The following is a 144179-nucleotide window of genomic DNA, read 5'->3' on the forward strand; positions in this document are numbered from 1 at the left end:
CAAGGTACTTTGGTCGACCGAAAGATTTCCTGATTTCGCCAATCGTCTAAGACAGTATTCAAAGTAAAATTACGTTAATTCAATTAACTGGGAACAAATGCAAACAGAAGGGAATATACCTCAAATACTGGTTTTCTAACCCGTTTCCCCCTAATAAGGTTCAAGGAACAAATGTAAAGAAAATTTTTAATTAGACTTATGGTTCTTGTGACTTAAATCATAACCCTTGGCTGGTTTTAAAGGAAACCCCAAGATTTCTGATTTGTCAGAAAAATAACTTCTCTCGTGAATCTTGAGGAAAACATAATCTTAAAATAATCTTTTATTCAGAGCATCGCACAAATTGGCATCCTCGACTTTGCTTTCTTCCCATAAAATTTTAAATAAAAGTTTTGATTATAAAATAAAATTCTACTGCATTATACCTCCTTAGAAATGTTTTTGTGGTTGCACTTTCTTTAATTTCATTTTTAATACACTGATATAGGAAAAAAAAAAAAAAAAAAAAAAAAAACGCCTCGCATCAAGAAATTGGAGTTTAGGATTTTTTGAAAATTCTAAAGCACAACGTAAAGTTCCTTCATTTCGTAATTTTTTAAGGTAAGGAGGGATAAATGTGGTCCTTTTTTATGACTTTAAGTTAAATACAATAATAAACACAAAAAGATTTTGAGCATGATATTCATTGTATTGTGAATTCATATTAGTTATGTAACAAATGAATATCGTCGGCAACGCGCTCTACAGACGATATAGAGAAAATACTCAGTTCAACGCACGCAAGTTGCAGAAGTGAGATGTGATTGTTTGAACTCAAGCTCTAAACTTCAAAACTATTTTAATGTAATTCTGTTTTTACAGTTTTTTCGTTTTTATGTATGTTGTTCTTAGCTGTTAATAAAACGTCATTTAAAATTAACTCCTAGAATGCTAATTAATTGATTTTTAATTTTTTAAAGCATTAATACAAAACAAAATTGGCGCCCAACTCGCGGCAGCAGTATAGAGTTGCAGATTGCGTTGAATTTATTTTTGTTTCAGGATACTTCATATAGATGTTATGATAGCCATTTTGTTGTCTTATATGAAAGGAATGGATTTTCTTATCCCAGAGATGCACTGATAACATCTACCCCGATGTGTATAATTAAGATAAGTAATCTTGACTTAAAATTATTGAATAATATTTGATTAAGACATATTATTATTATTTTATAAGACATATTATTATATATTATTATTAATATTTGATTATTTGGTGCTACTTTGGTAGACGGTTGCACGGATGTTTGGCGATTTACTTTGGCGCAATTGTTGGCGCGGTATTTACAATCGTCAGCCATCTTGAAAAACGCTGTTTTTAAGTATTTTGCGCATAGTAAAGTATTCGAAACTTTAAAAAAATAAATATTGTTAAAAATAATAGATTAGATTTTTGTTGAAAACGTCGTTTTTTAAGTTGGCAGGCAAGTGTAAATAAATACATTTACTATGAGTACAAAATACTAAAATAATATTAAATTATTACTTTCATATAGTAAAGAAGTAGAATATACACACCACTATAAAACGTTGCGCCAACTTTTAATTGGATTAAAATATTACTTAAATTGAATATCGAATTAAAAACACCATAACAACGTTTAAAAGAATTAAAATATTACTTAAATTCAGATACTTTTATAGTATACTTTAAAATACGTTTTATAGGATATAATTAAACTTAAAACATATGTGACATATGAAACATATGAATTATCTCAGCAATTTTTGAAAATAGTGTATTAATTTTTTAACAAAAATATTTAAGTATACAATTATAAAGTAAAAGAAAAATATGTACTTACATTTTTTTGAGTCATTTAATCTGTCGTTTATTGATAAGTACCACAAAAAAATCGGAATCATAATTTAGAAATCAAGGAAAAAATTTGGAAAATGTAATATCAAGGGCAGTGTAGCGTAGCGGTATCTTAAATTTAAATTAATAAACATAAGAATACATCTTTGCCAGTGGACTGTAGTACAACTTTTATTTTAGCCGTTTCAACTTTAGAATACAACACAGCAAAAAGAAAAGCGAGAGTAACAATTAGCGTTTTCAAGAATGCAAAAACAAAATGTGAGCTGCGCATACGATCTGCGCATTGCGAAATAATATCTCACAGACTACAGGCAGACGACTCTGGTGGCTGAAACATTCCGCCCGGCGTTGAAACATCGTTTCAAATCTAAATAGCTTTTAAAAAATGAAATTAACATAACAATATTAAATTATGCAAAAATGTGTCATTAAAATATTCACAAGAAAACATAATATGAAATTATGAAATGATACAAATTGTTCTCAAAACAGATGCAGAGAAGCCTTGATACAATTCTGGAACTTAATAATATTTAAAGCAAAGTACAAAGTTATAATGCTTTAGGGAAAAAAAAACTTAATCACTGATAGGCAAAACACTAAGTTTGTGAATTGGCCTTTTGAAAACTCCATTAGCAGTTTTGAGCTTCACGATACGCACAATATTATCTGATCTAGGAAAAGGTTCCAGCACTCTTCCTAATTTTCCATCGTAGCGGGGGTAAATTGTCTTCCTTTATGGTAACTAAATCATTAATCTTTAAACTAGGTTGCACTTTAAACCACTTGGAACGTCGTTGCAAATTAGAAATGTATTCATTGGACCATCTTTTCCAAAAGCTTTGAAAGATTTTCTCAACAATCTTCCAACGTTGCAATATAGGAATTTTTAGATTGTGTGAACTTTCTTCAGGTAAGGCAGTTAGCGGGGTACCAATTAAGAAATGGCCTAGCGTAAGTGCAGAAACTTCTGATGGATCTTAAGACATTGGACACAAAAGTCGCGAATTTAAACAAGCTTCAGTTTGAGCTAGCAATGTCGTAAATTCTTCTTGTGTTAGAGGTTGTTCACGTATGGTTCGCTTAAGATATAACTTTGTAGATTTGACTGCAGCTTTCTATAATCCTTCAAAATGTGGAGCTGCGGGAGGATTAAATATCCACTTAATAGTCTCAGTAGAGAAATATTTATTAACCAATTCATTTTCCTTCAAAGAATTTATTACTCTTTTCAATTCCTTATCTGCAGCAATAAAATTTGTGCCACAATCCCTATGCACTTCTATTGGTTTTCCTCTTCGAGATACAAAGCGCTTCAAATCGGCAATAAATGATTGTGATGTTAGATTACCTAATAATTCGATATGTATAGCTCTTGTAGTATAACACACGAATACACAAATGTAGCATTTCATTGGTTTTACTCCTCGACCTTGTCTGGGCTTCAATTGGAATGGCCCGGCGTAATCAATTCTAACCTTGGAGAAAACCTTTGATGGAACGACTCTAGACGATGGTAAGTCAGACATTGTCTGGGTAGATGTTTTAACTCGTACACGATGACATTTCACACATTTGAAAATCTGTTGTCTTATAACTGGCCTAGCGTGGATTGTCCAATATTCTCTTCTAATCACTGACAACAATAGCAGGGGCCCAGCATGAAGATGGGATTCATGAAAATGATTCACTATAATCTGGGTTATGTGATGTTTCTTGGGTAACAAAATAGGATATTTTCTGTCCTGCGCGATGTTGGCTTGTCTTAATCTTCCTCCGACGCGTATAAGTCCATTCTTATCGATAAAGGGATCTTACTATTTGAGTTTAACGGTTGGTTCTTCTTCAGAAGATTATATTAATTAAAAACTTATCCCTTTGAACTACTCTAACGATTGCATTTCTAGCGTATTTCAATTCATCAGTTTTAAGGTACTTAATCCTTGTTGCGGTAGATTTAGCTGAATTATTCGCAAATCGAAAACACCATGCGATGATTCTTTTAAGTTTAAAAAATGATGAAACTTCGTTAAGGACTGGGATTTGCGAAGCGACTGTTCCAATTGAACAAGAAATAATTTTCCGTTGTTCTTTTAAAGACTCTTCTGAAAATGGAAAGTTGATAGAGAACGGAATATTATTTGAATTAAGCCACTGAGGACCTGTCCACCGCAAGTCATGAGTAGAAAGTTCTGAAGGCAAAAGACCTCTCGATGCGCAATCAGCTGGATTCTCCTTCCCTTTCATGTGATTCCAATGCGATGATGGTAAGACTGATTGAATTTCTGAAATGCGGTCGGCTACGAAGGCTTGCGTGTGGGTTGTGATTGTATCCATGACAAAGCTGTCATTGAATCATTCCATGCTTAAATATTGTCAACATGAATTTGTAATGAATTCTGCACAGCTTGAACCAAATGCACTAATAGAACGGTAGAGCAGAGTTCTAAACGAGGAATAGAGATTACTTTCAGGGGAGCTAAATGAGTTTTTGATGTTAGTAGCTGAACCAAAACTGAAGAATTATTTGAAGACTTTAAACAAATCACTGCGGTGTAAGCTTTCTCTGATGCGTCACAGAAACAATGAAGTTCTACATTTGTAGCTTTGGGCAATAATACTCTCCTAGGAATACGAGTGCATTCAAGATTTGCGATATCTTCACAATAGGTTTTCCATCTTTGATTGATTTCATCTGGCAAGGGATCATCCCACGAAATTCGTAATTTCCGTATATCTTGAAGTAAGATTTTTGCTGAAATTATGAAAGGTGCTAAACAACCGAGTGGAGCAAAGATTTTCGAAATAGAAGACAAAATCATTCTTTTAGTAGCATGCTCTCTGTTCTCAAGATTTTCAAAGTGACAAGTAAACTCGTCTTACCACTACAAAACCAATAATGTTATTGATTTAGTATCAACTAATGTACATGAAGAATTAGCGTTCTAGGCTAATTCTTCATGTACAGTTTTTAATGCAGTAAATGCAGTTTTTAAAACCGAGCGATCATTTGTACACCATTTATGCAATTGAAAGCCATGTTTTTGTAAAAGTTCACTCAGTTGTGAAATTAACACTACTGCGTACTCTACCCTCTCTTGCTATGGTTGTGGCAAAGTTGGATTTACTAAATAAAAATGCCCAGATTGTCAGCACTCCACGAATTCAGCCTTAGGTCGCTGATGGCAGCCAAACAACGAAAGATGTTTACACAACTTGCGTGAAACTTGGCCCTGAAGGACGGACCTTCCCTTTGACACTTATACCTCTGCCTAATGCTACAGGTAATCGAACACTGCTTGGGGAAAGCTTCCTAAAAGAAGCTGGAGTAGTTCTAAATATTCGTGAGCAAAAGTGGTTTTTTGGTGATATTCCAAAACAATACTTTCCATTTGCTGAAAGAGTTCAAGTCGAATCCTGTGACATGTTAAAAATCTGTGCCTACTATGTTCAGACGAAGGTGAAAATCTAACTGAAGAGCATCGAAAACGATTGAGTGCCTTATTGGAAAAATACGAAACTACGTTCTCCCCGGGGGGGGGGGAGAGAACCAACTCCTTACATCGCGCACCAGATTGATACAGGTGACTCACCTTCAATGGCTACAACCCCTTACAGACTGTCTCCAGCAAGAAAGGATATTTTAAAGAAAGAAATTGATGCACTTCTTGCATCAGGCGTAATCGAAGAGTGCAACTCACCATATGCAGCACCCGTTGTTTTAGTTCCCAAGCCGAACGGTGACTTTCGATTACGTATTAACTACGGGAAACTGAATTCTGTGACTATGTCTGACCCATACCCACTGCCTCGTATGGATGAACATCTTCATACTGCAAAAAAAACAGATACATGTCTACCATAGACATAAAATCAGGGTATTACCAAGTTAAGATGTACCCTCCGGATAAAGACAAAACTGCCTTTACGTCAGTTTGGAGTCTATAGATTCACAAGGAAGCCTTTTCGATTGAAGACGGCATCAGGCACTTTCCAAAGTTTAATGGATGATTTCCAGGAATGAGTTAAAGGTCAGCATATTTACTTATCGCAATGGTATTATTGTGATGTCAGCTACTTTTCAAACGCATCTCGAAGACTTGCGTTTAGTGTTTGATCGACTCTTAAAATTCAAGCTTCATACCAATCGAAGCAAATGTCATTTTGCTTGTTCTAAAGTGAAATATCTCTGACATTATATCGCAAGTTCTGCAACTGAAGTAGACCTTGCAAAGTAAAAGTCATTTAACAAATTCCTTCACCAAAGAATGTGAAGGAAATACAAGGTATTCCTCAGCCTTGCAGCTTGTACCGACACTATGTTCCCAATTTTGCAGAGATCTCAAGACCTTTGAGTAATCTCACGAAGAAGCACTCCACTTGGAAATGGAGACCAATAGAGAAGATTTCTAAAAACGCTACGAAAAGAACCAACAAGGCTACATCCTTTGAGTACTCACCGAGACGTCTTCGCATCCAGGGGGGGCATGTAACAAATGAATATTGTCGGCGACGCGCTCTACCGACGATATAGAGAAAATACTCAGTTCAACGCACGCGAGCTGCAGAAGTGCGATGTGATTCTTTGAACTCACGCTCTGAACTTCAAAATTATTTTAATTTAATTCCATTTTTAGAGTTTTATCGTTTTCCTGTATGTTGTTAGGTGTTAATAAAAGTCATTTAAAATCGTCATCTACGTTCTCTCCGGGGAGAGAACCAGCTCTTTACATCGAGTACCGAATTGATACAGGTGACTCACCTCCAATGGCTACAACCCCTTACAGAATATCTCCAGCAAGAAAGGAGATTTTGAAGAGAGAAATCGATGCACTTCTTACATCAGGCATAATCGAAGAGTGCAATTCACCATATGCAGCACCTGCTGTTTTAGATCCCAAGCCGAACGGTGATTTTCGTTTACGTATTAACTACCGGAAACTGAATTCTGTGACTAAGTCTGATCCATACCCACTGCCTTGTATGGATGAACTTCTTCATACTGCAAAATAAACCAGATACATGTCTACCATAGATTTAAAATCAGGGTATCACCAAGTTAAGATGCACCCTCCGGACAAAGACAAAAATGCCTTTGTATGTCAGTTTGGAGTCTATAGATTCACAAGGATGGCTTTTAGATTGGAGACGGCACCAGCCACTTTCCAAAGATTAATGGATGTTTTCCGGAATAGGTTAAAGGTGCTCTTAGTGAGATTATGAGACTTTTACTGAAGAAGTGAAATGTGATTGTTTGATTTCACGCTCTGAACTTTAAAAACTATTAAATGTAATTCTCTTTTCAGTTTGATCGTTTTCTGTATGTTGTTATTAGGTATTAATAAAACGTCATATAAAATTATCTCCTAATTAAATTATTAATTGAACCTTTTAAGAAGTAATACAGTTACATATTAATTTAGTTTAAATATTACGCTGAATAACAATCAAAAACAAAGTCCAGCATTAAGAATCAGAGTAAATTTAAAAAAAAAAATTTGTTCTGCTGGTTTCGATAGTTTTTGAACTACCGTATTCAGCTGCTAAATGAAAAATCATTTGCGCCCTCGGCGTCCAGTAGCGTCCGAGCGGTAAAGTCGCTGAACACTGGTAGTTCGGTCCGAGGTGAGAATCCCGCGAACGGGCTGCCGGCATGGGTGTTTTCGTGGTTTTCGCCATGTGTAACGTGTATACGAGTTAGTTTCCCTTAGAAAGTCCTCCACGAAGGCATCCCTCCTCTTAGGCAGATAGCTCTAGTGCGCTTTGCCATAATTAAATAAACTAAAACCAAACCATTCCATTACAATGACCGGTACAAAAGCCCTGTACTGATAGTAGTAAACTAAATAAATTTTTCCTATAGAGGGGCGATTAATTTTTGCTCAATCATTATAGCGTCCTTTTCTTATGTGACACGAAAGTTCGTCATAACGATCATCAGTTGCAAAAGAAAACTATTACAATATATTATATCGCTTGTTAATTATCATATGAGATAAGATTTTATTACGAGTAAAGAATTATGTTTGGCTTTAAGCAAAGTACTTCAGCCTTATTTATTAAAATTCCATCAAAAAGAACAACTATGGAAATTAATGTGCATCATAAAAATAAAATATAGTCAGTTCTGACATCTTGGAGGGGGACCATAAATTAGAAATTGTGAAAGGAAGAAATAGGAATTTATACAGAATGCACAAGAGAAAGTGGTTCTACTTTTTATTTTAATTAATTAGTTAATTTATTTATTTTTCACTGTTATTATTCAGAACTACTTCCATGAGAACTATTTAAATAAATTAATTATTCGACCAAATTTTGAAAGCAAGAATGGATATGTATTAAACAATATTTAGGGGCAATAGTTTACGCTTAGTTACTCCTTTTCGTGCTTACCAAAATATTTGATATGCGGCAAGAATACAGACCCATTTCTTGGAACCCTCTCCTTGATTGGAAGAACTAATGAATTACAGAAGTTCTTGACTCCGTCCATTAGCCCTTTTCACACACTTGCTCCGAGTTATCTAGAGTTTCTCTATCGTAAAAATCTTGACAGGCAGTTTGCGGCCAATGCAGAATATCACTAATGACTCTCATCACTAACGATCTGAGGGCGCCTGCTCCTCAGAAAATGAAAACAAAATATTACTCTCTTTTTTTTTCCTTCTTCGCATTTGCTTTCTGTTGACATTTTGATTTGCTAAACTGTTGCTTCGTTTTTTCACAGTTCCAAGGGTATCTGTTTCATATGTATTCAGTTTTTAGAATAAAAATTCAAGCCAGTATGTATTTTCTATATAAATTCAAAATTCAAATATGTGAATCTAACTTTTTAGGATGCTTAAGACGTTCCTAAGGCCTTCTGGCCCTTATTTGACAACATACATTGCATACTTCTAGTAACGCCACTACCTACGACCTAATTATATATCATTAAGGAGTATAGCTTTTATCGTTTCAATACATAATCTAGATTTCTCTTTTGACTGCTCGTCATCTGTATATTATCTACTACAGCGGAAAATAGTCTTTTAACTGGTAACATGTTGAAATACAAAGAAATAAATTATAGAATATTACAATAGTCCTGAAAATCTAGACGTCTTTATGACATTTAAAGAAATTTTCTATCCGATGCAGACATGTTATCTCTATTTCAGCATCCGGTCGCCTTTATAAATACAAATTTTATGAGAGTTCACTTATTGAGTGTATCAGTTTCTTTTGTTTCAGTGGGCATTTTGAATTTTCCAATCAGGCTGCCCTATGTTTCTTTTCATTAAAAAGATCTTTTGTAGAATTGTTTGAAGGAACTTCTCGGTGTTTTTTAAAATATGTTTCCATTTATTAATAAATCTAAGTTGCTTTTACCGATATTCTCATCTATCTCAAAATCCTCGTGAATTTCTTCTGAATCTGCCAGCATTTTTAGTTACTTTTTTGTCATTATGGCAATAACAAACATTTCTCTTTTTCCAGATTTTAAGTTTATTACAAGATTTACAATTAATAAAACATATATTTGAAGTGCACATAAATGATCTCTTGCAAATAGGGTTGCCATCCGTTCAGCTTTTGCTGGCTATGTCTTGATTTTTATCATTTTTTTACTATGTCCAGAAGGCGTTAATTTTTTTAATCTTCCGATATTTCCGATTTTTTATATGTATTGATGTATTGTGTTTTTAAAAAATCGCTGAAAGCTACAGAGTTTTAAAATATTGTCAAGTATATAAAACCTTATGACATCAAGTATATAAAATGTCACCAATGTATAATACTTACGTCATTAAGTATATAAAAGCTTATGACACATCATTCACTAGTCCGATATACATCTCGTTACACTGACGTGCACGTCATACTCTTCGTAGAATGGTGTTTGGATGGCAGAGTGCCTAGGCCTGTGGTTGCCTTACCCCTTTTTGAACATGTTAAAAGTTCCTCATTTACGTATACAAAAAATAACTTGAATATCATATAAATGTCTTCAAAAAGATGACTACTAAAATGCAGCTGACGTATGAAAAGTCTTTTGAAGATTAAACAGAATCAGTGGAAAAACTGCTAATGCTGAAAGCTGTCTTACTGATGATAAGACGTACACAAGGAAGTATGAACCAAAATGGTGTGTCAGTAAATAAAAGAAGATGCAAAAACAGCCAAGATGAAGAATACAAGATAGAAGCTACGTTTATAATATAACAAAAATCTCAAAAACAAATAACAGCTTATTTAAAGATATCAACAAAAATTCAGAATACAATAAATAGTTTATCTAGCTCAGTAGTCTGCAATTCTGGAAGTCGACAATATTGTGCAGGGAAGTTAAGATAAACATTTTAACTTATAGAATCTATGTATCTCTCCTTGTCTACAAAAACTAATCTAGATCCTATTAATGAATCTGTCGACTTCTGGCACAGGCATGCAAATAATACCAGCAGAGAAGAAGGGTGAAAATAACGATGCAATAACCATCTTCATAATATCTTATTCTTTACAGACGCGAGTTATGGAACATTCTAACAATGAATTCCTGTGGTTGCTGCTATTGCAGTCATATTGCTGTATTGCATTATCAGTTTGAGAATTACAGAGGTAGGGCTATCTTCAAGGAAAGCAGTAAACAAAACTTTTGTAGAAAAAGAAAAAAAAATATTGTAGAAAAGTTAAGAATCTGAGTTTTTAACACTGAACTCTCCGAAAAACAGCTGAAAGAATAATTTATGTTTTGAAATTAAAATAATAGTTGAAAAACTACTGAAAAATATTTTTGCAATGAAAATGTAATGCCTTTTTCTGAAAATGCTTCTGAAATTAAAATGTTTTCACTTTTTCTGAAAATGTTTCCATAATTTTCGTTTGCATTAAGAACCGTTTTATTTCGTTTGCATAAGAAGTTTGCATTAATTACCGGAAAATATGGATGCACCCCTTTATAAATTTGCGTGTTTCCAATGGTTTATCCTTCAAATTATCAAAGACATCAAGTTTGTTGTATTATCAAATTCGAAAAGTTACCCTTGGTTCGACAGCTTGATATCGGTGGTTATTGATATTCATCTTGATTTGGTATTGATGAAATTTGGAAACTACGTGTCCTTTTATACTTTAATCAAAGACAAGGCATCAATAACATACATTGCATTAATACAGCTACAACTGTTACATAACATAAAAACACAGAATATTTTCTTTCGGCGCAATAGTACCCTCTTACGATGGAAACTTGTAACTTGATGAAAGAGTTATTCCCTTAATTAAGACACAATAACACGCCGAATAAATACTAATGCAGAAGTCAAACAACAAAAATCAGCGTTATATTTACAAAATTTTCACAGGACTAGTTTCGATGGTTTTAATGGTTTAGATGGTGGTTCAGTAAAACCATCGAAACTAGTCCTGTGAAAATTTTGTAAATATAACGCTGATTTTTGTTGTTTGACTTCTGCATTAGTTATTCCCTTGTTTGGAATATTTTCAAATCAAGGATTTGACCACAGATTAATGATAATATTGTTACGAAATCAAATAAATTTTAATCAAAATTTTTTAAAATTTTTTATTTTTATTGGTTCCTAGTTAGTATTCAATTCAAGAAATTTAGCTTGATATCTGCCAATGAGAGTTAAAGATATAAGATAAATTTTGCGTTGTATTTTACAATCATTACTAATAAAATTTTTTATGGAGTTACTTTTAGTAATAAATATTTCTTGGAGAAGTCTTTTTTTGTGTAATTTATACTTGCGTATAAAATAATAAAATAATATTTTCAAAATCATGATGTTTCCATGTCTTTGAATTCTTTTTTACCTTTAAGAAAAGGTCATCAGTTAAAATTATATTCATCTATTCATAAGTTCAGATAAAAAGAATTACTTCCGACACACTCTATAGCTTCCTGACTTTGTATTTAATTAGTTTTGTTTCTTGAAGTGACACTTTGCATGCCTTATAGATATAACAAGTTCCGCATTTCTTCACTGTTTATCTTTTTGAAAAACACAGTTAATTATGAAACGATTAAAATAAAAATGTCAAGAATTTCAGTGTCAAAATTACCTGTTATTGCATTGGAGAAGTTTTTTTTTCTAATACTTTACTCTTTGCATAGGATATTACTTATTTAAATGATCTAAATAGCGTATATGGTTTTTGGTTGATGTATCTGATTGTGGCAAAGCGCCTGAGGACTATACAGCTGAAGGAAAGAATACCTTCGTGGAGGATTTTTAACGGAAACAAGCTCGTATAGGCGTTACAAATTGGGATAGCCACAGAAGCGCCCATGCAACCAGCCCGTTCGCCAGGATTCGAACTATCAATGTTCAGCAATTTTAACGCTCGGCCGCTGGTGGGCAGTAGTCCCTAAGAAATATTTCATTTAGTTTAAAGGTTAGAGAAGAATCACCGATGGCCAACCTGGATAACACAATGAATATTGGACATATCTTGTTAGATGTATTCCAAAATGTTAAGGCGTATGAAAACCTTTGGAAGTTTCTTTTTCCATTGAAATCAATCGCATTACATTAAACCTTCCCATTACTATGTACATAGTGTCATGCTAAAATTAGAGTGACCATAACGACTCAATCCATACAAACTAAACTATACTCATGTCCAAATTTACCTTTACTTACCCAAAAAGGATAATCCATGCTATATCCAATCGATGTAATCTATGTTTTGCGGGGAATGTGCGAAAGACAAGCCTAATTAGCATTATCCAATTAAAAATGGTTAAATGATTCCTGATATGCAAAGAAAGCGTTACATCATCTGACAGTGAATCAAACGCTTTGCGCAAAGTGGATATCTGAGTAAATTTCTGCAATATAATGTTTGGTTTTTAATATTTAAGGACTCAAAACAGTTTGTTAAGATTCCAAAGTATCATTTAGAAGAATGTGTAAAGAGGCGAATCATTGGCTGTTTAGAAGCAGAGTACACAATCATGAAAGGTGAAAATATGTGTGAATATTTCAAGACAGACAGTCTCTAAGCTACGGAGAGAATTTTAGAACTCTAGAACTCTTATACAAAGATCTGGACAAGGTGGTAAACGAATAATGACAATTGTTTCTCAAGTCGACCTCTGGCAATAACTGCCCGTCGCAACAGAAAGTCATCTTGGCAGTTCAGAACTTGCAGCCCTCGAAGGAACTGCTGTGGCAAATTGTAAACAGACGGCTTAATGAAAAAACGTCTTTGTGGTAAAAAGCCAAGGGTATGTGTTTAATTGTTTTCACAAACTATTTAATATTCATCTAGCGCATGGAGTAGATATATATGCCCAGACAATGATACTCAATAACCAACATCTTTCAGAAAATGCAATCTGCGCATATATACGGACTATTCCAAACTATAATAAAACGGTTTACAACATGGAAAGAGCTCTTAGGTTCTGAGAATACGGTATTTCAAGCTAAAATGGCAGCAATCACGCAGGCCATAGCAGCAACGGAACAATTTTATGGACACAAGTTCCGCATTTTCATAGATCACCTGTCTGCTATTTGTACAATGCGTAATTTCTTCCATCCTGCTCCTCTTGTAGCTGACATTTAGGGGGTGCTTAGAGAGAGTAAGAGTCGAAGAACTATTGATAAATATTGGGTAAGGGCTCATGTTGGATGGCAGGAGAATGAAGAAGCTGATGACCTCGCAAAGAGGCAGCAAGAAATATCAGCGCTCAGCCTGTGCCCATTCTGAGATCTCATCCAAAGAGAGAGATCTGGGAGAAGGCATTGAAACAATGGCAAGAGGAATGGAATACAGCTTCCCAAGGTAGAAAGAGTAGAGGCAGAAAAGTAAGAGTTACCAGTCCGTCTCCAACTGGTCAATAGGTAACCCCTTTAACTGTTATCCATCTTTAGCATCTAACGGCTGCTGTGAGCATCCACATTGAACCTTCGGCCAAGTGCTTTGGTGCAATATTACTTGCATTGCTTACAGTTTTACTTGGTACGTTGATCAAGTTAATTCGTCCTTACTTAGAACAGCCCATATCAAATTTTCTCTGATAGACTTATCTCTTGGCACCCTTCCTAGTAAGATTTATAACGGGCCACGGCCCCTTCCCAGACAATTTCGGTAAAAGGATATTTGTCTCATCTGATCTCTGTGTGTGTGGCGAGGCTGGTACTCCAAACTATTATGTTACACCGACATGCCCACTCACAGAGGGGTGACACATGCGGCTACTGGTTAATCATACACCATCCATGAGCTTTCAATAAGCAGTCTGCTCTGATCAGAAAACCAAAGCTCATAATGGAAAAATCAGAAGCATTGGGGCAGAACATTTAGCATGCCATCTAGTGCCCTACACTACTAACTGTCGTGCTCCTGCGTGTCTCTTTGTATCCTTCTAGTGTTCATGTGCTGGATGCTCCGTTTAGTGTGTGTATAATGAAACCCTGTACACGAAAACTCTGAAGTAACTAACGTATCTCGAAGAATTATGTATGTAAAATGAATCAGGGTAATTTATATATATATATATATATATATATATATATATTATGCAGAATTGTGTAATTCAGATTAAAATCAGTATCCAGTGCTCGATCATTAGGTAAAATATTAGAGTGAAATGTTTATGTAAGTATTAGTGTAAAGCAGACGTTGTTGTAAAAGTATATCTCAGTGTCTACACCTATGCGCACATAAAATGCACCAGGGTCATTCCTGTATATGTATGTATGTAAGATAAAAATATATAAATTAAATTATAATTTAAATTAACGGGAAACCCTTAATTTTCCCTCTCTATTCTAAAAATCGTAATAACTTCTCGAGATTGTGTCATTTCTAGATTAATCTATGCCATAAGGCATGCGTAATGCTGATGATGTAGCTTTTTCAAAACTTTAACCTTAGGAAACTGAAACTTTTCTAAGCTAAACCAAAACCTTTCTCTTAATAGACTGCCATATTGGATAAATGCGCAGTTACTTGCAGCTTTGTTGTGGTTGTAAGATATGTTTTTTTAATAATTAGTTCGCATCCAGCAATAGAGATTATGTTCAGTTCGGCTTGGTCTGTCTACAAGTCTCTCCTTCGAGTGTCATCTTTCTACACAGTAGAGCCCCTCCAAGTTATAGCGCTGAGAACGATCATGAATTCCTTGCAACGTTTTCCAAGTTATCTTATTACATACTATACATATTATATACATATGCATCAGCGTAGAATTTGTATGCGTCTTTTGACGCTTCTTCGTGAAGGAAATTTATCACTCAATCATTGTTTTGAGAGCAGATCTAATTAAATCCCTACTTCATGATGATTACCATAAAATTCAGATTACATTTAATCGCGTTTAGTGGCGACATTCGGTGCGCATTTTTAGCAGTAGGCACAGCTAAGGAAGATAGGAAATTTTTATTGTGGATAAACGAGGACTTTAAATAAAATTTAAAGTTATTGTGGATAAACGAGGAAAAGCTCAATCTCGATGACAGTAATCACAACATTCAAGTTCACCAACATTGTGGAACCCCTTTCGGGGTCAAGTGCTCCCCTCATTTTTTAATAGCTACTATAAGATTACATTAAAAAAAAAAGACATCAAGAAGCCTACGATGAAGCTTGAAGCATATTAAAAGAACTTTACATAGACAACTTAATATTTAATTTCTGGGATAGTTGACGTAGCAAAGATCATAAATTTAAATAAATACATGATTTTCATTCTTAGCAAGGACAACATAAATTTACGTAAATGGGTTTCAAACTCTTCTAAGCTGAATGAATTACGGAAACTTAACAAAGTTGACTGTCGTGAGACATCTGAAAACTTCATGATCCGTTAAAAGTTTTAGGTCTTATCTGGAACGATGTCAATGACAACATAAAAATACATGTATCTCAATTTGAGAAGTGAAATCTTAAAATAACTAAACGCATCCATTTTTAGCGAACGGCGGACGAGATTAAATAAGTTGGAAGAAAATTTAGTTCTTAAAGCCGTAGAAAAAAAAAAAAAAAGAAAAAAAAAAAAAAAAAAAAAAACCTGTTTTCGAAACTTGGTATTAAACGGGAATTGATTCCAGGTAGACCCTTTTTTATTTTACCAGTTTTGAATAAAATTGAATTTTTCAATAGAAATTTTATTATTTGTTGATTATTATAACTGTTTATAATTTAATGATATAATGAAATATATCTGTTGGGTGGCAGAAACCTGTAACTGCGTCTGCCAGGTAACAGAAAACCTGTTAGTTAGAATATGTATTTGCTAGGCGGCGGAAGAAATGCAAATTTTGATGCAGAGTAGAAGAAATTGGAGAAATCTATATTAGCAATTCAACACGTAATCACACTAACCCATCATTTAATTTTTTTTTTTTTTTTTTGGTTCAGTTTTAGAGTAAACTCAGTGCAACTTGTTTAAATAACAATGTATAATTTTAGAGCAAAATATTGAAGCATATTCAGCTGTGCACACGCCAATATAAAAATGGCGTTTCGTACAAGTATATCCTCAGAGTCTAAGCCCAAGTGCACATAAAATGAACCAGAGCAATGTTTGTATATATATGTGCATCAATGTAAAATTTATGTGCATCTCAAGATAAAATCAGCTTAAAATGTTTAAATATCGATGTGATATATCGTTGTAAATGTTAATGTATACACAACGGTGTACGCATCAATGTAAAACAGATTTTTACATATACGTATATCCTCAGCGTCTAACCCTATATGCACCTGCGTGTACATAAAATGCACCAGAGAAATATATAATTAAATACAACCACCAGTATACAATTTTTATATTTCAGTGTAAAATCAATATAAAACATTTACATATCATTATTAAAATCTGTGTAATACGATGACTTATACAACAACAGTGTAAAATAGATATTTCGTATTAGTGTACTCTCAGTGTCCAAACCTATATGTACATAACAGGCGAGAAGGCAGTTTATGTTTATATATGAGCATCAGTGAAGAACTTGTGTATCTCAGAGTAAAATGTTTAAAGATAAATGTAAAAATATCAATGTAAAATGCTCAAACATGAGTTTACAATATCAGCGTCACAGCATCTTGTCTTTGGTATAAAACTATTATCTTTGGTATAAAACATGGCCCTTGTATGGCCATGTACAGTCAGAAGCTCCCATTAAACTTCGGATTCCGCGCCATTGGGAGTCCACACAGCGTGAGCCTTATAGCTGTGGGTTCCTGACAACAACACCCTAATATTCCTGGTATCCGGACTTTCTCTCTCTCCTGTCACCTTTCTTCTCCACAAAGGAGGGATCGTTTTAATTTCTATAAAGAACATCAGAACTGAAGTGAACATTACTGATGTTTCACTGATGAGTCGAGATTCTAAATGTATCCATCTGTTCACATCTGCATATACGCTTCTTGTGTGTAGATACGTGCCTTTAAATTAAATAGAATTTTAAAGTTAGTTAAAAAAATGTTGCTTAGTTAGAAGTTGAAATATTTTAAGTTTTCTGTTTCAATAAATAGGAATTCTAACTAACACGCGTCGATTAACTAATTCTCATAGTTCGTACAATAGTTAACATTAACTCATTAAAGCTAATCTTCATTTATGGGGAATGAATAAAAATTTTCAATCATTCGTTACTTCAGATTGGCCCCAAAATCTACTCTGTTTAAGCGTTTTATATTCTAGCAAACTTCTTATAAATGTATTTTGCAAAGGAAAAACGTTTTCATAAAAGGCAGCCTCGTATATACAAGATTAGCATAGTAGTGTTCTACAAGAAAAATGATTAAGTGTTATAAATTTAATTAAGGAAAACCTAATTAAAAATATTTTTATAAATGAAAAATGTAAGCAATAAGTGGCATAATTCCTCAGTATGTATTTTGAATGCCATGCTGCGAGAATAATATGGGCATTACTTTCAAATGTGCTATTAAAGGGTTAAAAAACGCAATTCTTACAAATTGTGTAAGAAGATTATGGTATCTCATTGCCTCCCTGATCTGTACAGTGGTTAGTGACGCCGACTGCATTATCGATGGATCGAGGCTTGAATTCAGAAGGCATGGATGTTTGTAATTACATAGTGTTAATGTGGTATCGGGAAGCTCAAAATACTGGAGAGCCTAAAGTATTTTCGAATGGTTTGGTGGTTACCAGAGAGGTGGAAGACCCTCTGATTCATCTTATAAAAGTACTCTCCATAAGATATGGCGCGGAGCTGCTCAATTAGTGTAGCGTAAATATACTTTTGCAACCTATGGTGGAATTCTGATGCTCCGATCACTTATATCTGTATTATGTAGAGTTATTAGATGTTTTTCGCAGCAGAAGAGAAGAAAAATGAGCAATGTCCTCACCGGGACTCGAACCCTAGACCTCTCGAATATGTGTTGAGTGCTTCCAATTACACCCTTAAGGCATGTGGAAAGGAGATGAAAATACCTTATAACCTGATTTCTCACTCTTACATCATTGCAGAACTAATACATTTTAAGATTTGCTAGATAGCATGATAAATTTTATGAAACAGGAATTAACATTTGTACTTGTTGCTTATTGCACAGAAAAAAATAATCTAGACATCCCCTTAAAATAGTTATCGAAATCCAAAGTGCTCTAGGATTTGGATAGATTATGCAACGCAGTTAGACGGGTTTTTTTAGCCCAAAGGTGTTAGCCCAGGAGGACTATTAATTTCGTTTTGCGTTGAACACTTTAAAAGTCGGTTCACTTTTCAAACTGTTGCCACCAAATATTACAGCCAAAGAAATTAAATAATGAAGAATCAGCGTAAATGTATGTATGTTTCTCGCATTGTGATAAAGCGACGGTATCTAGAGCCATCAAAGTTTGAACAACGTACGTTTCCATCCGAATATATGCATCTGGAAGCCCAAATTTGGAATCTGGAATTTGTTTTTAGCCCAAAGGGCATTAGCCCAGAAGGGCTATTAATTTCGTTTTGGCATTTTGCGTCGATTCACTTTTTGCGTTGATTCACTTATCAAACTGTTGCTACCAAATATTACAGCTCTGCATTATATTTAGAGAAATTAAATAATGAAGAATCTGCACAAATGTATGCAAGTTTCTCGTATTGTGATAAAACAACGGTACCTAGAGCCATCAAATTTTGAATAATGTACGTCTCCACCCGAATATGGGCATTTGGAAGCCCTAATTTGGAATTTGGAATTTGTTTTTTATTATCTATTTCATATTTTCTCAGACATTAAAGAATTTTTGATTAACAAACTCAACGATTTCAAAGCGACGAATGGCAACGAAAAAACTCCAGCGCGCGAGACTGTATATCAGAAATTCTAAAGATATGCTCATTATAAAATTATTTTGCGATATTGCTGTTGAGTTGAATTTTATGGTTTAAGGAAGAACATATTTAATAAATAAAGGTAACACACAAAACGTTAAAAAAACGCCTCTTTGGGGCGTAATGTAAAATCTGAAAGCTTTCAGATTTTTTTTTTTAAGATGTGAAAATGTATTAATGACACGCACAACAAATTTCAACGAATCACTTTATTTCATTCAATGTCCACAAAATAAAATATATACATTTTGAGTGCAGGGATCACCGCAAACGATATTTATTATGTAATTTTAAAAGTGAGCATTGAATTAGGCATATGACGACACACAAAAAAAATATTTTTCCAGTTTATTGCACCATATCCAATATTTTATGGAAATTAAGCTATGAAGCATTTATACAAATTTAAAATTTTGGCAAACAGGAAGCGATGAAATTCTTAGGAGCAGTAGTCTACGAAGCAGAAGTAGCAAAACTGAAAGAAAAAAGGAATTCCAATTATTACAGAGTTCTCTAAATAATTTATTAATTATTTGCAATTATAATACGAATTAAGAAGAATGCATACAAATAACTGATGTAGAATTTTCACAAAAGGTTCTAAATAATCAGTTATTAAATACCCAGTGAATTTCATTAAAACAGTAAAATACAAAAATAGCGATTTGTTCAAAGCATGAAGAGGTTTCAATTAGCTGATATTTCTGCAGAATATTAAATAAGAATTCCGCAAGAGAAAGACTTCAAATCAGCTGAGTTTAATGCTTAATTGGTTTCGTTCATTTAATTATGGCAAAACACTCGAGGGTTATCTGCCTAAAGGAAAGGATGCCTTCATGGAGGACTTTCTAAAGTTTAATGCATGAAAATTATCTTTCATTTTATATTATTTTATCATGAGTCTAAAAGCTCACGTGTCTTAAAAATTAGCAAAAATGATAGTTCAATAAAATTTCTATTTTTATTTTGAGTTTAAAGACTTTTTTCAAAGTATCATCTTATTTAAATTGAATAAAGATATTTTTCCACATTTAAATACAATGCATGTCAAAATTTTAAACATAAATGGAATTTTATAATAAAAATGAAAAATTTATAATACTATAAATTTAATATATTGTCTTAAAATATTGAAAGAAAAAATTGCTGTTTTCCACTAGAGTTTTAGAAGAACACATTGCAAAAGTTTAGCAATATATCTGTTCCTCTTGATAAATTTCTGAGATATGCAGACTCTTAGGACATCAGAGACTAAGTTTGTAGAGATTACTTAAGATATTCAGAGCCGAAGGGGGAAAACTTCACTTGCCATGAAAATGATACACAACCTGGACGAAACCTGGACCTCTCAAATACGCGCCGAGTGTGCTACCGCTACACTACGAAGGCATGCTGGAAGGAAAGAGAAATTCCTTATAAGGTTCGTAATGGAAAAAACACTTAATATTTTGCTGTCTTTATAACGCAACTGTCTCATTTTTTCCATGAGATATGATTAGTAATTCCGATTAAAGAAAGTAAAAGAATTTTCATTCCAATCAGAGAGGGGGGGAACCTGTCTTGAGAGCCCATCACATGTCACAAAGACATACAAATGGTATCGCGCTTATATCGTTTGTTTTTTAAAGTAATTTCGTATGATGTTGAACTATGAAAAAGTAGAATGCAGGCAGTCTTGATAGTCCTGTATATTACCAATAGAAAACAATATCGAACTTCATAATTCGAAGACGAGAGAGTGATTTTGTCATAATCTGCTGGTCTGGTAATTTGCCACGACTGAATTAGACATAGTTTTAAACAGTGATCACCTCAAACATCAGAACATCAGAACATTAAATTCTTAGTTTGAAAGTCAATTTATTACCATCCGATGAATTTTTAAGGAACCAGAGTAATAACGTCATTGAAATTTGGACATATGGATAAACACGTCAACAATTAAAAAAAAAACATGTATAAGTCTTAAAATATCAATGTGTTGCGTTGGATACTATGTAAAAAGAAATAACACTATAATAGAAAATTAATGCCTTAATAATAATATATTTCTCACTCAGAATTGTTCAGAATCTTTCAGAGTATTATGGCGTATAGAATACTTGCTAACAAGAGTCAGTATTTCAGTACTCATTAATTGAATATAGAATGGTATAGAAGAAACTTGATCAGAAATCCAGCCATTTCAAAAGTTGGTATCATCATCGAAATTTTTATTTTATTCAAAATAATAAATTTGTCTAAAATTTAGAGAAACAGGACTTTATTTTTTATTTTAAAATTTTTCATCCCGTTCTATTGTTACACAACACAGAACTTTAATTTTTATCTCACGTGAATGTGAATAATAAAAAGAGATGTGAAACTTCTTTCATCGTTTTTCGATTATGATGTAATTTATTTTTTTTCTTTAAACATTTTTGATGTAGTGTCTACCACATAGAACAAGTTTCTTCGTTTCCTTAAAATGTTCACGTTACTGTAAAATTAGTTTATGCTGTTAACAGAAATTTAACTAATTTTCATTTGAGATATATGGCAAATTATATCCGATCAATAGCAATCAGAAAATGAGACTGATGAGCAAGATAAATGGAATGAATTAGCGTAATAAATAACTCGTTTTTGATTTATTTGATTAACTTTCTCTAGAATTCATACACTGCTTTATATAATTACAAATCAAGTAAAATAATTGTTGATAAACAATGATGCTGTTTAAAACCTTCTATATAGTTTTTTAGGAGTTAGTTGAAAGGTCATTAAAAATCACCCACTAATAGCGTTTTGATTTCTAGAAAAAGAAAATGATCTTACAAAGGTGTGTCAGGTATAGCAGGGTATGAAAGGATACAAATACGCTTGTCAGCTTCAAAATTTATGCCTATCTTGTAATGACACACGTTATCGTGATCAACATTCTTTAAGAACAGACTATCGAGATGATTACCGTTGAAGAACCAGCCACACTGTTCTCGGTAGTCTGCCTTCACATGATTTATTCTCTGACATAGATGTTTTGGGAAAACCCAAGTAAAATTAATATTAATACACTTGCGGCATGAATATATTAAGCACAATTCATTTCCTGACACAGCTCTGAATTTGTTTCTGATTTTAAATTATGAATGTTCCTGGTTTTTAAAATTTTTTGCCAATTCTTATTCGTCTTTTTAATGTTTTGATTCAGTGTCATGCAAGGGATACCCATAGTTTAATAACTTTAACAGTTTTATTTAGGGAATTTAGTTTTTTTTTATAATGATGGTAACTAAGCCATATAAAAAGATTAGTTAACAAAACTCTTCCTTTCGCATTTTAAAATGATTAAACAAAGGTATGACCTTGACAGCAAATGTTAATGAAGAATGTTTTCATATTGAGCTTTTAATTTAGAGTCAAAAGAACCTCTTTCATCTCAAATAATAAGTCTCGTTTTCAAATTTCTTCATTGTATAAATTTGAAATAATTAAAAATTGTAATAACATTTTAGGTTACTTTCTCTATCTAATATAATTAGTCTCTAGACTAATTATATTGGACCATCTGTTAAATTATTAGACTAATTATCTGGATTAATATTAATACACTGGCGGCCTGATAAATTTTATTGCCTGATAAAATATGATTAAAAAAACCATCACGCAAAGCTGCAGAAAGAACACCTCCACCATAAGCCAATTCCCCATCCGCACAGTAGAAAATTTACCATATTATGAAATCTGTTCCAGTCCGGTTTTTGTCCTCTTTGCCCTTTTCGGCGATTATTTCTTAGAATTTATTTCTTGCCTGGGCTATCAGGGTCTTCCCAGTGAGAAGTATCTTTATTATCACCATCTGCTAACTTTCCCAAACAACCTTCAGGATTGCCTACTTTGAATCCGCAACTGTAGTAACTTCTTTTCTTTCCAGGAGAATCCTCTTTAATCCAAACTTCTTTGTCCTTGGCTTTTTTAGCCTGGTCTTCATAAACACACCCCAAACCAGGTAAGTGCATCGTGCATGAACGTTTGCTGCGAGGAAGAATCGTGATTGGTAAAAACAAAACAAAAAAAAATCAATTAAACATTCTTAACAGTTGCTGGGCGACTATTAAATATTGAGCGAGTCACAATCCGGTCACTAGAACTAATAAATGATGGTTCAGGTAATTAATCGGAATTCCTAATTTTAAATTCTATCGAAAATAGAATTTCTTTACTATAGGAATATTTAAGAAACAAGTGCAAAAAAAATATTATACTACTAAATCTGAGAGATATATCTTCATTTACTTTTCGATGATTACTTTCATATACTCGCCCATAAATAAAGATCTGTTCTGCATTTTATATTAATGATGTAAATAGTTCTCGAGATTGAAAAATCAAGCATCGAAGTGGTAATTTCACTTTCTCAATATCGTCAGTAAACTAAAACTTAATTTCTTACTTGCTTAAGATATTGCAAAGCTTATTAAATGTTATTGTGTAACTTCTCTTTTTTGAAAAAAAAAATTGCATAAATTTTCTGAATTTTGATTATTAACTTGGAGACCCTTGAATTTAGATTGCTCAAAATTTACTCACAGCAGTACTAATTTATGTTTGGGATTTGGAAAATTATTCGTATGTTGGAGCAATTATGCTTAACTGAACCGTGTTATAATGCAATAATGTGCGATTTCTTATCAAAAACATTACCAAAAACAAATATCATTTGCGCCCGTTTCACAGTTTGAATAATCAGTAATAAATAATGAATTCCTCCCCCCCCCAATGGCAGGCACTTAGCCGACTTAGGCCTTGGTCATTATTAAGGCCGGAAATGGTGGCCACTTTACGCTGTAAGTACCTAATAAGCAGGCCATCGTTACCTTTTATGAAGGGACGGACAATTACAGCCATGTCTTCTCCAGGATTGGAAACCGGGTCCTTCGGTATCGCAGTAGACTTCCCTAACCACTAAACTGTCACATCTGACAAACATGAATGACGAAATAAATCCTTTAATTTTTCATTCTGTGAAATGTAAAAATTCTATGTTAATTATGTAACCCAAAACTGAAACTTTAAGTACTTTACTCAATGACGTAATGACCAAAATGTATTATAATACAGATTCGTCGTAAATTAGTGATACAGCTTTTGTTGCATAAGATTTAAATATATTTAATCTTATGCTCTTAATGCATAATTGCTTTACGCATAACTAGCATTACTTGTGAAGGACCGGCCAATCACAATGAAGTATGTGAAACATTTTCCGTCAGAAAAAAATTGCCCTCATAGTCCACCAGGTTAGGCTTATATAAGTTTATCGTTCTTATGAAGACACAAAAGCTGTGATCTTTTAGCTCTGTCCTTATTTTAATTCATAAAATATTAGAATAGGAAATATTTTGCCACAGTAACAGAGCGTTCGTTTGGTTCAAATGTTCTTTGAAAATAAGCAAATGGAGCTTTACATAACTATCATGAGTTAAAACGAAATCACACTTCTTTTATTGAGAGTTTCTTTGACTTCAATCCCGGAAGCTTTTGTTAAAATGAGCACTGCTGATGGCGACTTGAACTTGTGCTAGCAACAATTCTCATACGTAACTGGCCATAATGCAAATACAGTCTTCTGCGCGTTGCATCTAAGGTTAATGCGTAACAATATCTTAGAAACGTCATACGAAAAGGAAAAGGATAACTTATATTTATCTTTCTAATACTACTTGGATAATAATATATATTTGTAACTATTACGTTTTCGGCTTCTTGAAATTTACCATATATTTTGACAAAGCTGTAAGACTGTCAACTGTTAAATATTTTTAAAGTCATGCATGGAATACATTGAAGACAAGACAAGACAAAACAGGAAGCTTACCACAAACTAAAACAAAAAGAAACAATATACAGTTGATTGGTTAACGGAGATCTGTGCTCTTCAGAACCTATTGGCGTTTGCGATTGGCTGTGAACGATTTCAGGGACCTCAGGAATGTTCGCATATCTGCTCCAGATCCCTCACGGGCCCTTTCGAAAGATCTCTTGCGTTTTCCTGGACTTTTATCTTGACTCCAGATAATTTCGTCATTTATGTTCTTATGAATGTCTTTGTAGTTGCAATTGTCGGTCATACCAGCGTCGTATACACAAGTTCTTTTTCTGGAACGATGAACAGGACAATAACAAACAAACACTGGACAACATAAAATTTGACAGTCTTTTAATAGTGGTATCACGTTTTAGAAAATTTAATCCTGTGGAGCGAGTATAATAAATAAACGCATGTCTTGTTTTAGGCATTGAAGAAAGACAACTGAATTATGAGTTATTTATAATTGACTAATGACTACTAAGCATATTTAGAAATCACAGCTTAGCGTTTGAAATGTGAAACATTTCTCTGATCGTAAATATTATGAACCAACATAGAAGAAATAAGTAAAATGGGAAAGACATCCTTTCTTATTTAAAGTTATATGTCTGACATGCTTCTGGCATTATATCATTTGTTACTTTGAAATGTCAGATGTTTGAAACATTTTTGAAGATTTAATCCTATTTATTAACTTTCATGTTAAAACTGAGAATCCATTATGAACCATATTTGAACATTTAACATTTTAAAGCATTCCAGGGATAATTTAAAAAAAACAAACTCTTTATCAAATATCACATGCTGCTTTATATATCTATGTTGCTTTATATATTAGTAGTTATTAGCAGTTTTACATATTAATGCTTTTATTTTGTTTTATATACTAGTAGATAAATGTAGCATCTATCTACATTTATAGCTTATAAATTGTGTTATCTGGTAATGATTTCCTGCTTATGCAAAAAATCCGAACAAAATTTTTGTGTTATCTAATTTTAAGATTTTCGAAAAAAAATTACGCTTTTAAAAATCTACTCTACTAAATTAGATATTTTTGTTTATTTAGGTTCAATTAGTAAATTTCTTTTATATCATATCGTTGAACATATGGAATGTACATAAGAAACGACATTAATTTTAAACAAAAATTATAAATATTATTTCATTATAATATACTTTATTGTTTGAAGTTATACTGATAAAGTATTTAAAAATAGTGGTATGAATTCTCTCTAAAATGCTTAAAATTACACACAAATACTGACCGCAAACACAAAACACATTAATGAGATGAAACAGACTGACGGAAACTTTCACTAAATGTAACAAAAAATAATAAATAACGAACAATTAAACAGCATATAGAGTAATTCATTCTAAATACATTAATTTGATTCTACTTAAAAATCTTATACCAACATTTTCTTGTAAAGAAAAGCAAAGAAATATATTTTTTGAATATGTAAGTTATTAAATTAAATTAAAAGCATAAAAATTAAATCAGTTATTCAATAACGACTAGAAAAAGCACATCAAATAAAACAAAATGAACAATTTGCAAAATTACACAGAGCCAATGAAGAAAATGATTATGAATACACACTGTTGTCATATATTACAACCTACTATTAAGAGACTAGATAAAATAGAACTTAAGATATAAATTAAGAAAAATGACATCAAAGACGAGTAAAAAAAAACCTTTCGCATAAACGTTTCAAGTGACGAATGAAAAAAATCTGATGTGTACCCCGCATGACTTCCTTGTACGGAATATTAAATTATACGCATTTTTTCTTGCATTTCATTTAAATTTAATGGAAATGAATTAAATCAACTTCGTCCATAGCGCATAAACCACAAAAGAATAAATGCTCTCTTTAAAATTCACATATTTGTTTACCATAGCGACACTCCGGCGCTAGGTTCACTTAACAGCGTTATATTTCGTTCATATTGTAACTCAGAATGCTCAAAATTTATGTCATTTGAAGAATTATCTAATCGTTGCCACATGTCCTATTCAAATACTATAATAAATCTAAAACGATGTATAAAAAAATTAAGCAAACGAAACAAAAAAGAAACAGATTTTCACAGACGATTGAGTATTTTTCATTCATTTAATTCAGCTCTCACTTCGCGACAAGGCAAAAATACATAAAAACTCAAAATATCTGCATTAAAAATTACGAAGTAAATCTTAAACACTTATTTCCTCAAAAAAAATAAATAAATAAATAAATAAATAAATAAATAAAAATAAATAAAAAATACAGAAAGGATTAAGAATGATTTAATGCGCAATAATAAATGAAGGCATTATCGTTATTGTTGCGAAGCTATATTTCTCTAGATTGGCAACAAATCCTGTATTCTGCTGTTTCAAATGTAAAAAAGCAATGGCCGCTATCAAAAAATTATTAGGCTTAGCGGCACTTAAACCACATTAAAATTGTTGATAATTTTAAAAATATTGCATACAGATTTACTAAAGGCATAAAAACCTTAACCGGAAGATAAGAACAACATAATTCAATCATTTTTAAAGCAAAAAAATGTCCAATTTACAAACATATAAGAGTGAAGAAACTGAGATCACTGAGCCGGGTAACAGAGTGGATATATATATATATATATATATATATATATACGTTTGGTACGGCCCATTGCAATCAAAATACGAGGTGTACATCTACATGTTATAGCAGTCCTATATACAAAATTTCAACGTTCTGAAGTTACTCGTTTTTGAGTTATGCGAGATACGTAAGTATATACGTACGTACGTACCTACGTTCCTACAGACGCCACGAAAAATTCTCTTCAGAATTCATTTTAAACCAAGTTTATAATTTTTTTGGAGGAAAAGAGTCTTATTCTGTCCTTACGTACAGATGTCATGCAAAAACATCGTTAAATTGCGTTAAATTACATTCGATAGCGGTCAAAATGGATATTTTCGTTGAAATATGCTGCCTGAAACATTTCGCGATTACAATACTTCCTTTTAACTTCGTACAAGGAAGTAAAAAGGGGTTTATATGTGTAAAACGTTTTACTAGTTATTCAATGTAGCATCAAAATGCATTTAGATGAATTGTTACTGATCTGATTTTTGATTTCACAATCAGTACAATGACAGAAAACCGGCTATTCTAATCTATTTTGATCATTTATAAGCAGAAAGATGCACATTTTATGTAACTTTGGACATTTTAATTAACCATTTATATACGTTTTATATGTTTTTAAATAGCTCTATTCTTGCGTTTCGAAACAAACTCATTCAGCTTGCATTTCTATTACGGGGATCTTTCATGAGACAGAAGTGAAATTCACAAGAGGCCTCCGTGCTTTCTCGACGTCTAGTGGAGATATACTTTCATAGTGGCACTTGAAATTGCAGACTGTTAAGGAAGTAGCCAATCGTCATGAAATGTGTATTAGATAGCACATAAAAATGATTAATAATTCAGTGTTTATCGTATCAATGGTTACAGATGGGCCATATTTTAAAGCGAACTTCTGTGAAAAAATGGAAGCCATCGAGATAACCCAAAACTTCTCTCCATCGACTATGCAGATGTACTTATACATAAAAAACACGAAGTACAAACTTTCCTTAGTTTAAAGCTCATATATTCATGTATTTGTATTCAGCAGGTAAGATGAAACGACAGATATTTTAAGATAGAAACAGCAGCTGCAAAGCCATTAGAACAGGTTCTGATGAAATTTATCATAAACGGTGTTGAGCTCGTCTTAAAAAAATGGCAGCAACGTTGGGTCAAAGTACGCCATTTTAAAAGGTATTATATTGAGCGTGATGACAGTGTCAATACACCAAATTAAATGCGTAACACTTTCTGCCGCTCATAATAGTCTTTGATGAATCGCGCTATAATATTATGTTCATTTTTCTTTGTATATAATTAAATTACTGATTCTTTAAGAAAAAAAGAGATGATTAGTGAATATTTTTATTTATTTTACAAATTCTAAATATTAGCGTTTAAGCCGTTAGTTCACGGGCTCTCCAGTACTTTTAAACTATGTCCTCATATCGAAAAAGCACAATGCAGTTATTCAAATGTTGAAAAATCATAGGCTGATTGGAATCACCTAAAACACAGTTTGGGGAATCCACCATTCCAATTCTATAAAGGTGGTCTTGCAAACAGCCATATCCAGTCAGACGTCTAAAAGAGCTACCGCTTTCTTTCTTGGAAAATTGGGAATGAAATTTGTGTTTTTCTCCAGAATCCCCCCATCTCTTATCCATAGCACACTGAAGCATATGTCCTACTTAAAAATTCTCTAAAGAGTCAGGTTAACAAACAATTTAGTCGTATGAGAAGAAAGCGGTCGATTAATGCGCTGCATTATCAAAGTTCTTTTCTTAGACTATGTATTAGATTTTTCATTGCCCATAATTCCAAAGTGGGCTGGAATCCATTGGAAAGAAATTCCGTGTGGCATTGCATTAAGCAAAGCCCTATAGTCTAAAACTCTTTGGAAACTATTTTGATTATTCAGAAAAGCTTAAAGCGCACTTTTCGAATTTGTCACTATGACTGCCTTTACAAAATAGTGGTTAGAATCGACAGTTATTGAACGGCTACAACAATGGCTTCGATTTTCCCATCAAAGGAGTTGTAAGCTGGCTCATTGGTAAGTAGAAACTAAAAAGCTCGTTATGGATATATACTCCAGCTCCGCGTGCTCTCTCTAACATAGCACAGTCAGTGTAGACACTGAGTAATGAATATAGGAATTGTAAGAAGCATATTCATGTAGAGATAAGAAATACTTTAAGAAATGTGTTAATCATTTCCAAAATTCAAAAGCAAGGAAGAAAGTGCGGATGATAAAAGCTCCACTTTAAAAGAACTTATTACAGTTACATAAGGTAAAAAGGATTTATCATTTAATTTAACATAGATTTATCATTTTGTTTAAATTAAATCCAAAGCTTTATTTAATGCAACAAAGCACGCAGTCGTTGTATGATCTCTGTGGTGCTAGATATCTCCCCCAAAATTAATCTCTTGTTAATTAACCCCATACCCTCGTCTCCGCACTTAGCAAAAAGGAGTTGTACATTTTATATAGCGAACAATTTAAGACTAAAAAGGCATGCCTGTGTTCTCAGTTCATGAATCTTGTTTAATTATCCTGTTGAATGGCTGGACATTCAGTAAATAAGTTATCTTTGCATTGTCGTTAAAAGACAAATATAATATATCTACTGACAAAATTATACTCAAAGAACAACGACATGAAATTGTGTTCGATCGATAACTCAATAGCGAAATGTTGCTGCAGAAAAGAATCCTTTGATGATAGGAAAGGATTAAGGCTCTAAAATTGGTTCGAAGGATCGAAAATCCCTTTCCTTATAACAAGGTTCGTTTATTTTTGGAGTCAAAAGATGATATCAGTTTTGTGATCTTAAGATGAACCACAATACAGTTACAGACTGGAAGAGTTACAGACTACAAACAGCTGAAATTAGGCTAGCAAAATAAGTTTTCAGAAGAGGGTGCCGAAACTCTGCGGCCGGAATGCAGCCGTTTGAATGATATTCTCATATGCAAAACTTTAAGGAAAGCTCATGCAAAATTAAAGACGTATTCTTGTTACTTAATGGTCACCACCTCCGTCTGATAAATCTGAAGGTCTAGGTTAAATCGTCGATGACAGAAGAATGAATAATCTTCTATTTTAAACTTGTGGCTCTGCAGAGACGCCGCAAATTCAAAATGGTAAAAGGTAATTTGCCTACCATGTTTGCTCAGATTTATTACAAAGGAGGACTGGGCGGGCGCATAACATACGTTTTAGTTCTAATTTTCACCGATTGCATTGTACTGTTAATATCGTGAAAATGGACAAATCTATATTATTAAAATAAGATGTGCAATTGAGAATGCTACAGTCAGTATTAATAAGTGTAACTAATGTTGATAACTGTAACTGTGTTCATAATTGAATGCTACAATATTAGTATGTATGCTCGCAAATGTAAATGATTAACAGCCTAAGTGTAGTAATTTTTTACATTCTGTCATTATAGTCTGATACTAGAAGGGCATTTGTCAGTGAAAATTTGAAGAAAAATTAAATTGTTATTGGAGGGAGGGGGACTCTGTGTGAAACTTTACTTCAGTTTACCAGTTTGTTCATTCTTACTGATTTTTGAAAAATATGGAAATAAACGCCACCCTGTAAATTAATATCCATACATTCTTTAAGCATTCAGAATACAATTCTTTCTCTTAATTTTTCCCACATTTCTAGATAACATATTTTTATCAGCGGGTTTTCAAACTATATCAAATTTAAAACTAACTGGCTATCACATTTACTAAAAATCCACGTTTAAGTAACTCCAAGTAGTTCAAATCTGCGTGTTTAAGTGTTATCTGTAAATTAATAAAAAAGTAATCAAAATGACGATTATCGATTTCTGTATTTTGAAATTAACTTTTTCATAGTAATAACATAAAAGTATATTGAAAATTACTTGACGATGTTCGTGGATTTGAAAACTACAAGAATACAGTAACTGTTTTGCCACAGAAATCTTTATAAAGGACACAACATCCCTATACCTTTATAAAAGACACATTAAACTCCGCAGTATTAAAATTGAACGGTCTACGCACTCTTCAGAAAATTTAAATTAGTTGTTGGAATAATTAAGATAACTGAAATTGGTTTAAAATGTTACCATTTAAATAGCATTTACCCTTCAGATAGTGCCTTATGATAAAGAGGATAATTGCGCTCTCAGAGGAGATATAATTGACGCAATTAACGTGGATCTGACAAGCGTGATAGAGATAGTCATTTTAGATATTCATTTCAGATGCTAAGAGAATTCTGTACAACCATCTAAAGCGGAAATGCTTTCAGAATGATTTCTGGAGTTAAATGTCGGAATATATCAGTCTGGAGACATAATATTTCTAATGGATTAGCATATGAAATATATCATTGATTTAGTTTGCATAAGTTATGGGTATTTGATAATTGCTTAATACATAAATTCCTTTTCTGGAACATGAAGCTTCTTTTCAGCAGAAGTCAGCATAGTATTTGTAGAATACAAGGATCCGAATGTCTGTCTTCCTCAGGTAAGTATTTATGATTATGTTGGGTTAAAGGATTATGTTTAACATAGCCAGTCATAGGCCATAAATTAATTTTCAATACAGGCTTAAGCTGATCTGACTAACATCAATCAACAGCAAGCATATGAATTTGACGATGACGCGTTTACTGATGAAGAAAACCATTCTAGAGACGAAACACAGGAGGTTCGCGTTGCTGCAGCACTGAAATGCAAATTATAGTACTTGGAATCCTTAACCATACAGTTATCCAAAAGATTAGTTGCTTAATGAAAAGCATAAGAAGAAATCAAAGAAAAAGAATATTAAAACTACTTTAGGTTCTCTTTTACGAAAAAAAAGTTTGAATTTTAATTGTACAAAAAATTACAATTTATCTGTGACTCATTTTACTTCCTTTTAATTTAATTAAAGGAAATATAAAAAAGAAATTAAAAGAAGTATAAAAATTTAAAAAGAAATGATAAAAAACAGTTTGATAAATTACATTATTTTATTAGCGTATGCGATCAACACTTTCATTTGGCGCAGCATTCCTCAAGGTTTTATTAAGTATGTTAAGCGTAGTGTGTTGATTCCTTCGGCTGATGCACATTAATTCATATGCCAGATTACTGCACACGAATTCATTTGTGTGCTTATTTTTTAATTTTAAATCTATACCAAGATGGGATTTATTCTTGCGAAACTGCTGATATTCCTAATATTCCTAATATTGCATTTAAAGATAAATGAATACATCTGAATTTAAGGGCATTCAGAAGTATATGTATACATAAAATTAACAAATATTAAAGCAAATTTAGATTTCGTATTCAAATCAACATAATAGAAATAAAGAATAATAAAAATTAAATTCAAATAAAAATAAAAGAAGTGATTTTACGTTACCCAGTACATCTTCTTCAGAAAACTGATATCTCGAGAAAGGCAAAAGAAAATCAGTCTCTTTCAGAGCTAACAAATGCACAACCAGTATTCTAACAACAAACATTAACACAAGAAATGCAATAATCTCAATTGAGTTTTTCTAAACAATTGGGGTAGAACTAGGAAAACACAGACTGCCACCTAGTATTCAAGGCTCATGCCAACGACTGCCATGCTAAATTTCATGGGCTTGTTTTTTATGAGGTCAGACCAAGGAGGTTATAATAGATGGAGTAAGCATGATGTCACAAAAATAAAGCCAAGAAAATGTCAACGTGGTGATGTCACGACTTATCATGGCCGCCATACAGCTTACGGATAAAACTTCGAAAGAAATAATCCTAAATAAAATTACACTGATATTAAGAGTAAATATCAACATCTGCATGCTCAGAAATGCGTCTTTAGGCATAATTTGCATAAAATACCATTAAAACTTCCACTGGTCTTCCAAGTTTTACCATGTATACTTAGTCTTTTAGTTACCATTTATACGTTTTCATATACCTACATTCTTTTAAATCTGAAAAAGTTATTTGCAATCCTTGCGATTTTTCTATGTACTAAGTAGAAAAGCAATTATGCTAAGTATTAAAACTAGAACGGGAGATTTATAAGCTCCCAATGATGCATTGCTAACGTATAGATAACACTATCTAGAATTTATACGAAACCAATCGGAAGTTCTTCTAAAATACTAAAGCGGCCATTAGAAGTCGTGACGTCATACCGTGACGTATCATGGCTTCTTTTCCATTGCACGAGACATACGAGGAAGGCTTATACCATTTAGTCTAACCTCCTTGAGTCAGACAAGTGAAATTAGATACAAAAAGCATATTATGATAAAAGGAGTAACAGTATTTAAAACGGAACGATAATAACAAATAAAATTAAAATAGTGGGTGACTGAGAGAAAATTAAGGAAATTAAAATAATTACAAAGAGTAACTGAGAGAAGTTTAAAATCAGGAAACTAAATAATTTAAATAACAATCAGGGAATATAATCACACTTTTTTCGGTTACTGTGGCAATTTAATTAATTTATTAATTTATTTAATTATTAAGAAAATAAATTTTCTCTCAACCACTACATCACACACTCATTATTTTTAAAATTTTATTTGTTACTAGCCGTTTCCGCGGCCAGCCGTCTAAAACAGTTACTATAAAAAAGAAAAACAGATATAATTTTAATGAGTTCCAGTTAGATTAATTTCAGGGGTTCTAATAATTAATAATAATGAAGAAATGCCTTTGTTGTTTTAAATCACTTAGTTTACTTAATAGCAAACAGGTTAAATTTGAAAGGAAATTATATATTTTTACGCTTTGCCGAAGGCAAGATACCGGCGCGGGAAGATAGCAATAAATTTCAGCCATTGGCAACACTTTTGCTTTAAATCACCAAGTACGAGTAATCACCAATCCTCGTATATTGATTATATTCGAAAGACAAATATACTGCGTTTTAGCGAGTGGTAACACACTTCTTTTACATTGCTGAGTTTTCTGATTGAATATGAAACATAAGTATCTTAAACTTTGCTGAGTAGCAACACGATTTTTTTTTTAAATTACGGATTATTTTTAATGAAAAGTTCTTTAAATTCGTACAGAGTATGAAATAATAAATATCAAATTTGAAAATCAGAATTCGAGCTTCGAGGTGCATATGTTGGAGTGGAGAGTATGTTCAATATTTGATGACCCTAGGTGACCGCGTTTTTCTAAATACGATTTCATTATTTAATAATAGATATTCTTCCGGCTTAAGTAATGCAACTTCTTTTATCGCAATATTAAATATTTCAATTACGACTATCACATCCTTCTAACTGATTTCATTTGAATAATAACATCATTGTTATTATTCAAATTTAAGAAGCTTTTAAGGTAAATTTATTATTATATTTTAATAGTTAAGATTAAAACTTATGTTATTTTTTCGGCCTTCTGGGTTTGGGTCAACTGATAAGCAATGTTTTTGAGGTTTTTCTGTGTTTGCTATTAGAATACTGATTGTGTATTTGTTGGCACAAAAACAAGCTAATTTTCCTTCGCATTTTTCGAGATACTGTCCTCCTGAAAAAGATGCTCCCAGATGAAGAGATGTAGAAACAATTCGCTTTTAATTTTATTTTGTATAGTTTTTATAGAAGCTTATTTCTAGTTAAAAAATTTAAATGCCGAATTGAGTATGATATCAAAATTTTCTTTAATATTACATATATATAGTATTAGTAGTTATTACTCAGAGGCATCCCATCTATATATATATATATATATATATATATATATATATATAAGCTTTAATATCATATATAATATACATATAATTACACGTACCCACACACACACACACTCATTCATATATATAAGCAAATGCTGGGTAATTTCAAACCTCAAATTAAGATAATAAATTCGCTTTGTATGGTACTAAATTTATTAAGTAATCAAGAGAAAATAATTAAATTAAAATTAGGTCATGAAAGGGAGTAACTTTCTTACAGGAAATAATCAATCGAATTTGTTTTAATTTTGATTTCAATATATCCTGTTAGAAAGTTGCCTCCAGAGAGAGATTCGTTTTATATCTTCTTTATATGTATGCTTTTTGAACTTAAAAATACTTATGTACATTTGTACTTTTATGCAAGTGAATATGCTATAATTTGAATTACCAATTTTGATGCAAAATTGGAATGTGAGGCAACACATTTAAAGTAAACACTTGCATAAAAGTATAACATATAAATTAAAATCTACTTATTTGATAAAAACATTTAAAATGCATACAGCAACCAAATAAAAATATTAGTTTAAATAGAACTGGTATTGGTTAACCAAAATACGTACTGCAGCCTGTTCAACTGATCGTCTATGTCTTCAACCAACTGTTTCATAAATTCCAAGCTCTTTCTTCTCGCTACGAGTTCTTTAACATTTCTACAAGAAAGAAAATGTTAATTATAAACCCAACAAATTCAGTCTTAAAAATCAATGAATGAATCAACGATTCGTGACGTAAATTAACAGCTTTTTGAATGGCAATTTACTAAACAAGTTACTTCATTTGTTTGAAGAATAATAACTTCCTTAAATTCGAGATTAAAAAGAAGTCACGCTCTCTGTAAATAAACATTAAAGACTTAGAAGAGGAAATTTAAAATTCTAAATGACGTGAGACAGGTTTTTATTTATTATCGGAATTTTGATAAGATTTTATGCTGCGTTCTTAGATTCCACTTTTAGATTCTATATACGGGAAACATTACCGTTGTCTTTACATTTTTTTATTATCAGTAGATTTAGTTTAAAAAATCATTGTTATCTTTGATGCATTTCTTAATACCATAGCACAATCTAACAGAAACTATAAACTTAATAATATCCTATAACTAGTTAAAATTTTCTCGATTCATTACCAGAATAAAATGCGAGTACTACTAGATTTCTCTTTACGTAAATGGAGTGTTAAAGCTTAGATCTGAGCGGTCGAAAAGATGTACATTTTTTTAAAATCAAATTTTTACTTTTGCGTTCGTTTCTACGTATTTAAGCCTCTAGAAAAGGAGTTCTTTTTTAATCATACATGCATATATTTAATAAATAATTATGTTTCATGTCAGGAATCAAGGTTAAATTCAAAAAATATGTTCAAATATAATTAATTATTTCATTTGTTCTTAATAAAAGCTGAAGTTCATTTAACGTTTCCTTGTTCTCAAAAAGTAGAAAAATTTCATTACAGTCTTTCTAATCTAAATTAATTTAACTAGAGTTTCCTAATCTGCATATTAATGACTTAATGACTGAAGAAAAGTTATGTTTCTGAGATAATTATAATTTAATATTAAATGAATAAAATTTTAAAGAAGACAGTAATGCAGAAATAGTAACAAAGGTTTCTTAGAAGTATTCTTTTTGAACCAAAAGTCATTTTAAAAATGAGAAATTATTTTTGCATTGTAATATTAACCGTAGCTAAAATTTCCAAAATTTGGAATAGCATATAATTTAATTATTTTTCAAAAGCTAAAATAATAAAAAAATAATTACTTTAGATTTTCTTTCATGAAAATTATTTAACACTTAAAATACAAATCATTAATGCAATTAGCGGCATCCTTTTTGTAATGAACTAACAAAAATTGCTAGATGTAATATTTATATCTAAATCGAATTTAAAGGAAAAGATTCCATGCCTAAGAAGAGAATATTTATTTACGGGTTAGAAATATCTCTTCTTTTAGTCCAAGTATTGTTTGCTGCTAATGAACATAATTATCAGCTAGATACGCCAAAATTTAATGTGTATTAAATTATATCAATTAAATATATTATTTAAAACGAAACAGAGTTTTAAATTTTAAATAAACGGGTTATGTGCCTTGTAACAAAATGTATTGATTAATACAACTAAAATTTGAAGGTTAAATTAAAATTGCATATCACATTAAATTACTGAGTTTTGAAAAACGACTATTTCCAAGGCTGCATGGAAGATAAAGTTGCTATGTCTCCTATAGCATCAACATCTTTTCTGCCCCATCCAGTGCATAAATAGTTAAAACAGCTGCATGGTTTGAGTTTGATCCGGTGACTGCTTGCTTGGTTTTCGTAGTTTTCCTCATGCGTAACTTGAAATACGAGCAAGTTTTCCTCAGGGAGTCCTCCGGAGGCAACCATCTTCTTAGGCAGATGAAGACCCTGTGCCTTTGCCATATTCAAATAACCTAGCCTAAATACATTTTCCAGGTTGCGTGAAAAATAAACAGTATTGTAGTGTAGCGATTAAAAAACTTTTTAAAGATTTTCCTAATGATATTTTTGGTGTCCAAAAGAAAAGACTTTTAGTAATACATACAAATTACTTAGAAGTTTAAACATTGATATAAAATAAAACAAACAACGAATTTTTTTTAGAATTAAAAACGCAGTATTACAAAACGCTACATAAGGTCTTTAAATAAAAAAAGAGTTTTTTTTTGTTTTGTTTTTCCAAAGAAATTCTTTTCAAAGTTTATTTAATGAAAAAGCACATCTATATCAGAAATACATTCTAATCAATTGCTGTAATTAACTTTCCCACATTAATATAAATTAAGCCACTTGAAACGATATTCCGCCCTGATCGGCATTGTGGTTAGTGCTCTTGGTTGCTGTATCGTGTGCTCAATCCGAATATCAAAGAAGGCACGGATGTTGGTAAGCGTATAGTGTCTGTGCAGCATAATGACTAAAAGCCTTCTCGTATAGATTGGTAATCGGGTGACAATCCGTTCCCCGGGTATTCTTCATCAAAACTGGGACTTGCAAAAATATACTGTCACTTATATGGCGGTGAAGGCGCATTCCAACAACAGACGCATTCTTCCGATTCTTGCCATGATCAATTTCGTGTCTGATTAGGTCGATAAGTGAGACAATTGATAACGACAACAGAATATGTTTATAATTCCAATTCTTTTTAACGACAATTATATAAAAAATTATGACGGAAAGAAGTAACTTACGATAGTACAATTTCACTAACAAAGCATTTGAACGGTAGTAAGGGAAACCTTCATGGATGGTTAGAATGGGAAGCCTTCAATGGAGGGTTTTCGAAGGGAAGCTATCTCATAAACTTAACTCCCAATTATCCTTTTGCAGATTATGCCTTTATCATCGCTTTTTCTAGTAAATATATTCAAATAATGCTTTAAACTATCCTGAGAACATTGTTAGAAGGAGAACGAATCCTAAATTTTCTCGAATCCGAATCTCAAAAAGTTTGCGAGTCTCTTGAATTACTCAAGGTATTCCTTGAATATTTTATGGTGGAAGTAAATCAAACGATCATTCAAAATGTTATTTAATTTATATACTTACTCTTCAAGGCCATAATCTTGTGCTCGGGCAACCATGGCTAGCAGAAGTATTCCAAAAAGCGTCAAGCATGTGTAGTACTGCAAGGCTGCCATGGCAGTATCTGAAAGGTTTGACATAACTTGTCTTTAAATTTAAATTTTTCAAAATACAACTTTATATAAAATTATGAATGGGTGATACTATATTAAAAAGACTACTAGCCATAAAAAGTTTAAGCAGTTAAATTTTCTTTTAGCTTTAAATTTTAATATATTTTCTCATTCACAGATGTCAGTCCAAAAGGCTGCCCTAGACCAGCACTTACATAAAAGCACACATCACGACATATATGCATGCAAATCACTTATACTTGTCACTGGTAATGAACGAAAGGAGCTCTTTTCGCTGAACTTGAAGAATGCATATGATCTCATCATACATTTAAAACAAATGCCAAGCAAATTTATCAAATTGTTTTCTACTTACCGAACTGTAAATTTTTCTGTTTATCAAACTGTTGCCTATATGAGTAAGACATTTATCAAATTGTTACCTATTTGAGTAAAATACTTATCAAACTAAATTTTTCTGCTCACCAAACTGTTTCCTATTCGAGTAAGACACTTATCGAATTGTTTTCTATTTATCCAAATCGTAAAATTTCCTACTTATCATATTGTTACTCATTTGAATAAAACACTTACTAAATTGTTTTTAGATCAAATTGTTCTATTTACCAAAATGCAAAATTTTCTGCTTATCAAATTATTACCTATTTTAGTAAGATAAGCAGAATATTTCCATTAACTTTCTGAAAAGATGTACAGACAGAGTAGAATGTTTCAGAAACATTTCGAAAATTGCATCAATTGATTTCGTACTTAAAAATATTTTAAATAGTTGATGACGTCAATAAAGAACTCATATATTGCGTTTAGTTTATCGGCAAGTCTCTCAGCAATTTTAATGCAATAGAAATTTTTTAGAAAATTCATATTTATTTTGATACTTTACAGAATATCGGAATTTTAAGCTTTTAATAAGAATATAAATTCTGATTCAGTCATTTTAACATAATGTTCATGGAAATGAAAAAATGCTGAGAAAGGACCATTGGAACTGGAATTTTCCGTTCAAAAGGAGAATCTGCTATCATATTTATAAAGGTCTTGAGTCAGCAAATCAATACACTAAGGTCCGCGATATTTTATTTCGTACGCTTGCGCAGAACGGTTGTTTTATCAACGAAAAGAGACTACATTTTCGTATGAAATATTTCAAGCGGTTAAGAAATATTGCAATAATTAAGCTGTATAAATGTATAAAAAGGAATTCGAATAAATTAAAAATATAGAACATGCGAAGCAAACGTGAAACAAATATTTTTAATACAAAATAATTACATTTTATTGGATTATTTAAATTATGTCAAAGTACGCGAGGGCTACTTACCTGAAGGAAGGGATACTTTCGTAGAGATCGTTTTAAGGAAAACTAGCTTTTTTTTCACATTAAACGTGAGGAAAGTCACTAAAACTCCCATTCACCCAACTCTTGTTTGCCTTGAATTGAACCTGAGCGAAACTACCAACGTTCAGCAGTATTACCGCTTGGCAGCTGGTGGTCTCTTTACAAACGCGAGTACAAATATTTTTTTAGTAACGTTTTAAACACTTAGCCAGTATTATCTCTGTGTCTACTAAGATGTTTTGAAAAGTTGTCAATGGCTTTCATTCTCTTAAAACAAGTTTAGTATGGTGAATTTTCTGAAACCAATATCTTCCTTTTTTGATCATTATAAATTATGCAAGTTTCAATGTAGGAAAAACAACTTTTAATATTTTATTGAATATGTTATGAAAACGATTCTTCTATCTCTCTTTCTACACTTTCTAAAAGGAGGGATTAAAGGGAGCTACATGATTTTTCAACCACTTTTTACTTCCTTTTACGAAGTAAAAGAAGTGTTGAAAACGCGAATCATTTCGGGTATCATATTTCAAATAAAATATCCATTTTGATCGCACCTGAATCCGTTTGCGAGATGTTTATGCATGACATCTGTATGTAGGGAGAGAATAAAGGATATCCTAAAACTCATTGTAAAATGGATTCAGAAGATACCATTTTGTGATGTTTCTCATATGATGTATATGTGATGTTATATGTGATGTACTCATATATGTATCTCGCATAACTCAAAAAGAATAGCCGCAGAGCGTTGAAAGTTTGTACATGGGACTGCTACAATATGTAGTTGTGCACTTCCCTTTTAATTGCAATAGGTCGCCCCAAAAACATACATATACATATACATACTCACTGTTACGCGGTTCCGTGAGCTCAGCTTTCTATTCTTATATGTTGGTAAATTGTGCTTTAATTGCTTTAAAAATGATTGAATTATGCTGTTCTTATGTTTCGGCTAAGGTTTTTATGCCTTTAGTTATTATGTATTTTTTGCTTTGCCTCGAAGTGAGAATTGAATTAATTGAATGAGAATGAATGAATGAATGAATAACTAATGAATGAGAGAAAGAATAACTAACGAAATTCGACGAAATAAGTTTAAATTAAATGCAGCAGAAAAAAATGTATATAATTTAATAGGTCGTACAAGGAAGTCATGTGGTGTTCACAGCAGATTTTTTAATATATCGTGTTACGAATCTATGTATCCAAACACTCTGTCTAGAAATCGAGCGACAGGACACCACTACTTCTCTGCTTGATACAGAGAGTAGAATATTAAAAAAAAACCGTTGGAAGTATTATTCTTTTTAACAATTAACATAAGAAATTTTATTGCATTAACATTTTATTATACGGAATAGAAAAGTTATGTAGGGCTTATAACCAATACTTTTTTAAAGTTTTTATATAAGTATCATCACCTACACTTTCTTCTGGAGTTCTTTGTTTCTTCTACCGACTGGCAGAGTTCTTCGCACAGTTCAGTAAAATTACATACTGTGATTGTAATACAAATACAAATTGATTTCTTTAATCATCTTGGGCTACTTTTTAAAATAATGCTCCCTGTAGCTGAATTTGCTAAAAACCACACAGCTCCAATATTAATACAAGAGATTTTAAACAAACAAGATTATTAAGACACAATAACACTCCGAACAAGTACTAATTCAGAAGTCAAATAACAAAAATCAGCGTTATAGTTTCAAATTTGAGCTTTTGCAGCTGACGATGGTGGTTCGGTAAAACCATCGAAACTAGTCCTGTGAAAATTTGAAACTATAACACTGATTTTTGTTGTTTGACTTCTGAATTAGTAAACAAGATTATGTTTAAAAAAAGGGGGTGGAAGTTGAGTCTGCTTCGTCTTAGTTCAGTTTTATACTGGGAAATTAGTTTAATTTTTACGCTCTTACATATTTTGTTAAGTACAATATTTTAGTTAAAATAATTCCTGATCATATAAATTTCCTCCATCAAGAAACTCTTTTCGCAAACCTTACAATAAATTGTCATTTTTCTTCGCACGTGCTTTTGTAGTGTTAGTGGTTGGTACGTCAAGCTTGCAGTTAGGAGATTCGTGTCTCGAATTTATGCGACAGCGCTGTTAATTTTTCAAGTTTGTTATTCCTAAAATTCTAAGAATCTTTATGTGATTTATAGAAGTTTTCCTAATTTTAAATTGAATAACATATTATTAAAATTTATTCCTTTCCATTTGAGTAAATTGTTCGGTATTTATGCGTAAAAATGAAGGATATTTCGATTTTACTATCTCCTTCATATGTATCTAAAAGTAAGTTCAAAAGCTGTTAGTTTAATATCAAAGCAAATATAGTAATTTTTGGTCTTATGAATGACTGAAATTACTCGCGATTAAAATTGCTAACCATGATAGCTGTATGCAACAAATGTTAGATTGTATTGCATTCTGGGATATGCAAATGCACTCCAAATCCATTGTGTACCCCAAACCACGTGTAAACGTAACAATGTCTTCCTCCCATTATAGTGTATATGTGTAATATATATGATTCTGTTATTTGTTTTTCTTCCTGGTGTAGCAATTTTAACGGTCATCAGCGCAAGTTTTATTTTGCATTAAGAGGCAATATTTATGAAGTAAGGTTCTCAGCTGGCGGTTATTAATGAGTAGCCGCGTTGCGAGGATTTTCGAGATTTATAAGAAAATCTCAAGTACCCATTTTCAAGAATTTATTTATTTGTTTATTTGTTTATTTATTTATTTTATTCCCAATTCTCGAGAAAAATGATAGAAAACTCAAGAGTAAAAGAAAAGAAAACTCTGCTTATGTTGACAAATTATTGTATTCCCGAATCTCTGGCTGTTGCTTTGGCCACCAAATCTCTGCGAGTGAGTTATTGCCCCCTTACACAGGAACGATTCGATTGTTTAAAACCAAATATTAGAGAAATATTGATGATCTACTATTTAGAAATAAATAGTAAATTATCCTACTATGCTCAATACTCTTGATATTATGACTTTTGACAGAATTCATTGAATAAAGTAACAACAAACATCATCCGTAATTGTCTCGAAAAAAGGCAGGAGTTTGTGACAAACTGCAGTCTGATCCATTGTATCTGTGAAGTAAATACCGTTATGGGATACAATAAAACTTCACAAATCTTTCCATTTTAAAATTATTTATTTATCTATATTGCTATGTTCTCTTTATAGTAACACTACAGAGTAGTAGTGTTACTATAAAGAGTTACAGTCTCGAAGGAAAAACATTTATGCTAAAAAAATGAAGCTCATATTTTTTCCTATTCATATACATCAAAAATAAAGTGGTGTAATTTTTTTATGTACACGATGTAAGGCATTTGTAAGAGAGTAAGAGGGAAATTCTTACTTCCCTATCTTAGAAGAAATATATTATGTATGGCTATGGAATTTGGACGTTCTGTATATACATTAGTATCAACAGCTGAAACAAAACGAGAAAACCTTAATATTCGGAGATATTCGTGCAATGACAAACACAGCAATTAAATTTGCCAAACGCTCTGATTTCGTACTGCAAAAATATTTAGTGAAAGTCGTCAACAGCTTGAAATCATTAGTTTTCAATTTAGTCAAAACACTGAATTAAAATTATTTGAAAGCGGCCCTTTGTTTTTTGTTTTCATTTTCCATGGTTTTCCTCCTGTCCTTTTTTTTAACTTAACGCTTTGTTTAAGTAAGCATTCAACTGTTTTAAGAATTCGAAGATTCTCGAGAATTTCCGGAGGGAAATCTCAGATCTCAAGAAATAAAGTGAGTGTCATGTCTGAAACTCTCATACCTCAGGGAAGTAAAATGGTTGTGAAAACAAAGTCATTACTTTAAGCACAGAAATTTAAAAAGTTGAGGTCCTTTGACTCTTTCATAAATAAGATTAGAAAGTGTTAGATTACTCTTTAACACCTAGACAGATGTTAAGGGGTAATATAGGACTTCCTGGATCCTTGGGAGTTTCTTGGCATTCAAACAATACTTTAATGACGTAACAGTGACGTGCATGTTCGAAACGAAAACAAATGACGTAACTTAAGCGCTCGTCTATTTCCTCCCCTAACACGTTCTTGGGGTTTCCCTCGTCACAAATAACCCCCAAGTATCAAGATAAATCCCCCTTAACTTCCGAAGTAAACTTTTTTTCTGCTCTATTGTTTCTTTTTTAAGGGTTTCATCTAGTCAATGTATTTGGGAAAGTTTCTTTGTTTATCGGTGCAACTGTCCTCGCATTAGGAAGGAAAGGGGCAAGTACGCTAGAGACTTCCCGATATCAGCTGGGAAATTCAAAGCTTTGACGCTATTTACGTCATTGGGAATAACAGAAGGTTTAAGTATACTGTAGTAGTATTCGAGAGGGAATTTGGTGATTTCCTACGACTTTTCTCCTTCAGATTATATTTAAAAAAATGAACTTTTCAAAGAGTGTCGACGACTACACTGCAAAGGCAAATTCTACCAATCAGCAAAAATAACATTTTTTATGCATAATTATAAATTTGGAGAAATTTGTTTTGCAAATTATAGGGCCAAAAGGACACAGCAAAAACTGTACAAAATAAATTATTTAGGATTAAAACTTTCGGTTTAACCTCTTATTGATTGCTTCTCTCAAGCTGGGTTGAAATGTCGGTCTTTATTTCCCATATCACTAAAACTGCCATGTTGAAGTACCGAAAACGTTTCACACTGTGAAACGTTATCCGTATTGCAAAATGGAATGCATGACCCTTTTCTGATGTAATTTAACTTTCGATCCGATTTGTTCTGATTCATGATGTTTCGACGACTACATCTTCGATTAATATTAATGCAGACGATCCATTTTTCATCACCAGTGATAATTAGTTTAAAAAAATGTAGACTGCATTACGTTTGAAATACGGATTGAAAATATTGGTTCGTTGTGTTAGGTGAATTTCTTTCAGTTCATGAAAAACCCAGATATCGAGCATCTTAACTAGTCCAAGACATGTTACATGATTTTCAGTTGTTCTCTTGATACACTTAACCTTGTTTTGCAGTTCCTCGTGCAGGTTACAGGACAATTCGATTCAATTAAGTCTTTAATTTTGTCATCATCAACTTCAGAAGGTCAGCCAGAACTTTGATCATCTTCAAGTGAAAAATCTCTAGAACGGAATTTTTAACCCAGTTATGACACACAGGCTTTGTGAACTTTTCAAAGTGAAACCAATCAACTCTATAAAATTCGCATATCTCTTTGTGAGCTTCGAACGCTTTCTTGCCTTTATGAATATAAAAAAGTAAAATATGTCAACAGTATTTATTTTTTGCACCCAACGTTAAAACTGACAGTAAACTAACAATTGAAAACAAAAATACACGAAATTTGTTTTTATAAGAAGCTAAAAGTATCGAATACCAAATCTGAAAAGGAAAAGTAACAAAACGAACATAACGCTATCTATTTTCGCAAACCGAAGTTACTTTCTTGCTAATCCAATAGAACTTCAAAGAGCATCGAAGATGATATAATCTTCAAGTATTTTCTAACGGCCCGATTAATCGAGATCGACTGTCGAGGCACTTCCCATCATTAAGGTGGAGTGCGAACACAACAGTCTGAGGCATTTCCTGTAGCTTGAGAATGTATAAAGAGTTACAGAGTGAACTTCATAGTTAGTTGCAATGGCCCCAAACTTTCCTGAAGATGCGTGAGAAGGGAGCATTAAAGTGTTTAAAATAATATATTTCGATTATACTGTTGTTGTCACTTCGCTTGAACGGCTTATGATATTTACAGCAACTTAAGTTTTCTCTCTGCCGCAAACTGCAGCTAAAGGAAGCCATGGATATTGAATCAGCAGATACAGAGGTATGGCTGAAGTGCGGTTTCGGTTCGTTGTTCAAAAGTATTCACCGCTTTAACATATACTTGTTCTGTGTATGTTTGTGAAATATATTTTCTTATTAGGTAAACCATTTCTTAAAAAACGCACTAAATTAATGTTTATCGAAAGTTCAATAAATGAGTGCACATCGTTTCTACATTTATTCGACGTCGCTGTTATTACATCGGAGATGAATCATAATTTAAGAAGCAATTGAAAGGAAAAGGATATTGAAATTTCGTGAATTATGTCAAAAATATGGGGACATTTCGTAGGTGTACACTGATAAATTTGAACATTGCATGCTTTGCATTTTCTCCAAATCATTTAATTTTCTGTATATTTTTTAACTGAAAACTCTTACGGAAATCACATAAGCTAATTAAATCTTCAGTGCTTTAAATAATAAAAGGTTATTATGTTAACTTTTCCTTTTAATAAAGTAAGTAAAATTATCCGTTTTCTAAGACGTAGATAAAACAACTTGAAATGAAATGTCTGTCTCTATTTCCCTTTCAGCTCTTCTATAAAGTCACACGAAGGCAAAAAATGACATTCAGAGAGAAAGTAATCTCTTATATGCTATTATGTAATCTCTTATATGCTATTATGTAATCTCGTATACGCTATTATGTATATAATAAAGAGAAATGAAGAATATGAAGCTACGCTTCTAAACATTCTGCATGAGAAGTATCTTCCAGCTGATAAAGTGTATGTTTGAGAAAAGCTAAAAATACGGCAATCATGACTGCTGGTGTTGTTCACAAGTTTAACGAGGACACAGATAGAATTCGCAGACACTTCCATTTTGCTGTAACAAGATCGTAAATCCAGCCTATTGTCACAGAGATGAGGAGAACGAAGTCGTAAAGACTGTAGCTTATGAATCAAAATATATTGGAAATGTAGTAATTTGATCCAAACACGCCGACGGCATCTGATACAATAGCTTTGAATTATTAAGGGCTTCATCCTATATTTGTTTTAATTTTTCATTTAAGTCTTGTAATGTCTTGATTATTTAATTTTCATCCATTTCGCTTAAAATGTATTCTGAAGACGTCCATTCTGAAATTTTTTTGACATTTTCTATCATACATGTGATTTATTCAAAAATCGAAATATTTAGAAGATATTCCTGAACTATTTGCTCTTTTGTACGAAAAAATTAAAAGACGTTAGCTTTTACTCTGTATAAGGGGCGAAAGCGTGAAATATACATAGTTTGTCCTCAATTCTGTTCTTTGCAGTTGAATAGGTTAACTTCATAAGCGTTTCGGGGTTTTCCTCGTATGTAATATAAATGTCAGTAAGAGCCACGTTTCTTTTTAAAGCCTTTCACAAAGGCATATTGTTCAATAAATCATTTCCTTTCTGCGCAAATACGCTAAGGAAGCTTAGTCAGAATCAAATGATCCAATCTAATCATCCCTTGCACATCAATTTCATCACGATTATGACTATTCTCTTCTTTAATCAATGCTAATTTGATAAAGTTTATGTGAAGTAAACTAAATAAAAAAAACTAAAACTGAGAAAACTCACCAGTTATACCCAAGAGATTTAAATATGAAGAACATTATTTTTTCGAAAATGAAGCATTTTTAATTTAGACATTTTCCTTCTGATTATTATATCAACTGGCCAATTAAAAACTCCGATACGGTAAGTAGATCTGCACCCACAGATGACGGTTGCATCACAAACATTCATATTTTGTTAGGGAGTCAAACCTGAATTTGTCTGTTTAATGAAACACGGTTAAAGAAACATAACCAAGCGTGAAGATTATAAAAGACGGCATAAAAATGATAAATATTTTCAAGCAAGACTGAGGTTTGAAGTAATTTTTGGATCAATGAGAGCATCCTTCTTCATTTTCGTTTAATGATAGCCAAGTCAATGCAATACAACTCTGAAATTTCATATTAAAAGCTCCTTATCTTACGTCAGATGGATAGAAATTAATAAAGCTTTCTTCCTGTTACATTATGTATATCTCGATTAGTCAATCAATTTTCCTTCTGCTAAAACACTCCTAAAACATATCAGCCAGTGAAGAGTTCTTTATGCTTTCAGAATTCAAATGCTTTGTTAATTTTAAATACAGTGCTCTCCTATTCCTACTCCTACTACATATATAGTTCCTTCAAAAAATCGAAAAGTTAATGTTTTGACAATTCGAAATTTTGTTATGAGAGTGACACTGGCTTTGAGAATTTGCCTTGTAAATATACACAGTGTACTCAGCTATCAATGACACCAACGGGACCAACGTCCTTTTCACAGTAGTGTATGCAAAATAATACAATTTTTTAATAACGAATCCATTAATGGTAAGGAACGTTCTTAATGGGGCACTATTGCCATGAAAATTAAAATGAACATTCTCTAGTCAAGTGCGAATTATTAGGGAGCTTGAAACGTTCTGTTGTTGCAAAAAATTTCACGGACAAAGAAATAAACCCAACTTTCCCACCAATGCCTGACTGTTGAATCCCGATAGTAGTTCATTTCAGATTACATTTTAAGAGACGGGCTCTAATAGTATGAGGAATTAATACTCTCCTTACAGGAAATGTGAATACGAGCTAATTTTCTTCAGATAGTCCCTCCCACAAAAGAAATAACTCCTAAATGAGATAAACCTCGAGTATTTTGTCATAATCATTAAGCCAAATATCTATTGATGCCATCTGCATTTTTAAAAGGTTATATAAATATTTTAAAATTCTGCTGGCACTCCATTTGTATTATAACCGTCGTCCTTTGCGTATGAATCATTAGTATATTTCGTTATTTACGCATGAATATTTTATATGTTAATAAAATAATATATTACGCATTAATGACCTACAAGAGTCGGGCAATGAAACTGATACACCTGTACCCAAAAGCCATGATTTAGTAGCTGATACTGCACATAGAGGTCTCTTGTAAGTGTCCGTAACATGTTATGTTCATATATTAAAAGTATTCTGACCATTGGTTTTGCTAAACAGAGTCTATTCGACTTCATAATGGTGGTGAAGAAAAATATTTACCAATATCATCACTAACGTATACCATACACAGGTTCATTGATGTTGAGAGGTTAGTTGTTCAGGATGTGGAAGATGTTAAAGCTCATTTTCAAATCTTTTTATTCTCAATTTGCCAGCGTGAACAGGTTTATTACCATTATGGTATATGGAACATCATTCGGAACGCAAAATTTGAACGTTTACATGGATTTAATGCATCAATAGTCTTTGAAAATGACAAGACCATCGAAAACAATCAGAGTTCCCAGAAACTGTCACAATACTGCAGTCTAAACTACCAGTCCATCATTATTTCTTCCTCTCCGCATGACATAACTTGGGACATGTGTCACAGAAGGAGCTTCAGAAGGCAAGCTCATCCAGAAGTGGAAGAGATGGTAAATGTGGAGTCGCTGCTATATTCAGCTCTTGATTACTGCCCACAATCTATGTTGCTGACACTTCTCAGATGGCCATACTTATAACATGGCTGCGGGGCTAGACAGTATTTTTTAGAAATTTATATCTTTAGGAGAATGTAAATTTCTGTCAAAATCTGAATAGTCATTGGGTGATGTTTCTTGTTAACTTGCTATTCTTCGTAACAGACAACTTCCTCTTACCTCGGCAATTACTCCGATTGGATGAAGCTCTGCGCCTTTTCTAGATACACATAAAAATCAAGTATTCTCTGGATCAAAAAGACCTACGGACTTAGCATCAGATCACTAAGTAAACGAAACAACAGTTTCTCTTCTTTCGAACTTCATTGTATTCCCCATTTATGTTTCATAATTCTGATTACCTGAAATCAGTATATTAATATCACTAAAAATTATGCTTCTCACTCTTCTGCTGTTGGTTAAATTGAAAATCTCACAGGGTTTGCGATCAGAAATGCATATGCCGACCAGAAATTTGAAATATTACATTCGCTGAGTGTTTCATTTTCGTTTCTTAATCCCTGTACATAAAACATAATGCTGAAACAGGTGCTTTAAGTAAATATTGTACGTATTATTCATAAATAAAGCATTACTGAGATTTTATTTTATTACTTATAACTGATGATGAATTCCATTGATTTAATTATTTACATCAGGATCAGAAATCAGAACGGAAAATTATGCATAATATGCGTAATAAAGAAGTTCCTATGTTCCTTGTAAAGCACTTACTATCTGCTTATTTAAGTTACATAAGGTCAAGTATTTGCTTGAAAGACAAGACATGCTGTTTAAAGCTGTTAAAGGATAAACAAAATATTTATTATTATCCTGTTTGACAACATAATCCGGTAATAAAACGGAATAAATTCATCATAATCTCGCGTTATTTTCAAAATAATGTTTGAAACATCTGAAGAAAATTGAGTGGGGGTACGTCAGCGGATAATCGATTGAGGTAATAAATCTTGTACTTCTGCGTTAATTTCTCTGAAATTTCATGACTAAAAGAAATGTTTCTCGGTAAAACTTTTCTTCACCTCCTCCTCCGCGTCTGATAATAAGGCTGCATTAAAATTATGTTAGATTAGGTGGTTTTGTCACTTCTTTTCTGAAACATTTTCTGTGCGACGGTGGTTAAATCTAACCATGCGAAGTACTTTAACTGCGATTACATTTGTCTTATGCAGTAAAAAATAACTTATAAAGCAATATAAATGATGCTTAAATCATTCAAAAATCCAAAACTTGTCAAGGCTATTAGAACTAAAATTAATAAATTTAAATAGAATGTAGGTTTGATTAACCAAGAATTGGTTTAGATCATCGATTTTCATACTAAAAGAACTTCCACTTCATGCAAACGAACATTACATTACGTATTTTAAGTACTAAATAAAAATTTTAAACATAACTATGTAAACTTTATTTCCACATTTTGAAGTTGAGCTTGATCGTAGAGTATTTGGTTTCCTATCTCTAACATTTTATTAGGAAGATGTTAGCTTGTTAGGAGGAAGGAAAATCTACTTGTAAACTCTCTGAACCTAGAAAGAAACTTATCAGCTACTCTGGAGATAATATGGCACTGTATCATCAGTCTCCATCTCTATAATTCTATATTTGTTATAATTATTTCGTGTTGCATTTGTTAGTTAAATATGTTATAATAATGTATGTCATAAATGTCTTCCTTTACATTCCAAATTTGAAGCAGATTTCATAATATTGTTACATTCAAAGCTTTATATTTAGGCAACTCTCATGCCCTGTGAAATGAGGGGAATTTAGAATACAAATCTTATTACAGAATCACTTACCACTATCCCGCCGTCCAAAGGGACAGCGGTTCGCAACCCTGACTGCGCCGAAGGGCTCAAATTTGAATCTCAGAGAATGCATAAATGTTTGTAAATTTATAGTTCCTTTACGACATGGAGACTCTTTAAATATGTGACTAGCCGAAAGTCCTCTCGTGCGGTTGTATGGTAGAGGGAAAGGAGTGGAAGACTTCCGAATTCTTCTTCCTTTGCGCTCTGTCTGAAAACTCCGGCAGAATTGAACAGAAGATATGCTGTCACCTGTATGGTGCTCAAGGCTCAAGTCAAACGACAGGCGCAAAAATTGCACTCTTTGCCATGATAATATATTCGTGGCTTTGTTCTGAATATTTCCAATAAATGAGATGAAATAACAGCAAGAATAGTTCTCTCCAGATTATTATCAAGAAAGTTCTTCTAGATTCCATTTCTTGCTTTTATTTCTATTGAAGATGCAAAAGAAAATATCTTCTCTATGACAATACTAACAGAGGTCATTAGGTAAAGGAGCTGAGGTTAATAGTTGAGATTATTAGGTAATTAAAGGAGGCTGATGACTAAAAAAATATATATCATCAGGCTCGCATTGATTATGAATCATATACAAACTAAATTCGAAACTAACAGTCGATTTTCAAAACTTTGACTCAGGATTCCGTATGAAAAATTAATAATAATGCATAAGATGAAATTTTTTCAGTGTAAATCCCTCATTGTGTGACGAATCTCTGTCCCATATATGAAGTTGTTAATATATAAGTGTAAAAATCCTTCTGAAAACGTTTTGATATTTTACTTTTTTATTAATGAGCAGAATGTTAGGAGAGGAGTGTGGATGATGATAATCGTACACAATTATACGTCTTTATTTCCTTTTAATGGTTTACATAGACTTCTCTGTGGTAATTTCTTTGGTATTTTGGTCCAGTTATATATAATATTTCAAGGATTTTATTTTAATATTTTTATTCGCAGTGGATAAGGAAACTTTAGTGATATTATTATCTCTCTCTTGAATTTATATAGTAATCATTGCTAACAGTTCTTATATAACTGTAGTAAACATTAGTAAATTTGTAACATAGCTAGTCTTCTGAAACATATATCAAAAGCAAAATACTGTTCTGTGCTGAAATCATGGAAATTCAGATGCGTTTTAAATCATGGTTATTTCAACTGCTACCTGAATGTACTAACCATTTACACCACAAAATCACGTACAGAGGCAAGGATCAAAATTCCTTATCCTGACCCTATATATAAGGCAAGAAAGTCACGAGTTACAGTCGATCAAATCCAGGTAATGACAAGTTAACATCCGCCACTTTTTTTAGTTCGAGAGAGAGCATAAGGTAAAATCTAGCTGTCAAATCTGCACTTGCTTAACATATCTTGCAGCTATCAATTTAGATCTTCGCAATTAACCAAGAATCTACATCAAATTCAATAAATAACACAAATAGAAATTATAATTTAGATAGGTTTCTACCTTCAATTTTATAAGACTCAAAGTAACAACCAATAACCAGTGTTACTGCAGAATGTCAACAACTCAAGTATCTAAACCTATACAGTACATAATCTAGAATTTGCTTCCTAGCTATTTTGTAGAAAAATAGATTCTAACTCTCTAATTTTTAATATGAATAAAATTATTCATCAATATACAGGTCGGTAGAGTGGGCGGCTGATTAACATAAAAATAAATTTTACAGTGTTGTACGAAGTACTTAAACATACAAGAGATCGTTGAGATGATCTCAGCCTTTCTTGAAAACTAAATTGTGTATAAGCCTCTATCTGAAAGTTTCTTCTATTTAAAATATAATTTTAAAATGCTCCAGAAAGCATTTCTAATTTCCTTTAAGATTCCATCAGGATTTGTAGACATCTGAAGACTCAACCGCGTAAATGTCTAAAGAATCTCTTTGATAAAGTCAGCGGAGCCAATTTTTACGTATTCTTCGCGCACTGCAGTACCAAAATATTACAGTACTTCCCTTGAGAAAGAAACAACAAAATAACTCAGAGTGCTATTCATACCCAACATAGAAATAGAAGTTTTGTGAAATTACGATAAGCATTCCTATTTGTATAGCAAACACTTCCAATTCACTTATCAATGGCGCAAAGACTGTTTAGAATCACAATCAGACTTCTTTGCATGTTCAAATTGTTCCTGCAGTTTAGCTTTCAATCTAAATATTTAAACTTACAGCGAGAATGATTATAAAAATAAGAACAAATTTATACTACTACTACTATTCCTTGAAGCTTTTGCCAAATCTGAAGCAACTTCAAACTTTTTTTGGAAAAATATTTGGAATATTAGAGTTTAGGGCATATTTTCTCAGAAAAGATTGAATAAAGTCAAGTTTACATTTTACTGTTCAACACAGAAGATAAAGTAGTACAAAAGACTAGGCAAAAACATATTTTTACTTGAGAACAATACATACATAAAATATTGTATGTAAAATTGTGAGCTCCTTATAGCATGCATAGTGATGTAAAAATCAAGAATATATAATAGTGTGTAAGAAATTAATGACGTGTTATTGAATATATGCATCAAGAATGTCCATGAATAAATTATGTGCATAAATCGGCGCGTTTGCCGACAAGTCGATCATTCTATCTACGCGAATAGAGCTGTCCTCTAACATTCAAGATATCCACAGTCATTATACACACACACAGACGCATATATATATATATATATATGTGTATATAACTAAAAAAATAAGCTGATAAAGAACTTACTATTGTCTTTCCTAGACGTGTTCCTCAAAATGGCTGAATTTACATAACAGTAATGCAAGTGCAAGGGCAGATTGGCAAGTTTATGATTGGAACTCGGCTCGGCAGAGTTGCCTTATCCAGAATCATTAAACAATCGTTGAATAAGGATGCGGACACAAGTACATGGTGTAAGGCAAACAAGAGGGTTCTTCCAGAGTGGTGTATTTTGGCGGGCCTTTGGCTAGATAATCTTGCAGAAGTGCTTAACATAAGTATGGCAGATTGTCGGTTAAGGTTGTTGAAAGACAAAATGGCATCATATCGAACAAGGTAAGAGTTTTGATTAAAACTAATTCTGGCAGAAAAAAGCAGAAAAAAAAAGAAAAAGATAGTAAAAAAAATTAACTACTTCACGTAATCGAGCTGTTACGCCTTTTAAAAGAAATTGCCCCTTTCTTAGTAAAAAGGAAAGCTGTTAGATAAGTTTTTTCTAAACTAAAAACTGAGAATGCATGTACATATTTTACATGAGAATAAATTAAGAGATATAAATTAACTACATGTGAGCATTAAATTATCTGTAATAGCCATCCTACGCCGTATGCCTCTCGGTTGAAAGTAAAATAATCATATCACTATAAACTAATAATTTAAAAATTGTCGTTAATGCCTGCTTTTCTAACTTGTTGGCAAATTTTAAATTTGGGAATTCTGTTTTCTAACAACAGATTAATTAATAGTCTTACTCTTTCTTGAAATAAATTAACATCATTGCAAAAATGATCCTTATAAGTTGAGTGTGAATAGTATTAAGTATTGCTTTTTTTTTTTTTTTTTTTTTTTTTTTGAGATGCTGGAATGCCAATTAATGAGTTTGATGGTTCCTGAAATTAAATTTTCTCCTTTTATCATAGGATTTTAGTTTTTTGTAGTCTAGTATTTGTAAATGTAAGTAATTTATATCATCTTGTTGCAAGGTGGATAGATATTAACTGCTTCGATTTTCTCAAAATTATTATTTACTAAGATGTCATCTACATATCTGTAAATATTTGAAAAATAGATGCATTGGTTATTATTAAGCTATTTTGGAACTGAAATTCTTCAGTAAAGTCACATAGTGCCAAAGATAAATTAGATAAATAGTATCATTAAATTTGATGTAATTTTGAAACAACACGTTTTTAAAGTAAATGGACAAATTTTCTTGTGACACTAGCATAAGAATCTCTAGAAAAAGAGACGGTAGTGTTAAGAGACAATAAAAGATTTCGTGTAATGGTAATGCAGTATACAGATTTTTGAAATCGTAGCAATTAATATTTTTAATTTCAAGATCTTTTATGGTTGTCAAAATCGGTACGTGGTTATTGATAATCTAGTTATAATAGTGTTCGATTATCAGAATTCTAGGTATGATATTGAAAATTCGGAGAAGCTTTTTAGCAAAATTGTAGACTATTTCTTTCATGTGGTTCCTAGTACCACTGGCGATAAATCTGAATGTTAATGGGGTCTTGTGAAATTAGTTAGCGCATAAAGGATAGAAAAGCTGTTGCTGTTTTAGGTAAAACAAAGGGAAAAAAAACCAAGCCATCGGAAATGAACTACTATTGAAATCCAGAGAAATATTGTTAGAAATGTTGTTGTTCGGGATCTATTATTTGTTCCTTTTTCTCAGTGGCAGGCACAGATTAGAAAGTTAATTTTAAATTATTTCGTTTTCTCCGAATGTGGATGATCAGTCGTATTATTTTGTAAACTAATTTAACCTCTCTGTCGACAAACCTTTCTCGTTAAAACGAAACTAACAGAACATTGCTTGTCGCCTAATTTAATGCTTCACTCAGAAGTCCATTTAGACAATTATGTTTGTAAGGGAATTAGTTGGTTGGCCACCAGCGTCACACACAAAGATACTTCTTAGGCTGATATCCTAACCCTAAGCGTTCTTCAGTTACCTTTATGAGATATACCTCTTATACTAGTTATATCTGCATACTTTATATATTAGCAATGCGGAGTAAAATGAATCGCGATGAGAAAATTTAAAATGATAGGGAAATATTTTCTTCGAGTACATATAGGAATTTAATTTACATGCTTATTAAAATTACATCTAGGAGAAATTTGTATCAGTGAATTAATAAAAATATATAATTATATAGAGAAATCAAATTGTGTTATCAAAAGTTTTAATAAGTTGGCAGTGTCTTTACTGTCTTTAAACATTACATAACGAAATTTATTTTCAAATAAGTTAGTGAAATGATTGAAATTGAAGCAATCGGTTTAAAATTACCGCGGTTACGACTTACCTACTAGGATTATTTTTTATCCTTAAAGGAGTCTAAAGAGAAAAAAATGGTAAATTTCGACAAATTACCAAATCAAATTAAGGACTTCTGAAATCGAATTCTGCTTGAAGGCATTTTATGTTGAATGAAATATGCAGTGATTTAGCTACACATATAAATACCCGAGGAGAGGTATTATGTTCTCATATCATTATTTTGAAAATAAATTTTCTCAATCATACTTCAAAAGGCACAGAAAGTGATTTCAGGGAATTGGACATAATTAAAGGAACGAAAGTAATATAACTAACTTCTCCATTCTATGTGGCAGTATAATTTAATTGGATCAACTTACTCTATAATTTGATAGCTATTTTCTTTTTATTTATTTTTCCTGATACACTGCAAAATATTTTCCAAAATATAAATTTTTATAACTTATATTTCATTATTAATTACCGTTTTGTAAACTTATGTTTAAGTAGGTTCGAAAGTTTGTTAATAATGAAAAAAATATGACTTTTCTATAAGATAATTAGTTTTCGATCTAAAGTTTTGTAATGATGTTGCAAATTTGCTTTTCTTTCCGGTTAGAAATATATGAAGGGTTTCGTAAACTAAAATTATGTAGGAAATATTTAAATCTTAATAAAGAAAACATAGATTTACGGCAATAATTCTTTAGAAAAAATTAAAGTTTTTATCATTGTAATTTACACAATATTTGAAGGGAAAATAATATGATGTTTCCTGCACTGAAAACACAAAATGTTATTGAAATACGGTTCTGTTTATATTAATCACCTTTTCATAAACTCTGCTGAAAGTAGTTTAATTATCTAAATCTTCACGACTAGTTTTCATGTACATCGGTGTTCAAAATAAGAGAATTTTCCCATTTGGTGGATTACCCCCAGAATTGAAGGATATAATAGCAGTGAAATTTGGCATGAACATAAGTTGATAAATACGAAAGATATTCCATACACCAGTCATGGTACACATTCAAAATTGCGTTCATCCCAAGATGATTTAAAATAGAAGTTGCACTTGCCCCTCCCCTAAAAAGACTAATAGAGGTTACGGTCCCTTCTAACAGTCATACAGTTCTCACAACATGATTTCACATTGGAATTGAAGCAGTTTATAAATCCTTTTCTCAGCACTGCTTTCAGATCCTGAAGGAAATTTGGAGAAGGCCAGTTACAGTTGTTCTCCAAAATAGGCTGATATAATACAAAAAAACTACGCTATGTCCGTGCTTTATTTCGTTAAAAGCTGTCTACCAGTTCTAGTGTATTCGACCAAATGTGAAATTTCTCTTAATTTAAACAGCAGTGTGTTTTTAATCTGGCCTCAAATATTAATAGATAAGTTGTTAAGATCAATAGAATAAAGTAGTGTAGAGTCTTTGATATGTTTCGGAATCATATGCTGTAGACCCTAGCTGAAAAGACCAAGTAGCGAATTCTCGCTACTTGGTCTTTTATAAAATGTACCATCACAGTAAAATAATCTTGGCTACATGACTAGCTCCATCGTTATCTAAAACGCTAACTAGGCAGCACACAGCAAAGCCGAACCCAGAATATCAATATAATCAATCTAACGATAGTGGTAAGCACAGAACTCTTCCCTTTCAAAGTTACTTCAAACAATAAATTTCGGAACTAATTCTCCTACTACAACTCTTAAAAACCACAGGTTAAATACTGATTCCGAACTCACTTAGATTTACACACTAAGTCATTAAAATTTACAATTTGGCAGGAAACCGAAATCAGACGGGAAAGAAAAGTTCATTAAATTAAAAATAATTGGTTAGAATAAAATAAGGTTTTTAAAGTATGATAGTTCAAAAAATAAATGAAAGATATTTTTGTAAGAAATGGAGAAACTAAACTAAGGGCTCTGTTAAAGTCAATAAAAGTAACTTAAAGCTTTCGCAGAATATCATAAGAACAATGCTAGGAATAAGACTTAATTCAATAATATTTTCAAGTAGGACAATAATATAGGAGCAAGGTACATTTAAAATCATAAACTATTGTTCTAAAACTCTCTTTCAGAATAAACATAATCACTATTTTATTCCACCAACAAATAACTCAAAATGAAAAAAGGTAGCAATAGAAAACATCATCAAAATATATTTGAATGTTGCAAATTCTACAAATCTATTTTTTTTTTCAATCCCGCTTTCCAAACTGCTATTCCCCCTTTATTTCTGCATACAATCAGCTAAAAAAATTTGAGTGATATTTCAAAATACATCTTTGAATAAAATGTGACATCAAATTATTGAATTGTGATTTTTCCAAATCGATTTTCTGCGTCATAACACTGAAAACAATTGGCCGCGTTGTTATTTCTCTCAAGGCAGCTTAAGAGGTAACACAGAATTTTAATATTCTTTTTCACGGTGATGTTTAAGCCTTAAAGAATTTTATCAAGTTAAGCCGAGTTACAAAAGAAAGAAATATAAAAAAAAAGGGAAGAGTAATTGATTCTTACTTTCTAAACAAGTGAAAAGGAATTACCAAGTTCTGAACGTACTACTATACTTCAGAATTGCTAATATCAAGAAACAGAAAAATAATGATGTAAATAAAACATCAATGAAAAGAACGAATTAATACAAAAAATATTATACCGCATGCTTCTTTATAAAAGCAGGATAAAAGATGATATGTTGTTGCATCATGGAGATAAACGAAATACCTTTAGTATAATCATTTTTTTATATACATGTGGTTAAGTGTATCACTTAAATTCATAAAGAAAAAGCTTTTTTAATAAAAATTAATGTCCTTTCCGATTTATTATTTTGCCTATATTTGGAAATTTATTAATGTGATTAATTTAAACTTCTAATACTTAATTTATTCACTTATTGCGCGTACTTTTATGAATTTTTTTAAACCACTCATTAATTTTTCTTCTGTTACGAAATTTTCAGCTTGATTTCTTTCTGATAATAAAAGGGATTCTGTATAATAACGCAAGCACTTCAAATTACCTCCACGGAAAAAAATAGAAAAGAAGGTGGTTCATGAAGCAAACAATAGCTAAAAAAGCCATGTTTCTGAAAAATTTGCTTCTTATAATAATAAAATTTCATATCTTATAAAAGTCTGAGCGGGATCTCTAGAAGAGTTGTACAGAGTTGCGAAATAAGGGGATGCTCGAAAGACTTTCAATTTTTAACGCGAGATGAATAGATGAGTAGATAGTTTATTACGGATAAACAAGCATGTGCAGTGTTGCTTCGGGTGAGATGTTTTTACAAGAGATTTAACAATGTTATACCTACCAGAGAAGTTCATGCAGAATTTAGGAAAAAATGGATAATGTCTTCGACGGCACAGAACAGCCTTTCCAAAAGATGTACCACAAAATGTTTTCAAATAATTAAAATTTTAAAGTTAGAAATATCATAGCTGATTTTATATCTGAATCACAAGATAATATTTAGATAAATTTGCTTTATTTTTACATTCATTAATCTAAACTACTTTTATAACTCAGAATCAGTAAGTTACTTTGTGTGCTGCGGATGTTTCAGCATACCTTCGCATTATCCACTTTCGATCAATCCGGGTTCATTATAGTCGTGTTTGAACATTTCAAAACGAAATAAGTATTAATTGAGTAAAATAAAAATATAATGTTGTATCATAAATTATAATACGACGTTTAGCTTAAGAGAGCTTCTCCTGACGCATGCGTCGTTCGCGTTTATCCGCGCGGTGATGAATGATGACGTACTGTTTATTACGCATATATGTATATGTATATCATTCTTACTTCTTCGCCCTTTTTCTCTGCTGTATGCAACTGTGTTTAAGTTAATCTCTGTCATTAAAAATGTTCATTGATATTGCAATCTATTTAGGCTCATTTATTTCTTCAATGCTTATGGACCCAGGAACGTTTCATCTGTGCTTAATTAGCAAAATACTTATTTTAAAATGAACATTTTGAAGTTTTCGAGCATTGAACTCTTAAGCCTAATTCAGTGCAAGAACTGTTACGTCTAATCAACGGTAAGAACTGATCAACGTTCAGTTAAGCCTATTTTTATAGCGCTCAATCTTGTTTTTTTTGGCTGTGAGAGACTGTATTACATTATGTCGCATTTGACTACTATAAAAGAGCTCGGAAAAGATAATTTTGACAGTTGGAAATTACAAATAGAAGCAGTATTGATTAAAAACGACCATTGGGATTATGTAACCGGTAAAGCGCTAAAACCTGCTGAAGGAACCGAAGACGAAAAGAAATGGCTCCAAGCTGATCAAAAAGCTCGCGCAGATATAATTCTTGCTATTAATCCTAGTGAACTGTGTCATATAAAGCATTGTGTGACATCAAATGCTGTGTGGAATAAACTCAACTGTCGAAACTGTCGAACAACTAATCGAAAGGACCTGCGAAGAAGGCTACATTATTAAAACAGCTTTTATTTAGAAAAATGGCGGAAAGCGAAACGATGTCTGAACATTTGAATAATTTCTTCGAAATAGTTGATAAGCTTAAACAAATGGAAATTGACATAGCTGATGATTTATTATCAATTCTTCTGCTCTACAGTATTCCAGAAAATTTTGAAAATTTTAGATGCGCCATCGAATCAAGAGATCAGTTACCTAGTCCGGAATCTTTGAAAATCAAAATGTTAGAAGAATGGGAAGCAAGAAAAGGGAAAACGTCTCAAGATTCACAGAATGCATACTATACTGATTATAAAAGAAGAAATCAAGAACAGAAGAAAAATGAAAAATGGAAGGTAAATTCAAACAAAAATTTTCCAGCTGAAAGAAATTTTCGAAACTTGAAGTGTAATTACTGTTCGAAAATTGGGCACAAGACATCTGAATGCAGAAAGGAAATAGCTGATAGAAAATATGCGCAATCAAATAAGGGAAATCAAGGTTCTATGATGGCTTCTAATTATGAAGAGCAGATTAGTTTAGCTGTAAACAATGCTTATCAGAAGACCTCCTCTTGGTGCTTAGATAGTGGCTGTACATCTCACATGTGCAATGACAGAAGGTTATTTTCAGAATTTCACCCTCGAACGAATTCAACCATAAAGTTAGCAGTTGACAAAACAGCAAAAATTACAGGAATTGGAACTGTCCTTATAACAGTACCTAACGGAAATAAGACAATTAAACTTACGCTCAAAAATGTGTTATGTGTTCCGGAATTAAAATGTAATTTGCTGTCAACATCTAAAGCTACTGCAAATAATCGTTCAGTGATTTTTACGGAACGACACGTTAGAATAATAGAACCAAATGGATCTATACTAGTGCAGGCTATTCGTCATGGTGATCTTTATTATATATATTCAAGCACTGAAACAGCTGCAATAGCACAGGTAAGTGATTTTGTAAAGTGGCATCTTAAATTAGGTCATTTAAATGAGTCTGATTTGAAAAGACTTAAGTCTGATAACATGGTTAGAAATTTAAATTTTAATAACACTGAATCTCTAAAAGACTGCAAAGTCTGTATCAGAGGTAAACAAACTGTGCAACCTTTTCAAAAAGAATCAAAATTTCAAAGTAATGAATTACTGAACTTGATTCACTCAGATTTGTGTGGACCTATGAAAGTCCCATCCCATGCTGGTTCGCGTTATTTTGTTACTTTCATAGACGACAAATCGCGTTATGTCGAAGTCAGTTTTCTTAAAACTAAAGATGAAGTGAAAAAGGCATTCATTAAATACAAAGCTGCGGTCGAAAATCGTCTAGGAAGGAAAATAAAAATCCTTCGGACTGATAACGGTCTCGAATATCGCGGAGAAGAATTTAATAAATATATTCAAGAATGCGGGATTAAACGAGAATTCTCTGCACCAATGACTCCTCAACAGAATTCGAGAGCTGAACGCATGAACCGCACTTTAACTGAAATGGCCAGATGTTTGTTACTACAAAGTAATCTTCCTCAATCCTTTTGGGCTGTAGCCTTGAACTGTGCTGTTTATATTCGTAATCGTTGCCCAAATCGAAGCCTGGGAGTAAACAAAACACCTTATGAGTTATTTTTTGGCATCAAGCCAACTGTATCTCACTTCAAAGTATTCGGACAGAAATGTTTTGTACTTAATAAAAGGTCTAAAGGAAAATTCGATCCTCGATCAGAAGAACATATATTTGTAGGATACTCAAATGAATCGAAAGCATACAGGCTGTGGAATAAAAATTCCAGAAAAATTGTTATAAGCCGAGATGTTAGATTCATTGATGAATTTGAAAACTGTACTAATTATGATAAAGATTTAGAAGTTTTATTTCTCGAAAATATTCCTGATAAAAAGAAGGAAGAACCTCTGAATGTAAATCAAATATCGGCTGATGAAATAACAGAAGACCCCTCAAACATGGCAGAAGCATCTGCTGAATCATCTGATAATGAAGATTCTGATTCCGAAGCACTACCTGAAATGCAGATTAAAAGGGGGCCAGGTCGTCCAAAGAAAGTCAAGACTGGGAAGCCAGGAAGACCACAAAAGGGGTACCACAATATAAACATAGAAAAGGAAGAAGCACAAATTGCTGAAGAAGATACAAATCCGACATTAGAAGAAGTATTAAATGGAAGTTATGCTGAAGAATGGCATAAGGCTATGCAAAGTGAGTATGAAGCACTTGTTAAAAATGGTGCATGGAAATTGGTAAAGCGACCACAGAACAAAAAGGTAATAGGATGTCGCTGGGTTCTTAGAACGAAATATAATGCAGATGGAACAGTTCGAAAGAGAAAAGCTCGATTGGTTGCTAGAGGATTTTCACAGGAACCTGGAATTGATTTTAATGAAACCTTTGCTCCAGTAGCCAGAGCAAGTTCTATAAGAACTGTGATTGCAAACAGTGCTGAACAAGATCTTATGTTATATCAACTAGATTTTGTTATGGCTTATGTTAACGGTGATTTAAAAGAAGAAATTTTCATGGAACAAGCTAAAGGTTTTGAAGACCAAAATAATCCTGATTATGTTTATGCTTTGCAAAAGTCTCTTTATGGTTTGAAACAAAGTGGAAGACAGTGGTATGAAAAATTAGACAAAAAACTCAAAAACTTTGGATTACAACCATTACGATCAGATAAGTGTGTATACAGGATGAAAACATCTCAAGGTGAGTTAGTTCTAATTTTATATGTGGATGACTTAATAATAGCAACAAATAGCTGTGATTTATGTGCTGAACTTAAAGGTTATCTTTCTAAAGAATTTCATGTTAAAGATTTAGGCAAACTTCATTATTGTCTTGGAATAGAATTTAATCAAGATGTAAATAATAATTCTATTAGTTTATCTCAGCAGAAATATGTTGATAATATTCTTCGAAGGTTTAATATGCAAGATTCAAAACCAGTAGCAACTCCTTTAGATCCTAGTGTAAAATTAAGTAAAGAAATGTGTCCTTCTGAAACTGAAAAGGAAGAAATGAACAATGCACCTTATTGCCGTCTAATTGGTTCGCTTATGTATCTTTCTGTGTTTACTAGGCCGGATATTACATATGCCGTCAGTCACCTGAGCCAATTTAATAACAATCCTGGAAAATTACACTGGTTGGCTGCAAAGCGCGTTCTTCGATACTTAAAAGGAACTAAAAATTATTGTTTAAAATTTCGAAAGACTGGAAAAGCACTTATTGGATATACCGATGCCGACTGGGCGTCTGATGTTAATACTAGAAAATCGTATACAGGTTACCTATTCAAGCTAGCTGGAAATCCGATAACATGGGAATCACGAAAGCAACAGACTGTCGCATTATCAAGTACTGAGGCAGAGTACATCAGTCTTTCAGAAAGTGCCAAAGAAGCAGTTTATTTACGTCGTTTTCTTAAAGAAATAAATTTTACTGCTAATCATCCAATCACTATATATTGTGATAATCAAGGTGCACAAAAGCTTATGAAAAATGCTGTTTATCACTCACGCACTAAACACAGATATTAGACATCATTTCATTCGTGAAATTTATGAAAGAAATGAAATAGACGTTAAATATGTGCCAACAGAGAAAATGCCTGCTGATGTACTGACAAAAACATTGACTGCTTCGAAACATTCTAAGTGCTGTAAATTAATTGGAATAACTATAAATGATTAATGTTTATTTTTTTTCAGCCGCCAAACGTCGAAAGGGGGATTGTTGTATCATAAATTATAATACGACGTTTAGCTTACGAGAGCTTCTCCTGACGCATGCGCCGTTCGCGTTTATCCGCGCGGTGATGAATGATGACGTAACTGTTTATTACGTATGTATGTATATGTATACCCTTCTTATTTTTTCGCCCTTTTTCTCTGCTGTATGCAACTGTGTTTAAGTTAATCTCTGTCATTAAAAATGTTCATTGATAATCTGTCATTAAAAATGTTCATTGATATTGCAATCTATTTAGGCTCATTTATTTCTTCATATAAAAATTCTAAAACATTAGTATATAAAATAATTTTCAACACATAAATTATTTTTCGTTTTTCCTTTTATTCAGTCCAGTCTCTTTTTGGACAACTTATTTGGTTTTGGGAACATTTGAGGCAACGCCTTAACAGCTGTTAAGTTTTATATTTAAAAAAAAGAATAAAAAACTCCTGTTGTTAATCCATTAAAAAAGGTGGATGTTTTTGTATAAACTGCACCTTGTACATTTAGAAGACTCTGCTATACCGTACAGAATAAAAAAAGAAAGACGGTTGTTTCGCTAATATATTTATGTGAGAAATTCGAGAGAAACCGCTTGCTCATCAGAAGATCTCAGGTTCACATCACGGGTTAGCCAAGTGTTTACGGATTTCTTTAAGAAAACTGGTCTCTGTGTATATTAACTGGAACAGAGCATGAATATATTTATATAATCAGTTATTTAAATAGAAGCAAAGGGAAGATGTTGCCATATTTAGCAGTCTTATTCACTTGCATAATTAAGAGCAAACTGGATTCAGATATTAAAAGTTCAATTTACAGCTCATTTCAATTCTAATTTATGATTCAAGGTATTGTAAGTTTAACGGTTGTTTGCTTGAAATTAATTCTTGCATAACTTTATAAGTTTAATCATAAGATAATTATATCAAATGTTTTGTCTTAGACTCTCTATCAGGTTCCCATCTCTGAGTTAATAAAATGCAAAACATTTTTACTATTTCTCGACAGACCCTTAGAAATTTCTAGCCGAGCCTTAATTATCTGTGAAGAGTGGGCTCTCCGACTGTTGCCAAAATATTTATTTAGGAATTTGATTGTAATATGATAGGCAGAATTATTGCACTATGTAAATTTATTGCATATACTGTTTAGTATAACAGGCCAATTATGTAAGTTTGTGATATGGCAAATTCTTTAGGCAATGAAAATCTCCTGGATCAAATTGCAATTCGAAAATTAACTATTATGTATTCAAGAGTTTAATATTATTAGTACTTGAACAATTGTCCAAAGTTAGAGTCATTAATTTCCTTAAAGAAATGCATGGATTAAAAACTATTTTACTATATGAGATGAACCAGTTTACCACCACACTTTCATGTTATGAAACACTTAATGGTGTGCAGACGACCGAATTCTTAAACTTGCTTTTACCAAATAAGCAAATTTGTGTTTCCTGAAAAGTAGGTTAATATTTGCCTAAAATCGAATGCTAAAATAACTCCTCTTTCTGATTTAATAAAAACAGTTTGGCACTTTCTAAGTTTGTGTATTTCTAAACTCGAATGTATGAATTATAATTGTTTTTAAAACTTTTTAAATTTTAAATATATATATGATTTTATTATATTTTCTCAACACTAATACTGATCATTTTCGAAAGCTGGACTATTCCTTCTGTCACATTTACCTTTTGATTCTTTTTCTATTAGTGCTACAGTGAAGAAATATATCCGTACAGATATTTAAACCAAATGCAAATTTTATGAAGTTAAAAAGAACAAGATACAAGTTGAGTATTAATTCTTTTACTTGTTATGCATTTTCAACACTCATCAAAAGTATTTTGGAGAAATTATTGTTATGACTTTTTACCGCCATATAAGATAATAATATAATATAAATTTCTAACTGTAAGTTTTAGAACTTAACAATAATGCCTGCTTTCGGAAAAATAAAACAGAGCATAGAAATCCACTACTGATCATTTCCTTTTGTTATCAGTAGATATTTAAATGCAAAATGCTAATGCTTATGACTAGGGTAGTAATTTTATCGAGTTGAAAATTTCGATGATTAGGTTCAAAAATTTTAAATATTTTCTAAAATTTTACAAGCATCGAATAAATTTATAAATTCTGGGCTTTTCTTGTTACTTTTTATAATTGTAAGAATGCAATTGTCTTCAAATAACTATTATGTTATTTTCCGTTACAGTTTCCTCAAAATTACATTGCAAAATAATTCCATCCCAAAATCTAAACTAGAGCTTTGAATTACCGCGAGTTTTGTTGGATTCTGAAATACGAGAAAATCATTTTCCTAATATTATAGTTGCTCTCTTTTGCCTATAAATACCGAGCGTCAGATTGAATGTCTCCTTTTTCAGAAAGGTGATACTTATTGAAGAAATCTTGTAGAGATAAATAACAGACGAATATTAGCATATTCCCGTGATATTTATGCATTAAACAAAAATGTCCTTTCCTGTAATTATGAGAATTAATTCAATATAGAAGCAGATATTTGAAAGAGGCTTGAAATGTAGTTTTGGGAAAGGTTAGTCATAAGTGGGGAATATAGCATATAAAAAAACGCTGTCCAATTAATGGTAGCTAAAATAATGGTACTAAATATATTTAATGAATTTGTTTCGTTTATGATTATTGATTTCATTCAAAAATGTATAATATAATGTATATTTAATTAGATGCAACTTATTTCTGTTACTATTGCTCTTCTCGTGCGACAAAGCCCTAAAAATGTTTGCGTAATCCTTTACTGCGAAATTGTCAGTATAAACCAGAGACCGTGAAAATGGGGCGAAATTTTTACTTTTTGTTCTGCGCTGAGTAAGAGGATTTTTCCTCCTCCCACGAAAAAATATTATCCAGTTTCGCGCTGATTTCTAAAGAGCCATCATTTTTTTTTCATATTAAAGAATAATTAATGTATGGACGATTAATTTTTCATGGCTAATTACCAATTAGTATAAAACTGCGCGCATAAATCAACTGCGAGCAATAGTAAAGGAAAGCGTTGTTACCCATAATGAAATGTATTTGCCGTTACACCAGATGCCTTTTTAAGTATGGATGAATCAAAATCTAAGCCCAAATGTGCTTAGCTTTTTTTGTGCATTTAATATTATAAAATATCAGAATAAAAAATTTAAAAAAAAATTTGTTCTAGGTTTCGAAGAAGCGTTAAAGGTAAAGAATAAAATGAGCCTAATTGATAGTGTGTATATTAGGCCCCAGCAGCTAAATAGAAACAACTATGAGTTGACATCCAAATCTTTAACAGCTCCATGAATTTAAGAAGCCATTGACTCATGACATTAAAATTCATCTACAGCAGTGGTTCTTAGCCTACAAATCAACGGAAGAATCAAAAATTGAAAAATTTAGGAAAATTAAAGCACGTGCATGTACAGCACGATTATACATGTGATTTAATTTTTATATATAAATATATATTTTGAAAAACTAAATCAAAAATTTACGTTCAGTACATATTCAAAGTAGTGTAAGGAAAAAAAAATAATAATAATAATAAAGGCGAATAAAGATTGATGATTGATCCAGTTACTGCAAAAATTTGAAACTTAGCGGATTTTAAATTTATAAGAATTAGGACCAGATGCCCTTTTCGTTCCATCCTGCATGGGTTGGACTATTGAAGACATTAATTGTTTTGTACTTTATTCAAGTTTTAAAATTTAGTAATTAGCGTCATTATTAGTTCAGAAGCAGGTTGATATCATTACTTCTATGGATACACCAATCTCTAAAGACCATGTGCAGAAAGATGTAAATTCTTTATTTTTATTTGTTGCACTACCTTGATTATTTTCATATTTTGTGCACTACTTTACTTTGCATTCATGCACTTAATTTAGAAGTGAAACATCAAAAATCAGCGTTATATTTTCAAATTTTCACAGTTATTTAGTCGGATGACATACTTACATCGATGGTCTCACTAAACTACGTCTATCCACTACGTAGACGATACTTTTACCCTGTTTGAAGGTAATAAAGATGATTTAAATAAAGTTCTTTCAACAATGAATTTCATTGATCCTGCTATTCAATTCACTTTTAAACTTGAGACTTGCAATTCTCTTCCGTTTCTCGACATTCTGGTCACACGTAACTCATCCAACTTCAGTACTACGGTTTACCGTAAACCTTTATCGGTTTGCCTTCCACCACACTTCAAACCATATCATCCGACTAAACAACTGTGAAAATTTTAAAATATAAACGCTGATTTTTGTTGTTTGATTTCTAAATTAATCTTTGTTCGGAGTGTTATTGTATCTTAATTATTCATGCACTTGTTAAATTACAGTACTGGATACAGTTTTTGAATGGTTTATTATATTTGCAAAATAATTTATTGCTAGTTTTTGCCAATTACCTTACTCCAGGTTGGATACGTATTAGGTTTATACATTTGACTTAATTTTTCAATACTGCAACCAGTTACTGCAGCTAACAACGCATAATTGGATATTAGTTTAGAATTTGTTCTTTTGCTTTGTATTAATTATATATATATATATATAATGAAACACAAATCTTTCAATAAAAAACACAAATCTTGAAATTTATCTTAGTATGTAATAAAATTGTACATAATTTGAGTTTTGCTATATTTAATAAATATTTACTAGAATATATATATTTTTTTCCAGAATAACATAAAAAATTTCCAGACTAAACATAAAAAATGAGAATGCAAAGGTTAGGCCGTTGATTAAATATGTTGTAAAAATTCGATGAACATTTTCAATTACAAAATGAAACATTAATCTTAAAAATAAATTAAGAAGATTTAGAAGTAGCGAGCAGACAAAGAAAAAAAATGCTATATACCAACTTTCGAACCTTTTCGAACTTCAAATTTGACATAAAATAGCAGATTGCTTTCGGCAGCAATTTAACCTTTATTACTTTCTTAACAAGATCTTTATTTACTTAAGAAATATTTAGAAAATAACACAAGTAGTTTCTTATTAAGAAATTCAATTAGAAAAAGATCAAATAAGCTTGCATTCTAATACTTGAAAATATTAGCTTTAATTCTTAACCGAATTACACTACTATGGAAAATTATTTCCTAACATGACGAAATTTAGACGAATGCTCTCAACGAAATTCTTATCTGCGAAATGATCTTAAGGCTCTAAACTTGCCACCAAAACAGAAAGCATTGTTCTCTAGATACATCCCATGTCTCTGAAATTCGGGATGCGCAAACATCCTCACATCGTTTGCTGAAGGATTATAACACCTCTGAGGATCTGCGCTTTCCGGATCTAATCAACTGCGGATCAAAATTCTTAATTGACTTCGAATATTTCCACTTAAGACTGAGAAATTTTCCAGCTTAGGTAGTTTATGAGCACACAATGATAACTGAATGAAGTACCTTGGTACCGTAACACACTTTGGTAAGTGTGGATTCCCATTTCAAAGTAGTCTAATTTCTAGTACAAAACAAATTAACTTTATAACTTTTAAATTTAAATTCCTTGAATATTTTTAAATTCTTTGGTGGAGGAATAATTTAAATTTGATGTTAAGACTTCGTGTAAACTCTGTTCTCTTTCAGGAAAGTAGTCATTCGGTTGGGAAATAATTAAGCCTCTTTGTGCAAGACAGTAATGAACTACTTCTCAGCGACTGAAAGACAAAAGCTAATTAATTTATTATAATTCGGAATAATAATGACTGGAATAGGCCTAATAATTAAAACTATTATGCGTCTTCTATATATCCACTATACTTAAAATTGAAAATTTTTATTCTTATCTCCTCCTTTTTAGTTACAGAATCTATCTTCATGAGCTACTCCTTTACCCCAAGAAACAGAACTAGGCAAACTGCAAGATAGTTTTCAGTAACCGTAAATTTCTTTCTACTGCACAATATTGTTTCTTGTTCACAAAGAATACATTAAAATACTATTAATAATAAGTGTAATTAGTATCCCACGTTCTCTTCCCCAAAAAAGAATATTGTTGAAGGATCCTTCAAAAATTGAAGAAAGGTGTATTAAAAAATCTGATGTGTGCAGCACATGATTTCCTTGTACGGAATATTAAATTATACCCATTTTTTCTTGCATTTCATTTAAACTTATTGGATTGAGTAAAATCTACTTCGTCGATAGCGCATAAACCACAATAGAATAAATGCACTCTTTAAAATTCACTGTATTTGTTTATCATTGTAACACTCTGGCGCTAGGTTCACTTAACAGCGTTATATTTCGTTCACATTATAACTCAGAATGCATAAATTCTATATCACTTAAAAAATTATCTAATCGTTGCCACATGTTCTATTCAAATACTATAATAAAGCTAGAATGCTGTATAAAAGAAATTAAGCAAACGAAAAGGACCTTTCGTTTGCTTTGTTTTCTTTCATTTTTACTTCCTTGTACGAAGTAAAAAGGAAGTATTGTAATCGCGAAAAGTTTCAAGCAGCATACTTCAATGAAAATATCCATTTTGACTGCTATCGAATGCAATTTAACGATGTTTTTCCGTGACATCTGTACGTAAGGACAGAATAAAAGACTTTTTTTCCTCCAAAAAAATTATAAAACTGCTTTAAAATGAATTCTGAAGAGAATTTTTCGTGGTGTCTGTACGTACGTATGTAATCGCCCGCACCAAAAGTATATAAATATATGTATATATATATCCACTCTATGACTCGGCAGAGAGATCTCAGTTTCTTTCTTCATATATGTTTGTAAATTGTGCTTTTTTTTTTTTTTTTTGGCTTTAAAAAATGATTGAATTATGTTGTTCTAATCCTCCGGTTAAGGTTTTTATGCCTTTAGTAAATCTGTATGCAGTGTTTCTAGAATTATCAACAATTTAAAAGTTGTTTAAGTCCGGTTAAGCCTAATTATTTTAGTCATGACGGCCGTATTTTTTTTTACATTAAGATTCGCAACAACAACGATAAGGCCTTCTTTTGTTATTGCGAATTAAATCATGCTTAATCCATTCTGGAATTTATTCGAGGAAATAAGTGTTTAAGATTTACTTCGTAATTTTTAATATATTCTGAGTATTCTTTTTAATATATTTTAATTTTAATATATTTTTAGTTTTCATGTATTTTTGCCTTGTTGAGAAGTGAGAACTGAATTAATTGAATGAGAAATACTGAATCGTCTGTGTAAAACTTTTTGTTTTGTTTTGTTTACTTAATTTCTTTTATACATTGTTTTAGATTTATTATAGTAATTGCATAGAACATGTGACAACGATTAGATTATTCTTTAAATGATATAAATTTTGAACATTCTGAGTTACAATATGAACGAAATATAACGCTGTTAAGTGAACCTAGCGCCGGAGTGTCGCTATGGTAAACAAATATAGTGAATTTTAAAGAGTGCATTTATTCTTTTGTGGTTTATGCATTATCGACGAAGTAGATTTAATTCAATTTCAATAAGTTTAAATGAAATGCAAGAAAAAAGGCTTATAATTCAACATTCCGTACAAGGAAGTTATGTGGAGTACTCATCAGATTTTTTTGTTTAATAATGATAGCAAAATACATGAAAATTATTTATCTAATTGGGAAAAGTTAATCTGGAGGGCTTTGAAAGAGAATTACTTTATTTTGTAAGGGAAAACTACAACATAACCCAATCCGGTAGCCTTCTCGTCAGAGTAGTCTCTCCAGTTGAATTATCAGTGTTTTGCCTGTATCCACTAGTCTACTGCTGCAGAGCAACCTAGTTAATAAGACTACTTGAAACTGGTGGTTTAGTTTTTATTAACTAAATTTCTGGCTGCCAGAGCCTTTCGTGATTTTCTTAACGTGCAGTGGAAATGGCTGATTGGTGAAACTTACTGGCACAAAATTTAAAAGGTCGTACTGCGGCAGACGAATGGTAAAATACGCAGTGGGAATATAAGCAGTTAGTTCTCGAGTACTTTGCCTTAATCAATAACGAATCTGGAATTTTGAAACCGAAAGACAAGTTTTATATTTCAGGATTTATTTAATAAAATTTAACAACTTTTCATTAAGCATGAAATGCACAACAAAGCAAACGAAGAAAATGATTTTGTTATTTTTTTTACTGTAACTTGAACTATTAAAGATAAAAATTAAACACATAATTTATATATTTATTTTATTTAATGACTAATGCCACGGAAGAAAATATATTGAAGAGTGTAAAGTAAAAATTCAGCCTGTATCTAGCATTAATCTAAAACAAAATTTTATTTTTTCAAAGACATATATTTATAACGTTTTAAAACTCGTATTAATTTACCTTTCAGTCGTGTGTTATTACATAATATGTGCACAAATTTAATTTTGCACTCAAATTTGACATAAAATTTAATCAAGTCCTGTACTCACTTTTAAAGGAACATGAAGTGAAAAATCTCGTTGTGCATTTACACGTTGAAGTAAACTATTAGGAAAATAGCTGCTGCTTAAAACTCTGCCGCTAAATGAAATAAAGCTAGCAAATGAAATAAAAATTAATCAAATTTTCGTTTCAGAGCAGAAGAACAAGAAAGTCAAAATATTTTCGCCTTTCCTGCATAATCGCGAGTGACTGCCATGAGTCTGAGGAAAATAGTCCTTTAAATGTGTTATTATCCTTAATGTGTTATTCATTTAAATGTGTTATTCTTTAATTATAACTCAAAGCGTGCCTAAATTATTCATATCGACACAATTAGTTAAAAATTTAATTAAAATCTTTCGAACTCCTTGCTTTATTCTGAAATATAAGAAAAAATATGCTGATACCTAGCATATTTAAAGTTAATTGAATTCAGCAATTTTCCTTTGATGCTACTAAATTGTGCTTAAACGGGTTTAAAACTCAAAACATGTCACATAAATTATGAAATTTAAATATATCAAAAAGTTATGAACTTAAAATATGTCATAAGAGATACATCTGATAGCCAAGTCAATTCAGAAATTTTACTTTTAGATTTAAATATGTGATATTCAGTGATAGAAAGTGCTGTAATGAAAAATATAAATATTTAAACTTCATTACGTCGTTTTGAAACGTTTAGGCTTCATAAGTATCATAATTGTCGACGCCAAAAGAGAATATGCATGTTCCTTTCATAATGTTAGCAAAACTTCTGTTCATCAGTATAGTTTTTGTTAAATATCACATATTTTTGAAACGGTGAACTCAAAATAGAGTTATCTGAGTTATGCTCAGTTCAGTAATCTTTTTTTTCAATATAATATAAATTCCTTTGGACCAGAAAAAAAATATTTCTGATATTAAAATTCTTTTAAAGCTTTTATACTCATCCGAAGTCATTCACAAAAGGAGTTGATTTATGTCTTGAACAGATCCTTTGAATTGTGTCGTATGAACTGTATTGGGCTTCTACGTCTCAACTATGCTTTCATATATTTGCAATGAAAAGCAATTTGTTTTCAATGTACGATCATTATTTAATATTCTTTCCAAACTCTCGATTCTGAGTTTATGTTGATCATACAGCAAAACATACAAGTGGCTAGAAAATGAATCTTAGTTTTTGATAGACAGAGACTTTGTTCTGTTTTTCGATAACCACAGAATAACTTCATAATTTTCATTACAAGGATTATAAATTGTTCATATGTATATAAAAGGCAGCTTGTTTCGTCTATGTGTTCTGAAACTTGAAATGAAAGCACAGCTTTCATTGAAAGAAACCCCAAAAGGTAGACATTTCACGCTTTAAAAAGAAAAAATTGTTTTATTTGTAAAATTTCTTTCGTATTTTAATGTCGGTAATAAGAATACTGCTCTAGTTTTAATGGTTTTATGCATTAATTATATTCAGTTTAAAAGATAATGCGAAACTGAAAGCATATTTTAGAACAAGTAGTATATGTAGTTGCAAGTTTACGTTATCGGGTTCTCTTGAACTGTTCACAGCTGAAAGAAACAACATCCAAACGGTACCGTTCGTATGTTGAAGTTTTGAAGTGGAGAAACATCAGTTTTTCCCTTGACATTCTGAGTTTTAAGGATGTAAAGAAAAACTAAAACTGAACAAACAATATATGGTGATCAATATCCATTAAATAATTCAAATGTCATCAAATTGAAACGCAAATCCAAGTGTGATACTGAAACTGCAGAACTTTAAATTTACTGTGTAATCATGGCATTGAAAATTTAACCCCTATTTTATATTTGCGATTTTAGCTAGCCAGCTAAAACCCTACTGGGTAGGGAGGAAAAATAGTGAAATAACTTTAAATAGTGGATGCAAAACTGACTGAATTAGAAATACTAACCTAACACAAATAATGTAAATTATTATATACGAGAAGAAAAAAATACATTAATTACATACCTGTATTATTAGAAATAATAAAGTCTTCTGCCATAAATTTACAAAATCTTAAAATTTTAAAGTCTGGATAAATTCTAACGTAAGCTAAAACTTATAAGATATTTACATTAATTAAACAATTTACATTATTTACATTAATTTATGTTACGAATCGTTACTGTAAATTCCTTCTTTTGCGAGAATGCAATTTTAACACGCGTGTACTACGTGAGTATGTGGGTAAGTGTGGGTATGAGACTGTTTTAGTTACAGCGTGTTCCGCATGCTGAAGGTCAAGTTACAAGTTCGTATGCTACGATAGTATTCCTGTTTACGGCGTTGCTTTAGTCTTGCAGATTGTGCTGTCACGCCGTTGTAAGTTAGTTAGAGGTAATTTATGCGTTTAAATTTCTCTGCGCAGCCTTTCCCTAAATAAAACTTAGTCTTAATTTAAAATTCTACTTTTTATTTCACGCTATAAATGCTGCCCGGATTTGTAAGCACCAAGAGTGCCTACTATTAATGTTATTTGGGTTTTTAATAAAAGCATCTTTTACACGTTTAATATGTTTCTGTTTGCTTAGCTAGACATAGCAATAAGCCACTTAGTTCTACTTAAGAGTCTTGACTTAGTGTATGTTACTAAAAAAAGTGAGACTCTGGAGACTTATTACACAAAATGTTGATCAATGTGACATTACTAAAGTCCATTAATTTAAAATATAACACACCCAATAAATTTATCAAAAATGATTTTTCCTTTAACAGATTAACGAAAGCAGCACCAGTATCTAGTTCCTTCATACTAAAGTTAATCAGGATGCGCCAGTTTTATTGGAAGGCTTTATTTACTGTATTGCTAGAAAGCATACTTAACGCTTTTAAAGAAGAGTAACACCAATCTCCATAATTTTAATGATCCCTGCTTTAAAACCTCTTTTGATGTTTGAAATAGCTAAGATATTAATTTCGACTCAGAAAACTAAAACTGGACTGTGTTAAATAGCTCTAGCAAGAAAAGTAATGCAATGCAACACCTCATTGAAATCACTTGAAAGGAGCTGAATAAAGTTAACGAAAAGGAGTTTGACATCTTACTTTGGCTTTTTTTTTCTGCCACCATTTCTGCTTATGTTTCAATCTTTAATGATCTTGAGTTTTTTACCCTGCGTAATTCAACCTTTCCCTTTTCGATTTTCAGTGGTAAAAACTTACATGAAAAAACTTTTATTGGCAGTCCACAGTTGAAAAAAAAATAGGTTTTCTTTGAAATTTGAATTACTCATCTCTAAAAAAAGAAAGCTTTTTACACAATACTTTTGATTTACTTTACCTAAAAAAACAGCAGATTTTGTAATTTCTGAGGCCCTATTTCGATTTTGCGCTTTAATCTGGAATTTAGCTGTAAATAAACTTCAAAGTGTCAACTTTGACAGTTTCAACGATGTGTCAAAAATATAAAATGAGAGAAGTTTCTAATGAAACGTAGAAATATTTTGCTGAATGATGATATTTAGAAAAGGATGATATTTAGAACATTAATGCCTTTGCAACGATGTATTACTATATGTTTCATTGATAAAATAAAACGCATTACAGTCAAAAATATATTAAACTTCAATCTTTTGGTTTATTATTCTTTTTTCCATTTCAAGAAAGATATTAAAAAAAAAAAGACTTAAAAAATAAATTTAAATATCAGCTGCATATATGAGTACACAAAATAATAAGTATCTCTATCATTTTCTGTGTGTTCTTTTTTTTAATTGAAAGTGAAAGTTATGTTATTGAATTAAAAAGGCCCAAAGTAATACTGCGTGAATTTACCATGGCTTTGTGGATTCATAGATTATTTTTCCTACAGTAAAATGTGTTCTTCCCGAGTTCTGCCTCAAAGAAGATATTTAATCCTTTCAGACCAAATTATTACGGGAAAACTCTCATGTGCATATTCATTATGCGAAAAAGGCCCACCAGCGGCCGAGCGGTAAAGACGCTGAACACTGGTAGTTCGGTCCGAGGTTCGAATCCCGCGAACGGGCTGGCTGAATGGGTATTTTCGTGGTTTTCTCCATGTGTAACGTGTATACGAGCCAGTTCCTCTTAGTAAATCCTCCACGAAGGCATCCCTCCCTTTAGGCAGATAGCCCTCGTGTGCTTTGCCATAATTGAATAGCCCCCCCCATTATGCGAAAAAAAGTTGATTTGTGAAAACGACATCATTAAAACAGTTATTCAGGTCATTGCAACACTAATAAAGCTCATTTATTAAGATTTATAAATCTGTAAAACTTTGATTTTAAAATGCATACAGGAGCTGAACACAATAATAAGACTTTATAAAGTTAAATCTTGTTTTACTACCAATCTTGTACCGAAGATTGGTAGCTTTGAACTCTATTGTTTGAATAATTTTTTAATATTTGAATTATAATATTACTGTATTTATAACAGAATGGCTGACTACCTCATGGATTCATTCTGTAATGTCAAAATTCTGCTCTATTCTAAAATTAACTGTTCTGCTATTTCTTCTGCCATCGTTGAAATTGCTTTTGGCTCTTCAGCGCTTAAAGACATGCTTCAGGAAGATAAAATTCAAATTTTGAGTTAATGAACTTACCATAGAGATGTACATACGAATCATGAAAGAATTTTTGATAATTTTCCAGAATGCAAAGCAAATTTTATTAGCAAAGAGCAATTCATTTAAATAAATTAATTACTTCCTAAATAAGCCTTTTCAAAGCGAAGAACAATTAACTATGTAACGTGCTGTTTGTTGAATGAAATACTCTTTCAAAGCAGTTCATTTAGTTATTTCTAATAATTTACGAATTAAAATGCTGCGTTATTTAGCAATTAATTAATTTAATTGAAGAGTTAATTTTTATTTTAATATTTTTAACTCATTTTATAATAGAATTAAAAATTATTACCTAAACTGTATCTAAGAATTGGATATTAAATTATATATATATATATATATATATATATATATATATATATATATTGTAATTATAAATTTTCACTCAACCGTGTTGCTTTAATGGCTATGAATTAAGAAACCAGGGAAAGAGTGCTAAGCATTTTCACTCAGTGCAATAATTATTTAATAATAGTTTAAACTTGCACATTAGAAAAGGTGTAATGTACAGTCAATATATCTGCCTATCATTTGCAATCGAATGTCTTATAAACGCATTACTTATCGTTTTTCATTTTCATTCCCACGCTGGACGCGTTTTGAGTGTCTCGAATGAAAGATTTACATTACCCTACACATTCTGCATTCCCTTTGCTAAAATTAACCTCTTCCTTTCTACTATTTAATATTACCAGTTGAACAGAAAGCTCTAAACATAACGTGGCACATAACGTCACTTTATAAGTTTTGCCTTATTAATAAGCTTTTAGCGTAGCAAAGCATGCCGGGAGGGATCTACATATAAATCATCAGTTACATATAAATCATCTTCTTAATTTGTTCAGTGTGCTCTGTTATTTAATGTTACTGATTATTAATTGTTGATGTTGATATAATGCATCCTTTTCTTTCACGGTTGTAATTTTCTTTTGGAATTTACTTTATTCATTGTTGGCATAGCTTTTAGTCCAAATTTTAATTCATGTTAAGTATCATCTTGTGCTGTAAAAGAGTAATCTATGCCTTCCTTTTTATACACATAACGAGGTAAAATGCTGTAATATTGCATTTGTCTATATACACTGATGTTCATAAAGAGAAAATCTTCAGTTTTAACGATTAAGCCACTGAGAAAACAAAAATAATCTTTCAGATTCATGCAGTTTATTTCGCGAAACTGCTCAGAAGCGTATCGCTTCTTTCTGTACTGAAAGTGTTAAGTAAAAAGGTTTTTCACTTTTAAAAATAAACTTCATTTGCTGTATTTATTTAAAATTGTTTTTCCTTAGTCGTGTTTGCGAACTATATATTCATCCCATTACCACACTTGTGACATGACTCAAACTTTTAGAGAATGTTGACATCTAGAGAGGATTCTAAAGTACTATGGGTTAAATTTGGTAGAAAGTTTCTTTTATATTTTTATATAGAGGTTATTATTATTGTTCAACCTATGTTCCACCATTAACAATACCCCATATAAATAATCATGGATAGCTACATGTTCTCCAGTTTTGGCATAGAAATGGAGTAGTGACTAGTCCATCTAAAATTTTATTAAGTATACCCTTTTACTGAGTAAGTACATTTCAGAATTTCATACATCTCTTTCCCTCTCGAAGAACTATTCAACTCTCGAGAGAACTTTTGTATCAAAAGACATTAAATTCTCCATCTTCGGAAAGAAACTACTGCCATGGACGCCTTTACCTTACCAGAATTCGAACCTAAGCCTCAGAAAACTTAACAGAAGGACGGCAATTACTTTAAAAAGCTTTTATTAGGCACACCTGGATATTTCGTTTTTTCCAAATAAAATAAAAAATAGACAAATGCTGACAGGAATTATCCTTAAATGTTATTTGAAATTAGAAACTTCTAGGATATAAATTATATAATTTATCTCCTAGAACATAAATCTATAACTTTTCTTGACACTAATTTGAGTGTCAACTGAGTTATCCTCACGTTTATTGCAGTTTTCCTTACTCCTTTACCTTTTCTACCGCATTATTATCAGCCACAAAGCAGTTGCCCTACGGGGATTCGAAAAATTTAATGATCGGCCAAGTATAAGTATGCAAGTAATGAATTTACTTTTCTTTATGTTTTAAATAACAACAGTAAAAACAAATTAGCTTCCTTAGGAAGTTTACTATCTTTTATAACCTTCATCTGAAAAGTCTTAAGTCGCGAAAGTTTTGTGGCTTGTTGAAGAGTAATTTTAGCCTACGAGACAAATGATTTATTTTAGATATTTATTTATCAGGAAGTTTAAACGACATTATAAACGTAATTTATTTTACCTCTGGATAGAAAAAGAGCGTCAATGAGTTTTCTTCGATTGAGAAGTAATAAACAAGGAGAGGTAAACGAACATAATGCATGGATCCTTTCACTATTAATTATTCTAGGCTGTGGGCTCCAATGAAAATTGATTTAAAAGTTGAGACTACTGTCAATAGACAGTTTCCAGCAAGCGGAAAAGAATAATCTAACTTTTCTTGACATTAATGGCCTTAAAGATGTAGCGTATGTGATTCTAATGACCTCAAAAGTATTGCAAAGAAAGAAGGAAACCCAGAGAGATCTACGCTATTTAATGACTATGACGTTATTATGTGCTGCGGAAGATAATGGGAATAAGAAATATCTCCAATTCAATATGTAATACCACGAGAAAATGCATTATATCAAGAGCATCATAATACGGCATAACCTGGACTACCTGGGACTAGGATAGGTTCGAATTAACAATTAGTTAGAACGATTTATTTTCTTTTTAAAAGGTGACTGTTAGAAATAAACATTTCCTTCTAGGATATTAATTTATTTACTTTAAATCAGCAGAAATATATTTCAAGAATTAAATACGTTATTTTTTAATTAAATTATATTTTCAGTAAACGGAGAGAAAAACTGAAACACCAGTTACAATTTTTTGTGAATTAGTTTTCTCACATTATTATCACGCTATTTTTGTGTCATTTTCACTTGAACAATTCATTATTGTTCGCTAGATTTTATTCGAAAGCACCGTTCTTTTGCTTTCAAATACCAAACCAAGGAATAATAAATTCCAAAAACAGGATTTTTGTTCGATTAGGTTAAAGAATTGAAGCATATTAAATAAAATAAAAAAATAAAAAATAATAAGGAGAAATATAATATAGCATAAGTGCATGCTGTAATTCACAATGAAGAGTCCCTGCGGACAAAAAAATCCACCCTGTGGCTTTACCCTATAGACAAAAAATCTACGATTGTAACATTTTTATATGAAAAACGGCTTTCAGTGTGAACAATATTAATAATAAGTTCTTGTGTTCATTTCGTGAGAACGAACAAATTGTGTATGAAAGATCCTACCACTTTTGATGACATATACCTTGTAAAATGAAAGTCTGAAGCTCCTAAACATTATGTGTACAGGAAGCATTAAAAGAAATTTAAGAGGAATATCATAAGGCAAGGTAGACTGCGATATCGAAAATAGCATAATTTCGTTAGAGGCGACAATAATCTATATCTATATTTCCTATCATATTTACTGTCTATCATATTTTCATGATATCCATTCTTTGATTTTCCTTTTACTCCAGGATACATATGTTGTATTTCTAGGACTGAATGACGAATATAAAAGAGAGGATCTGGAGATAAATTATCTTATTCAATCGGAAGATCTCGATAAAATTTATGCATTACAAGTGTATTTATCCTTCAGACCTTTCTTAGAATCTTGAGTTGGATGACCGACTGTTTGGATAATTATTATCTATCATTCGAGGTTTTATACGGAAACTGCATATTTTCTCTTTGTTAACAATTACACTTAAAAGTCGCCACTGAACGACATAAAAATATACTTATAGATAAGAACGTTAATAAACAGGGTTGATCATGGCATTTAAATGCAATTTCGGCATCAAATATAGCATATGACATTGTAATGAGCCAGCAACCCATACTAGAAGATTTTATCAGCACATTAAATAACATTTATGTATATATCTCTTGTAAAAATTATTGAAAAATATATAAATATAGTTATAAAAGTTTATTATAAATCTTAGAAATGAAGAAAGCTTTTACAAACTACGACTGAGTATCTTTCATAAAAGTCGTGGAAGTGTTTAGTCAGCACTGTAAAATTATAAAACTTCAGGAAATCCCTTTTTCAAGTTTCGATGCCGGTGCCCGAGAATACTAAGCCAAAAATCTTTCAGTTCTTTCCTAAACTTTGCATGTTAATCCAAAAATAAGTGCCTTAAGGATATCTGAATAAGTTCGACAAGATATAATAAAGCTATTGATCCTGAACAGTAAAAGAGATCTTCTGCATATCATGGTAGAAAACAAAAGTAAACAATGCCTATATTTCCAGATCTATTTAAGAGAATGCAGTTTGAAAACGAATATACCAAGGAAAGCTTTAAAAGTTTAGATGGTAAATCGTTTTGCTGAAGAAAGCAAGTTATTGCATTCGATTACAATGAGCAAGGTAAGATTTGTACAAAACGAAGAGAAAATATAAAAATGAGAAAATTTTGTTATTAAAAATGGAAAAATTGCATTTGGATATGGAAGAAACCTTGTCAAAAACTGAGGAATAAGAGCAGCTGCCAGAATACGAGAGAAACGCTATTTCGTAAATTGCAACTACCTTGTAGATTTCTTAGATTTTACTAGTGAATCAATATCATACTTCAAGGTATTTCGAGACAAATAGCGATCATTTTGAAACAACAGGAAACTTGGAGTCACGTGAAGCTTTCAGTAAAATAGCGTTTGTATCCGTAACATGTGCTCATAATGACTAATTCTACTTATACGATTGACTCTATGTTCATATTCTGCCATCATTTTTATCATTTGAAGCATTCCGATATACTGAAAAATTTTAGACTACTTCATTGTTCATTATGAATTTGTTCTTTCTCAATGCGCATAACTAAAATTTAAGTGATTAACTAAAGAATCATTTAGACGCATTTGCGTAACTTAAAACAATTGTGCGAGTTATGACAGTTACGTTGTCATATAAGTAGGAATGAGAGGCCATAGTTATGCTATAAACAAAAGACTAGAAAGCTGAAGTATTTATCGAAAGCTTTAAGCTTCAAATAAACTTCAAACATTTCTGCAGCCTCTTAGAAGTTTCCATGTCATGATACTTAAAGAGTTCTGACAGGTACGATGGGCTTATTAGCATTTGATTGATTCTATTATAGAGTTACAATAGCTGGTAGAAGCGTTGAAGCTGAGTAACTTTACCGATTATACAATAAATGACACTTCACAAAATAAAGCTGAGTAAGCTGGTATAAAAAATTTAATGAAATAATAATAATATTTATTTAAAATTTCAGAGGATATTGTGACACTCTGTTAAAATTATTCTTTTTTGCTTATATACAGGGCCTTCTTATTTTCTCACTTCAATTAGCCTATGCATCTGCATCCATACTTCAGGAAAGCTCATTGAAAGCAGAAGAAAGGTATACTAAATGTGTACATCTAATGCATTATATTCCTTAAAGACATTTGAGAAAAAATTCATTTATGAGAAATCTTTTAAGGAATTATTTAAAAGTAAAAGAGAACAAACTGATTTTTAAATTTATGTACTCACTTTTGTACCATTTATTTATCTTGACATTAAAACGATTGGATTGCATTGGATTATTTAATTATGGCAAAGCACACGAGGGCTATCTGCCTAAAGGGAGGGATGCCTTCGTGGAGGACTTTCTAAGGGAAACTGGCTCGTATACACGTTACACATGGGGAAAACCACGAAAACGCCCATGCAGCCAGCCCGTTCGCGGGATTCGAACCTCAGACCGAACTACCAGTATTCAGCGTCTTTACCGCTCGGCCGCTGGTGGGCTGACATTAAAACGAAGTTTACTAATTAATTTACTTTACTTGAATTTACTCGCATGGAAATTAATTCTTTGCAGGAAGCACACAAAAGATCTTTTTAAATTGTCATCAAAAATAAAAAAAACTTAATATTTCAATTATTTAACGAAAAATGTATTAGTAACTGTCACCTGTCTAGTTTTCCTTTATAAATCCTTTCGAAGTTGAATCAAAATGTAAAAAACTATGAATGAGATTGGCAATGAAGATTGCAATCGTTTACCTTCCAGTCAAAGTCTCCTCAAAGCTTTCGCACGTTATTGTTTTGAATAAAAATTACAAACTCGCTTAACATATATCAAAACAAAATGATGTTCAAAAGAAAGAATAGTTAGGAGCCATAAGACAATAAACAAAGCTAATCAACATTAAGCAAACTGTCACTCAAAAGTGAATAAAGCAGTAATATATATCCAGATATATCGTATCTCTTCTTAACACAACATTCAGTTTGAAGAATACGAAAATGATCGTAAATTTAACGTGTTTGCATTTGAGTACCATTCCCAGAATATACAGGTCTTATGAAGCATAAAGTAATTCTCAATTTAAAGGGTATCTAATTAGCACTGATGCAGAAAACTTCGATTTTGATATCAAAAGGCTGAAAAATAAAAATAAAAAAGTATTTCATTATTATGGTGTAACCTAAAATTTTTTTCTTGTTCTGCTCAACTACAATTCTTACATCGATCATTAATAATTAATTATAAATGAAGTCATCTCACAAATCACGTGCTTGTTTAATCCAATTTGTTCTAATCAGGTAGATTAATTTGCATAAACTCCTTATGTATTTTTTTAAACTGGAATTAACTTACATATGTTTATCCTATAAAAACATTTAACCTCTGTGGCAATTTATTATTTGTGTTTATTTTATGTGTTTGAGTCCAATTTATTCAATGCAATGCTTTTGAGGGCCAAAAGGATTAGCATTTAGAAAGATACTTTCGTGAATGGTTTTCCAAGTGAGGCTGAGTAACTTTTAATCACTGAAACCATGAAACCCCGAACAGACTGCTCCCTTCAGTCACTAAAAATAAAATTCAGGACAAACTTTTAGTATTCAAGGAATTCATTGACCATGGTAGATATTGCTCAACGGCCAGAGGTTTGTGATACGCAATTACTCGTATTAATACGTGGGCGTCTTACATAAAAACGATAATCAACAAGACCAACAAATTAATTTAGTTTTAAATTTCCTTTATTATATTCTTTATGAGATCTTTCGTATATTTATGAACTATTTGGTACATTACTAATTCAGAAGTCAAACAACAAAAATCAGCGTTATATTTTCAAAATTTTCACGGGACTAGTTTAGATGGTTTTACCGAACCACCAACCTCAGCTGCAAAACCGCATACAAAACATAAACCAATGCCCAAACTACAATTTAATTACACAAACGTTCCTAAATGAAATAACGATCCTCTAAAATAAAAAAAATTCAAAACATTTGTTGCCAAAATCTCTTATACAAGGAAAACCACTCGCCCTTCTTTAATTGTTATACTTTGGAACAAATGACTAATAAAACAACCTTGCAGCTAATTTAATTAGCGAAAATATTTAAAATGGGAAAAATACTATTTTTTTCACACAAAGCTATCGTTTTTATGTCAGTTTGTTGCATTTTAAATCTTACAGCGTTTTTATAATATGCAAATTCCGATGCTCTTTTAATTCACTTATTTGTAGTTTAATGAGCGACCCTGGCAGAAAAAAAAATTAGCTGCTTTTTTTCTTATTTAATTCTTTTCAAAGTATTTGTCCTACATTTTAAGCTTGTCAACAGGTATTGTTAAAATCTCTCTGAAGAAGAATTACGTTTATAACGCGAAACAAACATGAAGAATAAGCTTCTGAAGCCTTTTTCTTTTCTGACGATAAAACTTGTATATGATGTTTACTTTGATTTGCGGAGTTTTTCACTATTTAAATTCTAATTAAGGTACTGTCACTTTCACTTCCAGGATATGATTCACGGTGATGTTTTGCATACAGGCTATGCTCATAAAACCGCAAATCTAATGAAATTTATAAATCAAGATCTACTTCAGCCTTCTAGTCCAGCTCACAATAAGACGAAATGCATAAAGTTGCAATCAATATGCAATGTAAAGAAAATTTATTTAAGTGGTCGTTTATATTACGTATTTGTGCAAAAAACTTCCAGGGATTTGCAACTTGTTAAAAAAAACGTTTTATGCCCTCATTAAAAAATAAAAATATTGCCAATAAATATTTTTTGGATAAAAAATAATAAATGCCATTGTATCAAACGTAACAGCAATGCAGGTTATACTAGGGTGGTTAATATATCTAAGGTTTGTAACAGAATGATTTTTTGTGTGGCTTGAAAAGTCCAGGCGAGGAAAGTAACAGTCTAGACAAATAGAGGATATAAAGTTTCATTTTTGCTCCAGTGTTTACTTCTGTTATATTGCATATATTATCAAAATCTCTAGCAGTTTTTGTCTTCTCATCAAAACAAAGTAGAGAAGTTAGAAAATCACAAAGCTATGCTTGAGAAATTTGGGTAAACCTCAGAAAATCTGCTTTTTAAGTGTTTTAGTTGAGGAAGGCATCGTATATGAATGCTGCTTTTGTCTTCCGCCCAGGTTTTCTTGTGTCACAAGGCGTTCGTGTACTAAAGTACTAAAGGAAAGGGCTGAGGAAGAACAGCATTCAGAGAGTCTTTTAATTAAAAAAAATTAGAAGCAATGTTATTTTCCCAGATGCAGATGTCTAGTCTAAAACTTCAGAAAAACACTTACAGAGTTCCTCACTTCTATTCTATTAAACTAAATATCGAAGAGCCTAGTGAACTGCTAAGCGAATAATCGCTTACGAACATAAACGTAAACTCACGATGGATTAATTACCCTTTATTTACTCCAAATAAAGATTTAACAGTCTGCACCTTTCTCAGGGCGTGCAGTAAAGCCTCCACTTGGGCTTTAACTCAAAATGTAAGAAATAAGAATTAACTAATAATTAACTAAAGAGATTTAACCGAAGCTAACACAATTCTAAACTAGCTGGCCCGTAATATTAAATTAGCCTGCGAAGCTATCAAAAGGTACGTAATACGGTCGAGTGTAGTAACAACTTAGAGAGACGTAACCCAAAGTCAAACGGAATCATAAGGGAATCAAATTCAGGAATCCTAACTCTCCCTGGCGAAGTCAATGGAACTTGCCTTAAATACTGTTCTACTTCTCATTTGCATTTAACGCGATTCTAAAAACTCATTCTGGTAGGAAGTTGTAAGTTGAAGCTAGGAAGGATAGAAAAGGAAAACTTAAAAGAACTGTTATAAAATTAAAATATACCTTACACACTCATTTACGACTGTCATGTAGTTTATAAAGACACGATTGTTTCATCAAAAACATTCGTCAAGTCACGCATCAGTTACCCTAATGGAATTTCTGGCTAATAATATATCACAAAATATTTTTTAGATTCAAAACACACTTAAAAAACCTGCCATTTTAGAGCAACTGAAAACATCTAAGAAATGTGACGGAATAATTGAAGAATGTAACGGAATGTTTGAGTGCTGGTCTCAAACAAAGATCACGTGCGCTGTTCCAGTACTCAATTACGAAGCGCCTGAAATTTTAGCTGAAAAAATGGAATTGCATGCATATTCATTTAAAAAAATACAATTATTTTTAACAGTTTTGTAACTATCTGGGTATATAGTTCCGTTTTCCGTGGAAAAATTTTCGTGGGCAGCACAGTCCTTGGTGCGTTATTTTTTAGACTGTGTGGCCCCAAACTGTGAAAATTTCGATACTCACGATATTATGGAGTGAACGTAATAAAGTTATTAACATTATGTATTATAACTTTAGTATTATTTCCAGCAACGTATTAAACAGCAAATAAATATCTGTGATGAAAATTGCCTAATATTTGCGGTATTTTATGTTACTGGTATTATTAATTGACAATATCTTTGGTTTTCATATTAAGAGTTCCTGCATTTTTCGAGAAAAATGAAACTCAAATTTTTAAAAAGAAATAATTTAGAGGCATTTTAAAGCATTTACTGCTTTTGAAAACCACGGAAATATGTGCGATGCATCTTAATAATAACCATTGGTAATGGAATCTGATTGCAAACCAAAGTTTCGTAGGGAGGGTGATCAAGTGCTGGAGGGAGGAGAAATTGTTCCATTCGCTTCATCTAATAAGTAAAGACTCAGAATATGTTTCCACTCTTAATGAAGCAAATGTTATCGCTTCATGTTACCCAGACTTATCTTACCAGTTGAAACACATTTGAGGTTGAAACATGTTCTCGGGCACATTAAATAAGAGTCAGATCGCTTAATGTTGCACTACTCTGGGATCTGGCAGGAGTTTGCTTAGCGAGACTGCTAATTTCCGCTTCTGGCATTTTGTCATTTAGTAGCCATTTGTATGTGCATCATTAGCAGTATAACTTGTTTCGTGTTACAGGCAGTTTAATATCTCATCTGGTCCCTGCTAGTATTGCTCAAATTTATTTTCAAAAAGGAAAAACTTATTTTTTCGAATGTCGAAAAATAATCAATGAATTCAGAATTACAGAATCGAATTAAATTTATTACAGAACTTATTTGTTTTATTATTTAATTTACTATCATTTCTATCAGCCTCTCAATAAACACGGCTGTTTTCATTAATTTGTAGCTATGATCGCTTTCTTGCATTGGAGCATAATCTCAAGCTACAATTACTGTACCTCAGTCGTATACGTAGTACATTAATGCATATTATAGTTAAGTTTTTTTACATTATTAGTTTAAATTCACTACTTGATTAATTAATTTATTAATTAATTTATTACTTTTAAAATGATTAAATTGTTTTGACTGTTTATTTCTAATAATTTTATCTGAACTTTATACAAGGAAATTTAGTCTAAAATATTACCAATATGATTCTTCGAGTACTGGTTGAACAAAAAAAGATTTTTTTATTCCTCTTTTTAATTACTTCTAATACTTTTTAACTTCTACGGTGTAAGGGTCATTTCTTATAATAATATTCTGGATTAACCCTAGATTTTTAAGCAAACTTCTTTAACTGCATTTGTGCACGAAATTATTTTCATCTCAGCTATCTCTTATAAAATCATCAGCTGCTAAGACTACCAAACTCTTTTATTCAAAAGTAATGTCATGTAAATTTAAAACAAATATTGCATGATACGTTTATTAATTATTTAATCTCATTTTCATCTTAATTTAAAAAGAACTTTATTGTGAGTGTGGGAAAGAGAATTTATAACTCAAGTAAACTTAAAGTTCTTAAATTCTATCAACCAACAAATTTTGTTGTCTTATAATACCTTTAAACCATAAAATTTACTTTCTTTCATCCTTAATAAAAATGCTTTGATATGCAAATACAGCTCGAAGTTAGTAAGTTTAATTTGAATTGTGATTAGCAGTTAAAATTTTAGTTAAACTATCATACCGATTCTCTGCTTATTAGTTACCGTGTGAGAAAGAGTAATGAACACTTGAACACACTCCAGGTTAGAATCCTAACAAATAAGTTGACTGAATGGATAGTTTCATAGTTTTCTTTGTGGACAACAGAAATACAATCCACTTTCGCTGAAGAAGTCCTCTACGAAGTAACCCCTTTCTTTCAGCACCCTGTTTGCCCATATTTAATTTTAAACAAACATATTTACCTACTCTTTCATTGAGTCTGGTCTGTGTAGCTCGGTTTGGTCTGTTAATCTGATCTTACTAAAAAGCTATTTTCGTATTTCCCAACTATTACAAATTAAAGACTAATTTAGTTATACAGCTCGGAAGCTACCGCTCAATCGTTAGGTGAACCTTGTTAACTCATTTTCTGATTAAAAGGTCAAAGGTAAGATTTATTTTATCCGTTTACCTCCAGCACTGCAATAGAATTTTGAAATAGTTTAAAAATTTGCATAATTCCGTTATCAGATTGTGATTAGGTACTATATGTCCGGGCTTTGAATTTACAAATATCTGTAAGACGGTCTTTCCATTTTTCTCTTTGTCATTAATTATTTCTGTCTTAATCTAACATTTTCTAAACTCTGAGAATGGTGCTTATCTACATCGCATAATATCTTTAATTTTCATTTCAAATTATAACCACACAGCGTAAGGAATTTTTTCCACACGGGTATTTATGGCGTAGTTTTACGTACGCTAACATCGGTTAATACCAGAGTGAGCATTGTGATTTTTCTGTGCTTTCGTCGTCTAAATAAAACTAATGACTTCACAAGAAGTACGCGGACTGAAATAAAATAGACTATCCCACCACCTGGATTTGGGGACTGGATCCGCTCCTATCCCAGTCGTCTTTTAAGTGAGGGAGAATGTAAGAATCTATTGCCTTCTCTACTGTAGGACCCACCAACGGGCAATCAGTAAAATCGCTAAACACTGGTAGCTCCGACTTGGGTTCGCATCCCGGTAAAAAAGCGTTTTCGTAATTTTCCCATGTGTAACGTATATACGAGCCAGTGGACCCTTAGAAAGTCCTCCATGAAAGCATGCCTCCCTTAGGTAGACAGGCCTAGTGTGCTTCACCATAATAAACGAAACCAAACCTTCTCTACCATTTGCTTTCCTAATAGTAATTGGAAGCATCGAGAGGTTCGGAATTCAAATCTGGGCAAGGTATTGCTGATTTTTCCACATTTCCGGCTTCAAAATAAATCTAATGAGTGTATTACGATGTTTATAAATGAAAATAAACTTTGCGATTCAGAATCATATAGAATATTAACTAATAGTAATATAAACATTCAAATCATCGACACTGATAAGAAGAGACATTCCTTATACTTTCTTATGTATATCTTGTATCCTTCTTATATGTCTTCAATATACTATCTTATATATCATATATTTTACATACAGAATGCTTTGTAAGGTATTGCGATCTGAAATTCAATTACTTTAGTTAAATTTCAAAATTTCATTCTCGCTTTAAGATAAATTATGTTTAGAAAGGAAACTAGCTAAATACAGTGAAGTTCTAGACAAGCTATCGAATAGACGTTGGGAATTTACTCAGGTAGCCGAGACTCAAGTTTCACATTTGAATAGTAAATAATATTAAACAAAATGCTTACAATTTAATCATGTAGATCAAAGAATTTATCCTAAAGCAATTCTTATTTTATATCTTTATTTAACCGATAACATCCAGGAATCTCTAATCTTAACGGCAAAGAGAACATTGTGCAGACTACATCAGATTGTTTAATTTATTTAATTCAGCAACCAAATAATTGTGCGAGTTCTTTTATGTTTAAAAACTAATAACTCTTATTTATTACATGCGTTGTTATTATGAAAACATTTCGATCCCGTATAATTCTATACAACTTCATACTTTTAATCAAAACTAATCCTCTATTTGACAAAAAGCGATTATTTAATCATTTGTCGTTTGCTTAAAAAATAAACCATAAAGAACCATAAAAGTCATGTTTGACTACGGATATGGCAATCCTTCTTGGCACTTTAGCAAAACAATTCGATCCGATTGAAGTATCCAGCACAGCATTTTTACAAACGGATTTAGTTAGGCGTAAGATGAGATTATTATAGCCATATTTTATGTAACTGATACAAAATAATTCTCTTTCTGTTTTTAATTTCTGCTGAGCTGAAATGAATTAAAGAATGAAGTGATATCATTAAAATAATTTTGTCTCATTATCCCATCTGATAAATATATTGTGTCACAGAAAAGATGATTGTGTTCATGAAGCCGATTTCTTAAGTATCCCAGATACTTAATAAGTCTGTACAGAAAAATCAAATACACCAAAAGCACAACTCTGTTAAGATTAGATAAACAATGAAATTAATTTTCCCAATGTTACGCAAAAATAAGAGCTTTTGCTTTTCTCTTGCATCTAATATTAATTTATTTTAGGAATATCATGATGGCGAAAAAAATATGGTCCACTTCTGATGTTAATAAAAACATATGATGACATCGAATACAATTTACGGTGAAAACATAATATACAACTTATGGAATAACGCTTATAAGCAGCACTAAAACTTTATATTACCTAGTATGTCATCGCAGTGTTTGTATCTTCGTTTATTTTCTTTTCCCATAAGATTCTTATGTCTGCTTTTCGTTTAGTTATCTCCACGCTATTTTGAATCTGATTTTAATTATTTAAGTTACTTCACTGCATTTTGAATTTTTCAGTGAATGCTTTCTAAGCTGATTGCCAACTTCGGTAGCTCACTGGCTCTCAATAGCTTGATCATGTGGAAGATGAAGTTTTGTAATCAAACTCATGTAAATGGCCATATCTTTCATTTATAAAAGTGTTCAGACGTATAACCTGTTTTTTAAATATAAATTTTAAATGAGCAACCTACCTTGTAATTTAAAAATGCATCTTTCTACATACGCCGATATGGAAAATGGTGCCTGAATATTCGCACTTCAAACCAGAACAGAATGTGATCTTAAATGTGAGGTCTGAAATCGTTTGGGATATAAATTCCTATTAGATAACAGATACTTAAATTAATGGGCTTCAAGAAATAACTATTTCTCCATTTTCTTTATTCTTAAGTTTCTAAATAATTATTTCTATCCAGTAGTAAATTTATATTTCTTTTTCGAGTATATTTTTGAAATCAAACAATATTTCTAACAATATTATTAATGTTTTTACCAAAACTATAAATCGAACCATATTTAAGCCTTGTGCTAGTAATTTTAATTGTTTCCAATCACAGAGTTATCAAAAAGGTAAAAGAATAGTTTATCTTGTCTTAAAATTTAAGAAATTTCGCAAAATTTCCAAATTAAATGAAGATTTTTCTTTTACGAAAATAAAGTGAACTTATGAAATTCTCGCATTTAATAATTAAGTTATGGTAAATGGGTTCATTTAATTATTAATGTTTAAAACATGTAACATTTAATTAAACACCATTTCGTAAATTTGCCTCTGAGGTTCTAATTTAGTAGCAAAATGATGGAAAATCAGCGACACACGTGCTAACTCTAGCATGTGGCGGGTTTCTCTGTACTTGCAAATTTTATTGCAAGTGAAGTTCATTTTCTTAAAACGTTAATTTAATTCCGCGTGAATTTTAAATCATCATTTCTGGAACTTTCATTTTCACATCAAATAACGTTATGTTACCCTCGACTAATTATCCGCACGATCTGCAAATTAGCCATTCTGAAAGCTGCTGCCACTCCTCGAGGCGTAAGTTCTTAATTTGTATTGTAAATACGACGGTGTATTGCTTCTTACTGAGAAGTCAAAAAGCAATGTACGTTCTACTTAATAAACTTTTTTTATAGTTTATAATCACATACCTAGTATGATTTATAATACATGTAATATTTTTTATAAATATTTACACCGTTAGTTTTGTAGAGATATTATGTGATTTCGAAGCAGGAGACATGAAAAATTTGCTATGCTCTCGCCGGGACTCGAACCTCAGACCTTTCGAATACGCGGCAAGCGTGCTAACCATCACACCACGAAGTCATTCTAAGAAGGCGGGAGAAATACCTTATAGTGTAATTAATTAGAGATGCTTTTAACATCACACATATGAGTATAACACACATGGACATTTAAAATATTTAATCTCCGCTTAGGAATAAATTTATGTTTCATCTTCAATTTTTTCAAACTTTCATTTTTTCTTTAATAAATTTAAATAATTTGTGCAAATGTTTTAATATTGTACATCCTGTGTTTGATTTATGTATCTCATGCATACGTAAAATTCCGCTTGCATATAGAAAAGTACTAAATTCTATCTTTAATATAAAGCTAGAATTAACTGAATAACTTTTCTACAAAATACACATCGTTTTAATCTTCGTGAAATCTTTTGATTATTAACCAGGTGAAGTAGGAGAAATTTTTATTTTTGCTGGCTAATTTCAGTCCGATTCCCCGAGTAAAATAAAATTCAAGGATATTTAATAAATAACAGAACAGAACGAAAGAAATGCTTCTGTAAATTTTAAATGAAAAATAAAACATTAAAAATATCTTTAAAATAAAGCACGAAAGTGAAACACTGTGTAAAATTTTTGAAACTTTATACAAGATATACAAAAACGTTCTTACAATCAAACTTTGTATCCCTGTATATAACTTGCCTTTTACTCCTGTACGTAAAGAAATTTAAATTTATTGAAAAGTATAGAACTAACTGACTAATAAACTTCAGATTCATAGGCATTCGAAAACTTCAGTAGCTTTTAAGAAATAGTAACATAGCTGTGTGGCATTTTACTTTCGAGTACAGTTTCCTTGATTTTTTCATTTTGAAGTTTCTCCTAATTCAGAGCATTAAGTATATTTTACGTAACTAACCAATTTTATGATTTAAACTTTTACAGTAACTTTTTCTTTCCGTAGTCCTCACCAGGATGCAGATTAGCTGGATGAGTATTAAAGTCAAGAATTTTAAATGTTTTTAGAATCAGAGCTTGTGGCAGCTTCGGCTGAAGTTTACGTCCTATTACCCGGCTCTGCTGGTGGATTATACCGGATTTAACCATTTCGCTAGCTAATGTTAAAATGCTCCATTAAAAATACTGAGCAAGCTTAAGTAGGCGAACTTGTGTAGTCTCCGGCTGCATTACTTTGAATCTGAAATTTCTACTTATGTTACTTTATAGCCGAAATTGGCGGCACTTTGTTTCTAAGCACTAGTGGTGCTTCATTTTTAATTTAATGAGTTCATCAAAAGGTTATTTTAACTTTCCTAGGACATGGTCTTAATATTTACACGCGGAGTAAAAACTTGCTTGTGGGTCTAATAGGCTCTGAAGGACTTTAATAATTCACATAAAGACCGCATACAATTTAATTTATATTCTTTACCATATTTTGTGAAAATTAAGCATTTTATTATTTCATTTTAGATTATCAGCTTAGTTTGTTTCTTTAAGAGTCGTGATAGTTAACTTACTCAAACGGTTCTTCTGAAACGAGTCAGAGTTCTGAAATCACAGGAAGTGTGTATACTCATTAAAAATAAAGTAAAACAAGCTAGGGAACTAAGCAACTGTCAAAGATCTTGGCGCAAAAGCTTTAAATAAGATCTTCAATTTGTTTTGCTTTTATTTCTATACTTTTCAAATAATAAATATTTTAATTATTTAATATCTTCCAAGGATCATAACTTTAGTATCTGTTTACTGGTAGAAATGGATGACATCGACTTTGAGTATATATAACTTCAAAGAAAATAAACATCGATTTATTAAATGTGTTGATTTTATTAACAATAACTTTATTCTACTATCTGTTAATACCAAATTATTTCAGAACTAGCATAATGCAGTTTGGCATCTAATAACAAAACACAGTGCTCCAATGACTAGTTTTGTAACTAATTTTCCGTTTGGATCTCTATGGAGAAAGGAATCGCGTATTTATTTAATAATACCTCGGTGAAAGCTACTTCCAGTTTTATTTGACGTATTACTATTATTTTATTCTGTATGGCTACTACATACCAGATGAGAAATAGATTTATTAACTTATTCAATTGAAACTCTTAACAAAATTATGCCAAGTTAAGTTATATAAAATATAAAATCGAGCGTTTTAATTAAAAGACTGAAAAATTATTTTAGTACACTCATTTTGAATTTTAATCATTCTTTTTTACTTTCAGCGATCTGTGAACCCACTTCACATAGAAAGTTTAATTGAAATTTTGTTTTTTAATTTCAACACAAAATTTGAATTGTGCAGAAATGTTATTTTAGTAATAAACTTTAGGAATTAAATTCATTTGACCTTAAAATCTCCAAAAATTTATTTAAAAAGACAACTGATAATTTAGGCTAAAATATTAACATCATTTCTTAGGTATTTTATTTAAAGATAAAGGCTCAAAAGAAATTTATCCTTTATTTCTATTTTTGTTTCGCTGTTTTCCCTTTCATGCGAACGAATTAATCTTAAATTTTAAAATTAAATCAATGAAATATTTCTCGATTTTTACATTTTGGAAAACTATTTTTTTAATATTTCTGATGTTTAATTTAGTGTTGAAGGATCTAGTCATTTTGCTTCATTCAAAACATTGGAATAAGAAAAACCAACATATTTTACTTCAGCTTGCTTGTTTTGAAGAAGCACGGAAGCGAGTTAAAAAAGCATATACGGTTGTTCAAAGGAATGTTTAAGAAATGATTAGCCTCGAAGAAATCTCTTTCTTCTGTTTCATTTATTATGTTCAAAATGCGAGCAGTATTTTCTGTAGCATGAAGAGCCAGTAAAATTAGAGACCTAAAATAGAAGGCAAATGGAGTATTAAAAATATAATACATTAGAACTCCAAACATCCGATCTGACCAGAACTATATGCCATTCAGATATGAGAAAAATGCAGATCACTGGGTTACTCTGTTTAGAGCCCAAATACATGTTTTGCGGTTCTTCAGTGTTAAAGTGGCCGCAGCAACGCTTTGGCAAAATTTGGCGACCTTTAAAGTTTATTTGTAGGTAATTAGAAAACACTCTACGGTATTCTTCAAAACAACAAAATCATGATCATATAATATAATATATATATTGATAAGACTGCGCGCGATGCCGATAAGTGCCATCTCAAGGCTGTATATGACGCCGAATTTGTGAAATTTTCTGCTTTCGCTTTAAAAATGCACCGGAGAATTCCGTATCGTTTTGTTCTCCTTACATACACAGCGATCTGTGTTCGCTTAAGTAAACATCAGAGGCCTGCACAAATTTGGCATAGCGTATAGCTTAGGCAAGGCGCACGTTAAATATTATATATATTGTATTATGATACATTGTTGCTATTATAAGTTTACTGTTACTGTTATTAATGGTATTATACGTCTGCCGATTCTGACGACCAATGTTAAGAATTTGGCGATAGATAGAGGTGGCCGCTTTAATTTTTAAGTACCTATTTTGTTGTAGCACAAGTCAAAATATTTGATTATCATAAAAAAGAAAATCAATATAATGTCACCATGCTTGTTTAATATATCTTTGGAAAATGACTACTTGTTATTGCTAAGCTATAGGCATGAAGTAAGCAAAAAAAAGTTTACACATAGTAAGTAATTGTTTTTCCATTAGTAGTTCTGATTTGCATATCTGCTGAACAGTTTAGACTAACTGGCGGATAGTTCACACTGAAATTTATTTAACAGCTTCTAAAAAAACGCATTCTGTACTCTATTACCTTATGACTCAGTAAATATTTTAAGATAAGCTAATAAATTAGAGATAATAAAAACAAGACATTCGGATAATTTAAGATTCCAAATATTAAGATTTTGGACAAAAGTGATTCTCAAATGTACGGAGATTAATGAATTATTTATTATCTTCCTATTAACTTTAATATAATTCTGCACATCATAATTCATTGTAGCTGAAGAAGGGAATGTGTTTTATGTCTAAATTCATTTTACTACGGACTATTTAAAAAGGTTGAAATTGTTTTTATTTGCACAGATTAAACACGTGCAAAATATATGTAAAATAGTTGTGATTCAAGCATCAACATCAAACTTATGTTAAAAACATTATATTGATGGAATTATGTGTTTTGATTTTATTCAGTCCAATTTCATTCGTGATCGTTATCAGAGTACACATATGAGAGTTTTCTGGAATACACAGAATGGATAGGTATAGTAAATTCTAAAATCATCAAGTGCAAAAACATTAAAAAATTTGATATGGCATTTTTATCATAATAACTTAGAACTTTTATTCATTGTACTTCAAAACAGATGGAATGTAAACATAAAGAATATTTTAAAGTAAAATTCTGGTATTCCCTCTAGAATCGAAGAATGAAATGATTGATTATCTTAAAAATATTTAAGCTACATCTTAAAAATTCTGGATGCATACGTGTACGAAAACTTTTCTTCTGTATTATCCTGTTGTAATATAAAATTTAATTTCTTGAAAAGGAGAAAGTATAATAAATTTATGCACATTTTAGTACTCTGTGAATACTTGAAAAACTTTACTATTTCACAATTAAGTCAACTTTATTTGTTACTGAAGTATTATAATGAAGAAATTATGAATAAGCTTTTTATAGGAAAGAGGTTGAAATTTATGAAAAGATAAGCTCTTTTAATTTTTGAAAAATAAAACACGTTTCAGAACTTTTTTTTGATGTCTTCGTACGATTACTAGTAATTTGGATATATGCTTATTAATGCAATGTTATTTCGTTATCTCGACCCTCTACTAACACAATATTTCTTTTATAACGCAAATTTCTTATATTTTTGTTTAGCCTTGTGTATTGCATTAATAAATAGTATCTCGCCAACGCTAAACGATACATTTCTTAAACTTTCAATAAAATCTTTGTCACATAATATTTTCCAACAAAAAGAAGTCTTGAAAATTGTTTCATAAAATTATTTCATGAAGATTCAGAATACAAGCAATGTCTGGCAATTAATTATGATTTCATTATTATAAAAACAATAATTAACATCATATAGGTTTCTGAATATGCAAACTCTCTTGTTGAAAGAGACAACTCAGACGAACTTGACATTTCGATCTATGAAACGCTTTGCAAGCTAAGGGAGGAATTCGTTGATTTCTCCAAGTCAAATGATGCAGAAATACGCCTGGAACCTTTGCACATTGAAGATAGTAGTTTGTATGCATCGAAAAAATGAAACCAAATTATCTTTGAGGACTTTCTTAGAAGTATTTTAGACTAGTAAGGAGTAATCACTATTTAGAATCTGTTCGAACTTAGTAAGTGCTCATTTCCCATGCTATTTAATACAAATAAAAATCTGTAAAATCGTTTGCATTAAAGTAATAAGTAACTGAAAAAGTATAAATTTGCCCTTTTTAAATTTAAATAAATTGTTAGAAGTTGTTTTCTCTTAATTTTCTTGCACTAGCTAGCTGCATACTAGGCATAAATAACTAGGCATAACTCATATAATACTCTAGCATAACTCGAAGTAAACTCGTATATGTTAACTCCCATGATGAAATTTTAATAAAGCCTTTGCAATGATTAGGTAGTTGTCTTAATACTTAATTTTCGCGATTATTTACATAACAAGAGTTAATTATCTCTTTTTTAAAATGAAATTAAAGATTTTTCTACTTAAAGAAATCCAAGAAATCTCCTGTTTAAAGAAATTCAAACGCTTATCTAAACTTCCAGAAAAGTCTATTATAGAATTCTTCCAACTGTAAAATTTTCCGTCTCTTTTTACACTTTTTTTATACAAACAATCTCCTTTGATTAAAAATCTGTTCTTGATTTAATTTTTATGCATGGCAAAGCCTGATTGTGCTTATTTATTAAAACGAACTACGTGACTTCATAAGTTCACATATTCGAATAATATATGCAAAAATCGTGCATCAAACTTTATTCTCAGAGTTTAGTAGATTATTGAAAATTATTAAAATAAAAAATTCAGCTGTATATTCCATTATACTAATGTTGATTTAATATTTTCAGAGTTAATTGAAATAATGTCCATCTTACTTTTTATCTAATATACTATTTTAAGTTTTATTTAAGGTGCTTAAATCTTTATTGAGGCCAAATTCATAAATTAACTTTCTACTCTATTTTACCACCCGATTTTCTTGACCTTTTTCTCACATGCATATTTCTGATGACAACATAATATTATCTAGTAATATTTACAGAATTTAATGCATTATTTTATTTAAGGTCAAATACGTTTCAAAAATCCTTATTTTACTCTAAAACTCATTGCAAAAATTTTCTTTTTCATAGCATCGGAAGAACCAAAATAGAGAGGGAGAGTGAAGAAAATGTAAATCATTCTTCTCTAACTGAAAATTTTTCAGAGTCCTTAGCATAATTTGCCAAAATTTGGCGATTTACCAAAAATTCGTAATCATTCAGTTTTTACCGGCTGTCATGAAACTGCTAACTATAATAAATTTTAAAATCAAAAGGTTTAATCTTTTATTGTTAGCAGACCTGTGGTTTTAACAACTAAGGAGATAGAAGTTTTAAATCAATATAAATTCGAATTAAAAAAGAATGATTTTCCTATGGTCAAAGGCAATACATTTTCTTTTTCTATCCCCTTCTTTTTTCTTCTCTTTTTTAATTACTTTCTATCGATACACTAAAAAGCAGAAAATAAAATACACAGAAAATTCTTTAAATTATACGAATTTAGTTAACTTTATTATAGTAAAAAATAATTCTTTAGCTATTATAAAGCTTTTAGCAATATGCAGCTGAAAATAAAATTGTGGGGCTTAAGAATTGTACGAGGACAATTACAGGATTTATCTGTCCCTGTGCTCCTATGAAGTCTGTCACAGGCCTGCTTCTATGAATAACAGGATTTCAAGGAATACAGAAATGGAAAATTTTAAGACCAATTATTCAGTTCGTTTAAATCTCTCTTTGAAAATTTTGATTTAAAATTCGCCATTGTTAGCACACCCATGATTTTAATTTTAGAAATATATGGCCAGGAATACTGTGATAACTAAACATTATTTTTAACTTTTTATTTCATTTAATTAAACCGCGTGACTTAAAACACTTTTTATATAGTTTAAGTTTATAGAAAAAATAGCAAATATTAATTATGAATAATAAAATAATTTAAGACATAATAATTCTCTGTAAATTTCATTCAGACAGTTAAAATGAAGTAGAAATTTCAAAAAGATAAGAGAAGATAATTTCCTAACAACGTTAATGAAGAATGAAGAAGCTCGGATACGTATACATAAGTGTTAGTATAAATTTTAAAGTTTTTTCCTTAAAATTTAATATTGAACATAAAATAATTCATTTGTTCTCGTAAAATAGTTAGTATTCATATACAAATGCATAAGTGTGGGATTAAAAATAATAAATTAATTTTAGCTATATATCTATTAGCTATATAGCTATATAGCTATAGTGACAAAATTAATAAATGATAGAAAATAAAATTTCTGACGTGACTTAAATTTCTCTTTTTGCTTTAGAAAGTTAAAAACTGTCTTTTAAAATTTTAAACTCCTTTTTTTTCAGGCATCTATTTCTTAAACATAGGTAGACATAGAATAAGTTTTCAATTCTAAATAAACTCTTAAATCCTTATAATTAAATTTCTAATTCTTAAAAAAAGAAAATTCAATCTTAATTCGAGAATTTCAGAATTTTAAAAAAGAATAAGTTAATTTTAAAACTTACTGTGTTTCGATTGAAAATAAAATTTTTCCAATAAAGTATTCGATCACTTTGGGCTTGCAGACGATCTTTGCCGAAACGGTTTCGTCGAGCTCGTTCTTAGGAGTGAACTTCTACCGGCCTTCACGTGACTTTATATATCCTCCAACAGTAGCTCTCTTTCAAGTCGTCTGAAATGGTAAGAGTGAGCGGGGGGTTAGCGTTAGAGTAAAGGGGCGTCGATAAACTAAAATTGAGTAGATAGAATATCGTATCAGTGGGAGGAATTAATTAAAGTGACAGATGTGTGTGCGGGTCATCTCTTGCGCACACGGCACTTGACGCTTCGAATCAGAAAAGTCTAGAAAGAAATGGGGAAAAGGGGGAGGGACATCAGATGGCAAACTGACAGATTCTCCATTTTTAACCACTTGTTGCATGGAAATATACTGGGATACTGATCGAGACCGATGTATAGGTTATTTAATTTAAATTTTTTTTAAGTATTCATAAAATTTACGGACCATTCTCATTATATAATTTATTACTTGCAGATAACATCATATCAGATGTGGAGTTGTTCTGGATAAAAAAAATGCTTTCTCATAAGGAATGTTACATATTCTTGTTTGCTCACAATAACTGCCTCTAAAATTCCACATCATTATTAGGTTAATGAAGCTGTTAGTATTATTTTCTTCATAAATAAAATGAAATTATAATATCCCAATCAAAACAATAGTTCAAGCAAAAATCTATTTTGGAAATTACAAATAAAGGAATAATAACAAATAAAAAATATGAATTACAAATAAAGGAATAATAACAAATAAAAAAATTATATTACACCCAAAAGGGCCTTTTTTTTATTTATACACACATAGCTTCGAGGGCATTTGGGCTAAAAGTATTTAAAGACAGCATACCTTTAGAAATTCCGATAGACAGTCTTGGGCGGTGGAGGTAATTTTTTTTAATTTTTATTTTTATTTATTTATTTATTTATTTATTTATTTATTTATTTATTTATTGCGGTATTGCTACTACTAATTTTGAAATCGCTAAGTTTTTAATCGAACGCGCTGGAGATAAAAATATATTTTTTTTTTTCATATAGTATTGCCACTGCTCGTTTTGAAATCGTTGAGTTTTTAATCGAAAATTCGTTAAAGATTGCAAAATATGAGCTAGGTAAAAAAACAAATTCGAATTCAAAATTCGGGCTTTTAGGTACCCATATGCGAGTGGAGGGCTATGTTATTCAAAATCCAAAGGACTTTAGGTTATCCAAAGGACTATAGCATTGCTTTTTTCTCAATGATAGAATTATACATACAATCATGCAGATTCTTCATTATTTAATTTCTTTAATACAGGGCGATAATGTCTGATGACAACAATTTGGAAAGTGATTCAACGCTTTTAGTGATTCAATGCAAAATGCCGTTTCGAAATTAATAGCCCTTCCAGGCTAACGCCCCTTTGGGGTAAAAAAACATTTCTTATTATAATTTTTCATAATATATAACTGCAAAACATTTTGTGGCCTTTCTATAGGATTTTATGAAAGTTACATACATTATCTTCTTTTACTTTTTTAAGAAGCAAAAATATTCCTCAATCTATCAAAAATGTTCTGCTAAACTCTTATGTCTCTCTATTTACATTCATTACACTTAAATGTCTATTTGACAGTTTTGATTTAAAAATTCATTATTAGTGCCGTACTAATTATAAAAAAATTAAATCAAAATTATGAATGGGAGATTTAAGCGTAATAAATGTAAAGAAAGTTTAATTAATGCCTAATTGGGGAAGGGAAATTTCGATTATTTTCTTACAGATTTCGAAATTCTTTCAGTTGGAAGATTAAGTTTTAAGCTATGCAGTGCTATAAAAATCGAAATTCTCTCATTTAAGTTTCATTACTTGTGCAATGATATGAAAGAAAAATTTAGAAAAATTGTCTTCTATATTAAACTAAAAGATATCTTTTGTATTTTAGAGAGGATAATTATGAAAATAATTAAGGGTAATTTATAGTTTCAATATTGCAAAATAATTTAGAATTAGTCTTTCTAAACACTTGTGAAACTTAGAAAGCTCGTGAGCAAAATTAAGAGAATTTGCCAATTATGTCTATTTTTAGGTGTGGTGTTGTAGTGGTGTATTTAATTATGGCAAAGCACACTAGGGCTATCTGCCTAAGGGGAGGGATGCCTTCGTGGAGGGCTTTCTAAGGGAAACTGGCTCGTATACACGTTACACATGGGGAAAACCACGAAAACACCCATGCAGCCAGCCCGTTCGCGGGATTCGAACCTCGGACCGAACTACCAGCGTTCAGCGACTTTACCACTCGGCCGCTGGTGGGCCTATTTTTAGGAAAGGTATTGAACCGAAGGTGCTAATTATGCGCCGAAGAATCATGCAAATATTGGGTCGAAAACTTAAGTGTACACGTGCGTGTCTGTGGAGCTGTGATTGTAGAGGGGATATAAAGCTCACCAGGGGTTTTTGAAGTTTTGTGTGCTCGTACTTTTTCACAACAATTACCATGTTTTTCGCAACAGTGGGTAATTTTTATAAGGTATCAGGTAAAATGGATGGATGACGAAATGAGGTGGAGAATTTTCGCTAGATTGAAGACAGGTCAATCACAAGCGCAGGTGACTGCAGAGCTCGATGTAACGCCCAGTGTTGTCTGTAATTTGTAATTTGTGGAAACAGTTTCAGGATACTGGATCCATATCGAGATCTGTACAAGGTCCACCAATAGGTCGACCACAACGACGTAGGAGGATCGTTACTTGGGACTTTCATCTCGGTGACACAGGACTACTATAGTTTTACAGTTCTCTCGTGAACTGTATAGCACTGGAACCAAATTTCACCGTAATCAGTTACCCGAAGGATTCGTTGAGATAAGACTGTTGCAAAAAGACCCGCTGTTCGCGTTCCTCTCCCTTCAACACGCAGAACGTTTTAGAAAAGTGCAGACCAGATCCGCCTTTATCCAGACTTCAGTGGATCACCATGTTTTTTACAGACCAGTCGAGATTCCGCCTGAACATTGTTTCTCGGCTTACCTATATCTGAAGAGAGCCTGGAACACGATATCATCCCTTCCTCATCAGAGAAAAGTATCGTTAGGGTGGGAGAGGTGTAACTGTTTATTCAAACATTATGTTGGACGGCCACCCCCTTGCATGCGTTTGACAAAGGCTCCCTGCTGCTATGAAGAGAAGAAATCTTAGAACCCTAGGTTCTTTTCAGGGGCGCAATGTTCTCTAGGTTCCTGCTCATGAAAAATAATGCTCGTTCACCTAGAACTCAGCTGGTTGACGGACGGAAAGTGGTAGACAATAGAAAGTGCGGTCGATGATGGAAAGTGATGGTTAACGAACGGAAGTGAAGATATTCGCTGCTTGGCTTGGCCAGCTAGATCTCCTGACCTTAACACTATACATCAGGTCTGTGATGCTTCTGGGAGGACAATTTCATCTCGCCATCTTCCTCCGATAATCACACGAAGTTCTGTTGCCTTGCTACAGCAGTGGTATCATTTGCGGCTACGCACCCCTCAACTGCCTCCTGTCGAGTATGCCGCCACGTTGCACAACTTGTTTGGCTGTTAAAAGGGTCCATACCCCATATTAGACTCATCTACAGTTCGACATCATAATGTGGATTCTGGACATCCCTGCCCTATGAACGTTACTGATAATCATGCGTACATAAAATGATTCTCTTAATTTTGCACAAGAGAGAATTTGTTAGTAACTACATTATAAGTGGTATTTAAGTTGAAATTCCCCAGTTGGATAGTGGTTAATGACTTTGACTACAGTAACGAAGGGCCCAGGTTCAAATCCTGGAAAAAGCATGGATGTTGCAAGTGTATGACTTTTTTGCTCCATGTCGATACTCTAATTATACTGCGAGCCGAAAGCTATCTGGTATGATTTGGTAGTAGGAGAAGAACAGTGAGAGATCCTCAGACACCTCCCGGAGTGTTCTCCCTCAAAACTGAGGTGAAACTGCGCAAAGCCTATATACAGCCCATGGGTTCTTGCTAACAATAGACGCAGTCTTGTTCTCCTTGTCACGACAAAATTGGTGGGCTTGTTCTGATAACTTTAGACAAGTGAGATTAATCACAACAGCGATTATGATTCAAAATAATACCAAACGGAAACAGAGATCCCTTCCTCAAACTTAACAACAGCATGCTCTTGCTTTTTCATTAAATTATGATGTAATTACAATAATATTCGAAATCAAATCTACAACTCACTAGGTTAGGATTGGAAACTAACTTTCTTAACTGTTATCGAATTCAGACAAACTTCTGATTAGCTCTATCAAAGTAGTGCAAATGACATTCCACAATCAAAGCAGCAGAATCACTGGACAGGCTCCAATAGTGGTTAAGTAGAATATAATAACAAGCAAAAATGGTGCATAGAAATTAATTAAAAATTAATCATTAGCAAAATTTTATCACAATTGTCCGTAGCTTTAAAATATTTTGCATAATGTTGTGAAGTGCAGCACATTTTTGTTAGTTTTGCGCCTGTAATCAGATCTGCTGACAAGTAAAAAACGGGCTTGCTGTAATATAACAAAAAATTTTATCATTTTATATTTCGGATTCCAATTTAATGCTATAAGGGGTTGATAGCTGGGATCCTAGCATTTTAAAATTACAAGACCAGCAAAAATTGAAAAGGTTTTTTTTATATTTTACGACGTATTTGTACAAATACAGTTACTTGGATTATAAATGCAACAATGAAGATTTCAAATTTTACCTAACCGAATTATGGTAAAAATAATTTAGAAATAGCAGAATATATTTTAAATCCATCGAATTTCTGACTTTGTGTGAGAGGTTTACCCTTATATCGAAACAGGAAGGAGAGGGAAAAAGGCTTTTTAATAGAATATTATTAATTAGTAACGAATTCTTAGCTCCTATACGAGTGAATATTTTGTACAAGGAGAGCAATATATGACATTAGAAATACCTGTTATTAACAAGAGTAAAGGGCAAATTAAAAAAATGATCAGTTCTAGTTAGGAGTACTTCTAAAAATACCAAATGTTTCTGCTCCAGGGGCGTAGCTAGAGGGGGCAAAGATTAACATCTGTCTCCAAGTGTAGCATCAATAGGGCGCCGAACTGATGTTACTAGTTTTTAAAATGAAATGTTTTCTGATTTTGGAAAACAGGAGGGGAGCGAAATCTTCAGTTGTCCCCGAACGCTGAATACAATTTCTCAATAGAAATATTAAAAAATATATATTTTGCCATTTTCACTATTTGTATTAAATTTTCACACATAACAAATATTAGATAAAAATTAGTTATCATTTTAATTATTAAAATTTAAATTATAATAATTTAATTCAAAAATTTAGTATGAAATTTGGGCCTGCTTAAGGGAGATCAATTTCTTTATGTCTAGTCTTATTTCACTTAGTTTTAGGCCCACCAGCGGCCGAGCGGTAAAGTAGCTGAACACTGGTAGTTCGGTCCGAGGTTTGAATCCCGCGAACGGGCTGGCTGCATGGGTATTTTCGTGGTTTTCTCCATGTGTAACGTGTATACGAGCCAGTTCCTCTTAGTAAATCCTCCACGAAGGCATCCCTCCCCTTGGGCAGATAGTCCTCGAGGCTTTGCCGTAATTAAATAACCTAACCTAACTTCACTTAGTTTTAACCGTAAATTAGGATCCAAGTGGATGACAAAGACTGCAGCTGTATAATGTACTATAAGCGCAACAGTGAAAAAAATTGGAAAGACTAAGGTATAAACATATCTAATATGAATTCTAAAGTATCTCATTCAAGATTAACACATTTTATTTCGTCCGTCAGCTATGAATTTCAAGAGGATAGCTTGACGACAATTATTATTTCTGTAAAATTATATTGCTCTCAAGATAATTAGTTTAGGACGTTTACAAAAGGATTAATACTTATCCTATTTTTTCATATACGTTCCTGAAGAACCTATCGTTTGTTGCTATGATGCCACATATTCTAACGTTCAAAAAATGCTTAACTAAGAATTGTTTGTTGTCAAACCTACTGCTGATCTTAAGCGATTATCCCCAACGGCTGCTGAGGTATCGCCTCATAAGGCTAAGCTATATTTATGACGTTATTACAATTCTAAAACCTATACCGTTTGAGTTGGAACTTTCCAACTCACTTTCCTAACACTTAAAAAATTCGCTAACCTTTGGCCATCTAACTTTCTGCTTTATGAGTGTTTCCTTACAGCACACGAAAGGAAAACTAAGAAAATTCCACTGAACTGCGTTCTAAAACTACTTCATAATTTTAACAGACGCCGCTTGCCCCACAATTCTCATAAGTCTCTAATCCGAGAGAGAATGTGACAAGCGAAAGGATATAGGAAAGAAATTTACGAAAATCTAAATATTAATAGAACGTAAATCCGCAATGTCGGAATATCATAAGTTGATCCTTCATATCGTAAGGAAGAATATAATGCTGAGGAGGTTATAACAAAGGACCTTATTTAAATCTAATGATGGTACTCAAATATTTGAAAAACTGTAGAAGAAAAGAAGAAGGAAAGAGATAAAAACTACGGGATATTAATCTGATGAAGATATTTGAATGCTCGACAATAACCATCTGAAGAGAAAAAAGAAGAAAGCAAAGCTGAAGGTTGAATAACAGTGTGAACCATAGTGTGGTGCTGAGATGTGCATATCAGTTGCTTGGACATAAAGGCAATAAATGTTTGAATTTAAAATAGTCTTTTAGTTTGTAGGGTTTATATTTATTTTAACTAACATTTATTTTAAGTTTAAACTATCTTTCCTGTCAAGCCTTACTTTCCCCTGGAACTGCCAATGCCAGAATATGTAAATTTGAGTAGAACGCGCAAGCATTCAAATTATCAGCGGAAGTAGTATGATTTAAATAGAAGGAAACAAGTTAGGAGAGAGAGAGAGTTATTCTTACTTCGCGAGCGCGGAGGTAGAAATCGAGAATTAAAGAACCCCGCGTTGCGGCCGATGTGCTTGGCGGGAAGTAGTTGCAATTGTTCCAGTGAGCTTCAAGTCTGCTGAATTAGCTGCGGTATTTGTAAAACGCGGTGAGTTAGTTATTTTAGAGAGCCTCGTAGTTAGAATATTATCTTTACTTTCTTTTCAGGTTTTTATTTTTATTTGACTGCCTAGTTGGCACAGTTTGTAAGCGTCAAGAGGACGCAATTGTAATTTAGTACGTTAAATAAAAAGGGACTTAAACCCTTTATAAGACTCTGTGGTTTATACAAGCTTTCACAGTCACCTCTTGGTTGCGTGCTAGTTAGAGGCGCGCAATGTTATATTGGCGCCCGAACACTTATCGAACTCAAATGGCCGAAAATTGGATGGAAGCCGCTGGACAACACCAAGATATGACAACTCAGTTAGAAGGATTTGGATACCTGGTCCAGACTTTGAGAGCATCAATCAAGCCAAACGTCTATTTCGACGGAAAAAATTCGGTGTCCGTATTTTTAGAAGGTATAGAAAACCACTTTCAGCTCTACCCTGTGCCTGAAAGACAAAAAGTTGCCATCGCCACATCAGCACTAAGAGGACAGGCCGCGCTATGGTGGGAAAATATAGGCAAATTTCTTCTAGGTGAATTTGGAAGCCCGACGTATACTTTTGAAAATTTCAAAAAATCGTTAGTAAAGGCCTTCCCCATAGTGAAAGATCGCGCACGGCTGGAAGCCGAGCTATATAGTTTCTATCAACGGGATACAGCACAATTGACGGACTTTATTTTACGAAAAATCAAGCTAACGGATATGCTGTATGGCAAGAAACCCGATGCGGAGATAATTGAAATAATATTACCAAGATTGTTACCCGCTGTCCAAGACTACTTTGAAATTAGAAACCCAACCACATTGCAGGAACTTTTCGAATTGGCGGTGAAATTTCAAAATCGCAGAATAGCGGAAAGAGCGAGAGGGGAAACATATTCTCAAAGTACCAGAAGGAAGGAGGAAACAAGAAATGGAAATCGCTCATATGGGGGAAAGAACTATCAAGCTAACGCATCGAAACTTGAAGGGCAAGGCCCAAAAAGAAAATTTGAAAATAAGCATCCGCGTACCCAGAAGACACAGATTGAAAGGAAAGCTTTAAACGACTAGAGGGGCCTGTGAAAGGGAGGGTCCAGACCCCGGAAGTTTTAGAAAAACCCTCAAATAGACATCTAAATACAGTCATCGTAAAAAACTCACAGCTACCAATTATACAAGTCCTGGTTGGCGATGTACCAGTAGAAGCCCTCATCGATACAGGAGCAGAAGGAAATTTCATGAGTGAAAAGTTCTTCAAAAAGAATTTTTATAGGATACGACTCTTTAAAACCAGAAATACGGAAATTATAGCGGCGCAAGGAAAAACATGTCACTGCATCGGGAAAGTATCATTAAACATACAGGTAAAAGAGGAAAATCTCAAAGTATTAATTTTTGTGGTGAAACACCTCCAACACTCTCTTATTTTAGGTATGGACTTTTTAAGGGCCGCGAGGGCCAAATTAAATTTTCAAGATAGTTCCGTGGTGCTGGAGATGGACCAGAGGGTGGTGGAACCGGTGGAGACACCTGAATTGGACCTTAGCCATTTGAATGACCAGGAAAGTAAAGCAATACAGCAAGTGGTGAGTAATTTTTCTCATTTGTTTTCAGAAAAACCGGGAAACTGTCAGATCGTGACTCACAAGATTCAATTAAATGCCGAAAAACCTTGTAGGACTAAACCTTACCGCTATGACAAACAAAAAGATGTAATCATCGAAGAACATATTCAGGAGATGTTAAAGAATAAAATAATAACGCCCATAAATAGTGAATACGCGAGTCCAGTCGTATTATGTAGGAAAAAGAACGAGTTTCCTCCTTCGGATAAAAGGGCTTGGAGGTTTGCTATCGATTATAGAAAACTAAATAGCATAACTAAATTCCCAGTTTACCCTTTGCCGGTTATAGACGAGATCATTAGACAGATCAAATCGACGAGATATATGTCTACTTTGGACTTAACGTCTGGCTACTATCAAATAGCTATGAGACCCGAAGATATACATAAAACCGCGTTTATAACAAAATCGGGCACTTATGCATTTTTACGCATGCCTTTTGGGTTGTGTGGGGCCCCATCAACATTCCAGAGAGCTATGGACATTGTTCTAAAGCCTGTCCTAGGAAAATCAACTTTAATTTATCTAGATGATATAATTATAACGAGTAGTACGTTGGAACAACACATTAGTGACCTCGAACAAGTTTTTAAATTATTAAAAGAGGCCGGTCTTACAATTAACGCCTCAAAATGCAAGTTCGCAACTAAAGAACTTAAATATCTCGGTTATAAAATTTCGCAAAAGGGTATAGAAACGCAAGATTCAAAAATAAAAGCTATTAAGAATTTCCCACCGCCCAACACCGCCAAGAAACTTTCGTCTTTCCTTGGACTATGTTCTTACTATCGATCTTTCATAAAAGATTTCGCTAATATTGTTGAACCACTCTTAGTAATCAAAAGAAAAAAGAGTAAATTTACGTGGACAGCGGAAGCGAACACAGCTTTTGAAAGATTAAAAGAAGCGCTTATTAATGCCCCTGTTTTAAAATTCCCTGAGGGGGACGAAAACCTGGAAATTGCGGCAGATGCATCAGACTATGCGGTGGGTACGGTTCTTATGCAAAATAACCATCCGCTGGCATTTTTTAGTAAAACATTGAATCAAACACAAAGGAATTATACAGCTACAGAAAGAGAAACATTTGCCGTATTAATGGCTGTACACAAATTGAGTTTATTTCGGCAAATCGCCAGTAACAGTCTTTTCGGATCATGCGGCTGTTGGTAGACTTTACTCGGGAAAAAACCTAACGCCCAGGTTAATAAGATGGGCTTTAAAACTCCAAGAATATAATATCACAATAAAATATAAACCGGGTAAGGAAAACAATGTAGCTGACGCACTTTCTCGTATAAAACTGGACGATGAAGGTAATGAACTTAAATGCGCTGTGTTGACTTCAAAAATTTTAGATTCTAGAGATACGGTTATTACTGAACTGAAAGCTGATCCTGAATTTGGAAATATCTATGCTTATTTGAAAGACCCCGAAGGCTTTGAGCATACAGATATCGATGCGATAAGAAATAGAGCAAAAAACTATGAAATAATAGATAATTTATTATTTTATACGAAAACAACGAATGAAAATCTTGAGTATAAGCCAGTCATCCCAGCCTCGCTTCGATTAAGCATTTTGAAGGAGTTGCACGAAAAAAAAAACAGCGGGCCACCTCGGGGTCAGAAAGACTTTAAAAAGGGTACGCGAGGCGGTATATTTCCCGCAATTATACAAAATAGTAACGGCGTATGTCAGGTCCTGCAATCAATGTCAGTTAATAAATGATATTAATTACAGCCCGGCCGGGTACTTAAATAGCATTCGCGCTACATTTCCGAATGAAATTTTAGGCATAGATCTCCTTGGTCCCTTCCCCCAGAGCGAGTTAAATAAAAATCGTTTTCTTTTAGTAATGGCAGATCATTTTTCAAAATGGATAGAAATTGTTCCACTTAAACGCGCGTCAGCCAAAACAGTCGCAGATGCATTCTTACACAGATACATTTTAAAATACGGTGCACCGATAAAAGTCATTAGCGATAACGGAAAACAATTCATTAGTCAAATATTTGAAAATATATGCAATGGACTTGGCATACGCCATATCAAAATGGTTCCGTATAGACCACAGGCTAACATAGCAGAAAGAGTTAATAAAAACATAGTAAAAATAATTCGCAGTTACGTGAGCACACATCACAAGCGCTGGGATGGCTACATAAATGAATTAGCTAATGCTTTAAGAACGGCACATCATGATACTACGGGAAAAACTCCAGCAGAATTATTTTTAGGCAGAAAGTTAATTACGCCTTTAGATAAATTATTCTTTGTGCAACAAAGAGAGCAGGAGTTTAAACAACAAGATGTGCAAAAGTTGATTGATCAGGCGCTTAAAACCTCGGATACGGCAAGAAATAGGCAGAAACTTTATTATGATAGAAAACGCCGTGAAGCAGATTTTAAAGTTGGGGATAAAGTATTGAAGCGGAAATTTTCTTTATCAAGTGCCCCAGACAATTTTATGGCAAAGCTAGCTCCAAAGTTTGAAGGCCCCTATGTAATTCAGGAAATCAAAGGGGTAGTGTTATATCTTAAGAACGAGAGAGGGGAAATCTGTAAAGCAAGTCCCGACCAGGTGAAAAAATACTATAATCCCAATGATTTTGAAATCCTTAGAAGTTTCTTGCAGGACTCAAGTCTAAACGAAATAGAAGGGCCAGAGACTGCAACAACTATTCCACCACCCAAGAAACGGAGAACTGAAGAGAGACCTAGCACTTCTACAACCCGGACGTCGGTATCAAAAAGAAAAAAGGATTTTCAAACTCCGGCGTTTAAGAAAAACAAAAATACAGATGAACCGGGTAAAGAAACCGTGGTAAAGACGAAAACACCACCTATAAAAGATGGCAGGAGAAATTACACATCAAGGAGAACTCGCACACGGCCACAGATTCAGGTGCCAGCAAGGCCGCCGTTCCGGAAACTGAAACGCCAACAGGAGGCACAAAAATACGACGAACAGAAGAAATTCAAGAAGGACTCCAGACCGGAGGACGTCAAGACCAGCCGTCCCAGGCAGAAACGCAAAGGACAACAACCAGACGATTACTCCGGCAAGAGGCCAGCATGTAGAGGACGCAAAAGAAAGAACAACGGGGACGACACTCGGAGATCAATAAGGAGAAGATTGACATCCATGACACCTCTAACTTGGGATCAATTTTGTCAAAAACGGATGACGGAGTTTCAAGCATCGAAAACTCAAAGATAAGTTAAAACCTTCTATAATTTTTTTTTTCTCTTTTGTTCCGAAATGTTATGCATAAGTACGAAGTTCTATGTTTTGACGAAAGTCAATATGTCTCGGTTGAGACTTAGTTTTGTTTTACTTTATTTAGCTAAGGCAAAAGTATTATTTTCTTTAAGTGTAAAAGCTAAAAACAAGCATTTTCTGTTGGTCGAAAGACTAATTCTGTTATGTTAAAGCCAAAATTTGGCCGGAGATAAAAATAACTTCGTATTCTTGTACTAATAAGAATTTTAGTTTCAGTGCCGCCAGCTTGGCGAAGAATGAGTAAAGTAAAAATTTATTTTCTCTTATTCATTTTATGGTAAATTGTAAAAAGCATATGTATTAAACTTTTGTAAATGTATGTAAATACTTGCATGTTATGTAAATTAAAATTTAGTCTAGAAGCATAAAATTGTAGATGCTAAATGTGAATGCTTAAAAGCAATGAAGTCAAAATTTAAGTAGTAAATTGTAGATAAAGTCATGCTTTAGAGCGAAAGCCTGCATGTTTAAAGATGAATGAGGGGGAAGTTAGAATGAATGTGTTTTGTAGGGTTCTCCACCTACATTTGAATTTTTAAGACTGTTAAAGTAGCTCATTGAGTTGTAGAATGTCGAGTAAGGTGTGTCTATTTGGTTGTTGAATTCTAACAAATCATGGTGGTTAGGGGAAGTGTTGTAAGACTAAAACACGAATATTCCCGGTTGACACCACACATGGTGGAGAGCCAGGGTAAAGTTAAATTAATGCTTGAAAAATTGAATGAATGTGAAGTAAGCAATAACTAAGAAAAACGAAACGTTAAAAACAAAAATTTATTGTGTCAAGAAAGTGTAAATTATAATGTATGTAGAAAGATACTGATACTTATTCCTTCCAGATGCTGGAAGGAAAGACCAAGATTGATTGATGAAGTCCAGGAAAAGTTGCTGTAAGAAGAAAGCTTTGTAACGACTAACAGAATTTTAATTGTTACATAAGATTTTTTTTGTGTAAACGAGGCTTTCGCCAGTTAGTTCAGAATTAGATAAACTTACAACAGGTCGTTTGTAGGACCTGCTTCCAAGTTTTCCAAATTCTGGCAGCGGCAATATCATAAGTATATGTCGGAATATCATAAGTTGATCCTTCATATCGTAAGGAAGAATATAATGCTGAGGAGGTTATAACAAAGGACCTTATTTAAATCTAATGATGGTACTCAAATATTTGAAAAACTGTAGAAGAAAAGAAGAAGGAAAGAGATAAAAACTACGGGATATTAATCTGATGAAGATATTTGAATGCTCGACAATAACCATCTGAAGAGAAAAAAGAAGAAAGCAAAGCTGAAGGTTGAATAACAGTGTGAACCATAGTGTGGTGCTGAGATGTGCATATCAGTTGCTTGGACATAAAGGCAATAAATGTTTGAATTTAAAATAGTCTTTTAGTTTGTAGGGTTTATATTTATTTTAACTAACATTTATTTTAAGTTTAAACTATCTTTCCTGTCAAGCCTTACTTTCCCCTGGAACTGCCAATGCCAGAATATGTAAATTTGAGTAGAACGCGCAAGCATTCAAATTATCAGCGGAAGTAGTATGATTTAAATAGAAGGAAACAAGTTCGGAGAGAGAGAGAGTTATTCTTACTTCGCGAGCGCGGAGGTAGAAATCGAGAATTAAAGAACTCCGCGTTGCGGCCGATGTGCTTGGCGGGAAGTAGTTGCAATTGTTCCAGTGAGCTTCAAGTCTGCTGAATTAGCTGCGGTATTTGTAAAACGCGGTGAGTTAGTTATTTTAGAGAGCCTCGTAGTTAGAATATTGTCTTTACTTTCTTCTCAGGTTTTTATTTTTATTTGACTGCCTAGTTGGCACAGTTTGTAAGCGTCAAGAGGACGCAATTGTAATTTAGTACGTTGAATAAAAAGGGACTTAAACCCTTTATAAGACTCTGTGGTTTATACAAGCTTTCACAGTCACCTCTTGGTTGCGTGCTAGTTAGAGGCGCGCAACGTTATAAGTTACCAAATTTTCAGATTGCTCCTGAAGAATATCAAAATCAACAAAAAAACTAAACAACTGTACTAATATTTTGACTGAACCACAGTTTCGATATTATAGGTCATTAAAATTCTCTTATGAGTTTGTTTTCTTCTCCTAGTATGGCTGTTATGTTTTGCATTATCCGTGCTTTACGGTTTTCCAGAAACATCGAGGTTCGACTTTGCAAGTATAGTCAGGGTATTTCATTTCTCTTTCAAATCAACAACAAGGTCGAATATTGCCATTATGGTTATAAGGATTTATTTAGTTTTAATAACTAGCTATTTTATGCATGTTAATGTACTCTACCGCCTTTCTCGCTTCTCGATTTCCTGCCAGATTGTAAATTTCTCGTTCCCATGTATTCAAATGAGGTAAAAAGGAAATAATATTTAAAAGAAGGTTTTTGAGGGTAGAATTAGTGCGCCTGCCGCCTTTTGAAGGCCACGTTTGCTAACTGACACTCTTGAGAGCAGTATTCTGCGCCATTACTTTATTCTTTACATTAGGCTTATCCGGTCGACTAGAATTATCTTTCGTATTTCTTTGTCTGTGTAACCGTTTGGCTAACTTCAATTTACATAGTTAAGACGAATTCATTACTTTTAACTTGAGACATAAAACGCTGACTGATCTGTAAACACAAGCAGTGCCTCCTGTTAAGCTTTTATTTGGAGTTAAATAAAATGGTCTTTTACACTTTTTCTCAGTCTCTGTGGCACTTAGCAAGACATTGTGATAAGTCACTTATGTCTTGAAGTTCTCGTCTATATTATCAAAGATGACAATACTCTACACGATGATAAATTTCTGCATGGTGGTAAAAAGACGGTTGTGGAAGCTGTTGCTTTGCAGAACAGATATTTGCCCTGAATTTTGTATTTTCCAGGGCTGCTCTGAATGATAATGGCAACAATGTGTAAGTCCACTAGTCTAAAATGACACTGATTGTAGCTCAATTAAATGGAATAACCAGGAATAGTTGATGTCCTAAATAACAAATTTGAGTATATAAAATTTCCTGCCCATTCATCAAAAGTGGCTATGAATTTTATTTTTTTAATTTCAGGTTCTAGATATATATTTAAAATTACAAAATTTATTAATAATACATATGATCTTATGAAAACTGCTTTCACATCATAGGTGGGAGGATTCGGTTAAAAAGCCAGCTAAAATTTTATTTAGTCCCGTTAAGCAAAAACGCCATTTAATAAAAAACTCAGCAGTTTTAATCAATTCAAGTCTTTCTTCGTGTTTATGTGTAGGTTCATAGAAATATTAAAGAATATCGTATTACAATATACTAGTTTTCAACTAAAAATAGAGTTTTGAAATTTAAGTTATTAACTCCACTTTATTGGCTTAAATTCTATATTTGGAAACAAATCTAGGATGCAGATGCAATTGTAATAACTACTTTTGCAAATGAATGGTTTCATCTTAGGTAAAACAATATTACTTATTCAATTTTTTGCGAGTATCTTAAAAACGTTTCTTAAGAACAGAGAAAAATAAGAATATGCGGGAAGAAAATGTCTACAAAATTTGTAATTATTCAGTTTCTCATCATTCTGTTGAAAATGTGCATTAAGAGTATCACAACGAATTTTTTCACGAAGGTAGAAATCATAGGATTCCTTGATTTTACCTAATTAAAGTTTTTACTTTAATTTTTTACACGCTTTATAAAAATGTAATGTTTCCGTACAGATCCTGTTCGACCACAGATATAAAATTATTTTCATAAATCCTGAAACCCTATAATACATTTAAATTTTGTTTTTGGGTCCTAGACACATAATTCCACTTTTAGTTTAGAAAATAAGCACTGCTTTGGAATATCGAATGCATATTACCATAAAGTTTTTAATCATAGTTTTCGAATACCTTACAGAAAGAGAAGCAGAATTTGTGAGGACCATTTAAACCCAAAAAGGAGATCTGAAATAAAATTTCACGCAGAGAAAAATCGATCAATACAGAAGAAACAATTCTTTCATCGGAATATCTTCTAAATCAGTGATTTCAAATTCAAAATCTTTCTTATGCTTGGAGGAAGCAAAACGAAGAAAATGATTTAAAACAGTGTCTGGCTTTTATGGCACTATAATGTGTGCAACAAAAACAGACCCATGTTTTGGATAGTTTATGCATCATACATTACCATAGATGTAGTATGCTTAGTGACAAATACAAGAATAAGCATAAGAGATAATTTTTAGGGCGAATGTAATCTAACATGCGCTACAAAATGAATGCCCTCGATCTAGATGAGTTTACATTCCGAGAAATTCATCGAACACTGATAAAAATTATAAAAATTGAGCTAGTATATCGAAAGTGCCGGTGTCTGCTAAAACATCGTAACAACATCCTCGGCTATAAACCATGGAGGAGAAAACAACTCAAAGAAAAAATGATAGAAAGAAAAGCAAGAAGAAAATATTGCAAATCTAAGACTTCGTTGTAAAAAATAAAATAGAGGAGCATTGTTTAACAAAACACAAGGGTTATAAAAAGGCTTCTATAGAACATCTCATGCATTTTGTGTCTAATTATGTGAAATATTTTTAGAATTATGTGAAATATTTTTTACCAATGCAATACCTTTTTTAGTTCAACAAACCCTCACAAAGGCAACCATTTACGATTCCAGACAACTTTCACCTTCTGTGGAGGTAGTCGTCTTATAGAGGTGATGTTAATAAAAATGTTCTGATGATGCTTAATAAAAATGTGGTCAGGTATCAATTTATGTTCTCAAACTTACTGGTTACTTTCAGAAGTGGCTATCTTGCAGGAGATGTTCAAATGTGAAAGGGTTTCCTGTCAAATCTTCTGAAACCGTCAGTAGTCTTAGAGAGGATTCGTTATATTCAAAACAATATTGCATTCACAAAAAATACTTTCATAGACAATTCATAGGCGTATGCGATGTTTAGGCGTATGCGATGATAGGCGTATGCGATTCATGCGATGTTTTCGTACGTGCTTAATCTCTATCACGTTATACAACAATGTTTTAAAACTTCAAAATTTTGTCACTGCTTTAATTTCTACGACGATTTTTTGGATTCGCGAAGCGTTCTCCTTACTTTTTTCCCATCATGATGTTTTTTGCAAAATATTTTCGCTTGCGATGTTTTTGCTGCGATGGCTAGCCTTAAGAAGGACACTCGATCCTAAGAGGAATGCAGCATTTAGGTGCTGAAAAAAATCATTCTTTATTGCTTGGAATGCTATTTGTTAGGCTTAATATAAACGAAAATATTCTCGAGAAAATTGCTGTGAAACACGAAGAAAAATTGTTATCATTTCACAGCGCAATAATTATGTGCAGAAACGAAAAAAACTGAACTTCTTAAATGTCAGCACTTGTTTGCATTGGCAGCAAATAATCTTTTTTAATTTAATCAAATCATAATTTTTAATGAAAAGGCAATGAAGAGAAATTTCAGCTTCAAAAGACTTGATCGTTTATTGATTACAAATAAATAGTTCGCTAAAACGTCGTATCTGAATCGCAGACAGTAAATTCCATATGTAACAAGGAAATAATAAATCGACTTCAAAACAGATTTTAAGGATAACGATTGTAAAACGCTTGGTTAGACAGCACGTTTGTGTCCAAACGTATGCTTGTTTGAACAATAAAAGTATCTTCAAGCAGTTTATGACGCAGAAAATTGTAACTGCTCTTAATCCTTTCGCTTACTAAACAGGATTAATACTAATGGACTACTTTCTACCTCCCCAGGTGAATTTAGATTTTTTTTTTTTTTTGCAGTGGCCGAGCGCTTTATTTAATAGTCACTACAAGGTCAGAAGTAATAGCCATTTCATTATGAAAGCACCTAATAAGTGGCCACCATTGCCTCCTGTAAAGGCACCGATAGTTACAACCATGGCGTTCTCCTCCTGTATTCGAACCCATGCCCATCGCTACGGCAGTTAGAGTCACTAACCACTATACCCGCTGGGCGGCGAATTCTGATTTTGAAAGGCATAATTTTAAAGCACTTCAGAATTTCAGAATGACAGAACCTGTAAACAGATAATTTGTGTACAGGTATGCAGCGGTTATGTGAACGTGCGGTTATATGACTAATATTAAAAAGAATACATATAAAGTTGTTTTCATAGAACCAATTTGTTTTCACCGTTATTCAGTATTTCTTATTTATTATTAAACCAGTCAGCTATGGTTCAGATTTCCGTGTTTTCCATGACTTCCACTTTAAAACAGTTGGAACACGTCATGCAATACTTGCACGACAATCGCGGCATATCAAAGAGTAGTTGGAATTGGAGAGGATGTTTTGTGAGGTGAGTCCTGTTGGTTCAAATATAGTTTAACAACAACAACAGTAATATTTACCTTAAATACACCGAAAGTTCGATCTTTTCAGTTATATGTAGTGCCTATGAGAGGGATGAGTGAGCAGGAAGTACCTTTTACTGCAGAAGAAAAAACTACCATTATATTTTTAGTCGGGAAGGGATTTTAGCTTTTTAGGCATCGCAGACGATACAGAGAATGATGTCTGTAGTATTCCACAGGCTGGTGGAACATGCTATCATATCTCCGTTATAATTCAAACACCCTCCAGTGCTCATGATTGTTATCACAACACTCAGAGTGGATACACATCAATCCCCACATCTCTCTAGAGTAAGAGATAAAACAGCTTCCAGAACGCTGAACAAATGGGCATAGCTGTGCAGAGAGTTAATGGCATACTTTACGAGTCTGTAAACATTCCACTTTTTCAAATATTCCATACGGCCAGATCATATTTTAATTCATAAGTATTTTTAAAATCTTCCATTATTAACATTACCTGTAAATGGGAGAATTCGAATACGAATTATATCTTTTAACTGAGTCAAACTTATGTTTTCTCATTTAAAACAAAATTTCAATTTCGTTTCTTGTTTTATGGTAAATAGGTTACATTTCTTCAGTATCAACTATATCAGGAAAACTTAAAAGGTGTTCTACAAGCAGTTAGTATCAATAAATAAATTTCGTGGAATGATAGTTTTGTTCAATAAAGTTTTCAAAATAAGTGCAATAAAATTTTACCACTTTAAGTATCGTATTTAACTCGAACAGTAATATTACATAAAAATAATTACAATATGTAATTTTTTCCTAAAATTTATATTAAGGAATTTTGACTTTTATCTAGGAATTATAATTTTATTCATTAAGACATTGAGAGTTTAATATAAGCTCTTAATTGGTTAAATTTGGCTTCTGCCTTGCTTCTTCCGATTTTGTGTCTACGAAGCGCACTCCAGAAGATAATGCAAATTAGCTCATACAAAGAAAACATTAAGGACAGATACAAATTCTGCCTATGCGATTGCATTGGCTACGAATTGTATGATCTAACTTGAGTGAGCTATTGCTGGTTTACTTTCTATGAGCTCTCTCTGACAATTTAGGCTGGAAGTCTTCGAATAATAATTGAATTCATAATATATAATTGGTATTTGATATTCAAATGCTGAATAATTCAAAGCACAGATATAGAATATAGATAATTTGTTGCATTATAATTTTAAGTTGTACGCATGACTTGCAAGAAACAGCTTCTGTGTTATGTTCTGCATCATACAAATCGCGTAAATAAAACTTTAATGGACGATAACTCACCGACTAGCTTTGTATCCCCTCATTACAGGCCGTTAGTTAAAGCTATTTAGCAAAGTGGTTATACGTAAGAGCTTGTAAGACAAATATCTTAACCTGACATGGAGAAATTACCAGATTATATATCGTTTTAGACAATATATGAAGAATGGCTTGAGAAGTGCTTAACACAATGTACTGCGAGGTTACCGCACATAAGCAGCCAGATGCTATACCTCTGTTCTATGCATAGCCCATTTGCTAACTACAGGTCCGATATTAAAACACATTTGTTCACAACACCATTGTAAATGTATTATATCTTCATTATTTGAGCAGTAATAAATGCAGTGATATAACTTAACTGCAGTGGTGGACGACATAAGAAACCATGTTTTAATGGCAATAATATTTTTATCTTTATGCAATATTTCGCATATTCTTACTCTAACGTTTTCAAATTAAAATTAAATTTGGAACTAAATTTATATCTTTAAGGATACCTAAGTTTCAATGAATATTATTTTACTCTATTTTGGAGGTAGTATTCTTTTTACAAGGTTTTTGGCAGTGTTGCGAAGGCTGATGTTTTATTTTCTGAAGAACTTATCAATCATACTTTCTCACTATGTGACCTAGTCGTATTCTAGAAATTCTTCAAGTTCAAATGTTTTCCTCGGAGGACGAGTTTAGGGCCCGAGCTGGCCAGTATTTTAATTTGGTTACTTAGTTTATTTGTTCTTTGATAGTTTTTTAGTTTTACCGGTTTGCCAGTATTGGCGATACGGTTTACTAGTTAAGTTTAGGTTTAGGTTCAAATTTTTTCATTATTATTGAATCGAAATTAGTCTAACTGATAATCATAGAAGGGTACTAAGTGTTTAATATTGAATAACGAGACTAAAATCTTGAAAACATTTTTTTGTAAGAAAGGATCTTTTGTCACGTTTTAAATCAAGAGCTACAAATAATTAATTTCGGAAAGAAAGAACACGCCAAACACTCACAGAGACTGAAAACTAAACTTTCGGAAATACGAGTTGTAAAACCTTAGGAAAAGATTTGAAAAGAAAGAAAGAAAACCGATTCAGCAAACTCACATATGGCAAGGAAGTGGAAGAGCTATATTGCTTTTTAGACTAAAGTATGAGTAGTAAAAGTATAACTTTGATATGCAACGGGAAATAAAATGAATTTATGGGACTTGTTTTATGTGATATTCACTTGACGGTTACCTGAAACCGAACCCGTAATATTTAAAGATATACCTCTGCTGCATTCTCAGGGCACAAAACAAATTGCTGTCCCAGATAAGTCTTTTGAATTTAAGTGCTATAATTTTAAACAGAATATTCATCCTGAATTAGATAAACTAGTCAGAAATACGTATATGGAGCTCCACAACAAAACGAAGTGAAAATTGTTATTACTAATGATTAACAATAGGTTAGCGAAAATAACAAAGATTCTGTTTCAGGTATCCTTATCACCAGAGTTTCAATGTCTAATTACTAATGTAAACCCCTGAAATATGGATAAAAATATAGTTTGAAGAAACCTTTTTATGGTCTGCTGATACACTTCGAAATTCTGATATAGTCCATCATATTTTAATTCGGGCAGCACTTTTTGAGTAATTCATTTCGAAGAAGGAAATATGGAAAACGAGCAGTACCCTCTCCGAATTCGAACTTTGAACCACCCAATTCCTAACCATGTAGGCTTCCAATTACACCACGAAGGCAAACATTAAAAAATTTGATGTGTACACCACAGGACTTCCTTAGACAGAATATTAAATTATATACATTTTTTCTTGCATTTCATTTAAACTTATTGGATTAAATTAAATCTATTTCGTCAATAGCTCATAAGCCATAATAGAATAAATGCAGTCTTTAAAATTCACTATATTTGTTTACCATAGCGGTGGATATATATATATATATATACACTATATAGTGGATATATATATTAACATATATTTATATACTTTTGGTGCGGCCAATTGGAACCAAAATACGAGTTGCACATCTACATGTTATAGCAGTCCTATATACAAAATTTTAACGTTCTGAGGCTACTCGTTTTTGAGTTATGCGAGATAAGTATGTACGCACAGACGCCACGAAAAATTATCTTCAGAATTCATTTTAAATTAGTTTTATAATTTTTTGGGGTAAAGCGAGTCCTTTATTCTGTCCTTAAGTACAGATGTCACGCAAAAACATCGTTACATTGCATTTGATAGCGGTAAAAATGGATATTTGCATTGAAATATGATGCCTGAAAGTTTTCGCGATTACAATATTTCCTTTTTACTTCATACAAGGAAGTAAAAAGGAGGGAATTATTCTGTTCTGTGCTTATTCCTTTAAATAAGAGCCTGAAAAGGTACTTGACCACATTTATTTTCATTTTATTTTCAAAAGTGCAAAAATTCATGGCTCGCCTGTATTTTGCTTAATTTTTAAACGAAAATCATTTACAGTGCGAGACAAAAAAAGCTGAAATTACCTTTTAATGCTAATAGACTTAATAAAACAATTAAATATGTCAAACAAAACAGGAAGGGTCAAACAAAACAAAAGTTTTGATCGGTGTCTGACAAAACACAAGATAAGAAAGAATTTTCCCATTCTCAAGACGCAGATTACTTTTATCTGAATATATTAGTTTCTAGATGTATCTAAGTAAATAATATATACGTATTCCCGACTTTCACTACAGTTCACCAAAAGACCCACCTCGTATATTCAACTCCGTATGAAGCGTGAGGAGCGGTCTTGCAAAACCTTCTTTGAAAGAAGTCATTTAGTCACACTTGCCGCAACGCCCTTGTCCCACATTAAAGGTGACGAACTTTTGATATCTCTTGCACACATCATATATTTTATACCCCCAGAATGGAGAATGTCAGAATACAGTTCTGAACCAATACAGTAAACTACACCAGGGGTTGTAGAGGTCTGTATAAGGAAGATAAGTAATGAAGACTGTACTTGTATACTTTAGTATACAGTATCTTAAACTTATAATGATTTAAATAGCTTTCCTCGACGTGGCCTTGCAAGTGTTCCTGCATGGTAGTTTTCCCTTTAGTTACAATGATTACTTGCAATGCTTCTTTATTATACCTTGCAAAAGTTCTGCATGGCAATTGTCCCTCTACTTATGATGATTAGTTACAATAATTCTTTATCGCAAAGGTTCCGCATGATAGTTTTCCCGTTTGTCGTAATGATTACTTACAATGGTTCTTTAGGTTAGCTAGCGAAAGTTCTGCATAACAGTTTTCCCTTTAGTTACAATGACTACTTTTTATGGTTCTTTATTACAGCTAGAGACAGATATGCATGCCGGTTTTCTTTGTACTTACAATGATTATTTATAATTGTTCTTTACCATAGCTCACAGAGGTTCTGTATGACAATTTTCCACTTACATAGAATAATTGTTTATGATCATAGCTTCTAGAAGTTCTGCATGGTAATTTTTCTTTTACTTACAATGATTTGAAAGCTAAGGTTAAAAGAATAACGGTTTTTTATGATAGCTTCCAAAGCTTTTGTGTGACAGTTTTCTCTTTACTTACGATGATTTGCAAGCTATAATAAAGAACCATTATTCTTTATCATAGCTTTCAAGGCAATGTCTTCCTTACCTATTAAGATTACCTATAATGATTCCTTATCATAGCTTGCAAAGCTTCTCCACGACAATTTTCTACTTACTTACAAGGAAGATCTTCCACACTGAAATTTAAATCTTTCTGAAATACATATAAAAATCTATTCATCTACAAATACAATTTTTTCCCGGTGGCGGAACCGAGCCGTCCATAGATTTTGGCCACTACTAAGGCCAAAAGCAGTGGTCACTTTATTATGGAAGAACCATTGCCTCATATGAGAAGACGAATAAATTACATCCATGCTCTCTCCGGGATTCAAACGCGGGCCTTCGGTACAGCAGTCAGAGTGACTAGCCACTATCTAGAAACAAATAACACTAAAAGAACTATCTGTTGATATTTTCTTGGTAAACAGCTAAAATATTGTAAAACGTAACAATATTTGGCAATACAACGCTATTTGGCAACTTCCAAAATGTTTACAAATTCAGTTTTGAAAAGTCACCAAGGTGACTGAGACTTGCATCTATAAAATAATTAACGGAGACAATAAGCGGAAGGTACATATTTTGACTATTAACAGAGGGTAATTTAAAATGGAAAAATTAAACGGAACTGATGAAAATTTAATATTTTAAAAATTAAGTCAGAATACGCGAAAATTGGGGAATTATTTTGCTGTGGAAGATGCCTCATATTACAGTTATTTTAAAGAAATACACATAATGCATACTTTACGTGATAAATGCGTTGATTGCGGAAATAATACGTATTACAGATGAGGTGCAATAAGTTATAATCATAGGAGTAATTTATTTTAAAGCTGCTACAAATAGAGAAATAAATCTAATTATAAGTTTCGGAATCGCAAGACTACAAATAACCCAGCGATAAAACATTCGAAATAGGTTCAAATCACGGTGAATGGGTAGTCTCAGGGAAGACTTTTGTGGTATTTTATACATGCATAGCGTGAATGTAAGTCATTTACCTTGAAAAGTCTTTTCAAAATAAATTTTTTCCTACTATCTTTTGGAGCTATTTTACTCCAAAGAGTAAAAATCTTGCAAATTTTCTACACGCCTAAATTTATTTTATACACATTGCAAACTATATTTCTTTTTGCTCTTTCCATCTTATATTGCGCCAGAATTTCATCCCTTCGTTTTCCTTATAATCCCGTAATGTATGATTAAGGCTATGGTTTCCTTGCCCGAGATTCCTTATTTGAGGAAACATCTGAGAATTCACTTTCAGATGTATTAACTAATTTATTTTCATATTTAATGAGGCAAAGACTTTTTCTGTCACTTCGTTATTCGTAGTTTTTCTGAATCTTTTAAAAGTATTTGTGTGTTAAAGGAGAAAAATGACTAAATTCTCCAAAACAAGCAAATAGTTGCCAACTTTGGCAACACAACACAAATTAACCGCTACTGCAACGCTATGACATCGCTAAGTTTTAAGAACGCCTATAAACCGCGGTTTCAAAAACAAAAGGTTCCCCCCTTCGAAGTTTATAATTCGATTATGGGTCTGTGGAAACAGTTTAGGTGATACTATTAGTTTCTTACAAGTGTATAATATAATGCAAGTAACTGTCCATGTTCCAATTTGAGCGGAATGAAGTTTGATTTAAATAAATCTAAGAGCTCACGGCGATATTCGAAAGATATAGAATCGGTGGGAATGCGAGTCAGAAACTGCTTTGAATCAAATTACCACCAAAGTTAGCCAAGTACCCTTTTAAATTTCAGAAATCAAACTTTTCAGTTAAATATCTTCTTGTGTGTTAATTTCAAATTCCTGGCTCTATGATTTGAAACAATATCGAAACCTTATGGTATGCATTTATATCCCCAAATAAGGCATAGTAATGTTAAAATTAAATTCGATATCTCCTTAATCTTTAGGCTTAAGCAACCAAATTGACTGCAAGTTAAAAAAATGTACTTGTATCTTGCCAAGAACGAAAAATACAAAATAATGGCTGTAGTGTGCATTTAATAAAAAGTAAATATATATAATTTAACATTAAATAAAGCGTAAATAATTTGAGTATTTAGACTTAATGTAATGGAGACTTTATAATTTAATTACAAACACTTTGATTCCAAAGACAGACAGCAATGTTTGCAAATCGAAACTTTGTGTGAAATTTTTCTTCATCCTAAGTAATCGATTCGAAGATAATTTTAAAGCTGAGGAAATCTGTATAGAAAATTTGCCTTTGTCAATTAAAAGGTTTTGGTTGTTTATTTTATTTTATTTTTAGGCATTTAGGTGCTAACTTTACTCAATAGATTTCGTTCTGAAGATGTGGAAACGATCGTTTTTTTCCTCCCACATCAGCTTAAATTTAAGTGCAGATTACAATTTTACTCAAAAACTACGAAAGCCTTTTTTAATTAAAGACAATAGAAATTATCGGAAATGAAGCAACACTTTAAGTAGCTAGTAATATATTTTCGTATTTAGAAATAAATAAAATTAAAACACTTGACTACAAAATCAATGTGAATGGTAATTTGAGAATGTATAAATCTAATTATATTTCGCAATGTAGCGCTGTTTTGGAGCTTTCATGAAATTTTAAAGTTACGTCGGAACATTAGCTGTTGTTGATCAAATTCATCAGAAAGTTTGGCAATGGTGATCAAAAATGCCATATTTAAAAGTTTATTTTGGTTTTTACTAGAATATTACCAGCTATTTTTTTCTATTATGTATTTCTTGATAAATAGATTTATTTATAGCTTTTTGAGAAAAATTGCGAGTTCAGGATTGGAAGACGTCCTTAGTATAACGATTATTTACACTGATTCGGCCCAAAAGCGGCCGAGCGGTAAAGTCGCTAAAGACTGGTAGTTCTGTCCGAGGTTCTAATCCCGCGAACTGGCTGGCTGCATAGGCTTTTTCGTGGTTTTTCCCATGTGAAACATGTATACGAGCCAGTTTTCCTTAGAAAGTCCTCCACGAAGGCATCCCTCCCTTTAGGCAGATAGCCCTAGTGTGCTTTGCCATAATTAAATACACCTATTTACAATCATTCAGTAACGAAGTTTCCAAATTTTCTGCGTAATAATTTCTACTTATAATGGTTCGCTAGTTATGATAAAGAATAAGGATTTTTATCATTATTTACAAAGCTTCTACATAATAAATTTTATCTTTCTTACGATGATCCCTTATCGTAACTAAAAGTTTCTGTATGACAGTTTTCCACTTAAAATGATTATGTCTACATATAATAAAAGAAAGAATCCGTCTGTGTGTGCCTTTCGTTAGTGCTGCGTGTAAGCTAATAGATACAAGGCTATGACATTTGGTATATAAGACAAAAGCCAGTACACCTCGAAGTGATTTTTTTCAAAATTCGTATCAGATTTTTTTATTTTATCTTTTTTGATGTAATCGCATCATTTTGAATAGTTTCATTCTTTTAGAAATGTGGTTTTGGCAACAGTTTTTCATTCAATGGTTTGTATACTGGACTGCTGACTGTTGAAAAACAGCACTGTTGCCACTTGGAAAAATGAGTTTTTAAGTTTAATGCTTCTCTTGGATACTTGACGTTTGTTGAGAGAAGGCAACGGGAAGTTGATGAATTTATTTATTAGGATAATTAATATTTGTATTAAGGGATATTGCTTATTTCATCGTAATTTTTTTATATGAAATACATTTTATTAAAATTTGTCTTCTTTTTTTTTTTTTTTTTTTTTTTTTTTTTCTTTGATAAAGTTGTTCTGCAGAGTAAAATTCTGGGCAGTTTTTTAATTTAATATTTGGTGTTCCCTTTAGGCATTTTTTCGGTACATTTAAAAGCCAGACGAAGGCTGGTCGCGTAGCAGCTATTTTATAATAAACATTAGAAAGCTTCTTCATGATAGTTTCTACCTTACTTAACCCTCTGAAGTTAAAAACTGGCTTAGTATTATACTGTGACAGCAGCGGCTCTGGGGGCACAATAACACTAACCCGGTTCCTACTGCCAGAAATTGCACCCTGTGCTGTCCCAGATAGCAGTAATTTCAGCTATCTGAATGGACAGCGGGAATTCTAAATAACAAGGAGTCATAAGTGCCTCCCCCCCCCCTTCATAGTCCCCGCGCACCCGAGGCGAGATGAGGGCTCTCGGTGCTCTAGTTCATGGTCGGAGGCTTAAGAGAGAGTTCTTTTTAACGTTTGGATTCCGTGAATGAGATCTCCAGTTTGTCGCAAGTGAATTCCTCTATTTATCTCCTTAATTTTTTGACTATCTTCTGAATTTGCCGCCTGACAGGAAGGACAGAGAATGTGTCCGCTTAGTATCTTAATCGATGTGACGAAACTTGTAATAAAATTTAACTTCTTTTTTACTTACAATAGTTTGCAAGCTATGATAAAAAAAATTAAGGCTTCTTTACCATTACTGCTTCTATATGGTAATTTTTAGCTTCCCTACTATCATGAATAGTAGTGAATACGAATAACGATTAATTACTCATTTTTATGTAGCTTGCAGAGGAATTCCATGATAATTTTCTCCTTCCTTATAATCATTTGTGATCTATAATATTGAATAACTATTCTTTGTCGTAGCTTGAAAAGCTTCTGCGTGGTAGTTTTTACAGACCATTTTGATGTTTTAGAGACTGGAAAAACTGAAGAAATATGTGACGTCCTCGAGATGTCCGAGATTCGAACGCTGACTCTTCAGATGGGTAGCCGAAAGTGTTTCCTGAATACATCACGAAGGTACGCGGTAAGAGTCAGAAAAGCTTTCATTCTTTCCCACTTATAAGGGGACTTGAGAGACCGGAATCCAGTCGCCAAATTCTGGAGGTAAAATTTATCGTCTACTATATACAGTCAAAAGTCGTTAATCCGGACTCGTCGGGACTTCGGCGATTCCGGATTATCGATTTTTCCGGATTATAGATCATCAGTTTAAATCTCGTAAGATGGCATGCAGAAATTCTAAAATTAAAAATATGAAACCGTAATTTATGAAATAAAGAACAATTATGATCTAAAGGGTATCAAAATTTGCAAAAAGAAAAAGCTTAATATTTATTTGTTTACTTTATTAAACATTTCTTTCAATGTAAGTTGTTTAAGTTTTTCTTCGTTTCATGTGATAATACTTTCTCTTTAATTCTATTAAACAGACATAATTTCTTGTTCAGTTACAAAGTTCCGCCGTTCAAGTCCTATAATTGTTGTGTCAAGAACACCGACTAATTTGTCAATCAAAATTTTTTTGTTTTCAATAACCTCTGTCACTTTTCTTCGCTATCGGAAGCGAATTATAATGACGAGGAACTTGTTTTAAATCATATCAAAGACGGAGCATATCGAGATGAAATACTACATTTGGTAAGGAATTATAAGCCAAATAAAATAAAAACATCTGCGCTGAAGATAAGGATAGTGCTGACAAATCAACTTCCAATTCATTACGCGCCCGCCGCCGAGCAGCGTGAAATTGATAAACAGATTTCGGATTTCAAAACATACTTTCGCTTTAGATCCTTTACATATTAACAAATATATATCGGAAATTCTATTTGATATAATCGAAAGTTTAAGCTTACTTTTATAAAATTGCTCTTACAGTCTGCAAAAAATAATAAGCCGAATGCAATTCGAAAATTAAGGAACAACGCAATCATCAACATTAACTGAAATAGATAATTAGATAATTTTAGCTTATACGTCCATTATACATAAAATGCGCACGCGAAAACGTATTCTGCACTTGCGCACACTCATATGCGCAGTCGTAAAAGGTCTTACGCGCACGCGTGAACGCCTCTGCGCATGTGTCAACGCGGCGCATGCGCAGAAAGTTTTTAGTTTTGATGTCCGGATTATAGATCATTCCGAATTATGGGTGTCCGAATTAACGACTTTTGACTGTATTAGTTCGAGCGCTAATCATAGAATTTAATTTAATTTTTATAACACGAGAAACTCGAGACAACAGCAACTGCCTTCGCCGGAACTCGAAATTTGGGCCTTCTGATTGCTAAACGTACGTGTTTCCCAATTACACCACGAAGGCACTGGGGAAGGAAGGAGTAAAACCTGATAAGTTTTCCCTTTTCTAACAATGATTTGCTAATTAATGATTAAGAAGAAAGATTCTATTTCCCAGCTTGCGAAGTTCTGCAGGGCAATTTTCCCTTATTTGCAATGGCGGCCCACCAGCGGCCGAGCGGTAAAGTCGCTCAACACTGGTAGTTCGGTCCGAGGTTTGAATCCCGCGAACGGGCTGGCTGCATCGGTGTTTTCGTGGTTTTCCCCATGTGTAACGTGTATACGAGCCAGTTTCCCTTAGAAAGTCCTCCACGAAAGCATCCCTCACGTTAGGCAGATAGCCCTCGAGGCTTTGCCGTAATTAAATAACCTAACCTAACCTAACCTTATTTGCAATGACTACTTATGACGGTTGTTTATCATAGCTTGAAAACGTTCCGCGTGACAGCTTCTTTTTAACTTATAATGGACAAAATGTAGAGGTTTCACAGAATAAGTCTCAAAATTTCCATTCAAATAAACAAAACTGAAGGAAATTCAAAAGACCAAAATAAATGGACCAAATTATTTTTGAAATAATTTTTATAAATACCAAATTTTTTGAAAACTTCCTTCAAAATAAAGAATTTTCCTACACAGAAATTGGAAGAAAACTTAACGTCAACTTGGAAGACAACTAGAAATGTAAGGCAATTAAAGTTTCGCTTTCATTTTTCTTAAATGTTGTTGAATTCACTTAATGAATAGAAATTAAAATTAAGTTTTAGCATTGTGATACCGAACGAAGAATTTATAATTAACTTTACAGGAAGTTGCCTGCCTCACTTGCTTGAGCCTTTATAATGTAATGGTTAGTGCATCTGAGTAGAAAGTGGTCGGTACTTTTTTTTAAATTTTGAACACATACGATCTCCCCGTGCACCACAGGTGTGCAACACGGGGCTTACAAAAGTAAGTTAACTAAAGCATTAAATATTACAAGCATAAATAAAATGAACAAAAACATAAACAGCACGTACCAAATACTTAAAGTTATAATCAACATGGCAAAACCTATACACGGTTTTATTGAACTCTAAGAATATCACTTCCAATATAGGCTGTAAATAAGATAACTTTCGTAACTACTGTTTCTAAGAAGGATTCACTTTGAAAATTAGCATTTTATATGTATGCGCAAATAAAGGCTAAATAATCAAGTCATTACACCAGGAAATTATGAAATTTTTGACATAAGGTATCTGTCAAAATACGAAATAAGCCATCGGTTTAAATTATACGAATAAAAATCTTAGCTTAATTTTCTTAAATGTTGTTTAAGCAGCAGGATTACGTTATTCAAAATTTGTTGGCTCTAGGTACCATTGTTTCACCAAAATGAGAGAAATGTACATACATTTATGCAGATTCTTCCTTATTTAATTTCTTTAAATATAATACTATAATATTTGGTGGCAAAAATTTGAAAAGTGAAATTTGAAATTGAGCTTCGGTGCGCTAACCTCAGTCCACAGCAGGAGAAATTGTAAGCAAAATTATGATGTTTCACTTTCGGAAAATTTTGAAAGAATCTATTCATGAATATGTTTGTGCGATTATACAGAAATAAGAAGAGCACTACGAAATCAAAATTCTGAAGACTTAGTTATAGCCTATAACTGAAGTTTGCATCACTGATAGCTGAAGAAAATTCAGCATTACTTATAGCTGAAGAGAACAAAGATTATAAGGTATTTCTTCCGCCTTCTTAGCATGCTTTCATAGTGTGGTGGGTGATCTGCACGCTGGGTGCGTATTCCAGAGTTCCGTGGTTCGATTCCCGGCATAGGTGTTACTCATTTTTCACCTCTTCTGCTTCCAAAATACCTAATGTCTCTACAGTGGCGCCCTAACTAGAAGGGTGGTGGATGATGATTCTTCACACCCAGGATTTGGAGATTGGGTTCCCTAATCCGCAGTCGCCTTTTAAAAAAGGAAGTATATAAGGTATTTCTCCCGTCTTCTTAGCATGCCTTCGTGGTATAGTGGTCAGAACACTCGGCGGGTATTCGAGAGGTCCGTGGTTCGAATCCCGGCGAGGCATTGCTCATTTTTCCCATCTCCTGCTTCGAAATAACCTAATGTGTCTACAGATGTACAAATTATACTCATTCTTTGCATTTTAAATGTCGTTTCGTTCAAGGTGTCTGTTCTTTAAATCTAGTAAAGGAAAGTGATGATAGTTATTTTTTATGTGTTGCTTAAGCTATATATGCACTACTGTCATCTTAATTAAATAAATGCTGTTTATGAGGAGGAATAATGTGCTATTTATTAGTAGTCTGATCATCAACAAAATTCTGCGGCTGCCTCAAAATGCTATCAGAAGCGTCTTGAAGGAAGGCGAAATACACTGTAAGTATTTGTTTTCGACAGTAAAGTATTCCAGATGGAATTAATCCTTTTTGAAAATGGGCAGAAAAATTTTATTTTAATAATTAATATCATTTTAATTAACTATGACCATTTAATTTTCAGTTATTTTGATAATATATAATTAATGTTAAGTTTGTAATATATTTTAGAAGTTATAAAATACATACATGATTTCAAAATATGACTCTAATCGAAAATTTAAAAAGTAGTGTGGTTAGAAATGGCGGTAATGCGCCCTTTCCAAACGATTTCGAACTGCAAGCAAATGAAATTCTTCATGACGTCACCTAACAGAGACATTGTCTCATTGGTAGCCCACAATGACTTACAGGTGGCTCTGTAGACACCAAAACAAAATAGGATAGACGAAAGTAAGATTATCTCGTCACTTTTGTTCATCCTCTGAAGTTCAAAGTAAACGTAATTATTTTCAGCCTCAGGACGTAAATTTAATAAAAGCCCTTCTTTATTTATGCGGATGATTCTAATATGAAAGTAAGGAGATAGCTTTTTATGAACCTCCGACGGTAACCACTTCTTGATTAATTTAATATCAGACAGACTTACCAGCTGTCGTAATGTAACCCAAAATGCCATATGCATTTATCTTAATCGTTATCTATTTGTTATCGATTTTTAATTTATTTATTGAAAACTGTTACAGCTCGTAAAAATAAATTAATATCACGGTAGTTACGCTGGAGTGACTGTCATTTCGAACAGATGGTTGGCTTTAAAGGAACCACATATAAAAATAAACCCTATAGTTCCACAGATGCTAGTTTAATACCATACAGCGGACGATGAAACATTTATTTTTTTTTATTTTTGCACGATGAAACATGTGACTAAAATAGGGAATCTTATTTTTGTAATAATGAGAAATATCTACATTTACATGCTTAATGCAAATTTAAAGAAGAAAGTTGTAGTCTATGATAATGACCTGTGGGTGTCAAAAGCCCGAATTAAAACATGTATTAGATTTATATATAGCATTGTTCTAATATAGGCATTTTGACCCAAAATCGGACTTTTTCGGAAAAGACACGACAATTTGTTTTTCATATTTCGATTCTCCGACTCAAATTATGCCAAACTGCCACGTTTTGTTAAAAATCGCACGAGTAAGTTTAAAAAAATTAGCTCTCAAAATTGTAGCTCCTCAATGTTAATTGAATTCGGTATATATTTGTTAATATCTCTTTTTTTTTTGTATTAAACTTATGTTATTGTTTCTTTCACATTTCGAAATTTAGGTATATTCCAAATAAAATTCGCTCATTTTTTTATGATTTATTTCTAAAATTTGTATTTTAAAATAATTTTTATAAATTTTTCGGAAAATTTTTGAATTTTAACCTATAAAATTCTTAACATTATCTTAAAATAGTTAGATGTATTTCTAGGCAAACCTGCAAAAAATTAAAGTTTTTTATTCCAAATTTTCTAAGATATACATGAATTTACATACTGGTGCGTTTTGAAATTTGGCGTATTTGTTATAAGCGATAATAACGCCAAATGTGGTTTACGCACTTTTTTAAAATTATTTGAAAGTATGAGCGATCACTTTTTTTCTTGTCTGCAATGAAAAAAAGGAAAGGAAAATAGTTTGCTATAAATTAAGAAGTTCGCCAAGTGAATTATTCTTGGCGAAAACTGAAAAAAATACTCCAAGATAAATTTTTGAATTTCTCCGTAAATTTCGTACCAAATTTTTCAATAATATTTAGGCATAATTTGAGTCGTAGTTTTGAGTTTTTATAGATTATAATTCAAAATATTTTTCGAAAAATGTATAAAAATTATTTAAAAATGCAAATTTAAAAAATAAATCATAAAAATGAGAGAATTTTATTTGGAATGAGCCTAAATTTTGAAATGGGAAAGGAAGAATCAAATAAATTTAGTAAAAAGGAGAGATTAATAAATATACACCAAATTCAATTAACATTGAGAAGCTAAAATTTTGAGAGCTAATATTTTCAAAAACAACTCGTACGATTTTTACAAAACTTGGCAGGAATTTGTAAACTTGGCGTAATTTGAGTCGTGGAATCAAAATTTGGAAAAATTTTGGGATGTCATTTCAGAAAAAATCCGATTTTCTGTCAAAATACCTGTATTAGAACAATACATTATATAAATATAATATATATCCTAAGTCGCGCTTTCGGGACATGAAAAACGCAATTTGAATTTCGTCAATCGACCCAGTAAAAGGTAAAATATGGAATTATCTTTTTTTCCTTTTTCGCAGCGTACATTTCGACACTGAAAATAGTTTCCTTTACCTTTCTTTTTTAATGCATTAGCACAAGAAACAGCTTTATTTTCATTTCGTTCACGTCAAATTCAAACCGCAAACTGTATCTAAGTCCGAAAATCAACTCAGATTAAAATGGGGAGTTATTATCAATTGATATACCATAAGGTTTCTCCGTTGTTTCTGTTGTCTTATGCATGCCAAAGATCCTAACATTTTGGATCTTCTGAGACGAATGCCCCGAAAAAACATACTGAAGGTCGCATCGTCCAAGAATCATACCCCAAAGACTGGAATCAAGTTGTTTAACGAAAGAATATCATTTATATTAGCATTATTTATGTTTATTTTTGTTATTTTTGTTATTTTTGCTTTATTTGTTGGATGCTTTGTACGGGGTAAAAGCTGATTGAAATTATTCGTGCTTTCACACATACCCGTCATGAATGCGTAATATTCCGGAAGCACCGGAAAGTTTTCTTTAATTTGGTTCAAATCAAATTCACGTGATTTTTTCTTTCTTTATACCGCTTATGTGATTGCAAAGTCTAAGAGCTCCATTTGCAAATTGTAGTGAAATTTTACGTCAACTGAGAATGAAAAAACAAATACACCTGGTGTTTCTTGAAATGTTTATACTAAAATGCCACTTTTTAACGCATATGTTTTATCATTTACGTAGCACTGCCCTAAAAGGATTCCACTTTGTATTAGGTTATTCTATTATCTGTAAGTTTATTAGAAAATTTCTTTAAAAGAATTAATGTACATAATGCGAATTAAATTCATGAATGATCTAACTATAACTAAAATTTCACGATGTCAAGATATAATAAATTTTTCTTAATTCACATTATTTGAAGTGTCATCCTTTGAGGGTAAGTTACTTTAATTTTATATTCTTTTATAGATCACACATTCCATCATTACATTTGGCACATCATTTTTATTGCAAATAATTATATGAAATAGTATCAGTAATGAGCATCGAGGGATTAATTTACTTGACATTGAGCTAGCAGTACGAACACATGTATAAATGCAAAATAAATTCAGTAGCAAAGACTATGAGAGAGAATAATAAATAAACTACTTAATGTATGCAGTATGGAGGCGAATGTCTTTATTATACCAAGACAGTCGATTGAAATTTTGCGAAATATCTTGCATACCCCATGGCACGTAAGAAATGCAATAATTCACAAGGACTTTAACGTTAATCTATTAAACTTTATTATTCTAATCTATTAAACTTCATTATTCTCAAGCTCGACTAAATGTACATTTCAGAAACGGAAGCCTCTGGCAGCATTTACTCTTACTTCGGTTATTTCTCTAAGACTAAACGGAAATTTGAGAAGCAAAGAATAATTTTTCATAGCCGAGCTATAGAAAAAGGAACACTTAACCAATAGCGATGCTTTGCGATTTCCACTTTTATTACGTACATTTACCTTAGGCGAAAATAAATGTGTTTAAGTCAAAAGAGTTACAATTGATAACAAAAATGTAGTAAGGTTAGAAAAGAATATAAAAATAAATAATAAAAATAAATCTGAAAGGTTTCAGATTTTAAATTACATCCAAAGGGGCATTTTTTAACGTTTTTTGTGTTAGCTTTATTTATTAATACCATGTTCTACGTGCTCAAACTGCAAAATTCAGTTCAACAGCAATATCGCATATTAATTTTAAAATGAGTATATCTTTGGAATTTCCAATACAGGGACTAACGCGTTGGAGATTTTTTCGTACAGTGTTGCCATTGCTCGCTTTGAAATCGTTTAGTTTTTTTAATCAAAAATTCGTTTAGGTGTTACAAAATCTGAAATCGTTAATAAAACAAATTTCAAATTCAAATTAGGGCTTCCACATGCCCATATGCTATGGAAGATTACGTTATTCAAATTTTGATGGCTCTAGGTACCGTTTTTTTATCACAATGCGAGAAAATTACATACATTCATGCAGATTCTTCATTATTTAATTTCCTTAAACATAAGACAGGGCGATAATATATGGTGGCAACGATTTGAAAAGTGATACAGCCTTTTAAAATTTTCAACGCAAAATGCCGAAATGAAATTAATAGTACTACAGGGCAAATTGTCTTTTGGACTAAAAATAAAAAGTCGGGAAAAGACCTGTAACTGCATGGTTTAATAACCTGTAACTGCATAATTTAACCTTTCCTGTAACTGCATGGTTTAATATAATATAGGGTAATTATGACTTCAAATTTATCACATCCAAATTTTATTAAACGTGCAAATTATGAAAAATGTATGTATGAATACTAAAAGTACTGATAGCTCCTTGTAGATTCATTAGATTTTTTTTAGGCAGAAGACGTGAAAAATAAGCATTACCTTCATGGAATCTCGAACCCTGGACCTCTCGAAAACTCGTCGCGCATACTTCCAATTAAACCATAAAGGGATACGGAAAGGAAACAGAAAAGGCCTTATATCCCTAATCATTGCATTATTTGTTTTAAACGTTTCTGGAGTTTCTCAAAATTTATTTGGTAAATAAAAATAGTGGACTCAACCACCCTCTGAAGTAATTATATGCAGCTTGTGAATATATTCTACTTATGCATTTGTTGCAGATACGGTTTTTTGAAGACAAAAGATTTCTGTTATTTCAAATCCGAACATACATATAAATCTTACTTTCGTTATCATTATAAAAGAACATTAATACCGCGCAGAAAATCTAAAAATAGAGCTAATTACTATACAACGTGATAAAAATATTATTCATAGATCCAAAGATACGAATTTGATTAAATTTTATTAGTACTTGTCAAAAGGAAATACGCTCAGTTATGAAATGTTATACTAAGAATAACTATTTTGTTTGGTAATTCATATATATGAACTGCTTTCGTTTCGCAGTTGAAAAATAAATAATAAAATAACCCGATTGAGATGAGCATTTACAATTTGTGAATGGGTAGTTTCTAGTAATTTCTCTCCAAAGCAATAAGCTTTGTTAGAATCGAAACGCTCCGCTCTAGTGAGAAAGAAAGAAGTTTGTTATATTTTTATTTATCCCCAAACATATATATATATTTACTTACGTGCGAAGAAAAATTTAATAAATTAGAGAAAGAGATTAGCTTGTTACTATATATTCTCAAGTTTTGTCCCACTTGTAAAGTTTTCGCTTCAAACTTAGAAAAATAAACAGAGAGAGAGGGAGAGAAAGTCTCTTCAACTGTTTCTAGATCGTGCATTCGGCCGGCATGTATCTGATTTAAAACATTATTTGACCACTGATTTAAAACGTTAGTTGGTTCACATTCCTGTATTCTCCAAATTTAGTTTAGTTCTTCTAAAAGCTCGTAAACGCAATAGAAATTTTCTAGAAAAACTAAACTAAAATTTACAAAATTTTACACATGCACTTAAATAAATGTTGTTGTGTTCTAACAATAACATCAGGTCAGATTCGGAAATTTTATCATGAAAAAAGCAAGAGAAGTTACGTCAACTGTCGAGAGACAAGCGACATTGGCTTAGGCCTTCGGTACCCAATAGGAGACAGTAAGAATTTGCCCAACTCTGCCCCAGTTCTGAAGAAAATCCCAAATGAAAACTACGCTGGCACGACAGCTTACCAGTGTCTGATTGCACAGCCAAACATTCCCACCAGCAGTGAAATTTCCTAAGTACAGCCAGAGCTAAAGACCGGATGACAGCTAAGCCAGACGTTACAGCTGCTCAAGAACCCCGCCAACACCTAATGTTACATCGTAAGAACATGTACTATAGATCAATACATAGTACTCTGCTAAAATACAAAACATTTTGTAAGGTTGTAGAGACATTAGGTAATTTTGGAAGCAGGCAAGATGAAAAATTTCAAACGCCTTTGCAGAGAATCGAACCACGGACCTCTGGAATACCGGCCCAGCGTGCAGAACCACTACAGCACTAAGGCACGCTAGGGAAGCAAGAGAAATACCTTACAAGGTAATATTAATTAAATAGTTATTTTATGTTTTGTATTTTTAATATCACTTCTCACTTCCGTTTTGCCGCCAAAATGCAAATAATTCTCGCATATATAAGATGAGATTTTTAAATTCTAAGACAGAGCGTGTTCTGCCTCTCGATGTCATGCTACAAGGTTGCTAGCGTAGATTATAGTCTTCGGTCTTGCACTGTAATTACCAATATTGAATCTGCACGCCGGTTAGATAAGTGAGCCGACTTCACGTTAAATCAATCTGTGTAGCCTTCGGCTATTAGCTTATTTAAATTTAACTACATCTGATGTTAGTGTTAAGTTATCTTGCCACCAGTGTTGACGGAGTTGTAAACATTATGTGTATTATTCTGTTCTTGTTCCGTTTTAAACAAAGGGCCTTTTACACTCTTCTCAAGCTTCAGTTATTTTAGACTGGCAGCGAATTATCTCTTTACGTCTATCTAAAGTTTAGTTAACAATTTATGATCCACAAAAGATTTCTAAACTTAACAAGTAACGATGAATGTACAGTGCAAAATGAAATAAAATGTATCATAAAAACTTACTATAATTACGTACCATACATTATAATATTGAAGTAAATGACAGTTGCATGCAAATTGTACTCATTAGATATACAAATAAAATACGAGCATGGTCAATAATACTGACACTCTCTCATGGAAAGAAGAGAGCATAAGAAAAAAATTAAAAATAAAAATTAAAATGAATTATTTGCAGTCATGATACTCACAAGAATAACCAATCAAAGTGAAATGTTGTGTACCGATGTACAGGTATGGATGCAATATACAAGTATGGATTATATAGATAATTAGTTCTGAGTGCAAATGGATACAGACGCACTATGCACATTAAATGGAAGTGAGTCTTAACATGAATACAATTCAGAAAACAAGCAGTAAGAATGCTCCGTATTCATTCTGAAACTTCACGGAAACTAAAGTCCTTGACCAGTTAGATCAGAGGTGGGCAAAAGCCAGCCCGCGGGCCGGATCCGGCCCTTTTGCTTACTTTATCCGGCCCGTTGAAAAATCCTGCATGCAATTTTTTTTAATCTCTTATATGCCGTAACATCCTCTTAAAATATATCTTATTTAATCTCTTATATATATGTTTTATTTCTTAATAATATATATATATATATATTATTTTATTGTAATAATTAAATTATTTATTTGTAGGCCTTTGTAAAATGAGTCAATCTAAAAAAAGAAAAGTTGATTTGGAGCGCAGAAATTTCAGTGAAGCATGGACGGTAAAATACCTTTTTACAAACATTGATAAGAAGCAATTTGTTTAGTTTGCCAGGAAACAATTGCTGTTTTCAAGGAATACAATTTAAACAGGCATTTTAAATCAAAACATCCAAAATATGCATCACTTTCTTTAAAAGAACTTCAAAGTGCAGCAGAAAATATGACGAAAAACTTGAATAAGCAACAAAATATTTGTACCAAGCAAAGTAGCATCGAGAAATCTACCACAAAATCAAGTTATGCTGTTGCACACGAAATTGCTAAGTTCTGTAAACCTTTTACTGAAGCATAATTTGTTAAACAGTGCATGATACAAGTATCGGAGATATGTTGTCCTGAAAAGAAACATATTTTTCAAAATGTAAGCCTTTCGAGAAGAACAATAGAACGACGAATCGAAAATATTGCAGAAAATTTACTTGACCAGCTAAGAACAAAAATTGCTGATTTTACATATTACATTTACATCTAGCTTTAGATGAGTCCTGCGATATTACTGACACAAGTCAATTATTAATATTTATCCGAGGTATTAACAAGAAATGTGAAATTAGCGAGGAACTTCTTAGTGTGCATCCGATGAAAGATACAACTACCGGTGAAGACTTCTTGATCGCTGTTGAAGAGTGTTTACTTAAAGTAAATTTAACTTGGAACAAAATAGTAAGCATCACTACGGATGGCTGTCCTAGTTTAACAGGGACAAATGAGGGTTTACTTAAACGAATCAGGGACAAAGTAAAAGAGTTGCAGCCAGAACATGATATATTATTTTTACACTGCATTATGCATCAAGAAGTGTTATGTAGAAAAGTCTTGAAATTGAATCACGTCGTTACTGTTGTGACAAAAGTTGTGAATTTTATCCGGGGACGTGCCTTAAATCATCGACAGTTTGTTGAATTTTTGAAAGAAATTGAAAGTGACTTTTACGAAATTCCTTATTACACTGAAATGCGATGGCTTAGCATCGGTAAAGGTTTGGACAGTTCAATATTTACTTGATGAAATAGTATCCTTCTTGTCGATAAAAAAAAAACTACATGATTTTCCTGAATTGCAAAATGAGGCATGGCTAAACGATTTCTCGTTCGCAGTAGATATTGTAAAATATTTGAATGAACTAAATATAAATCTACAAGGGAAAAAACAATTTGCTTTCAATATGCACTCAAACGTCAAAGCATTTATGATAAAACTCAATTTATTTGCTAAAAACTTTAATAAGAAATTACTAAACCATCTACCTTCATTACAATCACGACGAGAATCATTAAAAAATACCGATTGTCTTAAATACAGTGCAATCACACAAGACCTGCATTCTGAATTCCAAAGAAGCTTTTAAGATTTCAAAGCTATTGAAAAATCTTTATCATTAATTAGTCAACCTTTCAATTTTGACGTGCAAGAAGCTCCTGTTGAAATTCAACTAGAACTAATTGACTTAAAGTCAAATAAGTTACTAAAAGAAAATTTTCACTCAAACGAGTTGTGTTTTCTACTGTGCTTTGAATACAGAACATTTCAAACATTTTTTGAACTATGTTCAAAAATACCTAGTTTTATTTGGTTCAACATATATTTGTGAAAGAACTTTTTCGTTAATTATTTACACGAAAAATAAATATCGATCACAAATTACTGACGAAAATCTACACTCGGTATTAAGAATTGCTACAAGTGATTTTGTATCCAAATTTTGAAGAAATAATATCAAATGAACATTCCAGATTTCACGTTTCGCATTAACTAAAACTATTCTATTTTAACGTTTGATGTTTGTCTTTTCTTTTTATAATTGTATTTGCTATTATATCTACAAAATGTAATATAAATATAAAAATGTAATACCTATGATCAAAATAAAATAATTTGTATCGTTAAGATATAAATAAATAAATATCAAAATATAATCTTTCATTAACTGATTTATTTAATGACTATTAATTTAATATAATGGATCATATTTCTTTACAAATTACGTGACATATTTTACTGGGCACAAATCGTTCGCATATACACCTAAGTAAGACAATTTATTATTACTATTATCTTTTATTAACTGTCAAATTTCTCTGTCCAAATGCTTTAAATTTTAACGTTTTTAAAGTTTTAAATTTTAAAGTTTAAAATGATACTTGTAGTGTTTTTGTCAAAAAAATTTCTTGGGCAGGGAAAAAACTCCACCCAAAACATTTGCGTGTGCATAGCGTACGCGGCATAGTCCTCCGGGCGGGAGACATTTGAAAATTTCATTTTGGCCCATGCTTAAAAGTATTTACTCACCCCTGAGTTAGATGATTAGCTGAGTTTTGACATTTTCTTCTGTGCTAACTTTGGGGATCAAGTGGTTCCCATCATTTTTCTAGCAGATTGAGACTTGTAATGAGCTTCAGTCCCGAAATAGAATGTGGTACTCTAACACTATGGGTGCTGTCGTTCTGAAAACTGGCAGTCACTTTGAGTAGAATGTCTTAATTTTCTTCAATGTCCTTTATTTTTAAATGGGTTGGAATCCCGGGCAGAAATGGATGCACAATTTTGGACCTGTTGAACTGATGGAGTCCTTCATCGGTTAGGAAACTGGCCCAGGGTCCGATCTGACAGACTGTCACCTTTCTTACCCGTTCAATAATCTTTCAAGAGAACGTTTTCATTCAACAGTATTTTAAGTACCACCATGCCGCAAAGACACTATACGCTTATAAAAGTCCATATTTTCTCCATGATTCGAACTTGGGTCCAGGACTATATGCCAACAGGGAAGTACTTCAACAAATAAAAGTCTAATGTGTATATGGCAGTGATTATGAAATAGTCTGAAAATATTTCAGTCCGTATGAAAATAAAATAAAATACTATAAATATTATGTGAATTTTTCTTTTCTATTCCCAAGTATTTATTTATTCCGCACATAAATTCATCATTTTATTCAATTATTACCCCGCTAATTTATTTGCTATTTTCAAAAGTAAAAAATAAATTTTTAAATATTTTTATATATATAATATAAATCCTCATCCAGAAATAATCTTTAAACCTTAATTTTACTCATACACTTTTAAAATCTTTTAATTTTCTGTGTTCTGTCCAAAATAGAGCCAAAAATAATTTTTAAAATGCTTTTCCCTTCATTTGAGAGCGATTATAATTTTTAAATGTTTTATTAATATTTATTAACTAAAGTTATGGATTTGATTTAAATTTATTTTATCGAGTTTATTTTAATACGAGTAAAATGTGTAGAAGTAATTCTTGGAAATTATAATAATGTCTAAGTATATGTGTTTAAAATTTAATGAAGATCGACATAATTTTGTAATGCATATTCAAGTTTCAATTTCATATTAAATTTTCTATTCTACATTTAAGTCTTTTAAACCTGTTAAACTTGATTTTTAAAAACATTACCGTTCTTTACTCCCTTTACATTACTATATGCTATTTACTTTTAATTTTGTAGATTAATATGGTGTTACCTATTATTGCTAGCCTGAAATTTACTTGGTTTCACTGATCCAAAATAAATTATTCTATAAAAATAACAGCAATTTGTGTTATATAATTAAGCGAAATTCAGTTTTAGATTGCTGTTAGGAGAAATTATTATTATTATTATTATTGTTGTTGTTGTTGTTGTTGTTGTTGTTGTTGTTGTTGTTCTTGTTCTTGTTGTTGTTGTTCTTGTTGTTCTTGTTGTTCTTATTCTTATTCTTATTATTATTATTATTATTGTTATTATTGTTATTATTATTATTATTGTTCTTATTATTCTTATTCTTCTTCTTCTTATTATTATTATTATTATTATTATTATTATTATTATTATTATTATACATTGCGAATAATTATTCGAGATGTACTTCAAGAGAATCTAAACCTTCATATGTCATCTAATCTTAG

The 144179-nt window shown here is 32.1% G+C and overlaps 1 protein-coding gene across 2 annotated transcripts; it reads right to left on the reverse strand.

Annotated features, from left to right (window-relative positions):
• Positions 1-19388: 19388 nt before the first annotated feature.
• On the reverse strand, positions 19389-101194 carry LOC118188019 (uncharacterized). Of its 2 annotated transcripts, none has more exons than XM_085821850.1 (5): positions 101036-101194; positions 38997-39096; positions 35979-36068; positions 22905-23208; positions 19389-19669 (listed from the first exon to the last, which is right to left on the reverse strand). In XM_085821850.1, exons 2-4 carry the CDS (start codon positions 39086-39088, stop codon positions 22974-22976), a joined length of 417 nt encoding a protein of 138 aa, XP_085677976.1. In that variant the 5' UTR covers positions 39089-39096; positions 101036-101194; the 3' UTR covers positions 19389-19669; positions 22905-22973. The 2 variants fall into 2 exon arrangements, with proteins under 2 accessions (XP_085677976.1, XP_085677977.1); XM_085821851.1 differs by lacking the exon at positions 22905-23208 and adding an exon at positions 25052-25332.
• Positions 101195-144179: the final 42985 nt, after the last annotated feature.

This window comes from Stegodyphus dumicola, chromosome 8 (assembly GCF_044657685.1).
Source record: "Stegodyphus dumicola isolate Sdum_Otavi_A_Nest chromosome 8, ASM4465768v1".
NCBI classification, from domain to species: domain Eukaryota; kingdom Metazoa; phylum Arthropoda; class Arachnida; order Araneae; family Eresidae; genus Stegodyphus; species Stegodyphus dumicola.

Excerpts from the sequence above, each read along its gene's own strand:
- LOC118188019 (XM_085821850.1), bottom strand. The coding sequence starts at position 39,088 with ATGGCAGCCTTGCAGTACTACACATGCTTGACGCTTTTTGGAATACTT. Across the intron at positions 36,069-38,996 it reads CAAGATTATGGCCTTGAAGA|AAATGTTAAAGAACTCGTAG; the intron begins GTAAGTATATAA and ends TCTTTCTTGTAG. Across the intron at positions 23,209-35,978 it reads GATCAGTTGAACAGGCTGCA|CAAACGTTCATGCACGATGC; the intron begins GTACGTATTTTG and ends TCTTCCTCGCAG.